Source organism: Ovis canadensis, chromosome 1 (assembly GCF_042477335.2).
Source record: "Ovis canadensis isolate MfBH-ARS-UI-01 breed Bighorn chromosome 1, ARS-UI_OviCan_v2, whole genome shotgun sequence".
NCBI classification, from domain to species: domain Eukaryota; kingdom Metazoa; phylum Chordata; class Mammalia; order Artiodactyla; family Bovidae; genus Ovis; species Ovis canadensis.
Window position 1 is genome coordinate 15024308 of NC_091245.1, and position 124137 is coordinate 15148444.

General features: G+C 47.7%; 3 protein-coding genes and 2 long non-coding RNA genes across 9 annotated transcripts; 2 read left to right on the plus strand and 3 right to left on the minus strand.

Annotated features, from left to right (window-relative positions):
* Positions 1-37143: 37143 nt before the first annotated feature.
* LOC138419050 (peptidyl-prolyl cis-trans isomerase E) lies at positions 37144-51619 on the plus strand. Of its 4 annotated transcripts, none has more exons than XM_069551307.1 (10): positions 37144-37265; positions 38279-38377; positions 40842-40885; positions 41367-41393; positions 43066-43147; positions 43806-43906; positions 45090-45213; positions 49777-49962; positions 50930-51072; positions 51263-51619. In XM_069551307.1, exons 1-10 carry the CDS (start codon positions 37235-37237, stop codon positions 51329-51331), a joined length of 906 nt encoding a protein of 301 aa, XP_069407408.1. In that variant the 5' UTR covers positions 37144-37234; the 3' UTR covers positions 51332-51619. The 4 variants fall into 4 exon arrangements, with proteins under 4 accessions (XP_069407408.1, XP_069407499.1, XP_069407321.1 ...); XM_069551398.1 differs by having other exon boundaries at positions 37211-37265; positions 49752-49962; XM_069551220.1 differs by having other exon boundaries at positions 37216-37718.
* A 1464-nt stretch (positions 51620-53083) lies between these two features.
* On the plus strand, positions 53084-58679 carry LOC138419175 (uncharacterized). 2 transcript variants are annotated; one of them, XR_011248871.1, is made up of 3 exons: positions 53084-53296; positions 54784-55007; positions 58483-58679. It is a non-coding gene; the product is annotated as an uncharacterized lncRNA (long non-coding RNA). The 2 variants fall into 2 exon arrangements; XR_011248865.1 differs by lacking the exon at positions 58483-58679 and adding an exon at positions 55531-56173.
* On the minus strand, positions 56243-87820 carry BMP8B (bone morphogenetic protein 8b). The gene is made up of 7 exons (XM_069551090.1): positions 87170-87820; positions 70997-71186; positions 70409-70557; positions 62307-62507; positions 61499-61578; positions 60891-61001; positions 56243-57020 (listed from the first exon to the last, which is right to left on the minus strand). The coding sequence occupies exons 1-7, from the start codon at positions 87504-87506 to the stop codon at positions 56871-56873; spliced, it is 1218 nt and encodes a 405-aa protein (XP_069407191.1). The 5' UTR covers positions 87507-87820; the 3' UTR covers positions 56243-56870.
* OXCT2 (3-oxoacid CoA-transferase 2) lies at positions 66765-68383 on the minus strand. Its single transcript, XM_069550974.1, has one exon. The coding sequence runs from the start codon at positions 68381-68383 to the stop codon at positions 66830-66832; it is 1554 nt and encodes a 517-aa protein (XP_069407075.1). The 3' UTR covers positions 66765-66829.
* Positions 87821-112150: 24330 nt separating the features above from the next.
* Positions 112151-116208, minus strand: LOC138438936 (uncharacterized). Its single transcript, XR_011256509.1, has 2 exons — positions 115681-116208; positions 112151-114239 (listed from the first exon to the last, which is right to left on the minus strand). It is a non-coding gene; the product is annotated as an uncharacterized lncRNA (long non-coding RNA).
* Positions 116209-124137: the final 7929 nt, after the last annotated feature.

Consider the following 124137-nt stretch of genomic DNA (forward strand, 5'->3'; position numbering starts at 1 on the left):
GCTGGGAGAAATATCGACAACCTCAGATACATGAATGATAACACTCTAATGGCAGAAAGCAAAGAGGAGCTAAAGAGCCTCTTGATGAGGGTGAAGGAGGAGAGTGAATGATTTGAGAGAATAGCATTGAAACTTGTGTATTATGTGAAATAGATCACCAGTCCAAGTTCGATGCATGAAATAGGGCACTCAGATTTGGTGCACTGGGGCAACCCAGGGGGATGGGATGGGGAGGGAGGCGGGAGGGGGGTTCGGGAGGGGGGACACATGTACACTGATTCATGTCAGTGTATGGCAAAAACCACCACAATAGTATAAAGTAAGTAGCCTCCAATTAAAATAAACAAATTAATTTTTTTAAGCCAATTTAAAGATCAGTATTAAAAAAACCAAGATCATGGCATCCAATCCCATCATTTCATGGCAAATAGAAGGGGAAAACGTGGAAGCAGTGACAGGTTTCCTTTTCTTGGGCTCTAAAATCACTGCGGTTGGTGACTGCAGCCATGAAATTAGAAGACAATTGCTTCTTGGCAGGGAAGATATGTGTTAAGCTTTTTATTAAAAAACAAAGACATCACCAGGCTGACAAAGGTCTGTATAGTCAAGGCTCTAGTCCTTCCAGTAGCCATACACAGATGTGAGAGCTGGACAATAACGAAGGTAGAGCACCAAAGAATTGATGCTTTCAAGCTGTGGTGCTGGAGAAGGCTCTTGAGAGTCCCTTGGACAGCAAGGAGATCAAATCAGTCAGTCCTAAAGGAAATCAACCCTGAATACTCTTTGGAAGGACTGATGCTGAAGCTGAAACTCCAATACTTTGGTCACTTGATGTGAACAGCTGACTCACTGAAAAAGACCCTGAATCTGGGTAAAATTGAAGGCAGAAAGAGAAGAGGGCAACAGAGGATGAGATGGTTGGATTGTGGACGTGACCTTGGGCAAGCCCTGGGAGATAGTGAGAGACAGGGAAGCTGGGTGTCCCTGGGGTTGCGAAGAATTGGCCACAACTTGACAACTGAACAACAACTTTGTAATCGGTGATCAGTTCAACCTCCAGCCCCCTCCTCTTCCAGGGAGGGACAGAAAGTTCCAGCCTTACAACCAAAAAGTTGGTTTCCCTGGCAACCAGCTCCATCCTTAGGTAACCCAAGTGCATGCTAAAAGTCACCTCGTTAACATGATGAAAGACGCCATTCTCTATCTATTTAGGAAATTCCAAGGGCTTTGGAAACTGTCAGCGGGGGGGAGGGGGGACACTAAAGAGAAAATATACATATTTATTATAATTCACACAATCAGGAAGGGGAGTCAACTCCTTTCTCAGTTCTGTCTCAGCTGACCCATAAGGTATTAATATAATTAACGTATCATCTGTCACTACTGCCATGGCTGGGGTAGGACAATATAGGAAAAAGCACTGTGGAGAGATGATGTAGTGATAGTGCCAGCTGGAGAGAGAAAACAGTGTGCTCTAGAGTGGTCAATTCCCGAGAATTACAGAAAACAGATCCTACAGTCCAGCACTGATCCACTGAACTTTTCGTGACAATGAGCATGTTATACCTCCATGCTTATCCAATATGGCAGCTTCTAGCCACTCATGACTGTTGAGTACTTGAAATGTGGTTAGTGCTAATGAAGAAATAAATTTAACATTTTTATTTAATTTTAATTTAAATAATGGCATATTGTCATTTGTTGTTTGCTCACTAAGTCATGTCTGACCCTTTTGTGACCCCATGGACTGTTGCCCGCCAGGCTCCTCTGTCCATGGGATTTCCCAGGTAAGAATACTGGAGCAAGTTGCCATTTCCTTCTCCAGGGGATCTTCCTGACCCAGGGATGGAACTCACATCTCTTGCATTGGAGGCAGATTCTTTACCGCTGAACCATGAGGGAAACCTCATAATCACATAAAAATTGTGGTTATTAGATTGGACAGCACCTGCTGCAGACCTTGAAGTTCAAGATAAAAAGGCTGCTTAAGATTGGGAGCTGGGCGTGCTGGGACTATTGGAGAAGAACCTGGTGTGCTGCCAGCTAAAGGTCAACAGAAAAATGTGACTATGTTTCAAGAGTCCATCCATATCCAAGAGGATGGTTTAGGGTCAAATCTCTCACCAGCAGAGTCTGTAGGGATGTCACTACTGACTCTGAGGCTATAGTCAATGAGTTGGGTTAGTGGTGGCAAGGCTGAAATTTACCAGAACAATATATCAATCATTAAAATAGAGACATTTCTACATCAGTTGGTAAATAGCCATTTTCTCAAGTGCCAGCTGCCACCCCTTCCACCCTGCCCCAACCCCAGTAGGACTCCCTGGACTTTTGAACCACCAAGCGGAATCAGCCCTGCCTGTCTGTCTCTGGCCTGACACAGAAGGGGGCTTTCAGAACTGACAACTCGCCAGCAATTGTTCCAGTGGGTTGGTGCCTGTGCCACTGAGGTTGTTAGATGTTTGGAACATCACCCCTGGTGTAGTACACTGAAAGTGCAGCAATTGCTGTGTGGTTACTTGTGCAGGGAAAGGGCGGTTATGACCCACAGGAAGAGGCCTGCCCAAACTCACCATGGGCAGTCACATGAGGAACCTGTTTTTTCCTTTCCCCCTCCTCCCTGAGACTCACAGCAGAGAAGCGATCACAAGGAAGGGGGTGAGTGTGTAAGAGCTCCCTCCCTACCCCCAGAAGCTAAAGCTTTAGGTCTACCCTTCATGGAGTAGAGCTGGGAAACTGTAACTTTAATTGACTTTCAATTCTTGAAAGTGATGGAAACGGTGGGCTGAGGAGTGGTTTGGGCAGGTGCAAGGAATTTGCTCCTTGATCCAGTTGCTGATCTCTTGTCTGCCACTGTGCATCTCTGGCACATCTCCTCTTTCTCCCTGGCCCTGGGATGCTCAGCCAATGAACCCATAACAAGCCCTGTCCTTTGCACCCCCCCCCCACACACACACACATCCTAGCCTGCCTGGCTGCCTCTTAACACTTCCAGGGGCCTTTGGGAATACTGGAACAGATCAAAACATACAGGGGCCAGCCTGGCCATTAGAGGAGAGAGCTGTCATGTGGCCCCATGGCTTGTGGGAATAACTGATCAAATGCTGGGAATTTGGAATTTTGAATGGAGAGGCATAGAAATCTCAGTGTCAATGAACAAGAAGCCCATTGATGGCAGTGCTCTAGGAAAAAAGCCCTGTAATCTCTTGCTGGGAGGTCTTCAGGTCTGCCTTTCTGTGGCAATTTCTTGGCTGTTCAACCCTGTCTTGGAATCCATGAGCTATCCCTTGACCTTTCTAATGTTCATCGCCTGCTCGCCCCACCTTCCTCCTGCCCTCTTCACCTTAAGTTAGCCAGAGCTGGTTTCTAGGGCTCGCAGCCAAACCACTCTCAATTAATGAAGGCCACATAAGGTCAGAGACAGAAGGTGCAATAAGAAGCAGTGACAGCAGAGGGCACTCTGGGCTCACTTTGAAAGGGGGCCTTTTGGTGGCCCCAAAGGTTTGGCTCAGATGGTAAAGAATCTGCCTGCAATGCCGGAGACCAGGGTTTAACCCCTAGGTTGGGAAGATCCACTGGAGAAGGAAATGGCAAACCACTCCAGTATTTTTCTTGGAGAATTCCATGCAAAGATACTCTTTGCAACAGTCCATGGTGTTGAAAAGAGTCGGAGACAACTGAGAGATTAACACTTTCATAAAGGTTCTGGAGGCCTTTGAAGGAGAGATGAGTGGCTCTTCCTTCGAGTATTTATTCTAGCAAGAAGGGCAGGGAGGGTGCGTGAGCAGATGATGAGACGGAAAGTTGAGCCCTCTGTTCCAACCATGGTTGCATCGTTAACTTCATTCACTGTGTGACCTTGAGCAGGTCACCTAACCTTTCTGGTTTCCTCATTTGTGCAAATTAGATAAAGCTAGAACCGATCTTACAAAGTTGTTATGAAGAGTGAATGTAAAAATGCATTTAAAAAAAATTTAAGTATACTTGATTTACAATATAGTGTTAGTTTTAGGTAAATAGCAAAGCAATTCAGTTATACATTATATGTAATTTTTCAGTTTTTTCCATTATAGATTATTATAAGATATTGTATATGATTCCCTGTGCTATACAATATATCTTTCTTGTTTATTTTATATATAGTGATGTATACCTGTTAATCCCATACTCCTAATTTACTCCCCACCATCTTTCCCCTTTGGAAACTGTAAGTTTGTTTTCTCTGTTTGTGAGTCTGCGATAATGGATCTTAAGTGCGTAGGAAAAAGCCAGAGACAGAACCAGAAAATGATAAGTGATGACAAAAGACGGCCCCTGGACAGTGGCCACTGACTTCAGATGCTTCTAGAGGACAGAGACGTTATTGAGATGGGGGAAGGGTCCTTGGTGCAGAGGAGAAGGGATAAAGGGAAGATTTGGCAGCAAAGTTTGGAAGAACCATCTGCGAAAGGGAAATGGGGGCACACTCTCCTTTGAGGTGATCAGAAGGGAAACCAGGACAAATACTGGAAAAACTGAGGATAGGCATGTAAGCTGAGAGACTTCCTCCCCCCACACAGGCCTCTCGTCTTTGTGAAGCAGGCCACCAGCTCACTGACGGTCTGATGAGAAAGGCTCAGCTCTGCCACCTTCACAACCCTGAGCCTCCTTCTTTATGCAAATCCTGCATCATTCTTCCATCATTCTTCTCTTAACTTGCATCATTCATTCAGTCATTTAATACACATTTTTGGATTAAATGTAGTACTAAGTGCTAAACTCTGGGGATACAAATGTGAAGCAGACTGTATTAGTCAGGGTTCTTGAGAGAAACAGAACTAAAAGCATTTACCTGTCTATCTATCGAGAGAAAGAGAGAAGGAGCATCTTCCACATCTGCAACCAGCAAGCCGGGGACCCAAAAGAGCCAGTGGTGTGAGTCCCAGTCCTAGTTTGTGGCAGAAGACCAATGTCCCAGCTCAGAGACAGTCAGGAGAGAGAGCAAATTCTCCCTCAGCTTCTAATTCTATTTGAGCCTTTGTGGATTGGATGAGGCCCACCACGCTGGGGACTGAGGCCCACTGCTTTACTGAGTACGTGCATGCGTGCTAAGTCACTTCAGCCGTGTCCCACTGTTTGCGACCTCATGGACTGCAGCCCACCAGGCTCCTCTGTCCATGGGATTCTGGACACCCCAGGCAAGAATACTGGAGTGGGTCACCATGCCCTCCTCCAGGGGATCTTCCTGACTCAGGGATCAAACCAGCAAACAGATGCCTCCTGCATTGGCAGGCAGGTTCTTTACCACTAGCGCCACCTGGGAAGCCCAGGTGCTTTACTGAGTCCACTGAGTCATATGCTAACCTCATCCAGAAACACTCTCCCAGACATACTCTACAGACTAGTTGAGTTGACACATGACATTAACCATCATAAAGACCAACATGGCAACCCTCTCACAGTTTACAGTCAAACAGGAACAATAGACATAAAGTAAGCCAATAACTGTATAATTACACATTGTTGTTATAATAGGCCTGGAGGGAAACAACAGAGTGCTTGAAGGAGTAAGGGGGTGTGGCATTTGGAGCCAAATGGGAGGTGTGCGGAAGCTCCTCAGAGAAAATGGCGTGTATATAACAGTCTTTTGGACTCTGTGGGAGAGGGAGAGGGTGGGATGATTTGGGAGAATGGCATTGAAACATGTATAATATCATATAAGAAACAAATCGCCAGTCCAGGTTTGATGCAGAATACAGAATGCTTGGGACTGGTGCACTGGGATGACCCAGAGGGATGGTACAGGGAGTGAGGTGGGAGGGGGGTTCAGGATGGGGAACACGTGTACACCCGTGGTGGATTCACGTTGATGTATGGCAAAACCAATATGATATTGTAAAGTAATTAGCCTCCAATTAAAATTAATAAATTTAAATTTAAAAAAAAAAAGGTCTGTGAGTGGCCAGCTTGGTGAGAGACGAGGGACGAGGAGGAGGGTGCCAGGCAGAGGGACTGCGTGGGCAGAGACCCTGAGGTGGGGCAAGAGTGGCTTCTCACATGAGCTCAGAGGAGACCCTCGCAGCTGGAGAGAGGTGAGTTCCCTGAGAGAAGACTTCGGCTGAGGGGTTGAGTTCTATATCCAGCGCCACCAGGCTGTTTCGTGGCTGGGGGTGGGTAACGTGAACAACCTGAATCACGCGTTTCAGGATTTCTCAGGCTTCTAGGTGTAGAGTGAGCTGGGGGCCTGAGAGGTGGAGTGGTTCAGGGGGTGGGGGCCTGGACCAGAAGTGCTGCCACGGGGTGGAGAGGGGTGAGCACATGAGAGCTGCTGGGAGGGGAGTCTGCAGACCTGCCACACATAGAACACAGAAGGTGATCAGGAGCCTGGCTCCCCATTCCTGATACTGGGGACTAGTTGGCTTGTGGGTGCAGGGGGGTGTCCGTGCGTTAGGAGGCTGGGGGTGAGTGGGGAAGCCTGGGGGAAGGAGTCATCGCCACGGAGAGGGAAGTGCTAAGCTCACCCCCCTCTGCCTGGTGGACAACAGGGAGCTAGAGTGAGTTTCAGGGTCACTTCTGGATCCCAGCGCCAGCTCCTGCTCTTGGGTGAGCACATAGGGAAGAAAAGAGCAGGTTTCAGGACAGGTCTGAATGGAGTCCCGACTCTGCCCTACATTGCCTACTCGGGCTTCACTGATGTTTGCTGTCCTTCTTTCAGAAGTAGGATTAATCATGGTCCCAGGACCCACCTACACTACTGGTAGGAATGTGGATCAACGTAGTTCCTATGGAAAACAGTAAGGAGGCTCCTCAGAAAAATAGAGTTGCCATACGATCCTGCAATACCACTCTTGGGCCCATACCCAGGCAAAACTATAATTCAAAAAGATACCTGCACCCCTGTTATGTTCTCAGCAGCACTGTCTACAATGGCCAAGACATGGCAACAACCTGAACGTCCATTGGCAGAGGACTGGATAAAGAAGCTGTGACGATGCAGCATATATACAGGTGTGTGTGTGTGTGTGTGTGTGTGTGTGTCTGTGTGTCTGTGTGTGATGGAATACTATTCAGCCATAAAGAAGAATGAAATAATGCATTTGCCACAACATGGATGAACCTAGACATTATTTTACTAAATGAAATAAGACAGACAGGAAAAGACAAATACCATGTGATATTACTTATATGTTGAATCTAAAATAGGACGCAAATGAACTTATTTATGAAACAGAAACAGATTCATAGACATAGCGAACAGACGTGGTTGCCAAGGGGGTGGGGGAGGGATGGACTGGGAGTTTGGGATAGCAGATGCAAGCCATGATATACAGAATGGGTAACAACAAAGTCCTACTAGCACAGAGCACTGTAGTCAATACACTGTGATAAAGTTTGGAAACTGCTGACTTGTCCATCTTATTTATTTTACATTCAGGAAAACTGGAGACCCAGGGAGGAGAAATAAAAGCAAGGTAGTCAGTTCCCTTGGGTGAAGAGCATTGGATGGGAAAGAAAGGGCCCCAGAATAAACCAGATGTGCATGGGGTAAAGACATGGGAATGGCCTGCATCTGGGAAATGTTTTTGTTTAAAAAGATCAAGCAGAATGTTTCTACAATTTGAATTCAGAAAAGAGGATTTGCAGGTGGAGAGACATCTAACGAAATCACCAGTTCACCCCGCTCCCTGCCCCCCAAAATAGCAGGCACTAACAGGGCTGCTGGGTGGGTGTGCACTGTGAAGCCTGTGACAGTGGGTGAAATGTTGAAATACTAAGATATTAGTTGGGAAATGGTAAGTAGCAACTGCAATAAATAGTACAATCAATTATTTCTAAATATAAGTTCATCTGTTCATTGTATATCATCATGAACATTGATAAACGAGCCTCCTAAAATAGCCACTTCTGAGAAAAATTGATGGCATTCTGCTGCTTCGCCCACGTCCCTGCCCACGGCACACACCACATTGCTCATTCTTTAGGGAGAGCTCTGCTCTGTGCTTCAGAGGAATCATCAGGTTATCTTTATCCTCCAATTACTCACTTGTTAGTGCTCCTAAATAATTTACCCTTTACTTTGGTTTTATCGTGGGTGTGTTCTAACACTTGTATAAGCAGCAAGTCAGTAGGATTTTGCTTTCTTAAAAGATATGGAACCCACGAGTGCAGCACTCTTACCACTCAGAATGGCAATTGTGTTCAGTTCAAGTCCACAGTTGGTATTTGTTAGAATTTGGATCATATAAATAGAAACATGAAAATAATATAGAAAAAGGAATTTATTAAAGGATTAAAATTTATACAGCTGTGGGATTTTGTTCCGGGCACAGTGGGAAGCAGTGGATTTCAGTTCCTTGGTGTCTGGGTCCTCAACTGGGAAAATTCAACAGCTGAGTGCTGAAGTCATCTGGAGACACCCTCACACACACATTGGGTGCTTGATGCTGGTCTTGGTGGGAACCCCACCTGGGGCTGTTGGGGTGTAGGCATGTGACTGAGAACCAACTGAATGTGAGTGGAAGTGATATGCCTCACTTCCTCATACGGACCTCCCAAGCATGACCCTTTGTCTTCCCCATCTATCAGCTGAATGGAGAGGACTTCAAGAACCTAGAAGGTAGACTCCTAAGGTGGGAGGAGTCTGGGTCTCTGAATGACTATAGAGCAAAGCCCTCACCATTCTGCAGTGAACGGTGACATGCATGAGAAATATATCTCTATTAAGTTCAGCCATTTACATTTGGGGATGTTTGTTGCACCAGTGAATGTTACTCATCCTAACTGATAACCATCTCCAGTCATTTATTGAAGTTATGAATGCCCGGAGATGTTCAGATGGTGAGACCTGGCATTGGGAACATCCGTGGTGGTTTTTCTCACCATCACAACTGTTACATAAGCCCTTTTTATAGTCACAGGTTGGTCTCATAGGTCACGTTACCTAAAATGTGTTTGATGGCATTTTTTATGATCTCACATGCCTTTTTTGACTCATGGTCACAACTCATGAGGTCATTTTATTGACATTTTGTTAGGAAAAAAGAGGAACTCTGTTCTCTTTCTGTCACCAAGTTTACAAACTGCTCCTGTCTGGATTTATCTCTTCTGTCCCTATGCAAATGAAAAGTGTTCATTTCCTACCTAAAGGTAGTCCAGGGTACAGAAGTCCACCACTCTACCAAATCCAATACCAATTTTACATTCTTGTCCCTCTTAATCCCTTCAACAGCTTTCAATGCAATTGAACAGATTCCTCCTTGAAATACTTTCCTCACCAATTTCTGCAACACACCTTTCCTGTAACTCACTGGCCTCACCTTGGCCTCTTTTGCAGGCTCTTCAGTTAGGTATTTATTAGTAATCTCCAATCAAACACATCCCCATTAGAACTCTTGATTAACCCTGCCACATGCATGCCTCCCACAGACATCCTCACACCAATACATGGCACCACAATTTATCTGGTGGCTCAGGCCAGCCACCTAGGAAGCATTCTCTTCACTTTGCTCTCACATCTCCAAACTCTAATCAATCATCAAATCCTATCAAGTCAAGCTTCAACTGATAGATATTAGAATCAGTCGATTTCTTTCCATCTCTTCTTTTAAGACTCTAGTTCCAACCAGCACCGTCTTTCATATGGATGACTGCAATAGCCTTGGAATTGGTTTGCCTTCCTCTACTCTTGTTCCTATATGATCTGTTTTCTGCACAGAAAGGAGAGTGATCTTTTAAAAGCCAACATTGTGCTTAAACAGTTCCCCTAACATACTAAGCTCTTTCCTGCCCCAGGGCCTTTGCACTTGTGGGTGTCTTTTCTGGGAACATCCTTTTCCTGCTTGTTGAATGGCTATTTCTAATCTTCAGGTCCAGACCTAAATGTCACATCCTCACAGAGCATTTACCTCCCTGTAGAAATTAGATTCACCCTCTCTAGTATTCTCGATCACAGTGCCCTGTTTATTGTTTTTAATTAATTAATTAATTTGGCTGCATCGAATCTTCATTGCGGCCCATGGGTTCTTTGTCGCAGTGCCCAGGCTTCTCTCTAGCTGTGGTGCACGGGCTTTAGCAGTTGTCCTCACTAGCTCAGTTTTCCCGCAGCTTGTGGGATCTTAGTTTCCAGACCAGGGACCAAACATGCATCCTCTGCCTTCTCAACCACCAAGGAAGTCCCCACTCTGTTTACTTTTTAAAGAGAACTTGTCATTATACCTTTGTTTACTTTCTTATAGTGTTAAATTGTCAGTCTTCATGAGACTATAGTCTCCATGAGGGCAGGTGCTGTGGACTGAATTTTATCCCCACAAAATGAATGTTGAAATCCTAACACCCAATGTGACTATTTGGAGATAAGGTTTTTGAAGGTAATTAAGATTAAAGAGGAGAAGGGAATGGCAACCCACTCCAGTGTTCTTGCCTGGAGAATCCTAGGGATGGGGGAGCCTGGTGGGCTGCCGTCTCTGGGGTGGCACAGAGTCGGACACGACTGAAGGTACTCAGCAGCAGCAGCAGCAAGATTAAATAAGGAAAGGACTTCCCAGGTGGTGCTAGTGATAAAGAACCTGCTTGCCAATGCAGGAGACAAAAGAAATGTGGGTTCGATTCCTGGGTCAGGAAGATCTGCTGGAGGAGGGCATGCAACCCACTCCAGTATTCTTGCCTGGAGAATCCCACAGACAGAGGAGTCTGGCAAGCTATAGTCCTTGGGGTCACAAACGAGTCGGGCACGACTTAGCACGCATGCACACAAGATTAAATAAAGTCACAAGGGCGGGACCCTAATCCCTCGATAGATCTGCTGACCTTAGAGAAGAGAGAGGGATTTCTCTGGCAGTCCAGTGGTGAGGACTCTGTGCTTTCACTACAGGGGGCCTGGGTTCAATCCCTGGTCAGGGAACTAAGATCCCCCAAGCTGTATGACCAAAAAGGAAAGGAAAAAAAGAAAGAAGAGAGAGAGTTCTCTCTCCCCTCTCCCCTAGAAAATGTACGCACAGAAGAAAGGCATGTAAGAACCCAGAAGAAGACCATACAGTGAGAAGATGGCTGTCCAAAAGCCAGGAAGAGAGCTGTCACCAGGAACTGAATTGGCCGTGGCACCTAACCCTGGACCTCTGACCTCCAGAGCTGTGAGAAATACAGCTCTGCTGCTTGGGCCGCCCCTTCTGCGCTCCTTTGTTACGGCAGCTGGAGCTGGCTAACACAGCACAGCAGATTTACAGAGCCGGCTTGTTGCTACTTTTTCATCCCTTACACTGGGCTTAATGACTGCTACATGTAGGCTGTAATTATTTGCTGAATGAATGAATGGGCTCCACACAAACGTCTCCCTACTTGGCCCACTGCTTTAGCTATCTGCCACCCCCACACCAATCCACAGATCCCCTACCTGGGCTGCTTTGAGAGGACAGAGCTAAATGTTACGGACGGCCATGTCTCAGGTATTGGAAGAGGAGCAGCCTTTCCTTTCTCCTGCCCCTGTCCATTTTCCGTGTCTCCATTCCTGAAGGATGACCACGCCACTTCCCTCTGGTTAATATAGCTCTATCCAGAGCCAAGGGGCTTCCCAGGTGGCTCAGTGGTAAAGAATCCACCTGCCAATGCAGGAGACACAGGTTCGATCCCTGGGTCAGGAAGAAATCCTGGAGAAGGAAACGACAACCCACTCCAGGATTCTTGCCTGGAAAGCCCCATGGACAGAGGAGTCTGGCGATCTACAGACCATGGGGTCGCAAAAGAGTTGAACAGGACTTTCAACAACATGCAAGCCTAACTAATCTAGGTTTGCACATGAGATGAAACCTGTTTGCCTTGCCAGGAACCAGTTCTGGTAGGAAAATCAGGACTGTCTGCTTGGCCCTCCCCCAGGGCTGGGTTAATAGACAACTGGGTTTGGGGTTTTCCAAGGGTGTTCCTGTTTTCTGTGAATAACTGTGGCCTGCAGTGGAATGACCCCCTGCCGTGAATAGTGGGGAGGGGGGGGGGCTGAGGCCTGGGTGATAGCCTCGGGCACAGAGGCCAGTGCTTTTGATGGGAGACATGCCTGGGGGAGGTGTGGCGGTTGCAGCAGGCTCCCTAGGACACAGCCCACACTCAAGGTGCTGAGTGGAGAACCTAGGCCCCAGTCCTGGGCAGAGCTCGGTCAGCATCCCTGTGTGGTCATGGGCGGGGCTGGCCCGAAGCCACCAGAGTTACATCTCCAGACCAGGCCCCTGAAGTCCAGATTTGGCAGCCGAGCAGCCAAGTGTCTAAGAGGCATCTCTTCATTTCTGAGCACCTGCACTGCCATTCCCCGACCGCCCCGACCGCATGTCCCTCCCTGCAGTGGCCTCCTCCTGGGCTCCCTGCCTCTGCCCTTGCCCTTTGCCCATTCTCCTCGTGGCAGCCTGGGGAAGCTTTGAACATATGAGTCAGAAGGTATCACCCTTCTGCTCAGAACCCTCCAGTGACTTCCTAGCCCACATGAAGCCCTCCTGCTGGCCCCAAGGCCCTACCCCATAACTCCTCCCTCCCACACCTCATCTCCTGCTCCATCTCACAGTACTTAGCCCATTAGTCACGCTCTTCTGCTACTCTGGCCTGTATTAGTCAGAGGACTTCAGGGAAACAGAACCAATAGAATGCACATTATAACTATGGAGAGAGAGATTTATTTTAAGAAATTGGCTCACACAATTGTAGGGGCAGGCAAGCCTGTAATCCACAGGGCAGGCCAGCAGGCTGGAAATTCAGGCAAGAGCTGATGTTGTGGTCTTGGATCTGAGAGTTGAAAACTCAAGCAGAATTTCTGTATAGTTTGGGAACAGAATTCCTTCTTCTTCAGGGGGACCTCAGTTTTTGCTCTTATGGCCTTTAGCTGGCTGAATGAGCCCCGCCCCCAACACATACACGTTATAGAGGGTCATCTTCTCTACTCAAAGTGATTCACCACAGAGTGTTCACCACAACCAAAAAATGCCTTGATAGCACTAGCTGGACTGGTGTTTGACCAAAGAACTAGGCAGCATGGCCTAGCCAAGCTGACACAGAAAATGACCGTCACATGCTCTCTTTGTCATTTCTTGAAGACAAGTGAAGTGAAGTGAAAGTCGCTCAGTCGTGTCTGACACTCTTTGCGACCACGTGGGCTCTACAGTCCATGGAATTCTCCAGGCCAGAACACTGGAGTGGATAGCCATTCCCTTCTCCAGGGGATCTTCCCAACCCAGGGATTGAACCCAGGTCTCCCGCACTGCAGGCAAATTCTTAACCGGGGAAAAGAGCCACAAGGGAAGCCCAAGAATACTGACAGGGCCATCCTATTTCAGAGCCTTGCCCTTATTAATTTTAAAAAAATTTTCTGTGCTATATACTCTCTCTCTTTTTTTTTTTTTTAATTATCTGCCTGCAGTGGATCTTAACTGCGGCCCACGAACTCTTATTTGCTGCAAGTGTGACCTAGTTCCTCCACCAGGAATGGAACCCCTGCAGGGAGCACAGAGTCTTAACCATTGGACCACCAGGGAAGTAAGTCCCTGCCCTTACTCTTTTCATTCCCCAAATGTTCTGTTCCCAGATACCCACATGGCTCCTAGACAACCGCACAGCTCACTCCCTCCCCCCCTGCAGATTTTGCTCCTTGTCACTTCAGCAAAGTCTTCTCTGACAGCCCCATCTCAAGTTACCAACCCTCCGCCAGCCCCAGCTCTCCCAGGCCCTCCCTGCTGGACTTCCCTGTGTGGTGGTCTCAGGCAAAGCATGTCTAGAAGGTGCAGTTTTCACTGTTACAGCACAGTCATAAACTAATCTTGTCCTAGACTAGAAGCTCCTTCACAAACGGACCTTATTTAACTCACACACCGGCTAGAGCATCCACTGTGATCTCTCCTCTTCAAACCCTCCCTTATGTACCCTGTTTTGTGAGGCTGGAGCTGGGCCTCTGAAGCCCGCATTTCTGCTTTGCTAGCTGGTTTCCTGTTAGGCTCTGTCATTAGGAGGTGCTGCAGAATGTTTTAAGGGTACCTGGAACTTGTTTAATCATGACACACAGATAATGGAACGGATCATCATGAAGGAAGAAGTTTGATCACAGTTCCCTAGAAACAGGAGGCATGGCTGCCACTCAGGGTCACATAGAGAAGCACCAGGGTGGGTCAGGAGGCAGAAGGGGTGAGGGGGAAATGTGGAGTTTTTACTGTGGTTTGCACTGGAAGGAGTGGACAAGGCAGGGTAAGCAGGCTTAGGACTGGCTAGTTTGAATAATTTCAGTGGGCTCTGGTGTATAGGGACTCTCTTTAGTTGTCTAATACCTGGCCTTCCTAGAGAGCATATTAAAAAGCAGAGGCATCACTTTGCCAACAAAGGTCTGTCTAGTCAAGGCTATGGTTTTTCCAGTAGTCATGTATGGATGTGAGAGTTGGACTATAAAGAAAGCTGAGCACTGAAGAACTGATGCTTTTGAACTGTGGTGTTGGAGAAGAATTTTGGAGTCGCTTGGACTGCAAGGAGATCCAACCAGTCCATCCTAAAGGAGATCAGTCCTGAGTGTTCATTGGAAGGACTGCTGTTGAAGCTGAAACTCCAACACTCTGGCCACCTGATGTGAAGAGATGATTCATTGGAAAAGACCCTGATGCTGGGAAAGATCGAGGGCAGGAGGCGAAGGGGATGATAAAGGATGAGATGGTTGGATGGCATCACCCACTCAATGGACATGAGTTTGAGTAAACTCCGGGAGTTGGTGATGGACAGGGAGGCCTGGCGTGCTGCAGTCCATGGGGTTGCAAAGAGTCAGAAACGACTGAGCCTCTGAACTGAACCTGGCCTTCCGGCGATTTGGGTGGGTGGACAGTGGCCCAGAGTGTGGGAGCCCAACAGCGAAGGTGGCTGGGGTCACAGGCTCTGGATCAGTTGGTTTGCATATGAAAAGCACATTGCTGTCTCTAAATGGGATATTACCTAGCCCTGGAAGAAGCAGTCCCAGCTCTGGGGTCAATAAGGCCCCAGGATGCCCAAGCATCAGATAACAGAAAATTAAAAGGCATTATTAATATACAGGGAGAGAGAACATGCAAGGACACAGGGAGAAGAAGAAACTTGCTTCTGGCTTCCTTTGGGCTCTCTGATGGCTTACATTTTCTGAATATCACCCCAGCGATGGTTCTACCCTCTGGTAACAGAAGCCACAGCCAATCACAATCTCCATCACTTGCAGAGACAGCTCCAACTGTGCTCGTCTCTAAGATACCAGCATCAGCCAGACAGTGCCCTGTTTCTAAGGATCTGAGTCTCAGCCCCATGGGACCCTCTTCCAGGTTCAGAGACACTAAGCAGTGACTCATTCTTAGGGGTCTGAGTTTCAGCCACAGGGTCCCTTCTCTACGCTTAAATGTTCTGATTATTCATACACCTCTTCTCTTACGTCCTTCAGCCCTGGGGATAGTAGCTGCTTCCTCCAATTACTACAATCTATGATGAGTTGGTATATTTTTTACTGCTCTTTTAGTTATTACCACATCAACAAGTTTATACCTAGTTTGCAATGATTTATTATCAGCTCTCTCTGTCCAGATAACTGATGGGGTCTGTCTCCTAACGAACCCTAGCTGATTGAGAAATTGGTACCAGAAGAGGAACTTTTTGACATTGCCTTGGTTGTGTTCTTAGAGTTGAACTCAGTGCTGAGCTCCTTAATGATGGAAAGTACTAGCAATCCATGGTATGCAGTGACATCATAACAGATTAAATTGTCACCTGTGGTTGATTGTGATGAAGTGCCTATTGAAACGTCACAGGACAGAGTGGCTGTTTCACTTGGTCTTAGGGCAGTAATGATGACTACAAGGACTGTGGTCTGGGATGGATCCTTCTGAATGCCCTAGAGTGCATATAGAAAGGAAATGACAAGCTCAAGTGAATAATCATTTGGGATTAAGGCTACATTTAAGAAGTAATTAACATATCTTAGAAATGGATGGTATGAGGGACTTCCCTGATGGTCCGGTGGTTAGGAATTTGCCTTCCGATGCAGGAGGATGGGGATTCAATCCCTCTCGAGGAACTAAGATCCCACATGCTGCAACTAAGACCCAACACAAATAAATAAATAGATATTTTAAAAAAGAAATGGATGGTATGAGTGTCTCTCAAAGATGGACATAATGATTATTGTAACTTTGCATCTTCTTATTTGGAGGAGAGAATCAGATGTCTTCCTTTGAATAAAGGACAGTGGTATCTTGTTGGAAAGAAAGATCAAGTTGTTTTTATTGTCTCATGGAAGTTGAAATATGTGAAGAAGGTATGTGGGGATGCTGAGATGCAGGAATGGATTGTGTATTAATTAACCTGTTGTCTGTTAGCTCCAACCCACGCTCCTACACTCTGCACTATGGTGCTGGGGCAGGGACCAGAGCAACCGTATCTCTGCTTTGCCAAAAGCAATTTCCTCTTAGGCTCTGTGCAGAGGCAGTATGAGAGGGGTGTCTACAAGCCTGGAGGAGGAAGGAGCTGGTTTCTTTTGGACTTCCTGAACTTGTGAGCATCCCCCAGCAATGGTTCTTTACCCTGGCCACAGTACTTCCTTCCTGGGGAGGTTGCTGAATTCATTTTGCAGTTTTTCCAGCACTTCCAAACCAGCTTTATTGTGCTTCACCCAGAAAATCCAGCAACAGCTGACCTGTACCCCCACCTCAGAGATCTGAGTTTCTGCTCAGCAGGATCACTCCACCAAACTTGAGTTTTAATAATTTAAATACATACCTCCTTTTGTTCTCCCAGCCTAAGAGGTGGTAGATGCTTTCTTTATTGCTGCTTCCAAGATACCTCACTGTCCTTTTCTAGAATAGTCAGTTATCCAGTTAATAAATTTATACCTAGGTAACAAGTCTTTTTTTTTTTTTAGGCCACATTATGTAGTATATGGGATCTTAGTTCCTCAACCAGGGATCAAACTCGAGCCCCCTGCATTGGAAGCATAGAGTCTTGACCACTGGACCACCAGGGAAGTCCTTGTTAACAATTTTTTAAACTCTGCTCAAATAACCAATGTAGTTTCTATCTCCTGATCAGACTCTTCCTGTTATACACACAGCTTTCAAAGTGTCCTTTGAATGGAGAATAGTGCCTGATGTCATAGATACTCAAAAAAATATTTGTTGAACAAATAACAATAACACTTAGTGAGTTCTTACCATCTCAGGCTTTGTTCTAAGTGCCCTACATGTATCGTTTTGTTTCATTATCAAAATAATCTCATGAGATAGTAACCCTAATCCCTACTAAAAGAAAAATAAACACTGATATGCAGTGAGTGTTAAAGACTGTACTGCCAGGTAAGGCAGGGAGATTTGATCTAGTACAGAGGTTAGGCCATGTAAGATTGGGTCTTCATATTAAAAGTTAGCAAACAACTCAAGACAATTAGCTAAAGCACAGAGGATTTACTCTCAGCAACTAAACAACAACAACAAAGGTAATCTACAAGGAAGAACAGGACTCATGAAGACTGACTCCCAGTCCAAAAGAAAAGATGAGCTTCTAAGAGTAAAAAGCACTGTTTATAAGGAGTGCCTTATGGCAGAAATCAGAGGAATGAAAGAGCCTCCTAATGAAAGCGAAAGAGGAGAGTGAAAAAACTGGCTTGAAACTCAATATTCAAAAAACAAAGATCATGGCATCCGGTCCCATCACTTCATGACAAATAGATGGGGAAGCAATGGAAACTGTGACAGACTTTATTTTCTTGGGCTTCAAAATCTCTATGGATGCTGACCGCAGTCATGAAATTAAAAGACTCTTGCTCCTTGGAAGAAAAGTTATGACAAACCTAGATGGCATATCAAAAAGCAGAGACATTTCTTTGCCAACAAAGTTCTGTCTAGTCAAAGCTATGGTTTTTCCAGTAGTCATGTAGGGATGTGAGTTGAACTATAAAGAAAGCTGAGTGCTAAAGAATTGATGCTTTTGAACTGTGGTTTTGGAGACGATTTTTGAGAGTCCCTTGGACTGCAAGGAGATCAAACCAGTCAATCCTAGAGGAAATCAGTCCTGAATATTCATTGGAAGGACTGGCACTGAAGCTGAAGCTCCAATACTTTGGTCACCTGATTCAAAGAGCTGACTCATTGGAAAGACCCTGATGCTGGGAAAGATTGAAGCAGGAAGAGAAGGGGTAACAGAGGACGACATGTTTGGATGGCATCACCAACTCGATGGACATGAGTTTGAGCAAGCTACACGGGATGGTGAAGGACAGGGAAGACTGGCATACTGCAGTCCACGGGGTTGCAAAGAGACGGACATGACTGAGTGACTGAACAACAACAAATAAAGAGATGTGATCGGCTGGTTTAAGCAAGTCTTTAGCTTGTCCACACAGAACTGTTTGGTTTGTAACGAAGCAGAGCCCCAATTCCATTTGTGGCTTTTTAAGACTTTATTAACCCAATAGGTCCATTAGTTTGAGTCCAAGTAGTACATCTAAGACACATCACAAGCATAGTAAGTTCATCGTCAGGCCGGTTTTTGTTGTTGTTGTTTTGTTTTATGTTGATTCTGATCATTTCTCTAAGAGGGAGTTGCTTCGGTTCCTTCTTCTGGGACCCCACCTGATTGTTTTCTTGCATTTTATTAGCAATACAGGTTCATAGTCATACAGTGTACTTGCATATGCTCAAGGCTCAGCAAAAATTTCCTTTATCTTATCACTTTTACTGATGATGAACCTGAGCCATAAGCAGTTAACTTTCTCTTGGTCACATAGCTGGCAAGCTGTAGAGCCAGAGGTTGGTAGGTTTGGTAGAGGACTTGCTCTTCATGAGACTCAATTCCCTGACATCATTCTGCCCTGCAGCCTTTCTAGTCCAGCAGATTGAGTTTAGAATTGTTAAGAGTTGGTACATTTAACCAGTTTGGTACAGGAGGAGAATGAGACAGGGAGAATGAGAGCGAGCGAGCCTGAGAATATAGTGTGGGTAAGAGCATGGATTTTAATGGTTAATAGATCTAGGTTAAAATCCCAAATCTGCTTTATGAGACTTACACCTTCCATGAAATAAGCAATTTATTTAGTTTTTTAAGACTCAGTTTCCTCGTCTATCAAGTGGAGGAAATAATAATACATACCAATAATACATAATACATACCAAAATCGGGCACTCAGTTTAATCTATTTTTAGGTAACGGTCTTTTGGGGCTTCCCAGTTGGCACTAGTGGTAAAGAACCTGCCTGCCAATGAAGAGACATGAGACTTGGGTTCGATCCTTTAATAGGGAAGTTCCCCTGGAGGAGGGCATGGCAACCCACTCCAATGTTCTTGCTTGAATGGAATCCCATAGACAGAGGAGCCTGGTGGGCTACAGTCCATAGGATCGCCCAGAGTCAAACGCGACTGAAACGATGAAGCTCCCACTATGGTCTTTTAAAACAGTCCTACCAATTTATGATCTATGACTGCCCTCTAGAGGTAAAACTAAAACTGAGCCTCCATAACTATGTTCAATGAAATCCCTGAAAAGTCTTTTTCTTCTCAAACTATCCAGCCCCAAAGCAGTAGTTTCGGTAAATCTAATTGCCCAGCAACAACTGGTTTTAATGTGTTTCCAATATTTTTGAACTGCAGTATCAACCTTTCACAAGGGGAAGCAGGAAGGCTTGGCCCAGTTGGGTAATGCAGGGCAGAATGGCACCAAAGAATTAATTGCCATGAAAAATAAGTTATATACCACCAACAATAACACACACACACACACACACACACACACACACACACACCATGAAGCCCAACTGCCTTCACAAGATTTCCACACTTTAAAGAAAAAAATTATCCCCATCTTATACAAACTACTTCAGATACACCCATCCCCTCCAAAAAAACACACACACATTCACGCACAAAACCAGAGGAAATCTGACCAGTTTATTATGATAAAATATCCTTCATCTTAAACTTTTCAGGGTTTGGAAGTTTAGAAAGATGATGCAGTATGTAACTTGTATTTAACTCCCTTAGCACAGTTGGGACCACTTCCCTACAATCAAATATGTTACTGTTTCTACCATAAAACATATTAAGTGGGACAAATAAAATCTATAAATAGTCTCACATTAGTTCAGATCGGGTTTAGTGGCCAGGTGAGTTTGCCGAAAATGTGTCCTTTCCCCACACTTTTTGCGAGTTTTCAGAACTTTCCGAATTTTGGAATTGCAGATAAGAATTGTGGGCTTCTATAACTGGTGCCAAACCAAACTTGGATGCTAGTACATGAAAAGAATACATTTGCAAAAATCCTAAAATAAAACGCTAGCGAGTAGAATCTGGCATCATATTTAAAAAATCATATATCATGACAACTGGAATGGAAGGTGCAGTACCACTCCTGTGATTATGGGTTCCAGTTGGCAATCAGACCCATGAGACACAATAGATTTTAACCTAGAACACAAAGCAGGAGGTATGGCATCTTCCTGGGAGGCCCAGCAGCTACCCAAGCACACAGGTTCTTCTGTCACTTTCTCACAGGTCGTGCGCAGCAGAGCCAAGGTATGTGAGGGTCGCCTTGACTCATAGAAGTTGCAGCCTCTATTTCCCATCAATAATTTACATCATTCTGGTTGTGTGAGCCCATTGACAACCCCCCTAAATTTAAGCACACAACAAAGGAGGTATTCATTATAACCCTTTTTTATTCGAACTCCGCTGTTTCCAAGGAAACATTATTGTGAAAGATCAAGGTCAGTGTCAGGCAGGCTGGCATCAGCCCAGGACTGATATTAATTTTGTTTACTCACCAAAAGATAATTTAACATTATAAAATTTATCACTGTGATTTGCTAATTGATAAAAGAGATGGGGAAACAGTGGAAATAGTGTCAGACTTTATTTTGGGGGGCTCCAAAATCACCGCAGATGGTGACTGCAGCCATGAAATTAAAAGACGCTTACTCCTTGGAAGGAAAGTTATGACCAACCTAGATAGCATATTAAAAAGCAGAGACATTACTTTGCCAACAAACTTCCATCTAATCAAGGCTATGGTTTTTCCTGTGGTCATGTATGGATGTGAGAGTTGGACTGTGAAGAAAGCTGAGTGACAAAGAACTGATCTTTTGAACTGTGGTGTTGGAGAAGACTCTCAAGAGTTCCTTGCACTGCAAGGAGATTCAAGCAGTCCATCCTAAAGGAGATCAGTCCTGTGTATTCATTGGAAGGACTGATGCTAAAGCTGAAACTCCAATATTTTGGCCACCTCGTGCGAAGGGTTGACTCATTGGAAAAGACCCTGATGCTGGGAGGGATTGAGGGCAGGAGGAGAAGGGGATGACAGAGGATGAGATGGCTGGATGGCATCACCGACTCGATGGACATGAGTTTGGGTAAACTCTGGGAGTTGGTGATGGACAAGGAGGCCTGGCATGCTGCAGTCCATGGGGTCGCAAAGAGTCTGACATGACTGAGCGACTGAACTGAGCTGAAAGGAGAAAATCCATTTATCCTTTCAAAAATTCAGAAACACTGTTCAGCAAAATGAAACATAGATTCCTTATAAAAACGCTTAGCAAATTAAGAATAGAAAGGAGATTTTAAAAGTTATCTGCCCCAAACCTAAAGTTTATACTTAAGATGAAAGTTTGGAAGCATTTCCACTGAGTCAAGAACAAGAAAGGATTGCTCTCTGTTACCTTACTACTCATCACCATCTCAACTTTCTAGCTAATGTAATGAGCAAAACTAATAAGAAGGATAAGAATTAGAAAGAAATAGAGGCTCCAGTACTTTGGCCACCTCATGCGAAGAGTTGACTCATTGGAAAAGACTTTGATGCTAGGAGGGATTAGGGGCAGGAGGAGAAGGGGACGACAGAGGATGAGATGGCTGGATGGCATCACCGACTCGATGGACATGAGTTTGAGTGAACTCCGGGAGTTGGTGATGGACAAGGAGGCCTGTCGTGCTGCGATTCATGGGGTTGCAGAGTCAGACACGACTGAGCGACTGAACTGAACTGAACTGAGGGGCTTCTCTGGTGGTCCACTGCTTGAGAATCTGTCTTGCAATGCAGTGGATATGGATTTGATCCCTGGTCTGGGAATTAAGGTCCCAGAACCTGCGTGTTTCAATGAAGACCCAGCACAGTCAGAAAAAAAAAACATTATGAAGAGACAACAGTTTTTGTTTTCAGGTTACATTATTGTCAATTTAGAAAATCTAGAGAAGAACTATTTGAACTAATAGAGGACTTTGGCAGGGATACCAGATACAAAATTCGTATACAAAAATCAATAGATTATCATATTGATTGTAATAAGAATGAGAAGCTAGAGATGTGATAGGCAAAATAATACCATCCACAATGTCAGTAAAATCTCTCATGTGTCTAGGAATATAGCTTATAAAAAATGCGCTAGACATTTACAGAGGAAAATACAAAATATTTCTAGAATTATAAAAAGAATATTTTTTAAATGGAGTGATATAACATGTTTATGCATAGGAGTACTCACTGTCATAAAGATGTCACTTCTTCCTTAAAATAAACCTACAAATTCAATTTATTTCAATAAAAATGTATGAGGATTTTTCATGTAACTAGATAGGTAGATTCTAAAACTCATGTGAAAGACTAAACATCCAAGAATATCCAAGATAATTCAGGGGAAAAAAAGAACAAGATACAAGATATAAAGATTTATCTTTAAACTATAGAAATTAAATAGGATAGAATTAATTCAGGATCATTCTAAAGAAATAGAAAGCCAAGATACAGACCAAAAACACTGGAGACAATATATGATTGCAAGGACACAATCATCTTACAGGATGATGGAGTGGGGGGATTGGACCATGTTATTAAATAGTGTAGGAACCATAGTATAGGAACAATCAGCTGGAAAATCTCTATAAATCAACAAGAGAAAAGCAAATCAATGGGGGGAAAGTCTAGTGATATGTACAGGCAAATCTCAACAAAGGAAAACACCATGGCCATCCTCAGCATCATTAATATTCAGATAAACACAAGTCAAATTCTTCACACTAGCTATCGTAAAAGGAAGACATACGACAGGTATTGGCAAGGATGTAAGAAACCGGACTCCTCATCATTGCTGGTGGAAATGTAAAACAGTGCAATTACTTTGGAAACGGCAAAATGTCCTTTATTGTTTCATTTTTACCGACAAGGGACCTCAGCCACAGTCCTATATCTGGTCAGTGATACAAGATTTAGAGTTCTTCTAAAAGCTGAACATAGAGTAACCATGTGTACATATATTAGTCACTCAGTCATGTCTGCCTCTTTGCAACCCTGTGGACTGCAGCCCTCCAGGCTCCTCTGTCCGTGGACTTCTCCAGGCAAGAATACTGCAGTGGGTAGCCATTCCCTTCTCAAGGGGATCTTCCTGACCCAGGGATCAAACCTGGGTCTTTTGTGTTGTATGCAGTTTCTTTACCGTCTGAGCCACCAGGGTAGTCCAGATTTACCATATAATCCAGCAGTTCTAGTCTTAGGTATATGCCCAAGAGAATTGAAAACATATGTTCACACAAGAATTAGTATATGAGTGTTCATAAAAGTGTAATCCATAATAGCTCATAGTTCAACTGATGAGTGGGTAAATCAAATGTGGTATACTCAGATAGTGGATTATTATGCATCAGTAAAAGGAAATGAAGTACAGACACATGCTACAACATGGAGGAGCTTTGAAAGAATTATGCATGTGAAAGAAGCCAGTCTCACAAAAGACCACATACTATGCGATTCCACTTGTATGAAATATCCAACAGAGGCAAATCCCACAGAGACAGAAGGTCAATTAGCAGTTGCTAGGGGCTGAAGGCAGGGGAAACAGGGAATGGCTGCTAATGGGTATGGGGTACCTTTGGAGGTGTGATGAAAAAGTCCTAGAATTAGACTGTGGTGATAGTTGCACAACTTTGCAAGTGTACCAGAAAACACTGATTGTACACCTTGAAATGGTGACTTTTATGGTATGTGAATTATGTCTCAACAAAGAACATGTTAAGCACCTTTCAAGCAAGACGAAATGAGAACAAAAAACAGAACTGGCCCAGCTAACTGCAGATACCTATCAGAAAATCCTGCCCAAGCATCTGGTTTGCCACCTGTGCCCCAAGCCTTCCATCTCCCCTGCTGGCCTTCTGCAGGCTCTTGTTCTTGCTCCCCTTCCTCTTGCTCACCCGATAAATGCTGGCATCCCAGCGCTCCATCCTGCACCTTCTCCTCTTCTCACTCCACTCACCCTCACCTGAGTGAGCTCATCCACTTCTGTGATGTCAGCTTTACAGACTCCCAAATTCCTGTCTTCATCTCACACTCAGCACACCCCCTCAAACAGCATCCGTTCCTTCTTCCTGAGCATCTGTTCCTTTACCACAGTGAATGGCACTGCCAACCTCCTGTTCGTGAAAGCGAAAGCCAGAGCTATCCTAGGGCCCTCCCAGCCCCTTCTGTCCTGCCTCCTGGCTCATCCCCTGCCCCCTGCAGCCTCTGGCTTCCTTCAGGCTGCAAGAGCCTGTAAACAGGAGGGAGGCAGAGACCAGAACTGTATATACATCGCTCCCTCACCCCCACCTCACCCATTCCCTCTTCATTCTGCAAAAACCTGGGTGATTTTCTGAAAGACAAATCTAACTGCGTTACCTCCCAGGTCAAGGATAGGCTATGTTCTAAATCCACTGATGGCCTAAATAGAACAAAAAAGGTAGAACAAAAGAAGGCAAATTTGCTCTTTGCTTGAGCTGGGACATTTGTCTTCTATTGGCCCTTGGCCATCAGTTCTTCTGGTTCTCTGGCCCTAGGGCACAACTGGTTTATACCACCTGCTTTCCTAGTTTTCCAGCTCGTAGATGGCAGGCTGTGGCTTCTACAATTACTTGAGCCAATTCCTATTGTTAACTTATATATGATTTACACTTCATAAAAAATAATAAAAATGGGATAAATATATCCCATTAGTTCTGTTTCTCTGGAGAGCCATGTCTTATACACTGTCTATGGATTTATTTGGAATTTACTCTAGTAACTTTCAAATGTCTCCACAGTCAAAAAATTTCCATTAAAATATGTTTACAAGGACATTATTGAGCATTTCTGTTATACTTAGTCTTCTTCTGCAAAAATCAGAGAAATTGGCTGAATAATAAACATAAAATTATGTGATCCATTGGTTTAGAATGAGTGTCTAGTTCTTAGTGAAAACAATTTAGTCCTTCAAGCATTATCTTTTTTATTTCTTCTGGGTGAAGACCAGCATCTTTTGTTGTTCCTTTGAGCACTCAAAGTTAAATTCTATTTTTCCATGCAAACTTCCATTTCCTCGCATTTTGTTGTTCCATACTTAATGGCTTTCTCCACAGCTTTTCTGTACCAGTTGAATGTGATTCGTTTTAAAACAACTTTCTTGAGATATAATTTACATAGCATGAAATATGCCCATTATAAGTGTGTAATTTGATGATTTCTAGTAAATTTACAGTTTGACAACTCTGAAAATCACAATCCGATTTGAGCAGATTTCCATCATCCCAAAAAGTTTGTTTCTGCCCATTTTTACTCAGTTCTGTTGCCACCCTCAGATCCAGGCACCCAGCTGATCTGCTCTCCATGTCTATAAGTTTGCCGTTTATGGACATTTTATAAAAGTATTTTCATAGAGTATGTGGTCTTTTATGGTTGTTACCATTTTGTTTTGAAGTTCACCCATGTTGTAGCATGCAAATTTTATCCGCTTATATTGCTGAAGAGCGTTGCATTATATGGCTATCCTACGGTTTGTTTATCCATTCATCAGTTGATATTCAGTGGGTTCCACTTTTTAGTTATTTGTGAACAATGGCACTATGAACACTTCATGTACAAATCTTTGTGTGGATGTATGTCTTTATTTCTCTCGGACAGATACCTAGGAGGGGAACTGTTAGGTCGTAAATGAAGTTTAAATTATATTAGTTGCCAACTCTTTTCAGCGTGGTTGTACCATTTACATTCCCATCAGAAATGTATGAGGATGCCAATTTCTTCATACCCTCATCAACATTCACAATTGTTTAACAGCCATCCTAGTGATTGTGTATCTTATTTTGGTTTTAGTTTGCATATCCCAAATGATTAATGATGTTAAGCATCTTTTCAGGTGCTTACTAGCTCTTTGTACCTTCCTATATTCTTTGGTAAACTGTCTATTCAAATGATTGCCTATTCTTAATTTGGATAATTTATTTTCTTTTTAGGGCTTCCCTAGTGGCTCAGACAATAAAGTGTCTGCCTGCTATGTGGGAGACCTGGGTTCGATCCCTGGGTCAGACAGATCCTCTGGAGAAGGAAATGACAACCCACTCCAGGACTCTTGCCTGGATAATTCCATGGACGGAGGAGCCTGGTAGGCTACAGTCCATGAGGTAGCAAAGAGTCAGTCGCAACTGAGAGACTTTACTTTCACTTTATTTTACTTTTATTTTTTAGTAGGAATATATTATATATTTTGGATATACATCTTATTAATTATTAAGAGTAAGGTCTTGAAGTGCCAAAGCTATGATTATTTATCTATTTCTGTTTTCATTTCTATCAGTTTTTGCTTCATGTATTCTGAGACATCGTTGTTAGTATGTATAGATTTATAGTTGTTACTTCTCTCTTGCTGTCTTGACTTTTATCATTATGAAATATTCCTCCCATCAACAGAAATATTTCTTATCCTAAAGCTTATTTTATCTGATAATGACACCGTCACTTCAGCGCTCTTACATTTACAGTCTGCATTCTTTTACCTTCAACTTGCCTGTGTCTTCGAATCTGATTTGTGTCTCTGATAGATAGCATATAGCTGAATCCTGTTTTGTTTTTTTTTTTAAATCCAATCTGACAATCTCTGCTTTTTGATTAAATTGTTTAAACTATTCATTTTTAATGGAATTATTCATATAGTTGACTTTATGCCTGCCATTTGCTATTTATTTTCTACAGTTCTCCAATTTTCTTTTATTTCTCTGTCCCTCTTTGATTGCCTTTTTTGTGTTAAAAATCTTTTTAGCCTACCATTGAACTATATCTGTTGACTTTGTAAATTGTGTTTTATTGAGTTATTTTCACTCATCCAAACTCAAGAATTTCACCCATTTTACTCACTCAAACTATATTGGTAGGTAGAGTGGTTGCTCTGGGGACTGCAGTAATCATCCTGACTTACCGTACTATTCTTTAGGTTAATACTAGCTTCAGTTCAGTTCAGTTCAGTCACTCATTCGTGTCTGACTCTGTGACCCCATGAATTGCAGCACGCCAGGCCTTCCTGTCCATCACCAACTCCCGGAGTTCACTCAGACTCACGTCCATCGAGTCAGTGATGCCATCCAGTCATCTCATCCTCGGTCGTCCCCTTCTCCTCCTGCCCCCAATCCCTCCCAGCATCAGAGTCTTTTCCAATGAGTCAACTCTTCACATGAGGTGGCCAAAGTACTGGAGTTTCAGCTTTAGCATCATTCCTTCCAAAGAAATCCCAGGGCGGATCTCCTTCAGAATGGACTGGTTGGATCTCCTTGCAGTCCAAGAGTCTTCTCCAGCACCACAGTTCAAAAGCATCAATTCTTCGGCGCTCTGCCTTCTTCACAGTCCAACTCTCACATCCATACATGACTACTGGAAAAACCATAGCTTTGACTAGACGGACCTTAGTCGGCAAAGTAATGTCTCTGCTTTTGAATATGCTATCTAGGTTGGTCATAACTTTTCTTCCAAGGAGTAAGCATCTTTTAATTTCATGGCTGCATTCACCATCTGCAGTGATTTTGGAGCCCCCCAAAATAAAGTCTGACACTGTTTCCACTGTTTCTCCATCTATTTCCCATGGAGTGATGGGACCGGATGCCATGATCTTCGTTTTCTGAATGTTGAGTTTTAAGCCAACTTTTTCACTCTCCTCTTTTACTTTCATCAAGAGGCTTTTTAGTTCCTCTTCACTTTCTGCCATAAGGGTGGTGTCATCTGCATATCTGAGATTATTGATATTTCTCCCAGCAATCTTGATTCCAGCTTGTGTTTCTTCCAGTCCAGCGTTTCTCATGATGTACTCTGCATAGAAGTTAAATAAGCAGGGTGACAATATACAGCCTTGACGTACTCCTTTTCCTATTTGGAACCAGTCTGTTGTTCCATGTCCAGTTCTAACTGTTGCTTCCTCACCTGCATACAGATTTCTCAAGAGGCAGGTCAGGTGGTCTGGTATTCCCATCTCTCTCAGAATTTTCCACAGTTTATTGTGATCCACATAGTCAAAGGCCTTGGCATAGTCAATAAAGCAGAAATAGATGTTTTTCTGGAACTCTCTTGCTTTTTCCATGATCCAGCAGATGTTGGCAATTTGATCTCTGGTTCCTCTGCCTTTTCTAAAACCAGCTTGAACATCTGGAAGTTCATGGTTCACGTATTGCTGAAGCCTGGCTTGGAGAATTTTGAGCAATACTTTACTAGCATGGGAGATGAGTGCAACTGTGCAGTAGTTTGAACATTCTTTGGCATTGCCTTTCTTTGGGATTGGAATGAAAACTGACCTTTTCCAGTCCTGTGGCCACTGCTGAGTTTTCCAAACTTGCTGGCTTATTGAGTGCAACACTTTCACAGCATCATCTTCCAGGATTTGAAATAGCTCTACTGGAATTCCATCACCTCCACTAGCTTTGTTCGTAGTGATGCTTTCTAAAGCCCACTTGACTTCACATTCCAGGATGTCTGGCTCTAGATGAGTGATCACACCTTCATGATTATCCGGGTCATGAGGATCCTTTTTGTACAGTTCTTCCATGTATTCTTGCCATCTCTTCTTAATATCTTCTGCTTCTGTTAGGTCCATACCATTTCTGTCCTTTATCGAGCCCATCTTTGCATAAAATGTTCCCTTGGTATCTCTAATGGAGAAGGCAATGGCACCCCACTCCAGTACTCTTGCCTGGAAAATCCCATGGATGGAGGAGCCTGGAAGGCTGCAGTCCATGGGGTTGCTGAGGGTCGGACACAACTGAGTGACTTCACTTTCGCTTTTCACTTTCATACATTGGAGAAGGAAATGGCAACCCACTCCAGCGTTCTTGCCTTGAGAATCCCAGGGATGGGGGAGCTTGGTGGACTGCCATCTATGGGGCTGCACAGAGTCGGACACGACTGAAGCGACTTAGTAGTAGTAGTAGTAGTAGTTGGTATCTCTAATTTTCTTGAAGAGATCTCTAGTCTTTCCCATTCTGTTGTTTTCCTCTATTTCTTTGCATTGATTGCTGAAGAAGGCTTTCTTAGCTCTTCTTTGGAACTCTGCATTCAGATGCTTTTATCTTTCCTTTTCTCCTTTGCTTTTCGCCTCTCTTCTTTTCACAGCTATTTGTAAGGCTTCCCCAGACAGCCATTTTGCTTTTTTGCATTTCTTTTCCATGGGGATGGTCCTGAGCCCTGTCTCCTGTACAATGGCACGAACCTCATTCCATAGTTCATCAGGCACTCTATTATCAGATCTAGGCCCTTAAATCTATTTCTCACTTCCACTGTATAATCATAAGGGATTTCATTGAGGTCATACCTGAATGGTCTAGCGGTTTTCCCTGTTTTCTTCAATTTCAGTCTGAATTTGGTAATAAGGAGTTCATGATCTGAGCCACAGTCAGCTCCTGGTCTTGTTTTTGTTGACTGTATAGAGCTTCTCCATCTTTTGCTGCAGAGAATATAATCAGTCTGATTTCGGTGTTGACCATCTGGTGATGTCCATGTGTAGAGTCTTCTCTGGCAGTTAAATACAGCAACTTTGCTCCAATACAGCTTCATTCCCTACCCACTCCTTGTGTTATTATCACTATGTATATTACATATATATATGTTTTAATCCCAACAATGCATGCATGTGTGCTAAGTCACTTCAGTAATGTCCAACTCTTTTGCAACCCCAAGGACTGCAACCCGTCAGGCTCCCCTGTCCATGGAATTCTCCAGGCAAGAATACTGGAGTGGGTTGCCCATGCTCTCCTCCAGGTTCGACTCAGGGATCAAACCTGCATGTCTTAAGTCTCCTGCGTTGGCAGGCACGTTCTTTACCACTAGCCACCCAGGAAGCCTAATGACTTATAAAATCTTATCTCTTTTGATTTATAAAATCTTATCTCTTTTAAAGACGTTAACAGGAGAGAAGAGAATATATATTTGTGCAGTTCTTTATATTTAACCTCATATGTAACTTTTCTGGTGTTCTTCATTTCCTCCTGTGGGTTCAAGTTACCATTGGTGTTATTTCCTTTCACCCTGAAGGGCTTTATATTTCATGTTAAGTCAGGTCTGCTAACAATGAATTCTCTCACTCTTTACCTGGAAAAGTTTTTATTTTACCTTCATTTTTTATTTTTTTTAATTCAATTTACTTAAAGTTAAAAAAAATTATCCATTTCTGAAGGATAATTTTTTTGGACGTAGATACTTGAATGAACAGTTTATTTTTCCTTTCAGCATCTTGATTAATTATTCGAATGCCTTCTAGCCTCTATCATTTCTGTTGAGAAAGAAGGCTCATCAGAACTGTATTTACAAGTTTGGAGGGGTTTTTTTGCCAAAAACTGTGCTTGTGAGTTCTGACATACTGTTTTTCTCTTGGTGTTTTCAAATTTTTCTGTGTTTGGGGATTTAAACTGTTTGACTATTATGTGTCCAAACGTGAATTTCTTTGTTTATCCTACATGGAGTTCTTTGAATCCATAAATGAATATTTTTTCATCAAAATTTTGGCCACATCTTCAAATAATTCTTCTTTCCCTCTCCTTTTTTCCCCTGAATTGCTGGGTCATGTAGTAATTTTATGCTTAACTGTTTGACAAAGCACAAAACTGTTTCCACAATGGCTACACCATTTTACATTCCCACTAGGAATGTGTGAGGTTTCCAATTTCTTAAAAAATTTTGGCCACATCTTTGCCAACACTTGTTATTTTCACTTTTAAAAAAATCATAGCTATCCTAGTGGGAGAGAAGTGGTGACTCATTATGGTTTCAACTTGCATTTCCCTAATTACTGATGACATAATGACATTGATTTTTTTTTCAGCTTTACTGAGATATAACTGACTTATAACATCATGTAAGTTTTAGGTCTACAATGCCTTGATTTAGTACACTTATAAATGTCAAAATTATCACCACCATGAAGTGAAGTGAAGTGAAGTCGCTCAGTCATGTCCAACTCTTTGCGACCCCGTGGACTATAGACTACCAAGCTCCTCTGTCCATGGGATTCTCCAGGCAAGAGTACTGGAGTGGGTTGCCATTTCCTTCTCCAGGGGCTCTTCCTGACCCAGGGATCAAACCTGGGTCTCCTGCATTGCAGGCAGACTGCTTTACCCTCTGAGTCACCAGGGAAGCCCACTACAGTTAACTAACACTTCCATCATGTCACATAATTACCATTTCTTTTCTGTTATGAGAACATTTAAGATCTATTTTCTTAGTAATCTTCAGGTATTATTAACATTGAATCCTCAGAACTTATTCAAATATCTTCCCATTCCTCAACTCCTCATCCCCTGATAATACCAATCTGTGCTCTATTTCTGAGTTATTTGAGATTCTACATATAAGTGATATAAGGACACTGATCTGATCATGCACTTTTGATCATTTGTGTCTCTTCTTTGGAGAAAAGTCCTTTGCCTGTTTGTTAATAGGGGTATTTGCCTTTTTGCTGTTGGGTCATAGAAGTTCTTTTTATATTCTGGATAGAAGACTCATCATATGTATTATTTACAAACATTTTCTCTCATTATGTGGGTTATCATTTCACTCTCCTGATAGTGTCCTTCGATGCATAATAATTTTTAAATTTGATGAAGTCTAATTTACCTATTTTTCTTCTGTTGCTTATGCTTTTGGTGAGAAAAGCATATCCAAGAAATTTTATCTAAGAAACTATTGCCAATAGTTGACATTTTTGACAATATCTCTCAATTGCTTGCTTTTTTATTGAAGGACAGTTGATTTACAATGTTGTATTATTTTCTGGTGTATAGCAAAGTGATTTCATTACACATACATATATTCTTTTTCATACTCTTTCCATGATAGATTATTACAAGATACTGAATATAGTTCCCTGTGCTATACAGTAAGACTTTTGTTGTTAATCTATTTTATATGTAGTAGTTTCTACTGCTAATCCCAAACTCCTAATTTATGCCCTTCCATTCCCCTTTGATAACCATAAGCTTGTTTTTTATGTCTGTGAGTCTGTTTCTGTTTCATAAATAAATTCATTTCTATAATATTTTAGGTTCCACATGCAAGTATCATATGATATCCATCTTTCTCTGTTCGGCTTACTTCACTTAGTATGATCATCTCTAGGCCAATCCATGTTGCTACAAATGCAAATAGCGTTGCTTTATTCTTTTTATGGCTAAATAGTGTTCCCTTGGGTATGTATGTAGCACATCTTTATTTATTTGTCTGTTCATGGGCATTTAGGTTGCTTCCATGTCTTGGCTGTTTAAATAGTGCTACTATGAGTACTGTGGTACATGTATCTTTTTGAATTAGAATTTTCTCCAGATATATGCCCAGGAGTGGGATTGTTGGATCATATGGTAATTCTGCTTTTAGTTTTTTAAGGAATTTCTATACTGTCCTCGATGGTGGCTGCACCGATTTACATTCCCCCAAAAAGTGTAGGAGGGTTCCCTTTTCACCACACCTTTTCCAGCATTTATTTGTAGCCATTTTGACTGGTGTGAGGTGATACCTCACTGTAGTTTTGATTTGTATTTCTCTGAAAATTAGTGATGCTGAGTATCTTTACATGTGCCTATGGGCCATCTTGGAGAAGGCAATGGCACCCCACTCCAGTACTCTTGCCTGGAAAATCCCATGGATGGAGGAGCTTGGTAGGCTGCAGTCCATGGGGTCGCGAAGAGTCGGACACGACCGAGCGACTTCACTTTCACTTTTCACTTTCATGCATTGGAGAAAGAAATGGCAACCCACTCCAGTGTTCTTGCCTGGAGAATACCAGGGACAGCGGAGCCTGGTGGGCTGCCGTCTATGGGGTCACACAGAGTTGGACATGACTGAAGTGACTTAGCAGCAGCAGCAGCAGCATGGGCCATCTGCAAGGGACAATTTTAAAATAATATTTTATTGTACATTTTTCAAAGCTGAACCCTATTGTTTGCACATATTTTTGTCTTATTAACCTCATCTAAATTTTCACTCCAGAATAAAAGGTAACTTGAAAGAGAAAAATCACATGCAACTATCTCTTTGAATACTTTTTAAATGCAGGAATCCATAGTTACACAAGGATTAGAGACACAAACTGTGCCCAAAGTGAACTTGAAGGAACACAAAGCATTCTGAATCACTAAGAATTTACTCTCCAAATAAGTGCATGTAACTGAGTCCAGGTGTCTTGGGGACTGACCATACAGATTCCCATTTTAGTTTTTAAACAGAATACAATATTTATTAAAGATAAGTACTCAAATGTACTAATAGGAAACAGGCTCAAGAGTAGCCATAGTAATTGTTTTATACCAGCAGCCCCAAATATGGCAGGCAAAGCTTTGCTCTCCTGCCTCTTACCTCCTGCTCTGTGGTCTGGTTCCTAACAGGCTCTGGAACAGTCTGGTCTGTGACCTGAGGATTGGGGAACCCTGACTTAGACAATTAAAAAAATTTGATCAGAGTTGCCTGCCCATGATAACCAACAATGACTAACTGTTGGTAATTCACTGGCAGCCCAGTGGTCAGGATTCTACACTCTCACTGGCCAGGTTCAATCCGCAGTCTTGCGGCACAGCCGAAAAAGAAAAGACTTATACAATCTCTCCTTAATGGATACTTTCTTTGTCCTCATTCTCTGTTCAGGATCCAAACGCCCAGCAACTACAGTATTTTCCCTTGTCACATCCCTCCCCAAAAAGAAAAAACGACTGACTTTCTAGTTGTTTTAGTACTGTTTGAAAATTCTTATGTACCATATACTCCTTTTTGTTTTCAGTCAGAAGGGATTGGCTCTATGCCTTGCTCTTGATATGTCACTTCTTTTCTTGGAAGAGATGTTTCTCAAACCGTGCTTCCCAGGCCAGCAGCTTGAAGGTCACCTGGGCACGTGTTATTAATGAACAACCTTGGCACCCTGGACCTACAAAATCAACAACTCTGAGTGGAGCCCAGAAACCTGTGTTCTAATAAGCCTTCCGGATGATTCTGATGCCTGCTCCAGTTTAAAACCACATTTAGTGTTTTTACATGTGGTTTTACTATCCAGACATGATTGATTAAGTCACTGGCCATTGGCGATTGAACTCAATTTCCATCCCTTCTTCCCTGTCTGGAGGTCAGGGGTGGAGCTGAAAGCTCCAACCCTATAAATCATGTAGTTAGTTCCTCTGGTGACCAGCCCCCATCTGGAAGCTATCTAGGGAACTGTGTTGGATAATTTCATGTATCTACTAGACTAGGTCATAGGGTTCCCAGATAGTTGGCTGAAAATTATTTCTAAATGTCTCGGAGGGTGTTTCTAGATGAGACTAGCAGTTGAATAAGTGGACTCAGTAATGCTATTGCCCTTTGTAAGGTGGTGGGCTTCATCCAGTCCACTGAGGGCCTGAATGGAACAAAAGGTAGAGGAGAGGAGAATTCACACCTTCCTACTCTTAAACCAGGATTTATAATTTACTGGTTCTCATAATAAATCTCTCCATATGTATCTATATAATGTGTGTATGCTGCTGCTGCTGCTGCTGCTAAGTCACTTCAGTCGTGTCCGACTCTGTGGGACCCCATAGACGGCAGCCCACCAGGCTCCCTTGTCCCTGGGATTCTCCAGGCAAGAACACTGGAGTGGGTTGCCATTTCCTTCTCCAGTGCATGAAAGTGAAAAGTGAAAGTGAAGTCGCTCAGTCGCGACCCCATGGACTGCAGCCCACCAGGTTCCCCCGTCCATGGGATATATATCTATATATACATATATTTTTTCCTACTATATATAATATATATATACATACATATTTCTCCTATTGGCTCTTTTTCTCTGTAGAACTCCAACTAATACAGAACTCCACTATGAGTCACCTCCTTAGAGTAAACTCAGGTATGGTCAAAGGGTTCATTATGAATTTAAAAAGAACCTCTTTCAGAAAAGTTTAAGGGTTTTAAGGGCTCTGTGCCAGGTAGTGGGGACAAAGACCAAATATATGAATATATATAATACCACATCTTCATAAAGGACACCTTGTCAGATTCCCTTGAGAGTGACCTTGTTAGTAGGGAATAGTGATAGGTTCACAGGGGAATCTTGTAATCAGATCTCACAGCCTCATTTCTATGAGTGGTATCCCTCTGGTTTGTCCTGAGGACAATGAGGTTTGTGTTTGTATCCACTGCTTAGCTCTGGGAACACAGTAGGCACAGGTCTTGTTGTCAAAGAAAAAGATAGACACACACCTGGCTACAGTCACAGGATGAGTTCCACTCAATTGTTGGATTTGGAGGCCATGACCCCCCTCTGTGGGGTAAGCAGGGCCCCTCCAGGTGGAGAGAGAGAGCCAAATGAGCAGAATTTACTTGGCATGGCCATGTCATGTCCCCGTATCAAGGGCTCTAGGAGCCTTGTCATCAGCAGCACTGATTGAAGAAGGGAGCTCTAGGTCCCTGGTCTGGGAAGATCCCACACGCTGCAAGGCAACTAAGCTGGTGTGCCATTGCACCACAACTACGGAGACTGCGCTCTAGAGCCCAGGAGCTACAACTACCGAGCTCTCGTGCTACAACTACCGAGCTCTTGTGCTACAACTACCGAGCTCTCGTGCTACAACTACGGAGCTCTCCTGCTACAATGATGGAGCTCTCATGCTACCACTACCAGCTCTCCTGCTACAACTACCGAGCTCTCATGCTACAACTACAGAGCTCTCGTGCTACCACTACCAAGCTCTCGTGCTACAACTACCGAGCTCTCGTGCTACAACTACTAAAGCATGCATGCCTAGAGCCTGTGCTCTGAAATGAGCGAAGTCACAGCAATGAGAAGACCTCACACAGCAACTAGAGAATAGCTCCTGCTCCCTGAAACTAGAGAAGTCTGTGCAGCAAAGACCCAGCATAACCAAAAATAAATAAGTAAATAAAATAAGAAAAAAAAAGGGAGCTCTAGAGACTTGAGGGTTTTTTGTTTGTTTGTTTTTTCCCTTAAGATCACCCTGGGAACAAGCCAGAGGGTAGACTTGGAGGACAGAATCATCATCAACTCTTCCTTAGTCTTCACTGCATTAACCTCCTGGTCTCCAGGCTTCCACCCAAATCATTCTGGGCACAATGGTCAGACTATCTTGAAGTATAAATGTGATCATGTAACTACCCATCACAACCTTCAGTAGCTTCTCAAAGCCCCAAGTACTCCACATGGTTTGCAGGTCATGCATCCTGCCACCCCTACCCACCTGCTCTGTCTGATGTTCCATGTCCCTCTCCTCCCCAAGGCCCACAAGAAGGTGCAGAAGCTGTCTCCTCTCCCAGAAACCTTTTCCCCTGCTGCCTCCTCTCTCTGGCTCCTCTTTATGGTTTCAGCTTAAATGTGGCCTCAGAGAGATCTTAACCAACTGCTGTGCCTAAAAGAAGTGGCCCCATTATTTTGTACCACTTAGGCTAATTTATGTATTGCTATTAGTTGATGTATTCCAGGAGTCACTCAACGTTTTTCCCAAAGATCCAGATGGTAAATATTTCAAGCTTTGTAGGCTCTGGGTTTGCCCCTGCAGCCTGAAAGCACTCACATATGAATACTAAAAGGAATGAGCAAGACTGCGTTCTGATAAAAAAATTTTTATGAAAATTGAATCTAATATAATTTTCACATGTCAGGAAATATTATTCTTGTTTCTTCTTTCCCCGCCCCCAGCTCTTTAAAAATGTAAAAACCATTCGTAGCTCCAGGTTGTCCAAAAATAGATGTGCGGGGTGGCCCGCGGACCGTACTTTATTGGTTGTTTATTACTTGCTGACGCCTTCTGACTCCGCAAGGGAGTGTGTTCCGCAGCAGGTAGCACCAGCAGAGCCGAAGCCGTGCCGGTTCAGGCACTAAGATGCACCTAAGCTGCACTTGCAGCTCGACGGCACCCAGAGGCGGGCACGGCTTACGCCAGAGTGGGCGGGGTCTGCGATCGCCGTGCGCGGGGGCGGAGCCTTGGGGAAGGGGCGGGCCGAGTGTAGGCTTCCGGCGGAAGAGCGCAAGAGCAAGATGGCCACTACCAAGCGAGTGCTGTATGTGGGTGAGCAGGCTTGGGGGCTAGGTGGAGGCTGGACGAACTGGGCCGCGAGTGGGTCGTGGCATGGAGCTGGACAGGTCTCCGGACGCGGGAGGCGGCGAGCAGCTATCTAGGTGGCATCTGTGGCGGTATTGCTTGGTCTCAGAGAGTGAGCCTGAGACGTAACTAATTGCACCTCTCTTCGAAGCCCGCCAACCTCTAACAACAACCTCTTCATCACCTGGGACCGGAGCGATGGTTGGAGAAATATTAGGGACCTCTCAATCCTCGCGTCCATTCATTTTACGTTCACCGCAGCAATGGCTCAGCCCGCACTCTTTAGGGAAAGAGTTCCCGGGCTAGCCGGCTAAAAATGAGAATAACCTCAATAGCACAGTTTGATGAGAGCTTTGGTGGGGACGGACACTGGTGACATAGGCCTCGGTGTGGGGAGAAATGACCCCTCCATCTGGAGAGGTAAGAGCAAGTTTTCAGGTTGCGGTGACGCCGGAGATGAGCTGGAATTAGCCAGGTAGCGAAGTAGGTGCAAGTGCGTTTATTGAAAGGGAGCCCCGCGAGCAAAACCCCGAAGGTGTGAAATAGTCTAACACTTGCAGGCAAATGTGTCGGTTTGCGGGGACGCAAAGGATAAGAGGCTGAAGAAGTGGGCAGGGCCTTGTAAACAGCCTTGTGTACAGTGCTAAGTTTGTACTTTTTCCCTGGATAAAGTACTTTAAGCAGGGAAGTGATGAGTTAAAGTCTGTACGTTCCCAGGATGGTACTGGTTGGCTTTGTGGAGGAGAAGGGAGGCAGTTATGAAACTGTGGAGGGAATCTCCGGGCTATATGAGGGTCTGAAAGGAGAGTGAAGAGTGTGCTTCGTAAGTAAGTGTGAAGGAGCAAATGAGAGGGATATTTATGAACCCAAAGGACTGAATGGAAAGATCCCTTCCCTGACAATGGCATGCTAATTTTACAGCAGGGACTTCTCAGGAGAACGGAGGACAGTAGGTCAGAAGGCACTTGATGTCTTTGCAGGTGGACTCGCAGAGGAGGTGGATGACAAAGTTCTCCACGCTGCTTTTATCCCTTTTGGAGACATCACGGATATCCAGATTCCTCTGGATTATGAAACAGGTGAGTCGTCTTAGTGTTTCTCATGCCCAGGATCCTCCTGCTAGGAAAGAACTTAAAGTTTTTGTAAGTCATATTACAGTATGTTCTAAATATGCTTTGGGCAGCCTGACAGTCATCTTTATGCAGAAGGACTTTTCTGAGGCTTGGGGTTGTGAGCTGCAGTGTGCTTTTCAGATCCCATATATTGCCTTTGAAGTAAGACAGGCTTTTCAGTCAGCCAGTAGGAAGATTGGTTTCGAGCTACATGGAGAGCTGTTGTTTCAAACTGCCTGCCAGGCAGTCTCCTACACCTGCTCTGTTCTTGGCAGCTGTGCTGTTAAATAGGGTAGCAGGAAAGCCCAGCTTCAACAATGGGGCCTCAACTTCTTTGCACCTGAACTTTTCCTTCAATTAATATCACAGTTGCAGTTCCGTTTTCTGTCTTAACCTTTGTTGTCATTTTTAAAATTGGAGTTTTAGGCCCAGCTCTAGAGTACACAACTAGTTTAGAAATCCCCTCAGGGGATCATAGAGAGGGAATTTTGGGAGACCCATGTGAGTTAATTGATCATTCAAGAAAGCTGGCTTGCTCAGCAACAAAACCAAGCAGCTCTGCTTAACAACACCACCATATAGCAGTGACACCGGCAATCTGCTGGTTGAGGTCAGTAAGTTAATGATCCCTTGGCCATGCTCCTGTGCACACACTAAAAACAAAAATATAGGGGAAAGGTAACATTACACTGAAACCTGAGATGATTTACCATATTTTAATATCTGTTACTGCCTTCTTGCTCATTTCCATAGTGCCGTGACAGTCCTAGTGGGGCCATGCAGGGTCAGAAACTCCCCTACCCAGCATGTAGGAAGAATTAATTATGGGAGACTCAAAGAATGAGGAAGAGGGTGGTCTCCTCCTCCTCACTTTTCCTTTAATTATAAAAGTATAGCTCAGGACTTCACTGGTGATCCAGCAGTTGGGAATCTGCCTGCCAGTGCAGGGAAAATTCCACATGCCTTGTGGCAACTGAGGCAGTGCTCCATAACTACTGAGCCGTGCTCTAGAGCTTGTGCTCCACAACAGGAGAAGCCACTGCAATGAGACGCCCACGCACTAGAGAGTAGCCCATGCAACTAGAGAGTAGCCCCGACTCGCCACAACTAGAGAAAGCCTGCATGCAGCAACAAAGACCCAGCACAGCCAAAAATAAATAAATAAGTGAATTTTTAAAGTTAAAAAAAATTAAATTGCACCCCATTAAGTTCTTGTCACAGCACCCTCTTGCCTGCCTCCTTGTATCTCTCACAAGCGTCATATACTGATAAATGACTCTTTTCCATGTCGCTTTGCCTCTCAGCGACTTCTTTTCACAAGGAGACAAAAGAACCTCAGCTACATTAAGTCCTGAGATTGTTTTGTGGTTTCAGCAACCTATGCTCTGCTGAGTCCTGAGATGAATTGTGTGGCTTCAGCTCTATCATCAACCTTGTATATGGATTTAACCTTCCTGGGACCTTTATATGTATAAAAACGATAAGGTTATGTTGACTCTGTAAGGTTAATTGATTGCTTAAACTAATGCTTTTGTGCACTTGGCCTTCCTAGTTGGCGTTGGTTAGATTAGCGTTTTGCTGAGAATCAAGACTGAGCATCCTTATCCAGGTTTTAGGATTCATGACTTCGGCACAGTTGATGCTCAGAATGTATGCTTGGAATGAATGATTGATAGGTTAAATGACTTCATTTTTCTAGCTGCCTTGAGTGCAGAGGTTAAGATTTGATTGGCTTTGGTAAAGAATGCTGCTTTTCTCACCAGTCTATGTCCAATGCAGGATACAGCATGCTTGGGGCTGGTGCACGGGGATGACCCAGAGGGATGTTGTGGGAGGGGGGTTCATGTTTGGGAACTCATGTACACCCGTGGTGGATCCGTGTCAATGTATGGCAAAACCAATACAGTATTGTAAAGTAAAATAAAGTAAAAAATAAAAATTTTTTTAAAAAAATAAATAAAAAGAATGCTGCTTTTAAAGATTAAAAGTATAGTTCATTATTTAGTTATGTTCACTACAAAACGGGCTTCTATGGTGGCTCAGATAGTAAAGAATCCTCCTGCAGTGCGGGATAATTTCCTGGGTTTGATCCTTGGGTTAGGAAGATCCCCTGGAGAAAGTAAAGGCTACCCACTCCAGTATTCGAGCCTGGAGAATTCAATGGACAGAGGAGCCTGGCAGGCTACAGTCCGTGGGTTCACAAAGAGGCGGACACAACTGAGTGACTTTCACTCACTACAGAACAGTTTAATGTTGCTTGAAATGTTATTTAAACTAGAAAGTATCAGAGTAAGATGCCTTTTTCCTAAATAGTGATGGTGTAGAATTCTAGTAAATGGATAAGGCATGTGACTGACTTCACTTTCTTTGTGACCACCTACTTCCCATTGCCCAACATGATAATTGCTTGATATTGTCTGCCTTTTTTCAGAAAAGCACCGAGGATTTGCTTTTGTGGAATTTGAGTTGGCAGAGGTGAGAAAATTCTGTTATCTATGTTAAGTCTTTGGCTTGTTATTATTGTTACTGATTACAAAGGGAGCTGTTCTTCATTTGGGGTTGGGTTTTGGGGCCTCATGCTGATGCTTCCGGAGAGATGAGAAACACTGTTTGAAGGAAAGCTGCCTTCACTTAATGAAACCATGGGCTGTGATTAACATTACAGACCTGCTAGGTCCTGCCCCTCTTGCTCTGCAGAAACTCCTGCAGCCCTGCTCATTGAGCATCTTTGCCTGGTAGCACTGGTGATACTTTCTTTGTCTTCCACTAAATGGCAAATAGCTGAAGTCAGCCAGGAAGTGCACTTTGTTAGACCCGTGCAACCTAGGTGAGGAAGAAAAAGAGACCTTTTTCTGTTGGATTGTTTTTTTGTTGTCATTTTACCAAGTATGTGTTTAGACACTACAAGAAGCATTTGACTGCAAACCTAAGTTCGTACCTTGTCTTTTTTTGGCAGGATGCTGCAGCAGCTATTGACAACATGGTAAGGCTGGGAATCCTGCTTCTTACAGAAGTTGCTTTTTGGTGGTACAGAGGGCACTTAGTTCTACATTCGGTTTGCCAAACCTCCAAAGTTACAAGGTTGCATGAGGAAGTACATACAAATTGTCATCGTGTGAAAATATTCACTGTGAATTGATCACTTATGAAATTGTCCTTTCTCAGATATCTTTCTCCGTTTGATAATAACGTAAAGGCTAATCATCCTTGTTGACCAGTCACTCACTGGCTGCCTGTGTCTAGGATAAGAAATTGCAAACAATGCAAAATAATTGCACAGTGAAATTGCATATTTTACAAAAGTGACAGGGTTTCATGAAGTGTTAGACCGGTTAACAGTTGAGAAGAGAAATTTGATAAGGATGATAGGATGTGCTGCTGATCCAAGTGATTGGGACAGCCTGGAGGGCTCCTTGGGGTGATGATGCAGCTCTGGAGTGTGTGTTCCCTCTTCAGGATACTTAGGATTTTCACATCAGATAAGAAATGCAAAGATAATCATACTGTTGATAGGATTTTATTGGAAAAAATACTGCAGATGTATAAACATCCATTATATGTCTGTTCTTCAAATTAGGCCATAGTTTAAAAGCTGAATTTTAAGTATAAGAAATTTATTTTCATTAATTAGTTTCATCACAGTACATTCCCAATTTTTTCCCCCTTCACATTTTAAACCATGAAATTTTCTTCACTGTCATTAAGTCATTTCACATTGAGTGACCTTTACTGGTACCAGTTATCTTAGGGTAATGAGGCTTTACTTCATTCCTGTTCTCTGTTTCCCATTCATCAAATGTTTTCCTCAGCTCTCAGAGCGAGATCACTTCTCATTGCTCAAGGCTGACCTTGACTTTTGAAAATGAACTCAGGTACTTGGAAATTGCATTTATCCTTATAATTTCCGAGTACTCTGAACACAGCATCACTTTTGTTAGCAGAGGTCATTATTAGTATTGAAAGAAAGGAGGTCAGATACTACTGCATATAAACTAGATATACAACAAGGTCCTACTGTATAGCACAGGGAACCTGTTATTTAATATCTTCTAATAACCTATAATGGAGAATAACCTATCTTCTAATAACCTATAATATTTTCTAATCTATAATAATATCTTCTAATAACCTATAATGGAGAAGAATCTGACATATATATATATAATGTATAACTGAATCAGTTCACTGTACACCCAAAACATTGTAAATCAACTATGCTTAAATTTTAAAAAAGAAAGGGACTTCCCTAGTGGCCCAGGGGTTCAGAATCCGCCTTGTTGTGCAGAGGATGCAGATTCAGTCCCTGATCAAGGAATTAAGATCCCACATTCCATGGAGCAACTAAGCCTGTACTGCAGCTAGAGAGTCCATGGGCCACAACAGAGACCTCATGTGCTGCACCTAAGACTCAATGCAGCCAAATAAGGAACTAATAAATTTGAAGGAAAGGAGAAAGGAACTGTATGATGGCTCCCAGGAGGAAATTCTCTGCAGCCCACAGGCTGTTTTGTGGCACGTGCGTAACTTGCTGTTAGGGGATCAGGGATTAAGGGAGAACAAATCATGAGTTTGTCTCATGCATCAGAAGTAAATGGAAAGTGTCTGACTTTATTTTAACCTAACAGTTTAAGCAAATGGATTTTCACACTTTTCAGAATGAATCTGAGCTCTTTGGACGGACAATTCGTGTCAATTTGGCAAAACCCATGAGGATTAAGGAAGGCTCTTCTAGACCAGGTGAGTGGGAGTAATACAGATGCCCCATCACACCCTCCAGTTTGGCCTTGCTTGCCTTCCTGTCCCAGTTTTCTTGAAAGGAGGCACTGAATGCTTCTCTGGCAGACAGTAGTAGAGAATGGTTTACATTGGCAAAGGACATGTGCCACTTTTGTGGGGAAATAAAGAGTGTGAGCTTCTCAGCCACACCAGGGTAATTGTTTCCTTTATGAGAGAAGCCATGCCTGATCTCTCATCTGTCCCAGTTTTCTCAACATTCCTGGCAGGTTCCATCAGGGGCTGGGACTGGCAAGGGCTGCACCTTTCTCTGGGGCATAGCCTTTTCATGTTGCCCTGCTAAGAGCTTGGAGAAGGAAATAGCAACCTACTCTAGTATTCTTGCCTAGCGAATCCCATGGACAGAGGAGCCTGGGAGGCTATAGTCCATGGGGTCGCAAAGAGTCAGACACGACTAAGCGACTAACACACACAAGAGCTGGGCTTCAGGGCTGGCAGTCTCTAAAAGATGGGAGCTTGCCTGACACATGTGACTTCCCAAAGTGGAGACCTCTGGCCGAGAGGGTCACAAAGTATGTTCTGCTTCGCTGATCAGAGTACCTACTTAGCAGCTGGCTGATGGCTTGAATGGGTTCTCATCTGCTCACTGCTTTCCTTTCAGTTTGGTCTGATGATGACTGGTTGAAGAAGTTTTCTGGGAAGACGCTTGAGGAGAACAAGGAGGAGGAGGGGTCAGAGCCCCCCAAAGTGGAAACACAGGAGGTGAGATTGCAGCCTGGCACTTCCCACCAGGAGACTTTGGTTTTTTAGGTTTTTATGGAACTCTGCAAATGTATATACAAAAGTAGAGAGAATGAAAAGTGAACTTACAGTGTTTTGGTGGAGGTTGGTAATGAGTGAACTGAAATGAAGCTTTAAGCCTCTTGTCCTTGTGCTCTGAGAGAGGAGCTTCTCAGCTCTGCTGGGTTCTGTCCTGTGATTGTTACTGACGAGGAGGAAGTGTGAGGTGAGGAAGGGTGGTGAGTGGGCCTCTGCACTCTCCTGGTCAGTCCCCCTCCTTCATGCAAGTATGCTCCCGGCTCACCGTCTTTCTGTTCCTGACGCAAGGAGGGCAGCGCGGGGTGAGGGTACCTTCCCTGCAGTCTGGGCACAGGTTTGAGGTCCTCCCTTCCAGGGAACCTGCCTTGGCACTTCCCTCTGATTCTCAGTGCACCTCTCTAACCATTGCCTCTCCGGCTGCCCCTCCCCCTTGTAACTGACGTTCTGGGTTTCTTTCTTGACTTGTGGTCTCTCTCCCCTCTCTGCCAAAACAGCAGCAGTCACTCTGACCTTTCACAGCCTCTCCTAGGCTATTGGACTCTCCTGGCCTCTGTTTCTAGTCCTGAGCTTCAGACATTGCTAATGCAAGTCTTGCCCTCCCTCCTCTAATCTTGTTTATCCTGTGTTCTCTAACTCACTGACTTGCCACTTTCCATCCACACTGATGCAAGCAGGAAATACAGAGGCTAAGCAGAGTGCCTGCAAGTGTATAAAGCAAGGTCCCGGCCACCTCCATTGTGAGCACTTCAGAACTCCTTGCTTCCGTTGCAGCCAGCCTGCGTGTGTGCAGGGCTGTACACAGAGGGAGGGGATGGTGCTGCAGAAATGGGTCCAGTTTACTGGATTAAGGTGGGTGACCTTGAGCCGGGGTGTGAAGGTGTTGAGAGTTGTCTGTCTGGGGCTAGGAAAGTGTTTTGGTAGACAGTGCTGAATCTCCTGTCACTGGGTGCCAAACTGGGGCCGTGGCCGTGGCCTTCACCTTCTTCTGCATTCCCAAGGCCTTCCCTGTCGTCTCCCTGTTCAGCTCGCCCACTAGTTGGGTTCTCAGATGTGTTCGTTCACACTCGCTCTCCTAGTTGGGGAGTCAGGGCGTTCTCTCTAATCTAGCCATTTCTCCTGCATCTAGGGAGAGCCTGCTGTGAAAAAGGCCCGGTCGAACCCTCAGGTGTATATGGACATCAAGATTGGGAACAAGCCAGCTGGCCGCATCCAAATGCTCCTGCGTTCAGACGTCGTGCCCATGACCGCAGGTGAGCAGTTTTTTCTTTAATACAAGTGAATGTGTGTTCATGGTTCACGGTTTGTTTTTAAGTACACACACTCCAACGCACACACACACACACACACACACTCAAACAGTATTGAAGGCAATAAATTGAAAACCTGAGTCTTTGTTCCTTCTCCATATCTAATCATACTCTTCAGAAGTAACTACTGATAACTAACAACTTTTTGAATATTTTTTTCATTTGTTAAATACTGAATTCTATTTATCCTTCTTTTAATCTAAATTTTATTATGTAGACATATAGTCAGGAGTGTTAATTTCGCAGTTTGTTTTGAAACACAACAGTGCCCCCATGCTGCCCCCCTGCCCTGCTGCCATCCCCCAGCACCATTTGCTGCTTCTCAGAGGCAGTCAGTTTCAACTCTTAGCTGATTTCTTTTGATTTTTAACCTCCATATTTGTAGGTAACAGATATATGTTGCTACTTTCTGGTTTTTCTGTTTTTTGTTTTAATGTCTTTTCATTTTAGACATCTATTGACTTCCCACTTGAGAAGATAAGGAATTAGCTTTTTAAATCAGCTTCCCAGCTCCTTCATCCTTTTATGTTGTTACCATAATTTTAGTTAGGTCACAGGTTATTCTATGTAAGCATCATACTGTGATAGCTTCGTTTCATACACAGCACTTTGTTTTCCCTAGAATTCATAATTCTCTTGTTTTCACATTTGCTTAGTATTCTGTACACATGTTCCTGAGCTCCCCCAAATTTTCCTGTTTGTATAAATCTCCATCATGTTCAGACACATCAGGTATTGTGTCAGTTTCACTTATCCCTCCTTGGAGCCCCCTGACCTCCTCCAGCTTGGACCAGTTGCCTTCCAGGCCCATCTCATAGCTTTTGTCTTGGGATCTCCTGCTTTCGCTTCCTGTGTTGGGACCTCTGTTGTCTTTTTTGATCTATTCCCTCATTTTGGTAGGGGATATAATTCTGTAGCTTCTGGAGAAAAGAGCTTGGAGGGTCAGGTTTTTGAGACTGATGTGTGGAAATTTCTACTTTCCCACCTGATAGTTTGGATGTAGAATTCTAGAGAAGTCTAATGTCATTCTGATTTTTGGTCCTTAATATAAAACCTTTTTTTTTTTTTCTGTCTAGAGGTGAGCTGTCCCAATATGGTAGTCACTATCCATGTGTGACTCTTTAAACTTAATTCATGTTATATAAAACTAAATTTCACTTCTTCAGTTATTCAGATGCTTAAAAGCTGTTAGATAACACTGGTCTAGATGCTTGGAGGGTCTCTGTATCCTGTGTTCTGAAATATTGTCCCCTTGGAGTAGATGTCTTTCCATCCATCCTGCTAGATATTTAGTGGGCCCTACTATATTGGTTTCTCTTGCAGCTGTAACAAATTATCACAGACTTAGCAGCTTACAAGAACATGAGTTTGTTGTCTTAGCTGTTCTGACGGCCAGAAGTCCAACACGGGACTCACCAGGCTAAAAGAAGATGGTGGCTGGGTTACCACATTCCTTACTGGAAACTCTATGGGTAGATCTGTTTCCAGAGACGGTCAGCTTGTTGACAGAATTCAGTTTCCTGCATCTGTAGATGAAGGTGCCCATTTCCTTGCTGGCTGCCAGCTGAGGGCTAGTCCCAGCTTCCAGAGGCTTGTGGCCCCCCTCCTTTATCATCACAGCCAGCAGTGAGTGATCCAGTCCCTCTCACGTTTTGAACCACCTGCCTCCTTTTCCATCCATTCTTTTTTTGGATGGGTTGTGGAGGAGATGGAATATAATTTACAGTGTTTTGCTAGTTTTTGCTGTACAACAGTCCATCCACTTCTGACTCTCTCTTTCTGCCTTTAGCTGGGAAAGGCTCTCTGGTTATAGACTTGTGATTATACTAGGCCCACCGGGGTAATCTAGGCCACTCTTCCCATCTCAGTGTCCGTAACCTTAATCACATCTGCACAGGACCTTCTGCTGTGAGCAGCATATTCTCAGGTTCTAGGAACTGGGACATGGACATCTTTCGGGAGCCATTATCCTGCATACCACACCCATCAGTTAGGACAATCCTATCTTTTGAAAAGTTTTCCTTGAATTATTTCTTTACTTTTATCCCTTCTGATTTTTCTCTACTCATATTTTGGAACCTTTTTAAATGTTCTTTTTCATAGCATCCTGTGCTTATTTCATGCATGTACTATCATTTCATCTTGGGAGATTAGTATACTAAAATTTCTTTTTCCTGTACAGCTTATGTTTGAAATTACTTTTTTCAGTTTGTTTTTTCTTCTCTTTGTTTGTTTTGTTGTTGATCTGTTTGCTTGTTTCAGTCTTTGCTTTTCACCTAGATGCCTGTCTCATATATAAGACTAGGGTCCTTAAAATCTGCTTGGAGACTCCCTGGACATTGGTAAGGCTTGCTGACTGAACCTTCCTCTATGAGGTGATTCTGATTGGACCCTGGATATCAGTATCCCTGAGTCATAGTCTCTTGGACAGAACAGAGGCCACAGAGAAGACTCTAGTCTCTTGCTAATGGTCCTGTGTCCAGTTGTTTGTTGTGGAGGGTGGGAGGTTGTGGGAGCAGTACATGAACTTCAGTAAATCTCCATTTGTCATGATGGTCCCTCAGGTACATATAGAGCTTCCCAGACCAGAGACCCTCTGCTTTAACCTGCTGGAGGGTTGACCTCCCACCAGCAGCCAGGGCTAGGGAAGAGAGAGGATCTAGGGGCTAGCTACTTTTTAAAGTGAGCTTTCAACCAGACTTACTGCTTTTAGAACCATCTTCATCCTTGTCACTGAGGTTTTGGAATTGCTGCAGCAGAAATCAGATGGCTTCTGGGCTTTATCAGCTTAAGCTTCAGCTCTGTTAGGTCTGCTCTGTCAGTTACGGCGCATCTGTTTGTCTTCCAGTTTCCAAAGATTTGTGTTGCTGTTGTCTCTTCTCTCGCTCCTTTTAGGGGCTAGTCATTTTATCCATTTTTTAAGTGTATGATTTACTGGCATTAATTGCATCCACAATGTTGTACAACCATCACCACTATCTACTCTCACAACTTTTGCACCACCCCTAATAGCAACTATACAGTCCATGGAATTCTCTAGACCAGAATATTGGAGTAGGTAGCCTATCCCTTCTCCAGTGAATCTTCCTGACCCAGAAATCGAACCGGAGTCTCCTGCATTGCAGGCGGATTCTTTCCCAGCTCAGCTACCAGGGAAGCCCAGTAGAAATTCAGGACTCGTTAAACAGTCACTCCCCTTTCTCCTCTACTCCCAGCCTCTGGTAATGGTTAATCTACTTTCTGTCTCTCTGAATTTACTATTCTAGACATTTCATATACATGGAGTCCTAACAGTAGTTGTCCTTTGATGTCTGACTTACTTCACTTAGCATTGTGTTTTCAGGGCTCATTTAGGTATCAGTATGGCTGGCTAATATTCCATTGTCTGGATAGTCCACAGTTTGTTTCTCAACTCATTTGTTGATGGACACTTGAACACTGGTTCCACTTTCCAGTTATTATGAATAATGATGCTGTGAACAATTGTGTACAAATAAGTATTTAAATCCCTGTTCTCAGTTATTTTGGGTGCCTCTCTAAGACTGGAATTGCTGGGTTATATGGCAGTTCCAGTTTGACTTTCTGAGGAACTACCAAAGTACTCTCTGCAGTGGCTGCACCACTTTCCATTCTCATAAGCAGTGTATAAGCATTCTAGTTCCTTTACATCCTCACTTGTGTTCTGTTTATCATAGCCATCCTGGTAGTTGGGAAGTGGGATCTCATTGTGTTTTTGATTTCTGTTCCCCTAATCACTAATGATGTGAAGCATCTTTTCATGTGCTTAGAGGTAGGGGCCATTTGTGTATCTTCTTTGAGGAAATGTCTGTGAAAGTCTTTTGTGTATTTACTTACTAGGTTGGTTTTTTGTTGTTGATTTGTAGGAGTTCATTGTATATTCTGGATATTAAACACTCAAGAGATGTGATTTGCAAATGTTTTCTTCCATTCCCTAAGTTGCCTTTTCATTTTGTTGAGAGTGTCCTTTGATGTTCAAAAGTTTTTCATTTTGATGAAGTCTCATTTGCCAGTTTTTTGTTACTTATGCTTTCAAAGTTGCAGTTAAGACATTGCCAAGTGCAAAGTCACAAAGACTTGACCTGTCTTTTTCTCTAAGATCCTGTTTGGTCTTTCTTTTTAAAAATTGCTTTACCACCAGCTTAGGGTGGAGCAGATCTAGAATGCATGTTTTCACGCCTTCTTTAGCTAGAATCCTTTCTAATCCTTCAAGATAATCAGTATCTCAAAGGTTTATAATGAACATGTCATATTTTGAAATGAAAATACGAACATTAAACAAATACAGTTTTTCAGAGTCTAGTTGGAGATCTCATTGTTTGGGTTTTTTTGACCATGCCCCCGAGGCATGTGGGATCTCAGTTCCCCAACCAGGGATTGAACCTGTGCTCCCTCCTTGGAAGCATGGAATCTTAACCACTGGATCACCAAGGAATCCCTCTGTTGGTTTGTTTTTTAATCAGGCGCCTTTTCCTTTCTCGGCCCCAGAGAATTTCCGCTGCCTGTGCACCCACGAGAAGGGCTTTGGCTTCAAGGGCAGCAGCTTCCACCGCATCATCCCCCAGTTCATGTGCCAGGGCGGTGACTTCACCAACCACAACGGCACCGGGGGCAAGTCCATCTACGGGAAGAAGTTTGACGATGAAAACTTTATCCTCAAACACACGGGACCAGGTGGGATCGGCTGGTGGGTGATGGTCGGCGGGCTGGGCTGGGGCAGGATGGCTGCGCAGGCGGGTGACAGGCTGTGCTTCTGGTCTCCTCCCAGACCCCCACCCAGGGAACAGAGGGGAGGCGTTTGGCCTGGCTGGAATGGAACGAGCCTGTTTCCATCACAGGGTCCACAACTGTGGGCGTAGCTTAAATTTTGTGGTCAGCCACTGTAAGCCTGCTCTTCTTCCTTCAACCCCGCTGCCTGCCTGTCTGTCAGAATCTAGTAAAAGATTTCAGTGGTTGGTTCCCCAGCAACTAGAAAAAAATACAGAACTGTACTGATATTTAAGACTGCAGTTCTTTAGGAGGCCCTTGGCAGCCACACTAGACAGAGCTCCCTAGTTCATGCTCAGTCCTGGTCAGAGACGGCAGTTGCCGCCTCACTCCCGAAACCTCCACGTCACCCTCTGCCCCAGCTGATGTTTAGCCTCCCGCACCTGTCTGCATCTGTCCACACCTGCCTGCGCCGACTTCCCCCCAAGTGCAGGGGCTGAGCCACCTCCCCTCTACTCGTGACCCGGACCTTCCCCACCCCTCACCCTTCGGAACCTGGTTCTGCATGCGTGCCCTGCTGCTGCCTTGTGTAATGCCCGTCCCCTGCTCTGCTCGATCAGCACAAAAGCACACAGTGTCGATCTTTTCTTTGACTCGTGTCCCCCCCTCAGCTATCACCATGCCTCTGGTCCCCTTTTTAACCGAAACTTCTTGATAAAGTTATCTAAGCTCCCTGCCTTTGGTTCTCTCGGTCCCCCTCTAGACAGACTGCTCCCCTGAAGGCACTCTTCTCCACCCAGCCCATAGTCAGCTCCTGCTCCTCGTCCCATTCGCCCTCCCATCTGCGGGTGCAGAGGCAGCATCTGCACTCCCTCCTCCATGCCCAGAACCAGCAGCAGGGTTGGGAGAGCTGATGGGCGCTTCTCTCCCCCAGGCCTGCTCTCCATGGCCAACTCTGGCCCAAACACCAACGGCTCCCAGTTCTTCCTCACGTGTGACAAGACGGATTGGCTGGACGGCAAGCATGTAGTGTTTGGGGAGATCACGGATGGCCTGGACGTCTTGCGGCAGATTGAGGTGGGTGGCTGCTGGGGCCCCTGGGGCACAGCTGTGAATGTGGGAGAGCTGAATCGGGGCCTGGAGAGAGACAGCAAGCTGCTGTTGGGGGGTGGGGGGGTGGGATGGGCAGAGGGGCGGGTATCCCTGAGCCACTCTTACTCTCCACCCTCCCTCCCCTGATTCCTCCTCTTCTGTTTGGCCCGCAAAGGCCCAGGGCAGCAAGGACGGGAAGCCCAAGCAGAAGGTGATCATCTCTGACTGTGGGGAGTACGTATGAGAGGGGAGCTGTCAACCCGGGGAACCGGCACCCGAGGTGTCCCGTTGGCAGCGAGCAGGGCTTCATGTCCTGGCCCTTCCTCGGGGTCAGCATGGGGCAGCTCCTCTGCAGGCACAGCCTGCGCCGCCTCTGGTCTTCCTCAGGTGTGGCCTTGGGCCCGGGGCTGCCCTCCCCACCGTGGACAGCTGTGCGTGGTCTTTCCAGGCCTTTGCCACCGGGGCTTCTCATGGGCCCACCTGTGTGACTCCTGGACATTTTCTTCGGGTAAAATAAATCCTAGTTTTTATACTGCTGCCTCCAGCTAGTTCCTGGGAGTTGTCAAATGTCGCCTATAAAGCTAAACTGTCTCCTGAGACAGGTTGGTGAGTGAATAGGGCATAATCCCTTCCCCACAGTTTTTCTTTTCTTCCCTTGGATGATTCCCTGAGATGCTAGGTGATATATCTTCAGGTCAGATACCCTTGTCAGACCACTGTCAAGACCGTGGGCATCAAAGACAGTGGAAAAATTCCTGTCTTCAGCGCCTCCACTCCCACATCACACTGCCAGCCCCAGAGCCAGTGAGTGTATCGTTCAGTCTCCATGATGCATTTGCTTATTTGCTCACTTTCATTTTACAGATTTTTTAAAATGATACTTTATTACTCACAGTGCCTTTTCTATACTAGGTACTCTACCTGTTTGTCAGGAGACAAGAGGTTAGCAAACCCCTTGGTTCTAATCCAGCCCACTACCTGGTTTTATGAGTAAAGTTTTGTTGGAACAGTCAGAGCCATTGGTTTACATACTCACTGCCGTAACAGTGGAGTAATTGGTGGCAGATACCATATGGTCCCTGTATTAGAGTTCTTCAGAGAAACAGAAGCTATCGGATGTGCATACGTATACACAGAAAACGATTCATTGTACAGAATTGGCTCTGCAGTTGTGGGGGCTAAGTCTGATAGCTGCAGGACAGGCCAGTAGCCTGGAGCCCCAGGGAGAGTTGATGTTGAAGCTTGAGTCCAAAAACTGTTCTGAAGGCAGAATTCTTTCCCTCACGAGATCCTAGTCTGTCTGTCTTGATTCAACTGATTGCATGAGGCCCACCCATACTGTTTGGGGGAGAGTGGTCTGCTTTACTTCAGACATACTGATTTAAATGTCAGTCACATCTGAAAAATACCTTCACAGCACCATCTGGACTGGTGTTTGGCTAAAGTGTGGGTCCCACAGCCTAGCTATAGACAGAAAATTCACCACCACCATCCCTCACTAGCTCCTCCAGGGCCAGGTCCCGTCTTTGCTGGGTGTGGTGGCTGCACAGAGGAAGAGACCCAGGGTTGTGGCCCCAGGACTCTGTGGCTTGGGAGTTTCTCACAGCATGTCTGCTCCAGATGCTGCTGGCACAAAAAACGACTGTTGGACCTACTTTTTAGTGGTGAAAAAGAGTTCCAGGTGATGGAAAATTAGAGAGCTGTATTTTCAAAATGTATTTATTAGGGGGAATTATACCATATAATGTGGAGAAAGCACATCTAAAGCAGTTTATATAATACAGTATGATTACCATTTTGTACAAATACCTATCTGTAATATGTGAACATCTATATTATATATATATATAAGAAAAAAGCCTAGAAATAAATTCAACAAAATATTAACTAGCATATTTTATCTGACTTGTAGGATTATGGTGATTTGAATTGTATTTTATTTTTTTTTGTTTTTTCCAAACCTTCCTCCAAAACTGCATTATTGCTGTAATAAAAGCACATTAAAAAATATACATATATATATGGGTCAAGTGCTTCTAAAAGGCCTCTCCATGAGGACTAACACTCAGGATGGACAAGCCCTGTTAAAATTGCCTGAAGGCACCTCGGCAGTGCTGCATGCCCTCAGCAGGCTCCTGGGAACAGAGCACGGTGTCACCACCCTGGCCACTGCCGCATAACCGGCCACTTGCCCAGGCCTTCAAAGCAGGTGAGAACACAAGTCCTGTCCTCAAAGGATTGTGGTGTGTAAATGTTTTAGGAAAAAGCACAGCTCTGAACAAACACCATCACCCACAAAATACATTCTCAGAAGAAGAAAGTTTTAGTGACCAAGCACAGAAGGGGCTCAAAACTAGCAAATTCTTTTGTAATAATACCGACAGATACCAGTTGTTAAGTAGAGTCTGCCTGCAATGCTGGAGACCCAGCTTCAGTCCCAAGGTCAGGAAGACGCCCTGGAAAGGGGAATGCAACTCACCCCAGTATTCTTAGGGGCTTCTTTGGTGGCTCAACTGGTAAAGAATCCACGTGCAGTGCAGAAGACCTGGGTTCAATTCCTGGGTCAGGAAGATTTCCTGGAGAAGGGAATGGCAGCCCACTCCAGTATTCTGGCCTGGAGAATTCCATGGACAGAGAAGCCTGGTGGGCTACCGTCCATGGGGTTGCAGAGAGTTGAATACAATTGACTTTCACCAGTTTTTAGGTATTTATATGCCAGAATGGTACTAAATGTTTGTGTACACAGATGATTTTTTTAATAGCTTGGAAGGAGAGAGCCACTATCCTGCTCTACAGAGGAAGAATACCCAGGATTCAAGTCCACGTGGCTTCATAAATCTGTGCTCTTGTTCTGCCTGCTGCCTCTTTTCCTATTTCTTAGGAAATTTTCCAGAACATGTTACTAGCCTGCCTTCATTTGAAACAGTGAGCCTGGCCTGATGACGTGCTCCTGAGGCCAGGATTGCACTGCAGACAGCAAAACTTGTGCGCTTCTCCTTTAGCTTTTTTCCCCCACATCCTCCTCAACTGTCAGCTGTCAGTGACTTCTCATTGCTGTCAGGGCGTCTGAACAGACCACCTTTATTTATCCTTCTAGTCTGGCCAGGTAAACAAGCCAGGCGCTGAGCAAGAGAAAGAGAAATGGTGGCATCTCCTGCCACTGCACTGCTTGGCTGAGCAAAGATAACTCTCGGGATAAAATACATGGGCCTTGTGCTCATTCACTACTGTTCCACCACTCAGGCTTTTTCCTATTTGATTTCACTTAGTGACCGGATGGCAGAAGTTGCTGGAAGTCTGACGACCACGTACATAAACAATAACACTGTTTTTCAGTTTTGGGTGAAAAAGCAAGACTGTAGCTCTATTCCTGCTAAGCACTGCTTGGTTGGGAGGTGAGGTGTACTCAGTATCTACCAACCTTTGGGTAACCAGATAGACATTCCTGGTGTACCCCTACCTAAGCCAATCACTGTCTGGGCCTAAAAACACCAAATTAAAAATCAGTTGTCAATTCTTCCATTTTAAAGGTAGTCATTGATAAGAGTTTCTTTGGTAATTTGTAGCTAGTGAACTAACATGTTTTGACTTTCCTAATGTGCAATAAAAAATGAAAATTATCAAAAATTTTCAAATAAAATTATCAAAATAATTGGCTAACTTAAGGTTTACACTTATTTTTCCCTGGTGGCTCAGATGGTTAAAAAATCCACCTGCAATGCAGGAGACCTAGGTTCTGTCCCCGGGTCAGATTTCCTGGAGAAGGGAATGGCAGCCCACTCCAGTATCCTTGCCTGGGAGAATCCCATGGACAGAGGACCTGACGGGCTGCAGCCATGGGGTCACAAGAGCTGAACACGACTGAATGAGTGAGCATATGCACAAGAGACAATCTTCGCTGCTGGGAAGAGAAAACTTAGGTAAGTCCTAGAATAAAAAATAGGGTCCACATTATGTGCCAGCTCGGATTCATGATGGCCACCTGAGCTCCACGTTCAGGGTTACCAGGCTGCCTCTGGGCTCAGTGTGAGAAAGCTTGGCAGACGCAGTTTCCCAGGCTGAAGGCCCTTGGCAGATCATAAAGCTTCATATTACAGATGGGAAATGAGGCCCAGAGGAGGAAGTCACAAAGTCACATCCCTAACGTGTAGGCCAGAGCCTAGATCCTTACACTGTTGGGGAGCTCACCGCCTTCCTGTGTCCATGGAGAGCGGCTCTTCTGTGCACTGGCTCCCAGAGCCCTTCCCAGGTCCAGGTGGAGGGGCTGCTGTTCCGCAGCCCAGCCCCCTCCTCCACCCCTGCTGTGCTCCTGGAGCCCCTGAGGGCACAGAGTGAACTCCAGGGGTGTCATCCTGGGCTGTGCCCATGGGTTGGGGCGGGCCCAGGGTGTGTTTTTAATGATATTTTGGGGTTTGGACAGCTGGGTTCTGTCTGCTCCACCAGGTAAATTACAGGCTTACCAAATCAGAAATCAAATAAACACTCCAGCTGCCTGCCGGTGGCCGCTCCAAGGAGAACAGTGGTTTCCGGGAACCTCCCCACCCAGCTCGGCCTAATTGCCACCTGTCACTTCCCTGGAACGGGGGCCTTTTCTTTGGCTCACAGGCTCCAAGAAACAGGACGGGACTCCAGAGCACACAGGGTGACGCAGACTTGGGTGACCAGTCTGTTTTTGACAACTTCTGGACACAGGCAGGTGCTGACCAGCCCTACCCTTCGCCCCACGCCTGGCCACAGGCCACCCAGTGTCCCTGGGTGCAGTGAATTGCTCCTTAGCAGAAGACAGTTTTCACTCTACATGCCAACTCTAATCTGTTGGTGGTGGTCACTTCAGTTTGGTGCTGATCACTTTGAAATTCTCTGCAGAGTTGAACAAAAAAATACCAAGGTTGATTATTGATAACTGCTGTGCAGAAAGTTAAGAAAAACTTTGTCACCCTTGCTGGGCATTATCATCTTGGGCCACCCGATGTATCCACCATACTGGGCTCAGTGAAAAGGTAATCTGTTCACAGAGCTGAACTTCTGATGGTTCAACACAGTGACTGATAGATGGGGTCAATAAAGCCCCAAAGATTTTTTTTCACCAAAGTGTCCACGCAAGGCACGTCTTCCCCTGACAGCAGAGACAGACCAAGGCAGGAAGACAGGGAAGGTAATTGACACGGGCCTTGGCCCCAAATCACGCTATTCATTCAGCTCTTTCTGGAGGTGACCCACATGCCTCCTTGTGGCCAACAGTTTGGTCATTCAGACACACAAATACAGAAAACAGGATGACTCCATGCTCTGAGTGCCCAGAAATGCCCAGTTTTGCACCCGGCAGGGTCAGACAACTGGAGGTGGGCCAGGACCTCTCTGCACATCCCCAAACCCAGTCCTGGGTGGTGAAGGGCCTGAGGTGGGCATCCTGGGCTCCAGGTGCCTCAGTTCACTCCACATAGCCCACAGCTGGGCCAGCAATGGACAAGAGCGGGTCCTCAGACAGGACTCTGTGTCAACCCAAAGAACAGTCATCCTGAGCCTCTGGGGAGGGAGCTGGGGTAGAACCCTGCTGGATAACTGAGACCACGATGCAGGGTTCCACCGACATCAGGCACGCGATGGGGCAGAGGGCCTGGGGAGCACCAGCCCCTGGCAGGATGTGGGCAGGGGAGGGGGCCCTCGCTGCCGCCCTGCCTGAGCTGGGACGGCACTGGGAGGGTCTCTGCCTGAGCTGTGACGGCGTTGGGGGGTCTCCGGGCCCCCGCCCCCGCGGAGGGCTGGCCGGTGGAGGCGGGGCCTCAGTGGCAGCCACAGGCGCGGACCACCATGTTGCGGTGCTTGCGCAGGATGACGTTGTTGCTGCTGTCGTAGTAGAGCACGGAGGTGGCGCTCAGCTTGGTGGGCGCGCAGCATGCCTTGGGGACCGCGTCCGGCTTCAGCAGGTGCACCTGGCGGGGAGGGGGCGGCGGGCAGAGGCGTGAGAACCTCGGGCTCCTCCCGGGACCCCCGTTCCAGTGCCCAGCTCCTGCCGCCTGGCGCTCCGCCGCTGGCCCCTTCCGAGCTCCATCTCCTCCCCGCCCCCTCCCCCCGCAGCCCGGGCAGGCGCTGGCCTGAACTCTGCCCCGGCCCCGCCCCCTTGATGCCCCCTGCCCACTGCCCTCAGGCCCAGACTGAGCACCAGGGGCTCCTGCCACAGCCCCTCCCCTTAGATGGGAGGGCCCTGACCCTGCGGGTCCCTCGCACCTGTGCCAGCGCCTGGCGCCGCTGCCACACTGCCTCCCCTTCCCCACCCTCTCTGCCCCTCCTTCGTCCCTGATCGCTTCTGTAACATCCCGCATCGTGTTTTGCCCGCATGAGCTGTTTCTGGTCCATCCACCCGTCCAGGTTGGGAGCCGGTGAAGGTCCCTGTTACACCTCTTAATGCTCAGACATCCAGGCTCACCCTTGGGGTGTCCAACACCATTGTTTCTCAAAGCACCTCCACCCCTGTAACAACTTCAGGCAGGGGTTGTTCTGGGCGGATGACCGCTGGGGGCACAGGGGCCAAGTCACCTGCACAGTTGCTTGGCTGAGGCTGCACACAAGGCTGGGACCCGACTGGGGAGGGGGCCGGGAGTCCGTGCTACCCTCCTGCAAACAGCTCTACCCCTAAAAACAGCCCATCTGAGGAAGCTACTGCAGCCTCCACACAAATATTTATGCAGAGACTCAGGCAGAATGAGCTGCAGTTCCTACTGGACTCTTCATCAGGGCACCACAGGGATGGGCCCTGAAGGCACCCCCAGTCAGTCTGGGCCTGAGAGAAAAGGGAACCTGCTGCCATCCATGGGACCTCCCAGCCCTCACCGAGGCCAATGAGCAGGACCAGGATGAAGCTGTCTGATGAAGGGGGTGGGTCGGCGGGGGGGCGGTGTCTGTCCAGCAGCTTGGCCTGGGATCCCCAGAGCCCAGCCTTGTCCTGGGAGCCCCAGCTTGGAGCCAGCCTGCTGCCAGGACCGTCAGGCAGGCACCAGGCTGCTTTGGGGCCCAGAGCCTCTCTGAGGCCCCAGGGGGAGCCGAGGCTTCTGTGGGGATGTCTGGCCAGACTGGGCTGTGGGAGCACTGCTCCCCAACTTCCCAGCCTCCACCTGGGGTGGCTGGGCTCCACTTTCATAGGCCCACATGAAAGAAACCAGGCGACACTGCCCCCCTGTGCCAGCCGGCCATGGGGCTCTAAGTGGCTGGAAACCTGGGAGGGCCTTTCCTGGGTTGGGACCATCAAGGAGTCAGCACCACAGGGGCGCAGCTGTTCTGAAAGTCCATCCTGGACCAGGCTTCACCACGTGATCGACAGAGAGGACGGTCTTTGCCCTATCTGCACCAAAAAGACTGACTGAAGCCTAATTTGCCTTTCCATTCAATTCACTTTAGAACCATGTGGGAGACCAGATCAGAGGCTCTGTAACTTATTGGCGATTCATCGCTGGGGAATAGTCCTGCATCTGAGGGCCTCCGTTTTCTCCTCTGCCAAATGGGTATAATGGTATTTTCCTCCCTTCTGACACAAATGTAATTTCACATGCCTTATGCCAACCCTACCCAGATTTAGAATACAAAAGTGTCCCAGACATGGTCCCCACTCACATCCTCAGCAGGGGAGGAGGGGAGACGGGGGAACATTCCAGGAAACACCCAGGACCCCCAAGAGCAGCACAACATACAGCAGTGTCCTCGCTCCGGGGGCATGAGCGCTGGAGACCAACGCTGGCTGGGAACGACCCAGAGACAAGGCAGCAGGGCGAGCAGGAGCTGGCCTGGCCCGGGGCGGATGAGGTGGCCCTGGGCAAAGGCAGGGAGGTGAGGGCACTGGGACGTGAGCTGGGGGACGTTGGGGAGGTGGGTAGGCCAGTGAGAGGCCCCGAGTCACAGGCCGAAGGCTCAGACCTCCCCAGGGATAAGGGATGCCACGGGGAGGTTCCTGGCCCAGAAGGAGGTGGTCACCTTTGTGCTTTAGTGCGACCCTCGCTGCTGCATGGGGAATGTGGGGGGTGAGGCTGGAGGGACCCACTTCCTGCTCTTTGGCCCAGGACTCCCCAACCACCATCTCACTCGCTCTCTTCCACGCAGGCTCCTCTTCCTCCGCAGGCCTGTCCCACTTCCACTGTCCCCCCAGAAAATCTCTTCTGCTCCCACAACTCGGAGACTCCAGACTTGCACCCACTGCCCCCAACCTCTCACGTAGGGTCCTGCAGGGCCTCACACACGTGGGGATGGAAGCAGAACTGCTGATTCCCTCCAATCCTTTCTTCAACCCAGCACCTTCGCTGCCCCCTCCTCGTCCTGGGGGAGGGTCTCACCTGGAGGCCTGGGCTCCTGCCCTCTGCCTCCACCATTCACATCTCACCCCACCAGGTGCCTGGTCCTCCTGCTGGGACCACAGCAGCTCCTCACTCCTCCCTGCCTCCTCCACCCTCGACCCCACAGTCTGTCCTCCTCCTGCAGCTGCCAGAGATGCTTCCAGAGAGTGCCCAGACCAGGCCCTGCTTCTCTGAAATCTACTCCAGCCCCTCAGTTTACTTGGGATTAAATCTACCACCTGCCGAGCCTGTGGGAGAGGCCCTGCCCCCCTCAACATCACCTCCATCCTCCTCCCCTCCAAGCCAGGGTCCTTGAGCCCACTCAGCTCACCCCAGTCTTCCCCTCCTCAGGGGACCCACTGTGTTGGCTGTGCTTTCTTCTTGTGTTCACTGACAGCCTACCCAGAGGGCAGCCACTGCCTTGACAGCACCAAGCACAGAGCTGGCACTCCCTTCTGCTCACTGACAGCTCGGGGGCTGAGGGGCGGGGCTGCTGCAGAGCCAGGGGACCAGTCCTGGGAGGGGCAGTGCCGTCATCACCCTGTGCCCCCCTCACAGGGCAGAGAGAAGCCCACACACGGCTCATCACCCCAAGATTCTGCAAGGAAGGTGGCTCCTGGGGGAGGGGGTGTCCAGCAAACCCCAACGTGACCACTGGGAAAGGAGGCATTACCGGGCTTCCAGGCTGCTTTCTTAATTCACTTATTCTCACTCTGGCAACACCTTGAACAGCCTCTAACTAGAGTGCCCAGGTCAACATTCTAGAAATAAGCCTCAGCACACAGACACACACAAACCACTGCACTTAGCAATAAGCAGCCTCAACCTTGTTCCTACTAGAAACTTCCAGCATTTAAAGTTACCCCAGACACTAGGGCATCAGAAGCCCTAAGATCTGTAGAAACACAAAGAGCAAGAGGGACCCGGAAGAAAAAGCAACAGGAGAGGACTGGGAAGGGAAGCCGAAGCCAGAAGGGCACAGGGCACACCGTGACTCTCATGCAGGAAGAGAGGACAGAACTTCCACGTGTAACTCAGCCTGACCCCCAGGGTGTGTGTCCCACAGGAGGCCAAACTCGGCAGTGAACGCAGTGCACGTGTGTGACCTGGGGCACGGGTAGTTGCGTGGGATGCCCACCGGTCATGAACGTGCCGTGCCCCGACCACCAGCAGGCAGGCCCACCCCATGGATGTGAATGACCCCATGTGCACGTGGAGTGCACAGGTGTGTATGTGTGCACACCAGCAAGAGCCTGCTGCACGCTGTTCAAGTGCATGGGACGCAGGGTCTCCATACAGAGTGGCCACACAGGGACCCGTCTCTGTCCGGCTGTGGGATTCCACTGCACGTGCAGGCAGGCAGGTTTCCACGTGAAGAAGGCTCCCTGACACAGCAGTCCACCGTCACCTCCTGGCTGCACGGCCCCCTCCCCAGGGCGAACCTCTCCCCCAGGTGTCCGGGCAGGAGAGCGCGGTACTGACCAGGGACTGCAGGATGGCGTGGTTGGTGGCGTTCATGCAGGAGTCCAGCGGGAAGGAGCACTCCCCTTCACAGTAATAGGCTGAGTAGCCTTGGGGGGCGATGACCCAGTCCTGGGGGGTAGTGGGAGAAGATGAGTCCCATCCACGTGCCCTCCCAGCCCTTCATCCAGCACCTGTCACAGCATGACTCAGGGCTGCCACCTCCCTCCCGCAGCCTCAGGACACCTCCCAGGGTAGAGTGCCCCCGCTCCCAGGTCAGACATGCACCGTAGTCCCTCGGTGGACTGAGCTGGACACGAACTCCGTCCCCTCCATGCGCCATCAGCGCGCAGCTGCGTCCTCCCCCGCCACCCCCAGTCACAGCCCCGCCAGAGGCACTGCCCACCCTGGCCTCAGCTTTCCTGCTGCAACTCGGACATTTTATGGCTGAGGACTCAGTCTCCGTATTCATGGTTTTACACAACAGCACTTCTCCCTTTAGAGAACTTGGAAAACACAGAGGAAAATAAAGACAGTCAAAGTTCTCCGTGGGTCTACCTCCCCTGGGACACACTTGCGGTCTCCAGGTGGGGAAGGTCGTTTAGGAAAGGAGGAGAGTCGGGACTCACCAGCCAGCCCAGGTCCTGGAAGCTCACGTACAGCTCGTGCCGACGGCACACCTGCCGGCCGTGGGAGCCGTGGACGTCGTCTGCAGGGACACGAGGGGCAAGGGCTTTACTGGGCTGCTGTTCCCAGGGTGGGGGACGCCATGACGCGCACATTTGTTGAATAATAAATGGTGGGAAACTAACCCATTTGGTCTCCTAAAGCCCATGTCTGCAGCTCTGCTGGTGCCATGACCCAGTTCAAGAACTTTCGATGGCTCCCTCTGGTTGCAGTCACCCCACACTCAATCCAGCCTCTCCTGACTTTCAACCTGTGGGGTCCTGATAATCCAGGAAAAGCCCCGGGGGCCCTTGGCCATCCAGCAGCCTTTTCCCCAGAGTCACCCCGACCTCCCCCGCCTCTCCTGCCATGCCCATTCCACAGGACAAGTGCTCCCATTGAGGTCAAGCAAAGGCTGGCTCCCATGAAGGAAAGGGCCCCTGGTGGCCTTGATCCTGCAGGGCTCGGCCTGGTGGGGTGACCTTCACACAAACGCCTGGACCCTGCAGGGTGCCAGGGGCAGCACCGAGAGCCGCAGGGGCCCCTGGTTCTGACAGAGACCAGGGCGAGGCCTGCTGAGCCCCCGAGGGCAGAGAAGGGACTTTGGGGCAGCGGGGGCAGCAAGGGTGGATGCTCTGAGCCCTGGAGACTGTGGGGCGGTCGCTCCGCAGGGGGCAGGGCAGAGGGTGTCAGGAAAGGCGGTGGGGTGACCGTGGGCCTGACCGTGCTGAGGCCAGAGGGGCTCCGTCCCCACTCCGTCCCCAGGCTCACCGAAGATCCCGGGCAGTCTGTTCGGGGGTGGCAGCTCGTTGGTCCTTTTCGGCGGCCTCCTCTTCAGGGGCCTCGCTGCCCGCGGGGCTCGGGCGGGGCCCGGGCCGGGGCTCGCCCTGAAAAAGGTGACCACGAAAGGCTGTTTGGAGCGCGGAGCCTGTCGCCCCAGCAGACCGGCCAGGCCAGGATCCACGCTGCGCCCTGAGATGGAGAGAGCAGAGAGGGGTCACTCGAGGGCGAGCGCTGCGCGGAGACACAGCGGGCACCTCTCTGGGCCGGCCAGGAGCTCGAGGCTGAGGCCTCAGGGACCCACTGGGCCTGGGTTTCCTCCTCTGAAGACCTGAGTCCCCAGTCCAGCCCCAGCCCCTCAACCTCCCCACCTCAGCCTGGCTCCTGCCTGGGCAGGCAGTTCTATGGGGTGAGGGAGGGGCCTTGCCAGCACAGGGTGAGGATTAGTGATGTTTGAGGGCACGCAGGTGGACAACTTTCAGTCCATTCACGTGACAATCTCAGCCAGTCTTCACGGTGACCCTGGACCGTGAAGCTCTGTTTCACCGAGAAACAGAGCTGCTCAGTGACGGCCCAGAGCCCCACTGCCAGGGATCTCAGAACCAGGGTCAAACCTCCATCGTGGGGCTCTAGCTCCCACCCCATCCTTTCTAGGGATCAGTGTAGGATTTACAACCCCTGGCTGGGAGGTGACCCGGACTTAGTGCTTGCTCTGCTGACACCACCCAAGAGCAGGCTGTTCACATCCCCTCAAGTCCCCGAAGGAGACCCCAGGCTCAGCAGGCAGAGACATTACCCTCAAGTCCCAGAGTCGGGTTCAAACACAAGCATCTAATCCCAGAGCCCAAGTTCTTGTCCTCTTATGTTCTTAGCCACCAGGTTTGTGGTTTAAAAAGGAAGAAAGAGAAAAGGCTGTGGGCAGAGACACAACTGGGGCTTTAGCCTCAAAGCAGTGATGCTTGTAAAAGTGGAGTTTCACCCACATCCGCTTAAAGCCTGAGGATGCAGGAAACACACTGATTATCCCTGGAAAAGTCAACTCCACCAATAAAACTATCTTCCTGTACCTCTTTGTATTCCCAGTGACCTCTCGTTTTTTAATTGTCAAAGTGATATAAAAACAACTGTAAAGAAACTTCGGAAAAATATAAAACCCCTTCCACACTACAATACACCATTTTCATTCTTTCTAGGCTTTCATTTTTCATGTTAATTTAAATTGTGAGCATAGAGCTGCGACTGCTGAAGCCTGTGTGCCTAGAGCCTGAGCTCTGAGACAAGAGAAGCCGCCGCAGTGAGACATTCAGGCACCACAACAAAGAGCAGCTGCACTAGCCGCAACCAGAGGAAGCCCATGCACAGCAACAAAGATCCACACGACCAAGACAAAATAATTTTTTTAAAAATTCCCGCATAACAAAGAAGTCTATAGTTTTCCCCCCAATTTTTCCACCTAAACATTTTCTCGGTTCTTAAGTCTCAACTACGAACATTTCAAATAGATAAAATTCCTCTGAGTAGATCTGGAAATGTTTAGATGCTAGTTCATCTTTTAAGACATTTAGCTTATGTCCTGGCTGTCATCATAAAGATGAGAATATCTGTTCCTTTTCCATAAAGGGAAAATGTCATTTCCTTTCCTGATGGGACTTTCTCAGACTAAACAACAGGGATGTGACTACAAGCTCACTGTCACATTTCTTAAAACACAAGGTGGAGCATCCCATTTCCAAGTACATTTCACCCCCGTGTTGCAACACTGATGCACAGGCATGTACACACGTGCACATAAATGTATGCGCACACACAAACACACACAGGCATGTGGATATGAAGCAAGTGTACACATTAGCGGGTCAGTCTCATGATCTCCACTGCACACGACATGTCAAGGACATTGCCTGCCCCACACACAGCTCGCCTCAAAGGTCAGCCCTTACACAGCTGTGCTTTAAGCCCAAGTCCAGGGGCCAGAGTTGACAACAACCAACTGACCAGAGACTAACTTTGACCTGTGACATCACCTGCCACTATATGCACTGGGCTCATCATCAGAGCTGCCACTCAGGAATGACCCTGCTGAGACAGGAGCTGACACTGAAGGGGCCCACGGAGGAGCCATTCGGGGAGTTTGGGTCACGACAAGTGAGGGTCACAGGAAGAGCCGGCCCGTGAGGAGGCGAAGCCACAAGACACACAGCAGCTCCTCCCCAGAGGGAAAGGTCCTGAGGGCACCAGGAGGTGGCTATGAAGCGATTTGGGCAGATGGACCGCTCTCAGCCATGTGGCACTGGAGTGGATCTCCCCAGTGGACACCTGAGACAACCTCGGCCCGGTCACCCTCCAGGCCTGTGTGTGCAGTGCCCTGTCCTGAGTCCCTGGAGAGCCCTGTCCATAGACAGGCCAGGGAGACCTTGGGTGACCCAAGGCTGGGCCCACTGTAGGCTTTTCTTTGTGCAACTGTCTGGTATTGGGGTCTCCTGGGCGCAGAGAGGTTGGCTCACAGGGCAGCCCTGGACTGTCCAGGTGGTGGCGCCCAGGCTGCCTGGCTCTGGCAGGACCCTTACTAGAAAGCAGAGCGGGAACTACAGGAGCCTCTGGAGCCCAGAGTCCCCGCTCTAGACCTGAGCTGTGAGGGTGCCGGCAGGCATGCCGTCCCTTTGCAGGGGACAAGGATGTGTGGCCACGCCTGGAGATGAGGGCCACACTGTGGCCTTCCCTCCCCCACTGCAGGCCTGGATGAAGATGCTGCTCTTCTGGGCCAGGGGGCCCCCGACATTTCCAGCCTCCCCCCATGTTTGGATCCTCCCCATCAGGGCCTGGATGTCATGGTAGCTCCCCTGCCCATCCCATCCCTAGGGACTCATCCCTCTCCCCCTGGGCCAGGCCAAGGTCACTCTAATCCCTCCTCAAGGCCTCTTTCTGCCCTGGGTGCCACCTGAGACTCCCTGCAGCCCCTGCCCACTCTCAGCCTGCTGCCATGGATGGCACCCTCGTGCCGCGTGTTGAAGGGCAGTCCGGGTGCCTGGGGGCCTGGGAGGGAAGCCAGCTGTGGCCAGGAGCGCGCCTGGGGGCCTGGGAGGGAAGCCAGCTGTGACCGAGCACCTTTGTCCCGCGGGTTGTTTCCTCACCAGGAGAACTAGGAACTCAGCGCTTCTCCTTCTTCCTACTGTTGAACAGCCTCTCACTGCTCTGCTTCTGGAAACCTCTGCCTGTCCTGGCTGCTGCTGCTGGAAGACTCCTCCCGACACCCAGGGCAGTCAGGTCCTCGGCTCCAGAAGCCCCGGAAGGTGCTGCACCGTCCCCCAGTGACGCCCATCCCCTGCCCGCCTGCTGACGGTCCCGACATCCCGTGGCTGTCCCTTCAGACGCACTGTCTCTACTGCAGGATCTGGGCCTCCCGCCAGGGTGAGGCTCCAGGGAGGCCTCTCCGAAAGGCCTTCCTTGACCAGCTGGAGCTTCGTGTTCTTACCCATGAGCTCCTGTGCAGCCCTAAGGCCACATTGAGAAAGCCTGAGTTCCATGGCAGGCCTGAGTTTGAACCCTACACACACATACATTTTTTTCTGTTTAGCTTGTGAGACTGTGGATTCAGGATGAAGTACCTCTCTGCCTCTCTTGAGTTTCAAGGGAGTATGAACAAAAGGCCAGTTTAGGCTTTGTGACAGAGCGGAAGGGTCTAGTGTCTGATCTGGACGATCTGAGATGAGACAGCCCACTGAAGTCTATCTCTCAGGTTTCTAGATCCCTCCCATCCTAAGCCAAAGCCTTTGGAACCACACGGCTGGACTGTTTACTCAGAGGAGACCTCCCTGCAGAACAGCGGCACTCAAGGTCTCTCCCTCTTCAACTGCCCCTGTGACCAGTTTACTGGCTGCCTAGACATTCTTGCTTCCCTTCTAGAGACATATGCTTAGCTACAAGAAGGAGAAATATAGGGGGCAGAGAAGGTGAGGCTATAATGAAAACAAACCTTAGGGACAAAATGAAAGGTCCAGAAGGAAAGTCAAAGGGGCCAAAGGGAAAAAAAAAAAGTCATTCTTTAAGACAGCATTTCTCCTGAACACAAACTCACATTTACACGTGTATGTTTTCATGGCTCTAGGAAACTCCAGAGGCAGACTCTGGGTGGATTTGTTCCTCCCCCGTCACTTTCCCTATGGTTCATGAGTCATTCATGCTAACAGGCACTTCAATGAAACCCCTTTTATGGGATCATCTCAAACCACATAGAATTTAATGTAAATATCACAGACAGTAAGGAGGGCGATGGGAGCAGAGCTTTCTCAGAATTCACAGGACACACAAGGTCAACGTCTTTCCTCTGGTTTTTAATTAAAGGCACGTCTCTCCTGAGAGAACCTAGGCTACCCAGGGGCAGGCAGCCTGGGATGGCAGGACAAAGCCGGCAGGATGCTGGTGAAATGTACAAATGTGACTGTGGCTTCCTTGGAATGCAGTCCTGGGAGGTGAAGGCAGAAGCACACGCTCTGGGACCGAGGTTCACTCTCGGGCTACATTTTGACCTGCTGCATGGGTCTGAGGTTCGGGGAGACGGCAAAGGGGCACCCTGTGCTCTTTTTGATGTCCTCCACTGTGAGGCCGTCCCAGAGCTCAATCAGGGTCAGTCCTGTCTTCTTGTGCACGTCAAACACGGCCTTCTCGGTGATGATTCGGTCCACGCACCGCTTCCCAGTCAGCGGCATGGTGCACTTCTCCACGATCTTGGGTTCATTGGCCTTGTTGCAGTGCTGCATGGTGACCACCACTCGCGTCTTGGAACTGGACACCAGATCCATCGCACCCCCCATGCCTTTCACCTTCTTGCCGGGTATCATCCAGTTAGCCAGGTCACCGTACTTGGAAACCTGCATGGCTCCCAGCAAGGTCAGGTTGATGTGTCCCCCTCGAATCATGGCAAATGATTCATCGCTGGAGAAAAAAGAGCCCCCGGGAAGAAGGGTGACTGTCTGCTTGCCCGCGTTGATGAGGTCCGCGTCCACCTCCTCTTTTAATGGAAAGGGACCCAAGCCCAAGATCCCGTTCTCACTGTGAAGGTGCACGGTGATGTTGGGGCTGATGTAGTTGGGGGCCAGGAGAGGGATGCCGATGCCCAGATTGGCGTACATGCCATCCTCAAATTCAAGAGCTGCCCGCTTGATGATCCGTGTCCTTATGTTATCTGAAGACGTGCATATTTCATCATCCTCTTTCCGGACAGTTAAGCGCTCAATTCTTTTCTCGTATTTTTCCCCCTGTATTATGCGATCTACATAAATGTTAGGAACATGGATGTCTTCTGGGGCAAAGGCCGCCACATCCACAATTTCTTCAACCTCCACCACGGAGGTTCTGGCGGCTTTGCACATGGGCACGTTGAAGTTCCTGGCGCTGGCCCTGAAGATGACATTTCCTGCCCAGTCGGCCTTCCACCCTTTCACCAAAGCAAAATCAGCGGTGATGGCATGCTCCAGCAGGTAGTGCTGCCCATGGAACTCCCTCACCTCCCTGGGCTGGCTGAGGATGGCGATGTGGCCATCTGGTAAGTACCTGATGGGTGCGCCTCCCTCCTGGACCAAGGTCCCGTAGGCCGTGGGGGTGTAGAAGGCGGGCACACCGGCGCCCCCTGCGCGGATGCGCTCGGCCAGGGTACCCTGGGGCGTGATCTCCAGCTCCAGCTCACCCGCCAGGTACTGCTGCTCACAGAGCGAGTTCTCCCCCAGGTAGGAGCAGACGATGCGGGTGATCTGCTTGGTCCCCAGTAAAAGGCCGAGACCGAAGCTCTCCACCCCCACGTTGCTGCTCACCACAGTCAAGTCCTTCACGCGGGTCTTCAGCAGCGCCCCTATCAGGTTCTCCGGGATCCCGCAGAGCCCGAAGCCCCCGATCATGATCCTCGAGCCATCAGTGATGTCTCCCACGGCCTTCACCGGGTCCGTGTAGAACCTGACGCGCGCGCGGGCGCTGCAGGCGAAGCCGCAAGCGCCACCCTTCGCCAGCGCGCGCCGCGAGCGGCCGGCGGGGACCCGGCGCCCGAGCGCCGACGCCACGAGCCGCAGGGCCGCCATCGGCCGCTCCGCTCCGGCTCGGGCTCCGGGCCCGGCGGGGACAGGAGGCAACCGCGCGTCCCGGCCCGCGCGTCACAGAGCAGGGGGCGCCCAGCCGTGATGCGCCCGCCCGGCTGGTTCCCGCCGCTCCGCTCCGCCTCCGCGCTCCGAGGGCCCGAGGGCCCGCGCTTCCCGGGCCGCGAAGGCGGGAGGCGGGACCGCCTGGGTCGTCTGGAGAACCAGAGAGATCCCGGGCCTGACGCTCGGAGACCCCGGGGCGACGTCCCTCCCGGGAAGCCTGGGCGCCGGCCTGCTGCCCTCTCCATCGTCACCCTTCCTCCCAGGCGCGCTACTCGCGTCGCCCCCCACCCCCCAAAATTCCACCCCCGGGGCACGGGCTCCAACACCTGTGTCCCCAGCGCTCCCGGTCCTGCAACATTTCCACGGACGTCAAGCCGGGCCTCAACGACAGCCCCGCCGAAGGAGACCTCTTGCCTTCCTGCCTCAAACCTGCTCCTCCTCTGTTTGTCCCCACCTCGGGCAAGAACACCACCAAACCTGTTAAAAAGAGCCACTGGGCAAAACCAATACAGTATTGTAAAGTAAAATAAAGTAAAAATAAAAATTAATAAATATAAATAAATAAATAAAAAGAGCCACTGGCTCAGTCCTGTCACCGGCGCCTCCTCCAAGCACCCTCCTCCGTTCCCTGGACAAGCTCTCCCACCCCCAGCTCCCACCTCGACCCTGCAAGGCTCTGGGCCTCTCTGCCTTCACTTCCGACCCCGAGTCTACTCTCCCAGCTGAAGTCAGGGGGCTTTATTTTAAGCGTAAGACAAATGAACTTTTCATTTTACCATAGCTCAGACTCATAGAAAATACACCGAGATAGTACAGAGAGTTCTCACACACCCAGACCAGGTTTCCCCTGGGAAGTGTTAACATGTAAACAACTATAGTACCTTTGTTACCCACTCAATGGACAAGAATTTGAGCAAACTCTGGAGATAGTGGAGGACAGAGGAGATTGGCGGGCTTCAGTCCATGGGGCTGCAAAGAGTCAGACCCGACTTCGTGTCTGAACGATTTTCGTTACAACTAATGAACTAGCACCGGTGTCTTGTTTACTAAACACCATGACTGACCCGAGGTCACTAGTTTCTCTAGTGTCTGTTTCCAGGATCCCACCCAGGGTCCTACAGAGCACTTAGTCATCGCAACTCCTTACGCACCTATGGGCTGTGAATTTCTCGGATTTCCTGTGGCTTTTGATGACCTTGACAGTTTTTGTGTTTGGGTTTGTTTTCTGTGGCATGTTCTTCAGTTTCGAGTTGTCTGGTGTTTTTCTCATGGTCAGACTGGGGTTCTGGGTTTCAGGGATAAAGACCACGGAGGCAACGGGTTCTCATCTCGTCTGAGAGCTACATGAGGTGTTCATGGGAGCCTGAGCGCGTGACTGAGGGGGTGCTGCTGAGGTTCCCCCTAAACTGAATTTACTGCCCCAGCCTGTGCACACACAGGAAGCAGGTCACTAAGTGTAGCCCACACTGAAGGAAGGGGAGAGGCCATACCCCCGTGCGGGGGAGAGGCTCGGAGGGTTGTTTTATAAAAAGGTGAATCAGATCCTGCCAGCCTCCACTGCTCTTTAATAAAATAACACTGATTTCATACATTATATTTTGGCCACTTCTCTCAACCTCCTCACAATCACTTCCTGGCTCTCTGTGCTCCAGCCATGGCGTCCCCTTGCTGCACCTCAGACACACCAACGTGGGCCCACCTGCAGGGTTTCTAGTCCCACTGCTGGGATAAGAATGAAGGCACGAATCCTCATTTTACAGGTGAGGAAACTGAGGCCTGGAAAGGCAAGCAACCTGCCCTACTGTTATCCCACACTGAGGAACCCTCGCCCTCTACCCACTGAGTCCCCTCGACTGAGAAAGGCCAGCCCTCTGGGGCCAAATGAGGGGGCTCCAGCTGTATCTGCTGCCAGCAGCTTCCTTGGAGGAGCCCCAGGGGAAGGTTCGATGCTGACCCCTGTCTTACCATCATCTGTTTCCACATAGAGGCGGAGTCCCAGGTCCTTGTTACGGTTCAAGAGCCAGCGGTCACTGGCTGCTGTCACGTCCAACACCAGCCAGCCCTCGTCCCCAGATCGGAGCGTCTGAAGATCCAAAAAGAACAAGTCAGACTCCCTGTGGACACGAAAGAACAATTAACCGAGGGCCAGCACAGCTGCCTTTGTGTTTCCAGTGCCCGCCGGGGGACCATTAGTGGGGCGTCTACCTGCCTGGCTCTGGCCTGGGTGCCTTTCAGGCCTTATCTCACTGTCTACTCTACAAAGGTGTTATGGAGTCTGTGTACAGATGGGGAAACTGAGGCTCAGGAGTTCAGTGACCCATCCATAGTCCCACAGCCAAGACAGCAAGATGGGGACTTGAATCCAGGACTGATGCTGGCCTGTCCCCACGGTGAGACAAGGCCTTGGGCCAAACATCTTTCTTCTCTGAGGGTGGGCTGCCCAGGAAGCTCCCCTTCTGTCTTCTGGGAAATGAACCCCAGGGCTGGGCCAGACACTCTGACAGAGATTTGAGCAGGTGTATGGGGGGGGGGGGGGCGGTGTGGGGCAGGCACCTGTTGGACTGCTCCAGGACCACCTCAAACATGCTGATGTGGAGCGTCTGGTTGAGCGGGTGGGTGCTGGGCAGCTTGTAAATCCGGAACTCCGCGGCCGTGACAGCCTCCCCGGCCGGGATCTGGGTCAGGTCAAAGTGGAACTCCTTCCAGTGGGGCTCCTGGTGGCCCAGGGCAGGGTCACGCTCCACTGCAAGACAGAGCGGGGCTGGCGGTCACTCGAGGTTTGGGCTCTGGCTCCAGGCTGGGAGCCGGGGGCCTGGGCAGTCTGGGCAGGACTGACTTCCTTGAGAACAGGCTTGTCCCAGCTCTGCCTCCTGGGTGCTCAGAGGGCTCCAAGAGCTGTGTGTTGAGATGCCTGGCTCAGCCCCTGGCACGTGGCAGTGCCGCAGGGCAGCGTCCATGTCTGGCCCCCAAGCCCTAAACCCAGCCTGCCCTATTCACATCCTACTGGACCCACAGATGGGGTACAGGACAGGTCCCTCCTCTGGGGAAACAGACTGAGACCCAAGGCTGAAAAGAGACATAGCTGAATGCATTTGAGTGGGACGAGGGCTCCCAGAGCCTGCTGGTGTCTGGATGGCAGGTGAGGGGAGATTGGGCATGTAGCTGACTTTGGAGCTGGGCCTTGGGGTGAAGAGTGGATGTGCCATGATGTCAAAGAAGAAGAAACCACCGAGGCAGGAACAAGCATGAGCAATGGCCTAGAGCTGAGGGACAACGGCACCAGCAGTGAAAATAGCAGCCGTGACACCCAGCAAAGTGTGAGAGGAACAAGGGGAAGGAGGACGGAGACCTGAGGGAGATGTGGAAAGGACCAGAAAGAGGCGAGGCAGGATGACAGCTCCCAAAGATGCTGTGTCAAGTGCAGGGGAAGTTGAAGGGTCCCATGGTGTGATCTGAGGGGGCTTCCTGGAAGAGGTGACACCTGAACTGCCTTGAAGGACAGGAAGGAGTCTTGGGAGGACAGGTTTTCTAGGCAGAGGGGACCTCTATGCACAGGTGTGTAGAGCTGGGGCTCGTGGTGTGAGTCTGGCTGTGGTCCAGCTGCAAGGGCTGGAATCCTGGCCTCGGAGCGTGGGCTGTGCTCTGACCAGTGGAGGGCCAGGGTTCTGGGCAGCAGGGGGTCGTGGTCTGAGGGTGGAGTGGAAGCTATGTGTGGAGGCGAGGGTAAAGCCCAGACTGCAGGGACCCGAGGCGGGCTGGTGGCGGGGCTGTTCTCACAGTCTGGGCGAGAGACCGCAGGAGTGGAGTAAACCCCACATTTCCCCAGCTGCCGGAAATGCCCAGGACAGTATATTTAGGGCATCTCACTTTAGCCTCCTGTCACTTTCAAACACTAAAAATCTGTGTTTCCACAAAGCAGGGGTGGGAGCCGCCCCAAGCCTTCCCCTAAAACCAACACTGAGATTTTAATTACATGTTTGTGAGTCTTTTTAAAAATTCTCTCTCTGGCTACTGGACTCAGCGACCACAAGTCACCAGGCTGGTGGTGGAGGCGGATGTGGGAGCACTTCCTGTCCTCGCGGTGGGGACCTGGTCCAGGGGTGGGCAAACAGCTGCGCTGGGCGGGACCAGTGGACACACGTGTTTGGGAAGGAGATGGGCTTTTCATCCCCAGACCAGGGAGGAGGGAACAGAACGCCCATCGTCTGACGGGGGCTGGACCCGCAGCAAATGCCCACCCACCAGCCAGGCTGTTTCATGGGCAGCATGACACGGGCAGATCCAGGTCCTCCCACACAGGCAGGGTGTGGAGGGCAGGGTTCTGAACCTTCACCAAGTGATGTTCGCCATGAATATCACCACACGAGTCCCCTCCTGCCTACAGACACACACACACACAGCTTTGGGGACAATTTCCATGGATTAGGTAACTGCAGAGACCACCTCTGTTATGTGGCTATGGAAGCAGCCCTGATCTGCAGGGTGAAATAGGTCCAGGCTGTTGGCTGTTCCAGGGAGTGACCCCAAGAATGAAAAAGGGTCGCCCAGCCATGCCCTGTACCGGACCCCTCTCAAAGCATCGTTAAGTGTATCTGCCCCCAAGACAAAGAGGGGGCTGACAGGTGGGTCCCTGGGAACCTGTCTGCAGGCCTGACACTGACTCACATTGGATCCAGGACTGAGGGAACAACCACGAACCTGCCAGCTCCGAGGGCACCAAGCTCTGTGGCCTCCCTCCCTTGTTGACCTGGGGGCCCACATGTACTGGGTCCAGAGAGCCCTGTTCCCCTGGACTGACCTCAGCTCCCAGTTTCTGTGCTGTGGGTGTGTGAAAGCGATGCCCACCCAACCCCCACCCCATAGTTCCCGCACAGGAAACTGCCTGTCCCAGCTGTTCCAGGCAAGCACTAGCGGTGGGACATTTTTAGGAAAATGATTTTCATTAGCAATTGGTTAGGGTTAGGGTTAGTGGGGAGGGAGGGAGAGGCCACTTTGGATTTGCAGCTTTTTCAGTGCCTGTGGCCTTGAGTTGGGAGAGAGATTTTTCCAAAAGTTAGTGTTCTAGGAAAACATTTTTTTGGCACCTCTCTGTCCCCCTTGTTAACTGTGCAGACCAAGCCTGCTTTGGCCAGGGAGGCAGCCTCAGGCAGCCCAGAGGGCTCTGGCCAGGGGTCAGGGCTTCCTTGCAGGCTTGTCCCTGAACTAACCAGGAATGGACATTCCCCTCTGGACCTGGTCTCCTCTTGTGTGAACTGAGAATGAGGAGACAGCCCAGCTTTCCTCTCGCGGTCATGAAAGAACTTTGTAAACAGTCAGGCAATGGACTGGGAGGAATGGCTGTTCAGTAGGAGTTTGGGATGAGCTTGACTTGCATTCTCCTAACTTTGAGCGAAGATGTGAGAGGCTGTGTCAGCAGTTCCAAGGCCAAGGGGTGGAGGGGACGCGGAGATTTTGAGTGATTGTTATCTAAATAAATGTACTCATCATTCATTTATTAATCCATTCATTTATCAAGTGCAATTTATAGACAAATTTATCAAGTTCTCACTGTATGTGAAAGCATACTGTTCTGAGCACTGGGAACACAGCAGTGAGCAAGACAGAACCAGATAGAGCATTCAGGGGACTTGCTGGTGGTCCAGTGGCTAAGACTCCATGCTCTCAATGCAGGGGGCCCAGGGGCCATCCCTGGCCAGGAAGCTAGATCCCACACACGATTACTAAAGATCCTGGGGCTTCCCCTGTGGCTCGGCAGTAAAGAATCCGCCTACAATGTCGGAGACATGGGTTCAATCCCTGGGTCGGGAAGATTCCCTGGAGAAGGGAATGGCAACCCACACTGCAGCATTCTTGCCTGGGAAATCCCATGGACGGGGAGCCTGCCAGGTCACAAGGGTCAGATATGACTTAGTGAATAAACCACCACCATGCTGCAGCTAAGACCCAGTGAAGCCAAATAAATAAATTTAAATATTTTTTTAAAAGATGGTGCATTCACAATGTTTCCAGTCTAATAGGGGAGACAGAATGGAAGCAAACAAGACAAGTAAACTAGGGGTTGTCATTTCTATTGTAAGTGAACTACAGAGCGACCTGGGCTCAAGGAATTGGAAGGGGTGGGGGGCTTGTCCGTAGGTGCTTAGCATGACCTGCGAGAAGAAAATAAGTAAGTGCAGTTGAGCATATTCCCATATATGGTGCTAATAGGAATACCATGGAGAGGACTTTGGCAACATGCTTTTGCAATATCCTGAATTTATCCTTTGACACAAGAGTTCCAAAGACACACTGGCAAAAATAAGAAAGGACAGCCACAAAGCTCTTCATTTGGCACAGGGCGAAGACAAAGCTACGTCTGGCTCCACAGGCACATGTTTGCTTTCCAAAAATTATAAAAGCTGCCCAACATGTTCAATCACTGATCCAGCTTTTCTGTCTAGGGTGTGTGCTCAGGTTGTCAGTGATGTCTGGCTCTGTGGGACCCCATGGACTGTAGCCCGCCAGGCTCCTCTGTCCATGGAATTCTCCAGACAAGAGTACTGGAGAGGGTTGCCATTTCCTTCTGTCTGAGGAAGCAGCAGCAAATGAATTTACCTTCTGGATCACCTTAATGTTGCCCTCCGAATAATGAGCAGACATGACTCACCAGTGAGTGCTAACTGGAGCCTCAGCCTTCTCCTCCAGCCTCTGATAAACCAGCTCCAGGTTCCCCAGCTGAGGGAAGGGCCTTCTGGGGGCAGGAGGCGGCCACCGCCACCATGTCCGGGATCCTCATTCTGCCTTTCCACTTCTGAGGCCCTGCACCCACCACTCTCAGCCTAGAGCTCCAGATGCCACACCCCATGTCCACCGCCCGAAACCTACATAGGCTTTGGCTATTTTTGTGCCCTCAACAAAATTTATAGTCACCCGGACAATCTGAATCTTCTTTCTGACCAAAAAAGTAAGACTTCAAAAGACATCCACTTCCTCCTGATTGCTGTGACTGCTAAGAGCCTGGAATCTTCTGCCCTGTCTGACAGTCCTTCCTGAAGCCCTTCCCCAGCCCCTCAGGGCCCATGGGGAGGTCTTAAGCTTGGCTCTGCTTCCAGGCCTCCTGAGCTGGCCCGGCTCATCCTCATGGTCTCCTGGGCCATCTGGTATAAACACCCTCCCCGAGAGACCCTCCTTGAAGCCCTCTCCCAGGGTTGCCCCATCCCACCAAATATAAAGGCTACTTTCTTCTCAGTCCAGCTGTAACAGCCCCCTTGCCCTCCCCTGACCCCACACATCAGCCTGCCAGTCTCTCCTTTCCCTGTCCCTGGGTCCCCATCCCTGGCTCATCTGTCCACTGGACGGTGACCAATTTGGAGGCAGAAACTGAACAACTGGGTGGAAATGGGAGGCCTTGGCAGTCTGCTCGTCCAGCCCCTCGTGCCCCCTGGGCCCAGAGAGGGGCTGTCCAGCCCCTCTTCCCAAGGACCTCTCGTCCCCAGGACAGTGACTCAGTGTCCAGCAGTGCAGCCCCTGAACTGGGGGGTCCTGCTGGTCTAGGAGTGGGCTTCCAGGTCACCTCGGGCCTCCATCTGGAGCCACCCATGTTCTCTATTTGCTGCGGGACTCGCCTCTGTTCACAGCCTGACAAGGAGGACAGGCTTCCCCGGGGCCCCGGAGGCAGACGGGCTGGGCCTGTCTGGCTGGTCCCACCGGTAACGAGGCCAAGGAGTCCCTCAGACCTAAGACAAGACCCAGTCTGCGCAGCCCCAGTTCCCGGGGGAGCCTTGGACTCCATCACCTCCCGTTTCTGCCTCCTGAAGGGTTCCTTCCCACCCAGGAATCTCAGCGCTGCTTCATTCTGGGGCATTTTTAGTCAGTTCTCATTACTGACTTTTTCAGGACCTGTTTCCATAAATGGCTCCATGCTCATAATTACCATCCAGACCTCAGCCGGATTCAGAGACCAAATTAAAAGGGGCACCCGCCCGCCGCACCACATCAAGCCCGCCACGGCCAAAAATAGATCCCAGGAGATGTGAGCAAGGAGGATGCGGCTCCTCCAGGTCAACCCAGGAAAGACCCGAACTGTGGGGCTTTCCAGAAGGACGCGGTCATGGTGACACACGCCCTCTGTCCCGCGGGGAGTGCGTGCCTGTGAGGACTGGCCGTGTGCTCCCTCCCCGAGCCTGCCTCACCCCCAGGGTGGGGGGTGGGCGGCCACCAGCGGGTGGGGAGGGCGGGGGCACATTCTTTGGTGGGAGCTGGAAAGGCCTTCGGGCTGCCCTGCATAGATGAGGAAACTGAAGCCCAAGGGGGCAGAGGATCGCCAGGAGTCAGGTGTCAGGTTAGGGGTCTTTCATGTGGAATTGCAGACTTGGAGCCTGTGTGAAATGAGTGGACTTGGACTTGCTCTGGTGGCGATACTGGGATGGGGGGGGTCACCTGTTCACAAGGTTCTTCCATCAACAGGTGCCTGAGAGCGACCTCCTGAGGCCACGGTCCTCCAGGCAGGGCTCTGCGGGGACTCGGGTCCTGGGTGGGGAGCATGATCCGCACAGACAGGGAGGCGGGCCCTGCTCTGTCTCCTTCTCCTGGCTCTTGGTGCTCCCTGCCCTCCGCTGCCTTTCCCTCAGCATCGCCAGTCTGCCCTGAGAGCTGGCCGCACAGGGGTGAGGGGACAGCTTGGGGGAAGGCATGAGAGCCGGTTTGGTCCCTGCTTTCAGATTGTTCCTGGTTTCTTGGCAGGGTGGCAGAGGTGGGGGCATCCTGGGCATTTTTGTTCATCGTTACTTAACTGTGTTAGTTAGCTATTGCTGTGTAACAAATCACCCCAGACGTAGCAGCTGAGAACAACCAGCACTTACTATTTCACATGGTTTCTGAAGGTCAGGAATCCAGGCGCTTAGCTGGGTGGCGCTGGCTCAGGGTCTCTCACAAGGTGACAGGCAAGCTGTCGGGTGGGGCTGAGGTCCCTGGAGACCTGACTGGGACGAACAGATCCTCAGCTCACGCTTGGGGCTGAGGGTAGCAGCCTCCCACTGTGGACCTCACACGACATGATCTTCCCTCAGGATGAGCTCACCTGGGGGTCGGGGGTGCAGGGCACACACAGGGCCCAAGATGGAAGCTGCAGTCTTTTATAACCTAACCTTGAAAGTGACACAGCATCCCTATTGTCACACAGACCAGTTCTGCCCCATGGCGGGGGCGGAGGGGCATGAGGATGTGAAAACCAGGAGGCAGGGTTCTTTGAGAGCCATGCTGGAGGCTGGCAACCATAGCAACCCTGAGAAAGAAGCATTATTCACTGCATTTCAGAGCTGAGAACACTGAAGGTCAGAGAAGGTGGCCAATCTGTCCAAGACCACACCCAGAACTCCCAAGGTGGGATGAGAATAGGTGTGTCTGTCTGCAAAGTCTGCTTCCCTTCCCCTCATCTAAGGCCTCAGCAGGTCAAGGATGTGTCAAGGGAACGCCATCAGGTGGCACCGGACTAGAGCTGAGTGTTGAGTACCAAGCTGGCAAAGAAACACACAGAAGGACCTCAAGCAAGAGGAGCCATGAGTGGGTTTTCACGTGAGGAACTGCAGTTCCAAGAACAGACCAAGAGCTTCTTCATCTCCATGTCTCCCCTCTGCTTCTTCACCTTCCCCTCTCACCCTCTTCGAACTAAAGTCTACCCTTCTTTCAAGGTTCAGCATAACTCCACCTCCTCCCAAGACTTCCCTGTCTGTCCCTCAGCCAAGAGGCCATTCGTCCCCGTCTTCTGGGCTTGCTCATCTCCCATTGATGAGAGAGGGATCTGGTCTCTCTTCTGCAGTACTAAGCCTTCATGCTCACATCTGAGCGGGGAAATGGCCATTTCTTCCACTTGATGATCATTTATATTGGATTGTCTGTGGGCCTATCTTTTCCACTGTAATGAGCAGACCTTGGACTCAACTCTGCTTTGCAGTGGGCACCAAGATAACCAGGGAGGGCTAGAGCACACACTGGGTTCCCAGGAGTGTTTGTGAGGGAATGACCACAGGCTGAAGGATGCAGCTTTCTCCATACCTGGGTCTTGCAGCCTTTGGCTTCCCCAGAACCCTTCCTGCACTTGGAGCCCTAGACTGTTCTGAAGGAATGGCTGCTGCTCAGGGAACAGAGCCAGCAAAGAAAATAGCTGTGCTTTACTTTAGGTCTTGTCACTACCAGCTGGACTTACTGGGGCTAAAAGCAAACAAACAAACAAACTGAGCTAACATTTACTGAGCATCTACCAGGCACTGTTTCAGCCCTTTATGTAGAGTAAGTCATTTAACGTTCACAGCCATCCTAGGATGGCTATATTACAGATGAGGAATCTGAGGCACAGAGCAGTAAATAACTTACACAAAAATCAAATAAATAGGGGACTTCCCTGGTGGTCCAGTGGTTAAGAATCCACCTGCCCAAGCAGGGGACACGGTTTTGAACCCTGGTCTGGGAAGATCGCACAAGCCAAGGGGCAACTAAGCCCACGTGCCACAACTATTGAGCCCTTGTACCTGGAGTCCGTGTTCTACAACAAGAGAAGCCACCGCAATAAGCAGCCTGCACACCGCAACTAGAGACTAACTTCCGCTCACCGCATCTCAAGAGAGCCAGCGCAGCAATGAAGACCCAGTGCAGCCATAAATAAGTATATGCATTAAAAATCTTATAAATATATCCTAGGTCAGACTTCCTGGGCAACAGGCTGAGTGGGAAGGTTTAGTGGAGAGGGTTCTTGTAGGGAATGCAGGGAGCAGGAGCGGGCACAGGTGATGCAATCACAAAAGGGCCAAGCGACTCCGGCTGCGCGGGGAGCTCTGGGGCTGATGGCCCTTCAGAACTGTCCCTCTGTGAGGCAATGAGGCTGGGCATTTATATTCTGATAAGCCTGTTACTGGATGTGGGGTGACCCCAGGGAGGGTACCCAACCTTGAGCAAGAAGCTAGTGGATTGATGCCTAGGGACAGACCCACTCTCTAGGCAGCTGGGGCAATGAGTGACTCAACCCCAGAGAGAAGATCTGGGCAGCACCATAGCATCCCCTATAAAGCACGCAGTGGAATGGGGATCTGATCCTGGCACTGTGCTCTTACCACTCAGCTCCAGGTCCTCAAGTGAATGATGGGGGCGGAAAGGTAGATAAACACAGCAGGCCCTTCCTCACCATTCAGGCTGCCATTTATTGAGCGGTGTCAAGCTCTTGCTTGCAGAAGGAGGTGGCAACCCATTCCAGTGTTCTTGCCTGGAAAATCCCATGGATGGAGAAGCCCGGCAGGCTACACAGTCCATGGGATCACAAAGAGTTGGACACGACTGACTTCACTTTTCAAGCACTTGCTAAGTTTTTCAGTGTCTTAACCTACTTATTTACCCATTGTACTATGATACAGATATTATTTATTCTGATTTTTAGAATGAAGAGGGACTGCCCTCGAGGTCCAGTGGCTAAGACTCCTCGCTCCCGATGCAGAGGGCCAGAGTTCAATTCCTGGTCAGGGAACTAGATCCCACATGCCACAGCTGAGAGTCCACATGGTACAACTAAAGAGGCCACGTGCCACAACGGAGGTCGACCGTCCCATGTGCCGCAACAAGACCCGGTCCAGCCAAAGAAATAAAAATAAATAGAGATGATGAAATTGAGGTGCCAAGACTTTAAGTAAGCTATTCAAAATTTCACAGATCTCAAGTAGCAGACCTTGAATTAAAACCTGGTCTTCCAAGCTCTGCTCTCCCATTACCAAGGCCAACCCTGCTCGCTGCTGTGACCCAGCTCTCATAGCTGCTCCTTTGAATCTGGGTACCCAGGACCTTGGGTCAGTCACTTAGACTCTGACACTCTACTTCTCATCTGTCACCTAGGGGAAGTAGTAGTCATTTACCCCAGAAGAGTGAGGAAAGACCGAGAAGATGGGGGCTGGAGAGGAGTACTCAGTCATCAGGGATTCACAGGGCACACCACCCTGGTGGCAGGTAGGGCTTTGGAGAAAAGAATCCATCTCCAACTCCTGGAAACCATCAACAAAATGAAAAGGCAATCTACTATATGGGAGCAAATATGTACAAACCACATATCTGATAAGGGGTTAATATCCAAAACATATAAAGAACACCTACAATGCAACTGCAAAAAACCTCAAACGATCCAGTTTTTCAAATGAGCAGAGGAACTGAATAGACCTTTTCCCAAAGATATACAAATGGCCAACAGGACCAAAACCACAATGAGATATCACCTCACACCTCTTTGAATGGCTATTGTAAAAAAGATAAGAGATAGTGAATGTAAGAAAAGGGAACCCTTGTGCACTCTTTGCGGGAATGTAAATTGGTGAAGCCATTATGGAAAATAGTCTGCTGCTGCTGCTGCTCCTAAGTCGCTTCAGTCGTGTCCGATTCTGTGCGATCCCATAGACAGCAGCCCGCCAGGCTCCCCCGTCCCTGGGATTCTCCAGGCAAGAACACTGGAGTAGGTTGCCACTTCCTTCTCCAATGCATGAAAGTGAAAAGTGAAAGTGAAGTCGCTCAGTCGTGTCCGACTCTTAGCAACCCCATGGACTGCAGCCCACCAGGTTCCTCTGTTCATGGGATTTTCCAGGCAAGAGTACTGGGGTGGGGTGCCATTGCCTTCTCCAGGAAAATAGTATAGATGTTCCTAAAAAAAATTAAAAATAGAACTACCATATGATCCAGCAATCCCACTTCTGGATATATATCCAAAGGAAATAAAATATTAAGGAGTGAAAAAAAAGTATAACTATGTATTCAACACAAATATTGAGTCATTATGTTGAACACCTGAAACTGATAGATGATGTCACTTACAGCTCAGTGTTTTAAAAAAGAGAGCTATCTGTACTCTCATGTTCATTGCAGCACTATTCACAATAGCCAAGCCATGGAAACAACCTCAGTGTCCATCTACAGACGAACAAAGAAGATACGGCAGGGACTTACTTGTCAGCTCAGTGGTAAAGAATCCGCTTTCCAATGCAGGGAACTAAGTTCCCACATGCTGTGGGGCAACTAAGTGCACGTGCCGTTAAGGGGAAGCACACACTACACAGCAAAAGACCCCAGACGCTGCAGCTAAGACCCAAGGCAGCCAAATAAATAGAGAAGTATTTTTTAAAGATACAGCATATATATAAATATAATATCTATGGGTGCATATATATACACATATATATGAATGTTATTCAGCTATGAGAGAAAAGGAAATCCTGTCATCTTCAACAACATGGATTGAAACTTGAGAGTATTATGCTAAGTGAAATAAGCCAGAGAAAGACATATATGACATGGTATCACTTATATGCGGATTTAAAAAAAAAGTCAAAAGAGTAGAAAAAGTGTGTGCCAGGAGCTGGGGATGGGAGAAATAGGGAGAGGTTGGTAAGACAGTACAAACTTTTAGTCATCAGCTGAATAAGGTCTGAGGATCTAGTGTAAAATATGGTGACTACAATTGATAATCCTGTGTTGTATAACTGAAATTTGCTAAAAGAGTAGAAATTAAATATTTTCACATATGCAAAAAAAGGACACATATGTGAAGTGATGAAATGTGTTAACTGGATTGGGGGGGGATGTTTTACCATCCTGATGTACACTTTAAATAACTTAGAATTTTATATGTCAATTATACTTCAATAAAGTTGAAATATCCTAAAGGAAATAAACCCTGAGTATTCGTTGGAAGGACTGATGCTGAAGCTGAAGCTCCAATACTTTGGCCACCAGATGTGATGAGCCGACTCATTAGAAAAGGTCCTGATGTTGGGAAAGAGTGAGGGCAAGAGGAGAAGGAGGCAACAGAGGATGAGGAGGTTGGATGGCATCACTGACTCCAAGGACACGAGTTTGAGCAAACTCCAGGAGATGGTGAAGGAAAAGGAAGCCTGGAATGCCACAGTCCATGGGATTGCAAAGAGTCTGACATGACTTAGCAACCGAACAACAACAAAGTTGAAATGAAAATAAATAAATGAAACGTAGATAGATAAAAAGAGAAATAATGTGGTCATTCTGATATTCGACTTTCAAGATAGATAAAGGATTTATTAAGTGAAAGACAAAATGGCCAACCAGCAGGCACTTAGATCCCACTTAAGATCTTAGAAAATATCTTAGAAAAGATTAACACAAATTGATTTTTTTTTTTTTTAATCAGAGCTAAGGACTTCCCTGGTGGTCATGGCCAAGAATACGCCTTGCAGGAGACACAGGCTCGATCGCTGGTCTGGAAAGATCCCACGTGCTGTGGAACAACTAAGTCTGTGTGCCATAAATGCTGAGCCCTCATGGCACAGCTAGAGAATCCGAGCACTGCAACAAAAGATGCTGCATGAGGCAATTAAGCCCCAACGCAGCCAAATTAATTAGTTTTTAAAAATCAGGGCTGGTTGTGGGGAGGGTTACACTAAAGGATTAAGACACTGGTTCTCTTTGAGGTACACAGAAGATTACTAGAGGCTTCCATATGATCTATTTCTAGACACATGGTCTGAATTTTCTGTAATGAAATTCTATAATGAATCTATATGGCATAAACTTTTTAGTGAACATGCATTAGTTCTGTAAATCCCAAAACAAAGATATTTTAAAAATCATGTCCTAGTTTACAACAAAGCCTCACATTTAATACAGTCCAACGCAGCAGCATGCACTGCACCTAATCATGGGCCCTGGGCTGGGGGGAGAGGCCACTTCTGTGTGGGACAAGAGCAGAAGATACACAGGCAGGAAGATGACCAGCTGCGTGGCCTTGGGAAGACCACCTAACTTCTCTGAGCCTCTTAAAACAAAGATGCGACTGTAATTGTGAGATGAGATGGAAGGACAGACATGGAGGGTCTCGGCATGTGGTCGTCACTGGGTGTCTGCTCACACGGTCCCTGAACAGCCTCCAGGGTGGGCTCCATGAGCATCTCCATTTACAGAGGAGGAGACGGAGGCTCCGAGAGGTGGACTGGAGAGTGCAGCTCACACTGGCAGCAGGAGGTGGAGTCGAGAGGCAAATTCTGAGTCCGGCTCAGAACGCCAGCCCGTCCTGCCCGTCCTCACACTGGCCATCCCCTCCTGATGCCCAGGGAGGGCGTCACTGTGTGGGCCAGGTGACAGTCACCTTGCGGCTGAGGGGCAGGCATGAGTCTCTCCCACCGGAAGGTCAGCTCCACAAGGAGGGTCTTTGTCTCACCCCCTCTTACGTTCCAGGAGCTGGAATGGAGCCCGGGACAGAGCAAGCGCCCCAGGACCGTTTGTGGAGTGAAGTCAGGAAAACATGAAAGAACTCTGCAGTAAGGAAGCAAAGTAAGTGACCCCGGGCTTATGGAGGTGAGGGGTCACTCCTTCAAGGTCAGGGACTGAACAGGATCCGGGCAGGCTCCTCACTCCCATGGAGCCCTGCCTCTCCCGAACCCAAGAGCTCAGCTCCTTCACACCCCTCTCCTCAGCTGCCCGGGACCACGGGAATGAGGGAGCCCAGCTCAGGGAAGGGTCAGGACAAAGGAGAAGACGGTCCCATTCAGTTCTGATGACACGTCAGCCTGCAGTGCTGTTTGTGCCTCAGTTTCTCAGTCTGGAGCATGGGCACCCCCACTCTGAGGACAGGACGTGGGGAAGGATTCAGGAGGAATACCAGAGGTGTCTCTCCTGCCTCTCTCTGGAGGGGCCAGGCCAGCGGGGTCCAGCCAGTCACACCTGAGCTGCGCGGAGGGGTGGGCAGTGTGCTGAGAAGGGACCAGATAAGGGAGGGACGTGCAGGAATCCACGGAGGACCCAGGAGGGCCAAGACCCTGGGTGCTGCCTCCCAGTTCAGGGTCTCCTCCCTGGAGCTCAGGCGACACCAGGGACCAGCTCTGTCCACTCCTCGAGGTCCCAGACCTACCTATCTCTGTGTCCTGGCCAAAGGGAGCCAAGAGTCCACGGGCAGAGACTGACAGGCAGGCCAGGTGGGGCCCAGCTCTGACCGCAGCCCTGGCCTCCAGCACAGACTCCAGCAGTCACGCCTCCAGAAGGCCCCTGGAGTGTCTGCTTGGACAGAGGCCCGACCCCTGGACGGAAGCCTTTGAGAGGCCCAGGCCTCTGGGTCCTACAGGTGCTGCTGATGGTCAGGGCCCAGCAAGCCCCAGGCCTGGCCTCTCAGGAGCCAGTGAGGCCAGCAGCAGAGGGGAGCTGGAGGCCACAGGTGTGGGAGCCTCAGCGTGGGTGCTGACGCCGCAGCGACTCTGCTGTTAGACTCCAGGGTGGTTCAGGGCCCGAGGACCTTCAGGGGCCCGGGGCCGGGGCCTCCAAAGGAGGAAACAACGCTGGTAGCTGCCTAATCCCCACATCAGCCCACATAATTACCAGTTAAACTGATTCAACTGAAGAAGTTTTACTAGTGCAATTAGTACATCAGAATAAAGAAGGCCCTCTGACAGCTGGCTGGACCTGCCCACACACCAGGCTTCCCCTGAACAAAGATCGGCTTGTTAATTCACAGCGTCACAGGCCTTAGATCTCCATGAAACATGCAGAGGTGGCGTGGGAAGAAACTGGAATTTGGAGTCCACAGTCTGGATGATACTGCGGATGTGCTATGTAGCCCTGGGTTGCTTATTTAACCTCTCTGAGCCCATGGCTGGTAAAAGAGCTTCACAAGTTGCTATATGGATGAAATGAGTATTGAAAGGACTATGGAACTTCAAATGTTCATTTTTATTCAAAAACAGGTAGACAGACACCTTTGGTTGGCTTCAAAAATCTGTTTCTGGGTCTCGTGTGTCTATAAGACAGATGAGAACATTTCCACACATCCACACCAAAGCTGAGCAGCAGCTCGGAGAGACTGGGGTCAGCACTGACCAGGGCTGGGTTCCCCCTAAAAGGGGGCTGACTTTCTGCTCTATCAACCTATCTCACAACTCTGAGGACAGACCATGAGGAGCTCCATTTTACAAGGAGAGCTCTGAGGCTCAGAGAGGGCAAGGACTTCCCCAGGACCACACAGCAGAGGCAGGAGGGGAACCAGGTCCTCCTGAGCTTGGGGTGCTGCTCACTCACAGTAGAAGCTCCCACCAGGGCTGTGTACCCCTTGCCCCAAGGGGTGCTGGGGAAAGAGGGACCTGGGCTAGGTGGTGACTCACTCACGGAGGTCTCCCATGGGGGCATTCTCAGGGGGGCTGTATCCACAGCTCTTCTTGGTCCTGTGCCCGGAGTCAGCTTGTCCCCAGCACAGAGCTCCAGCCTCAGTTCCACATATGGTCGCCTCTGTCCCCAGTCCCCCACCCAACTTCTAACCAGGGAGGCAGCATCTAGAACCCACCAGCTCAAGTCCCGAGCTGGCACTGGGATCTCAGCAGAGGTTAACAGCTGCCTCTTGCTGCTCACTCTCCCACCTGAGCCCATCACCAGCTGTTTGGGGGGAATAGGCTTCCCTGAGAGTCCCCTCTTCTTGCCCTACCGTAAGAAGCAAATGGCCGAAGATGCATAAAACCTGCTGTCGCTCTGGCCCCTGAGCCCCTCTGCCGAAACCCCTCTGACAGCTCTTTCCACCATGAAAGCCTCCCCCCTTGACACAGAACTGTCACCTCCTTGAGCCCAGGATGGAAGGCCAAAGAACCTGGGCCTGTCCTGGCTCAGCCACACAGAGGTCACGTTGTCCCGAGCAAGACACCACCCCTCTGAGCCTCACTGTCCTCATCTGGGAGATGGGAGTGAATATCATCATGTCTGCCAACAGGGTTGCTGGGGGGTTACAAGGTGGAGGGAGGCTGGTGGCCCTGGCAAGGGGCCTCTCCCTGCTCTGGGTCCCATGGCTCTCCCCACCTGAGCCTGAGCTATGGTCCTTGGTCCCCAGGTCTAGCCTGGTGTCTGCTGCAGCCTAGATCCATGCCCCTCACTGGCCACAGGCAGGAAACAAGGAGGATGGGAGACCTATGTTCATGAATGTAGATTAAGGAGAGTTTAGTTATGGTAAAGGTGATCTTTGAGAAAAGGGTAAATGGCTCCATGATTTGGAGTATAATTTTTGCAGAGAAGAAAAGCTGGGCTTTGCCTGGGAGAACAAAGGGGGTTCAAACTGCCCATCGGGTCATTCACTGGGGCTGGATACTCATTCCACGACAAGCCAAGTCCCAGATGCGAGCCCAGGGTGACAAGACCACAGTCCCTGCCCCACTGAGCTCAGAGTCCACGCCTTCCCCTCCCCTGCCCCCACCCCTAGGTGACCCAGGCAAGAGGCTGCTCAATATGGGCTCAGGACATCTGGGTCCTCACCTAAACTCTGGTGCTTTGATGACGTGACAGGGTTTTCCACGCTGAACTTTGTCCCACGCTTCATACCGCCCTTATCACAGGGACAGCATCACAGCCTCTGTTTATTCATCTGTCTCGCCAGGACCAGACTGTCTTCCTGGCACTACCACGTCCACCTAACACCACAAGATCTTAACGTCGGGGGTGTTCGGGGGCAGATGAAGACACACGCCTCTGGGACTCACATTCCTCGTCCGTCCCTGTCGGTCCAGCAGCTCACCGACCCCCACATCCCTAAGACTTCGCTGCCCTGAGCCGGGCAGGTTATCCTCCCGCAGGTCCTTGTCCACGACAAGGATTCCCCGCCCCCAGCAGGCGCTCCCCCTGCGCGAGGTGGCGCGCACGCCCCCGCCGCTCGCGCTCAGCCCCCGTAGGGCCGTTCAGCCCGCCGCCGTCCCCCGGGGTCGCCGCCGCCCGCCCGGGGCCCGCGCTCACCCATGTTGACGAAGCTCATGACCAGGTCTGCGCGGCCCAGGCGCCGCTCGGGGGCCCCGCCGTCCTCGTCGTCGTCGCCGGCCACGGCGCGGTACAGGTCGAGCATGAAGAGCGGCGCGGACGCCGGCAGCAGGGCGGCGGCGGGGGGCGCGCGGGGCCGGGGCCGCCCGGGCAGCCCGAGCACCGCCAGGATCTCGCGCTGCAGGTCGCGGCGCTCGCGCGGGCCCAGGCGGCGCTGCGGGCAGCCGAGCGGGGGGCGCGGGCCGGGGACGCCGCCGCCGCTCAGCGCGCACAGCGCCAGGCCCAGCAGCCAGAGCGGCCCGGGGCGCGCGGCCATGGCGGGACCCGGCGGCCTCACCGCGCGCGCATCCGCTCCCAGCGGGGCCCGGATGGGGCCGCCCCGACGGCGCGCGGCGGGCCTGGCTTGGGGCGGGCGGGACGGGGCGTGGGTCGCCCGCGAACGCTGCGCGGTCCCTAGAGCTCCCGGACCGTCGGCTGCGGCCGCACCGCCTCGGGCAGGAGCTCCTCTGGGAACCAGGGACGATCGGCTAGTCTGTCCGTTCCGCTGCGCCCGACAGTCCGGCTGCTGCCGAGGCCGCTCAGCTTAGAGGCGCAGGGAGAGCTGCCGTCGGGTTCGGGGAGGTGCGGACCAAGCCTGTACCGCTCCGAGGGGCCGCGGCCGCCTCTCTCTGCGGAGCTGGGAGCCGTCGGGTCCCGCCCCTCGGACCCGACCAATGGGGGCGCAGGGGCGGGGACAAGGCTCGGAACCTGTGCCCCAGGAAGGGGCGCTGGGTGGCGGGTCGTGACGCCCCCTAGGTGAGACCCGCCTGTAGGTGGCTGGCGGGAGGAGTGAGGAGTCCGCGGCCCCGCCGTCAGGGGCCTAGCTGTCGTCCTGGGTTCCGCTGCCCACTCTGGGCGCGCTGTCCGGAGGGAGCGGGGACTGGGCCTGGGGACCCAGGGTACAGGCGAGATCTGAGATCAGACCCTGCGCTCCCACTGGGCATGTTCTTGTTCGCCCTGCCGGGACGGGATCCCAACTCTCCGTCCCGCCGTGGAGTGACCCGAAAGCCCTGCCTGGAGCTTGGGATGTCGCCCCAGGGCCCGAAACGCCTCAGGCCAGCCTAGAGATGGAGGGGTTCGCGGATACCAGCAGAGTCTAGAGAGTGGAGCGCATCCTTTCACCAGTAGCATCCGGGCAGGAGTTCCTCGCCACCGCAGCTTCTGGCCGGGCTCTGCGCTTTTGGGGGGCTCCTTCCGGGACCTCTGACACCTGTCGGGTCACTGCTCCCGGCGCGCACACCCACCTGGCTCCAGCGCGCTCTCGGTCGGCGCCTCTGGCCGGCCGCCCCAGCAGCTCCAGCAGCCGCGCTATCACTCCCAGGTTTGCTGTGTGCCCTTCGGACCCCGGTGCGGGTCCAGCCGCGCGCGAGATATGCCTCGGGTCAAGGAGCTCTGGCGCCCTTCCTGATTTTTTGCGCGTCTTAATTATCACGGCCCTCAGCGGTTTTTGAGAGAAGGATCGTCGCGGAAACTCCTTGATTGACTATCCCCTTCTGCATAGCCTGCTCTTCCCTAGGCGCTTTCTCACCGCATTTATTCAGTCCTGCTCTCCTTCTTCGGAGAAGGCGATGGCACCCCGCTCCAGTACTCTTGCCTGGAAAATCCCATGGACGGAGGAGCCTGGTAGGCTGCAGTCCATGGGGTCGCTGAGGGTCGGACACGACTGAGCGACTTCACTTTCACTTTTCACTTTCATGTATTGGAGAAGAAAATGGCAACCCACTCCAGCGTTCTTGCCTGAGAATCCCAGGGACGGGGGAGCCTCGTGGGCTGCCGTCTGTGGGGTCGCACAGAGTCCGACAGGACTGAAGCGATTTAGCAGCAGCAGCAGCTCTCCTCCTTAGACTTTCGACCTGGTGATGAGCTCGTCCATCTGAGACTTTAGTGCCATCATTCCGTCCTGCAGGACTCTCGAATACATCCCAACACAGACCTTCTCCTGATGCCTGACAAGAGGTGACTGAAGCCGGAAACCCTGTTGTTGACCTAGGCCCTCCCTCCTGATGGCAGTTCAGTCTACTACTGACTCTACCTTCTAATGCCTCTTGAATCCCATACCACACTTACCTGGTTTATGGAGCTTCTCCCCCTCCCTGAGCCACTGTAACAGGCTTCCGAATTCCTTGTTTCTCATCTCAACCCCATCCCTCTCTCACTCCTCATTCCCCAGACTGAATTTCTAAATAAAAACCCAATCTCTCTAAACAGCTCCAAATCTTTCACTGTCTTTCATTGCTTATAGCAGAATTTCTCAAACAGGTTTTTGAGGGGCTTCCTACAAAAAGGAGTTTAGAAAACACTACACGTTCTCTCCTTGGGCAAGCCCTAATGTCATTGGTATGAGGCTCTGGGAAGTCCTGCAATAAAGAAATTTACTTAGCTTTAGTTCAGCGTCTTCCAAATGCATTTGACGATGATTCTGGGGTGTTTTAAGGACCACATCTAAGGGACTAGGAGGGCACCATGTGATCAAGTGCCGAGCACTCAGTGGTCTGGCCTCCATCACCTGGTCCCTATGTCTGGACCCCTCTCCACAGTCATGCCGAGCCACTAAGAGTGTACCTTTTGCTCTAGTCACAGGGGACTACCTGTGGTCCCCTCACCAGTCCTGCCCTTGACATTTCTGTTCATCTGAACTTTGTTTTCATTTACCAAGAATGTCCTGATCCCCTTTGCCTGGCTGGTCAATATGAGCTCTCTCTAAGATACAGCTGAAGCAACACCTCTGCCTGATGTCCTCTCCACCTTCATGGGTAGATAGATCTTCCCGCCACCAACTCATTCATTTTATCAAATTGAAGGGCATTTATTTGTACACATTTCCTCCCCTGAATTCATTCCTCCACTGTGGACTTTTTTGTTTGCATTTGTTCATTTTTGGCTGTACTGGGTCCTCATTGCTGCGAGAAGGCTTTCTCTTGCTGCAGCAAGCAGGGGCTCCTCTCGTTGTGGGACGTGGGCTTCTCTTCTTGGAGAGCACAGGCTCTAGAGCATGCAGGCTTTAGTAGTTGCAGCACGTGGGCTCAGTAGTTGTGGCACACAGCCTTAGTTGCCCCTTGGCATGTGGAATCTTCCTAGACCAGGGATTGAACCCATCTTACTTGCATTGGAAAGCAGACCCCTCACCATTCGACTACCAGGGAATTCCTCCACTATAAATTTCTCAAGACGGAAGTTGTCATGTCAGTTTACCTTCAGATCCCAGTGCCAGGCTCATGCTTAGGGTTTTAATAAACATCTGTGAATTTACTAGTCTCTGAGAAAAGAGTAACCTCCAGCTTCATGCATCTTTCCATTAAGAATTGTTCTCTATTGCACGGGAGCAACAAAGGACAGACCAAAGCTGTATTGGAGTATGGGGGTCGGTAGCCAGCAAGCTTCCCTCTCCAGCTGTGTGCCTGGCTCTCTTGCACAACAAACACAAATGCAAACCCATGAATTTCCATGACCGAAACCACAAAGTTAAATTTATGATTGCCAAGACCTACTCCGTACAGAATATGAAAAAGAGACAGCAATTTTAAAGAGACGAAGGAGTTCCCCGGTGGCCTAGTAATTAGGATTCCTGGCTTTCACTGCTGTGGCTTGGTTTCAACCCCTGGTTGAGGAACTAAGAACCTGTAAAGTGTGCCACATGGCCCAAATAAATAAATTTAAAAAAGAGAAAACGGTTTCCTATAAGAGGTACCACAGAAGTGGAGATTATTCAGTGTTATCACCCATACATGTAATTGTTGCATTTTATGATCTGAGGACCCATCACAGATATGAATACTGTCACAAGATCCTGTCCTGAGGTCCTATGTCATGACCATGTCAGATCTAGATACTGCCTTGGGGTAGGTGTACCATAATACCTCATTAAATGACCACTCAGGGGCCTCTAAGTGCCTCACTTACCTTCCTGGATGCATCCAGGATTCTGCGAAAATTCAGTTCATCACGGTCTCAAGGTGTGATTACATGGCAAGAAAAAACTAGCCCAATGAGACAGTCCTGTCTTCACAGGGAATGTCCAGCCAGTGGATCAGGTTACCTCCTGTTAATATGCCAATTAAAAATCAGAGATTGTCAGATGATTTAGGGGTGGGGGGGAAAGCAAGAACAAATGATAAGCTAGACCCTGGTTTGATTCCTGGATCGGGAAAATCCCCTGCAGAACGGATAGGCCACCTGCTCCAGTATTTTTGGTCTTCCCTAGTGGCTCAGCTGGTAAAGAATCTGCCTACAATGCAGGAGACCTGGGTTCAATCCCTGGGTTGGGAAGATCCCTGGAGAAGGGAAAGGCTATCCACTCCAGGATTCTGGTGTGGAGAATTCCATGGACTGTATAGTCCACGAGGTGGCAGAGCTGGATAGGACTGAGCAACTTTCACTTTCATAATTTTTTCAAAATCATATCATTTAAAAGATTCACTGTAAATACAAAACACAAGTTGGAAGTAAATGGATGGAAAAAATATATCATGCAAATAAAAGAGTAAGAAAGCTGGAGGGGCTGTATTAATATCATGTAGACATTAGATTTCAAGATGCAAAATGTTAATCAGAGATAATGATAAAAGTGTCATTGCGTGTGAATCCATCCTACTGAAACACAAGGGCTTTGTGCAGCTGAATATGACAAACTCATGCTGTTCTAAATATTGATGGTTATGGTTCCAAAGTGGTTAAAAGGTCCTCACATCTATTTTGGGAGTCAATGGAAAAGGGCATCTGTCCACTTGAAATTAAATCCGTTTTGTAACTCATGATACCAGTGGATGGTTGGACCAGGGATGGGGGTGGAGGTGGGAGGAACCTCTCAAAATGAAGTTCACACGTTGCCAAATCTGAATCAAACCAACTTTGGTCAGTTCTTTGTGACTGATACAGAATCCTGGCAGGAGTTTGCTTAAATACACAGAGCAAGAAGACCCCTCTCCAAAAAGCAGAGACTCTTAGAAACTTTCTTTCTCCACTAGAAGGGCAGCACAAGCAGCAGGCACACATGGGTGGAGGACCCAACGGCTTTGCCCTCCACGCAGCTCAGATCTCATCCCTTACCTTCTGGGCATCCACGAGGTTCGTGATGAGATTGAGATCCCCATGCACCGGCTGGTCCTCAGCCAGCTTTGGCTTCAACTTGGACTACCAGTGGAACAAGGTCTGCAGAGTGTCCATGAACTGGCCTGAAATCAGCAGGACCTCCTCCAACTTGTGCTGCCTGAGACAAGCACACAAATCTCACCACTTGGCAAGGGGATATCTCTTTTATGGGGCTTCCCTGGTGACACAGTGGTAAAGAATTTACCTGTCAGTGCAGGACACAGGGGTTCAATCTCCAGGTCGGGAAGATCCCCTGGAGTAGGAAATGCCAGCCTGCTTCAGTATTCATGCTGGGAAAATCCCATGGACAGAGGAGCCTGACAGGCTACAGTCCATAGGGTGACGAAGAGCTGGACACGACTTTGCAACTGAGCTCATGCGCACAATCTCTTTTATGAATGGCCCAACTGAAGAGGAGTATCGCTTGAAATCTATATAGAGAAGGACCTCCATATTGGAATGGTTAGAAATATAGTTAAAAGTTATCAAGATGATGGGAATTCCCTGGTAGTCCAGTGGTTAGGACTTGTAGGTACATTCACTGCCGTGGCCCAGGTTCGATCCCTGCTCAGGGGAACTGAGATCCCACAAGCCATGTGGGATGGCTTGATAACAAAAAAAGTTATCAAGCTGACAATAAAATTACAGACAACGAAAGAAAACAACAGATCAAACGGACTTTTAGATATCATCAACATTTGAAACTGTTTATCAAAGGACATTGTCAATAGAGTAAAAGGCAGTCCACAAAATGCAAGAAAATACTTGCAAATCATGTATATGATAAATTAATATCTGGAATAAATTAAAAAACTCATAAAACTAAATAACAATAAAGCAAACAACCAATTTAGAAATGGGCAAGGGACTTAAATAGACATTTCTCCAAAGAAGATGTATAGATGGCCAATAGCATGTGAGATGTTTAGATTTATTAGTCGTTAGGAAAATGTACCCTGCTTATTTAACTTATATGCAGAATACATCATGCAAAATGCTGGGCTGGATGAAGCCCAAGCTGGAATCAAGATTTCCAGGAGAAATATCAGTAACCTCAGATATACACCACTCTTATGGCGGAAAGCAAAGAGGTACTAAAGAGCCTCTTGATGAAGGTGAAAGAGGAGAGTGAAAAAACTGGCTTAAAACTCAACATTCAAAAAATGTAAGATCCATGGCATCTGGTCCCATCACTTCATGGCAAATAGATGGGAATAAAGGAAACAGTGACAGATTTTATTTTCCTGGGCTCCAAAATCACTGCAGATGGTGATTGCAGCCATGAAATTAAAAGACTCTTGCTCCTTGGAAGAAAAGCTATGACAAACCTAGACGGCATATTAAAAAGCAGAGACATTACTTTGCCAACAAAGGTCAGTCTAGTCAAGGCTATGGTTTTTCCAGTAGTCATGTATGGATGTGAGAGTTGGACCATAAAGAAGGCTGAGCGCCGAAGAATTGATGCTTTTGAACTGTGGTGTTGGAGAAGACTCTTGAGAGTCTCTTGGACTGCAAGGAGGTCCAACCAGTCCATTCTGAAGGAGATCAGCCCTGGGATTTCTTTGGAAGGACTGATGCTAAAGCTGAAACTCCAGTACTTTGGCCACCTCATGCGAAGAGTTGACCCATTGGAAAAGACTTTGATGTTGGGAGGGATTGGGGGCAGAAGGAGAAGGGGACGGCAGAGGATGAGATGGCTGGATGGCATCACCGACTCTATGGACGTGAGTCTGAGTGAACTCCGGGAGTTGGTGATGGACAAGGAGGCCTGGCGTGCTGCGATTCATGGGGTCACAAAGAATCAGACACGACTGAGTGACTGAACTGAACCGAAGAACATGGACAAACCTTGAAGACCTTATGCTTAACTAAAGGTAGATGTAAAAGGACAGATGTTATGATTCCACTTACATGAGATGTCTAGAGTCATCAAAATTGTAGAGACAGAAAGTAAATGGTAGTTTTCAGGGATAACGGGAGAGAGGAGTTATTTTTAATTTAATGGGTATGAAAATCAGTGTGGGATACTGAAAAAGTTCTGAAGATGGTTGGCAGTGATGGTTGGAAAACAATGTCAATACATTTAATGTCACTGAACTGTATACTTAAAGCAGTTGAAATGGTATCTTTCATGCTATGTATATTTTACCACCATAAGAAAAAACTTACCAGGAGTAACACCTAGACATTTTTACTCAAACCACACTCTAGATGGTTTAAGCAGAGTGCAGGGGTCAGGTATAGAGTACCTCAGACATCTTATCATGCAACAAGTATGCACATGAACACACCCTAATGACTAAAAGCCTGCACGATTACTTCACACGGCTGCAACAGAGGGCAATGGTTGAGGGTAAGGTAATGGCCAAGAGCACAGGCTCTGGAGTCAGGCAGGAATTCCTATCAAAGGTCCATGCCAGCTGTGACACATATCCCCAACCTCTGTCAGCCTCTTACTCCTCGTGCGTGAGATGGGATCATAATTGTATGCGCCTAGATTGCTATAACAGCTGTTCCTCATTCACGCCAGCCCAAGGCTGGGGTCCCCGGATCTCAGCCCCATCCCTCACTGCCACAGGACTTCTGAGAATCACCTCCTCTTCTACAAATGGCATAAGTGGCACCTGCCTCCCTTGGTTGGTGTTGTTAATAATAAAATTTAGTAATAATAAAAATAGCAACAACCGCAATGATATAGCCACCACTTCTCGAGCGCTTCCTCTGTTAGAGCTTTGCATGAATCTGCACAATAGTGCTATGAGGCAGTCGCTCTCCCTATTTTACAAAGAACTTAGAAATGACTGGGATGAGGAGACTTGCTCAGGAAATGCAGCTGAATCCCTTGTGTGCAGGGCAATGTGGGTTGCATGGGGCCCCTGGTGTCTGTGGAGTTCACAGCTGGGGACGGGGCCCCCACTATGGTCCAGAATCCATGCCCATCCTGTCTCCCCCAGTTGCTGAGGGTCACCTAAGTCTACCGCCAAGGTCATAGCTGCCAGGAGGCTGGAGTCCTGAGTTCTGGTCCCACTTGTGCTTCGAACTGGCTCTGCCTCCTGGGTCGGTCACTATCCCTCCCTCCCCAGGTTTATCCTGTTGTAATGTGAGAAACGGAGGTCAGATCCCTGATACCAAGATCTCTCACCACAAAGGAAGGCTGGAAGTTCAGACAAACGTGGAGCCTATGCCTGGATGTCTGACTTCTCTCTGCCCCCTGGTGGACACCAGCAGCCTAGCACCTGGGGGAAATAGACTAGAGACTCCAGAGCTATGTGACCTCTACCAAGGCTCCCCTCTTCTGAGACCCAATCCCCATCTATCAAATGTGGATAATAATAATATCTACCTCTTGGGGCTATTATTGAGAATGCAAAGAGATAATACATGAGAAATGCAAGAGAAGTGCTTGGACTTTAGAAGTGAGCACAGACTAGCCAATCAACAGAAGCCAGATCCTACAACTGAAATGTCAAATCCTATCATCAGTGAAGAATGTAATGACTACAAGCTTTAGGACATACTTGTTACTGGCAGTTGTTTACTTAAGTTGTAAATGGATTCAGTCTCTCTGATAATTACCCCATCTCTGGACAATTACCAACTATATGCTTTTTTTTTTTTTCAAGAAAATAAGTTTAAAATATTTTTCCTTCTTTTTTTGCTCTTTTTCCTTGATATGTGACTTTATCATTTCCTTTGTTCCTGTTTTAGGGGTTTGTTTTATTGCTCTTCTTCACCATCTTAAATCAAATGCTTGCCTCATTTATCTATTTCTAACACTTCATTGAGGTATAATTTACACACCATAATTTACACACCACCTTAAAACAGGTATGTTTTAAGTATAAAATTGAACAATTCTTAGTATAGTTACAGAGTTGTTCAACCATCACCACAGTATAATTTTAAACTATTTCCCATCACCCTCAAAGAAAGAAACATACCCACTTGTTGTTTATTCCCATTCCCATCCCCTTCCCTAAGCAACCACCAGTCTGCTTTCTTTCTTTAAAGATTTGCCTTTTCTGGACATTTCACGAAAATGGAATCATGAAATATATGTGTCTTCTTTTAGTTAATACGTTTTTGAGGTTCATCTTTGTGGTCTCATTAGCAGTACTTCATTCCGTTTTGTGGTGGAAAACATTCCTTGTATGAAGATGCTGCATTCTGTTGATCCATTCACCAGTTAAGGACACCTGTATTGTTTGCACTATATAATATATAAAACATTTGCATTATTATGAGGCTATTTTAAACAGCTGCTGCGTACACTTGTACATTTGCTCACACTTGTCTGTGTGAATGTATGTTTTCCATTCTCTGGAGGACTTGTTTATTTTTACACATTCACTGTTTCCACTAAATGTGTTTTAATATGTGAATTTGCCCCTAGTACTGCTTTAGCTGTGTCCCACAAACTTTGACCTGTACTTTTGTCATTATCATTCAGAACTAAATATTTTTCCAATTTCTTTTTTTATTTCCGTTTTCAACAGAATGTATTTATCAATAGGATGGTTCCCAAACATGTAAGCCCATTATAACATGCAATTTTACTGAATCATGATTGGGGAACTTAGACTGTATGACATTAATGCTTTAGAATTTGTTGAGGCTTTCTTTATAATTCTTAACATACATGCTTTATTTTTGTGATCGCTCCACTTGCATTCATTGGAAACTGCTTAAAAGAAATGATTTCTCGAAAATATTCTAACCCTATGGGTAGCCTAGTGGTTAGGATTCCAGGCTTTCACAGCTGTGGCCTGATTTCAATCTCTGGTCAGGGAACTGAGATCCCACAAGCTGTGTGGTATGGCAAAAATAAATAAATAAATGAATAAAAATTCTAACCTAAACACAATGGAAACTCTTGTGCTTCCACACAGTCTCCACACAAGTGCGGCCAAGATCCTCTGAAAAGCTTCTACCTGCAAAGGAAGGCACAGGACCGTGGCCCATGACTCTGCCCTCCCTGACTCCTTGTTCCATGCCTCCTCACTATCTTCTGAACTTCCCCGGGGCCCCTAAGGTCTGTGACAACCCCCTGTACCTTGTCAAAGAGAAGAATCACTGTAAGCTCACAGTTTTGTGTCTTTCCAACTCGTTTTCTCAACCTGTCACACTCTTCTCTTCTTGAACCTCCTCAAGGCATCCAGTCCACTGAACCATCTAATTTCTCCCTATCCATCAACTCTTTTCTGACTTCATTTTGCTCTTTCAGTTCAGTTCAGTTCAGTTCAGTTCAGCTGCTCAGTTATATCTGACTCTTTGCGACCCCATGGACTGCAGCACGCTAGACCTCCCTGTCCATCACCAACTCCCAGAGCTTACTCAAACTCTTGTTCACTGAGTCGGTGATGCCATCCAGCCATCTCATCCTCTGTCGTCCCCTTCTCCTCCTGCCCACAATCCCTCCCAGCATCAGGGTCTTTTCAAATGAATCAGCTCTTCGCATCAGATGGCCAAAGTATTGGAGTTTCAGCTTCAGCACTGCTCTTGAACCGGCTTAAATTTCATGTCCTATGGTTCTATTTCATTTATTTATTGCATTGCTGCACTGGGGCTACGCTTTGTAGCAGTGTGTGGTCTTCTCTTGGCGGTGGCTTCTCTTGCTGGTGAGCGCTGGCTCTAGGGCTCTCAGGCTTCAGTATTTGTGGATACTGAAGCGCAAGTTGCCCCGTGGCATGTGGGATCTTCCCGGACCAGGGACCAAACCCATGTTCCCTGCATTGGCAGGCGGATTTTCAACCACTGGACTAGCAGGGAAGTCCCTGTTCCATTGTGTTCATCACTTCCTGCAAACATCCTGAACTCCATTGCCTTCACCACTTACATATCAAAACTCCAAACTCTAGGTGAACCCAACTATCCATCTCCTTTGTGCCTACCCTGATGCTGCTCAATTGCTGAAGAGCATGAACTACAGGGTGTGTAAGTGACACTATAAATTCTTTTTCACCAACTTCAGGGCTGCTATTCACTTTTATTATGTTTTGTTTAGATACGCTGTTCTCAGACTTCTATCTTCCCTTCTAGCCTGTTCACACTCAGCAAATGACAGAATGTTCTACTTGAAAGAGAAAACAGAAGCTGTCACACAATTGCCTTCTCCTCCCTTTATTCCCTCCTATCCAAGGACTCCACTAGCTTTGTTCGTAGTGATGCTTTCTAAGGCCCACTTGACTTCACATTCTAGGATGTCTGGCTCTAGGTGAGTGATCACACCATCGTGATTATCTTGGTTGTGAAGATCTTTTTTGTACAGTTCTTCTGCGTATTCTTGCCACCTCTTCTTAATATCTTCTGCTTCTGTTAGGTCCAGACCATTTCTGTCCTTTATCGAGCCCATCTTTGCATGAGTTGGTATCTCTAATTTTCTTGAAGGGATCTCTAATCTTTCCCACTCTGTTGTTTTCCTCTATTTCTTTGCATTGATCACTGAGAAAGGCTTTCTTTTCTCTCCTTGCTATTCTTTGGAACTCTGCATTCAGATGCTTATATCTTTCCTTTTCTCTTTTGTTTTTTTCACAGCTATTTGTAAGGCCTCCCCAGACAGCCATTTTGCTTTTTTGCATATCTTTACCATGGGGATGGTCTTGATCCCTGTCTCCTGTACAATGTCACGAACCTCCATCAATAGTTCATCAGGCACTGTATCTATCAGATCTAGGCCCTTAAATCTATTTCTCACTTCCACTGTATAATCATAAGGGGTTTGATTTAGGTCATACCTGAATGGTCTAGTGGTTTCCCCTACTTTCTTCAATTTAAGTCTCAATTTGGCAATAAGGAGTTCATGATCTGAGCCACAGTCAGCTCCTGGTCTTGTTTTTGCATCACTACGAACAAAGCTAGTGGAGGTGATGGAATTCCAGTTGAGCTGTTTCAAATCCTGGAAGATGATGCTGTGAAAGTGCTGCACTCAATATGCCAGCAAATTTGGAAAAACTCAGCAGTGGCCTCAGGACTGGAAAAGGGCAGTTTTCATTCCAATCCCAAAGAAAGGCAACGCCAAAGAATGCTCCACTACCGCACAGTTGTACTCATCTCACATGCTAGTAAAGTAATGCTTAAAATTCTCCAAGCCAGGCTTCAGCAATATGTGAACCATGAACTTCCAGATGTTCAAGCTGGTTTTAGAGAAGGCAGAGGAACCAGAGATCAAATTGCCAACATCCGCTGGATCATGGAAAAAGCAAAAGAGTTCCAGAAAAACATCTATTTCTGCTTTATTGACTATGCCAAAGCCTTTGACTGTGTGGATCACAAGAAACTGTGGAAAATTCTAAAAGAGATGGGAATACCAGACCACCTGACCTGCCTCTTGAGAAATCTGTATGCAGGTCAAGAAGCAACAGTTAGAACTGGACATGGAACAACAGACTGGTTCCAAATAGGAAAAGGAGTACATCAAGGCTGTATATTGTCACCCTGCTTATTTAACTTCTATGCAGAGTACATCATGAGAAACGCTGGACTGGAAGAAACACAAGCTGGAATCAAGATTGCTGGGAGAAATATCAATAACCTCAGATATGCAGATGACACCACCCTTATGGCAGAAAGTGAAGAGGAACTGAAAAGCCTCTTGATGAAAGTGAAAGAGGAGAGTGAAAAAGTTGGCTTAAAGCTCAACATTCAGAAAACTAAGATCATGGCATCTGGTCCCATCACTTCATGGGAAATGGGGAAACAGTGGAAACAGTGTCAGACTTTATTTTTCTGGGCTCCAAAATCACTGCAGATGGTGATTGCAGCCATAAAATTAAAAGACACTTACTCCTTGAAAGGAAAGTTATGACCAACCTAGATAGTATATCTAGGTTGGTCAAGCAGAGACATTACTTTACCAACAAAGGTCCGTCTAGTCAAGGCTATGGTTTTTCCAGTGGTCATGTATGGATGTGAAAGTTGGACTGTGAAGAAAGCTGAGTACCAAAGAACTGATGTTTTTGAACTGTGGTGTTGGAGAAGACTCTTGAGAGTCCCTTGGACTGCAAGGAGATCCAACCAGTCCATTCTAAAGGAGATCAGTCCTGGGTGTTCTTTGGAAGGACTGATGCTGAAACTCCAGTATTTTGGCCACCTCATTCCAAGAGTTGACTCATTGGAAAAGACTTTGATGCTGGGAGGGATTGGGGCAGGAGGAGAAGGGGACGACAGAGGATGAGATGGCTGGATGGCATCACCGACTCGATGGACAAGAGTTTGGGTGAACACTGGGAGTTGGTAATGGACAGGGAGGCCTGGCGTGCTGCAAATCATGGGGTCACAAAGAGTCAGACATGACTGAGCAACTGAACTGAACTGTTCCAAGGACACTTCTTCTGTGCTCAGAATTCCGTCTCTCCAGGCTTCTGGGAATTTTGCACTGTTCTTTGCAGGGAAACAGGATACTGTGAAGGGAGAAGATTTAGGATATAGCTGCACAGGTGCTTGCTCTATTTTATTTATTCATTTATTTTATTTGGCCACATCATACAACATGCAGGATCTTAGTTCCCTGTCCAGGGATGAAACCCATACCCCGTGCATTGGAAGCATGGAGTCTTAACCACTGGATAGCCAGAGAAGTCGAAGAGGTGCTATTTTAAAGTGCAAATCTGGGTATATTTATTCCCAACAAGTAACCCTATCACACCTTCCTATTGCTGTTAGAATTTTAAAAAATAAAAATTAAAAAAATAATAAAATTTAATATGCTTGACATGACCTTCATCAATATACAGTTCACAAGAAAAGAGATGCAAGCAATCTTTCAATTCAAGGGACTCTCAAGAGTCTTCTCCAACACCACAGTTCAAAAGCATCAATTCTTTGGCACTCAGCTTTCTTTATAGTCCAACTCTCACATCCATACATGACCACAGGAAAAACCATAGCCTTGACCAGATGGACCTTAGTCGGCAAAGTAATGTCTCTGCTTTCGAATATGCTGTCTAGGTTGATCATAGCTTTCCTTCCATGGAGTAAGCGTCTTTTAATTTCATGGCTGCAGTCATGCAGTGACTTTCATCTGCAGTGATTTTGGAGCCCCCCAAAATAAAGTCTGACACTGTTTCCACTGTTTCTCCATCTATTTCCCATGAAGTGATGGGACCGGATGCCATGATCTTAGTTTTCTGAATGTTGAGATTTAAGCCAACTTTTTCTCTCTCCTCTTTCACTTTCATCAAGAGGCTTTTTAGTTCCTCTTCACTTTCTGCCATAAGGGTGGTGTCATCTGCATATCTGAGGTTATTGATATTTCTCCTGGCAATCTTGATTCTAGCTTGTGTTTCTTCCAGTCCAGCGTTTCTCATGATGTACTCTGCATAGAAGTTAAATAAGCAGGGTGACAATACACAGCCTTGATGTACTCCTTTTCCTATTTGGAACCAGTCTGTTTTTCCATGTCCAGTTCTAACTGTTGCTTCCTGACCTGCATCCAGATTTCTCAAGAGGCAGGTCAGGTGGTCTGGTATTCCCATTTCTCTCAGAATTTTCCACAGTTTCTTGTGATCCACACTGTCAAAGGCTTTGGCATAGTCAATAAAGCAGAAATAGATGTTTTTCTGGAACTCTTTTGCTTTTTCCATGATCCAGCGGATGTTGGCAATTTGATCTCTGGTTCCTCTGCCTTCTCTAAAACCAGCTTGACCATCAGGAAGCAATCTTTAAATATATCAAAATGTGCCAACTTGATTCATAATAAGAAAAGTACAAATTTTAATTACATTGAGCTAAAATTTCACACCTTTCAAAAGAACAAAAAAAATCAAAAATTTTATCAATACAGCTGTGATGAGACTGTGAGGAAACAGGTACTCGTAAATTCCGGATGGGAGTACAAAAATAGTACAATCTCTACCAAGGGCAATTTGACAGTATCTATCAAAATTTTAAATGCCTTTGCACTTAGACTCAGCAATCCTTCTTGTGAGAATTTACTGTATAGACACGTCTCTGCACTGAGAAATGACAAATATAAAAGGGTAATATTGAAAATCTATGACAAGTGGATATGATCATTAACATGTCTGTGTCTATATGCTTGCACAGCAATAATTCTAAACTATTCCCTTTTATCTACACTATGTCTCCTATGACTAACAAGTGATGCAAATTGTAGGTGATAACCTACCCGTTACGGGCTTCCCAGGGGGCTCAGTGGTGAAGAATCCACCTGCCAATGCAGGAGGTGTGAGTTCTACCCCTGGCTCTGGAAGACCCCCTGGAGGAAGAAATGGCCACCCACTCCAGTATTCTTGCCTGGAAAATTTCCCAGGACAGAGGAGCCCGGTGGTCAACAGCCCAGTGGGGTCACAAAGAGCCAGACATGATTGAGCGACTGAGCATGTACGCAACCTATTCATCAAATCATTCTAATAATTTCCCAATCGCATTTTGGTGTTTAGAAAATGTGAGCATGTTGCTCGTATAATGCCGTTGTCACTAGCTAAATGATACTGTCGTCTGAGCCATGATTTGACATTAAACTCTTCTTATACTTTCTCCATTAAATTGATCATCATTTTAAAAAATTGATCATTATGAGGTGCTGTGTCCTCTCAATAGAGAATTTTTGCTCAAAAGCAGTGATATTGTTCATGGTGTTAAAACTTTTCTTAGTTTGTTCTAAACTAACTGTTTATATTCAAAGTTCTTCTAACAGTTATAATACTGTGTAAGATTTTTTTTTAATTATTTCAGTTGTTTATTGGACTAGGTAACAAGAAAGGTCCCACATTTTTATATAAAATCATTTAAACTGAATAGAAAAAATATACAGTGAATGAAATTGAGTATTTCTTTAGAAAATTTACTACTGATATTCTCCTGTTTAGTAGATGTGTGAGATTTTTATATATTATAGAATATTTCTATTATCAACCAAGTCATGAAGATCATTAATTTAAATGTCATATTTGATTAATTGACTTAATGTTATTGATTTTTTTTTTTTTACTTCAACTCACATAGCTTTGTAAGCATCCTTTGACCAAGTTTCAGGATTCAATAAGCCAAAAAAATTTTTTTAATAGCATATTTTACAAGACTTTATTCTGTCATCTGAACACATTGAAGGCTGAGTCTGGGGGTTTGTTTCCTTTATTATTATTTTATTTTATTTTTGGCCATGCTGAATGCGGGATCTTAGTTCCCCAACCAGGGATTGAACCCTTGCCCTTGGCAGTGAAAGCTCAGAGCCTTAACCACTGGACCACTAGGGAAGTCCCAAAGTTGAAGTTCATTATATGTCCTGCTTTTGTTCAAATAACCTCTTTGACTTGCTCCAACAAAATGTGCTGGGTCCTTGGCCCTAAGTCCCTTGAAGTGAAGTGAAGTGAAGTCGCTCAGTCGTGTCCGACTCTTTGCGACCAAGTGGACTGTAGCCTACCAGGCTCCTCCATCCAGGGGATTCTCCAGGCAAGAATACTGGAGTGGGTTGCCATTTCCTTCTCCAGGGGATCTTCCCGACCCAGGGAGCGAACCCATGTCTCCTGCATTGCAGGCAGACACTTTAACCTCTGAGCCACCAGGGAAGCTTGAAACCCTCTGCGTGTATAGCTTCCAACTTGGCGCCACTCTGTTAGCCCAAAGTCTTGGAGGCATATGTTTGCTTGTGGGGGAGAGTGAGGCATGAATGCTTCCCCACTAGGGATGGAGATGCTTTCTGACTTACCCATCACCCTCTGTAATTAATGACAATTGCCCTGCCCCTGGGGTCACATTTTCTTTGTTGGGTTCCCAGATAAAGGGTAGTTCTAGGGACCCCCGGTTCTATATAGCAGTGTGAGTCATACCTTGTCAACAGAGACCAGGATCCCAAGACCATAATCAGTGACCCACCTAGAATTCCCTGAGGGTCCAGTGGTTAGGACTCTGCACTTCCTCTGCAGGGGCACGATCCCTGATCAGGGAACTAGGGTACCACAAGCTGCATGGCGTGGCCAAAAAAAAAAAAACAACAGAGACCTACCTTTTACTTTAGCCACCAAGCCACAGAGATGGCACAAGTCCGAGGTCAGCAGGTCAGTCTGAGCTTTCCTGTGTGGTTGCAATGGCTAGGAGTCTAGCTTTACACTCTCTCGTGGATGTATGGTTGTATGCATGTAAATTTGAATTAATGCCATAGTCTGAGTGAAATGGCAACCCACTCCAGTACTCTTGTCTGGAAAATTCCATGGATGGAGGAGCCTGGTGGGCTATTATAGTCCATGGGGTCGCAAAGAGTCGGACACAACTGGGCGACTTCACTTTCTTTTAAGCAGAACAGTCCACCTACAGCACAAAGAAGGAAGCTCAGGTTATCTGAAACAACCCCTATCTATCCCTCTGGGACTTACATGTTTGGCTGAATCCAGGAGCCTGGAGTTCGTGAATGAGGTCACTAGTGCAGCCTGGCCTCATATGGCTGATTGGGCTTCTGCTGATGGGGTCTAATCTGAGTTTCTGATAGGATGGTCTACTCATGTGAAAATTTGAATTCATTTACAAATGTGGAGGACTGAGGGGTTGTATTGTTGGGAAAGGTAGCCACCTTGGTCCCTGAGAGCCCCTGTCTATCCTTGCTGGACTCAATCAAACTACCTGGAACCGAGTAGTCTCTGCAGCTTATCACAAAGATGACAGGGCAGGTCAAGGAGACCACAGGAGGCTGATGCGCCCATTCATTCTCCAGGGGATGAGACTGGCTTGCTGCTTGTTTCAGAAAGTGCTGGGCCCTTGCAGCCACGGTGGGAAACAGTATGGAGGTATCTCAAAAAACTAAAAACAGCAATTCTATCCTGGGTACATATTTGAAAAAAAAACAAAAAAAATAATTTGAAAACACACACGCACCCCAATTTTCATAGTAGCTTTATTTATAATTGCTTAGGTATGGAAGCAATTGAAAAGATCATCAACAGATGAATGGATAAAGAGGATATGGTACATATATACAATGGAATACTACGGGGGCATGAGAAAGAACAAAATTTTGCCATGTGCAACAACGTGGATGGATTTGGAGGGCATTATGCTGAGTGAAATAAGTCACACAGAGAAAGACAAATACAGGGCAACTTCCCTGGCAGTCCAGTGGTTAGGGCTCTGTGCTTCCCTTGCAGGGGGCAGGGATTCAATCCCTGGTTGCGTGCTGTGTGCTGAGTCGCTTCAGTCATGTCTGACTCTGTGTGACTCAATGGACTGGAGCCCACCAGACTCCTCTGTCTGTGGGATTCTCCAGGCAAGAATACTGGAGTGGATTGCCATTTCCTACTCCAGGGGATCCTGACCCAGGGATCAAACCCACATCTCTTAAGTCTCCTGCCTGGTAAAGTGGGACCTTTACCATGGTGCCACCTGGGAAGCCCCAGTCCCAGGTTAGGAAACTAAAATCCTTTATGCCTCACAGTGCAGCCAAAAAAATAAAAATAAATAACCCAAAAGAAAAACACTTGAAAAATACAATGAAGACATGTCTGTAGATCCAATATCTGAAACCTCTGAGGTCTGGTTTTTTTTTAATCTATTGTTCACTGATTTTGTTCATGTTAACTCCTCATGTGCTTGTTGTTTGTGTTTACATATGTGCATGTACTGGGTCGTCACTGTATTTGGAACATTCCTTATAGAAACAATTTCAGGCTGAGAGTAGTTTTATCTTCCTCCAGAGACTAAGTCCAGAAGGGACTTACAGTTTTGCTTTTGCCAAACACCTGGAGAAATTTGAAATCTAGGATGCCCTTAGTACAATTTCAGGGATTGTGATGGTATGGAGTTGAGGTGCATTCTTTCTTTCTTTCTTTTTTTGTGGTCAAGCTGCTTGTGGGATCTTAGTTCCAAAACCAGGGATCAAACCCATGCCCTTTGTAGTGGCAGCATGGATCCCTAATCATCAGCCCACCATGGAATTCCCAATGGACTCATTTAAACCCATTCAGGTGTTAGGTAAAATGATTTTTAAGTGATTATGTCCAACTTTTCCTCAAAAATAAGATAGATCTGAATTACCCAGGCTTCCCAGGTGGGGCTAGTGATAAAGAACCTGTCTGCCAATACAGGAAATGTAAGAGATGCTGGTTGGATCCCTGGGTCGGGAAGATCCCCTGGAGAAGGAAATGACAACCCACTCCAGTATTCATGCCTGGAGAATCCCGTGGACAGAGGAGCCTGGTAGGCTACAGTCCATGGGGTTGCAAAGAGTCGGACACAACTGAAGCGACTTAGCACATGCACCCAGCCCATAATAATCTGGAGCACAAAACTATCAATATTTTTATTCTAGAAATGCAAATTATTTGTCTGATTTTGTACTGATTCTTGCATATTAATAAATTCTCCAGTCTCGGTAGATTTGGACACAGTAATAGAAAGCTACCCCAAGCTGTGATGGATTATGGTTGTTTCTTCTTCCTCCCGGGAAAGGAAGATTCACATTTAAACTATTTAAAAGAAATGTTCAGAACCATCCAACATTTCTTGTTTCTTCATTTTGGTGTTTGTTTTTAACATTTTACTCTAAGTCTTAAATTTACAGATATCAAAGCAGAGCGTGGATCTTACTGAACAAGAATGAAAATGAACCAATAAAAGCTCAGTGGAAACTAAAATATATACAAGCAGTAGAAGCTAGATAATTAGATGAGAATGATAAACTGGCAAATGTTCTAAAATACAAAATGTTCTGTAAAGAAGGCTCAGTGCAGCCACAGAGTCCCCCTGCAGCATGGGCCATCCTCCCAGCTGGTCCTGACATTGCTAATCAACCAGGAGGTCCTGTCAGCCTACAACCACAGCTTGAACTGAAGAATTCAAGCAGAGTTTTGTAAGTATATTGATTGTTACAGATGTGGTGGTAACTATTTACCAGGCACCACACAAGCATTTCAGGAGAAAGCAATGGCACCCCACTCCAGTACTCTTGCCTGGAAAATCCCATGGATGGAGGAGCCTGGTAGGCTGCAGTCCATGGGGTAGCGAAGAGTCGAACACGACTGAGCGACTTCACTTTCACTTTTCCCTTTCATGCATTGGAGAAGGAAATGGCAACCCACTCCAGTGTTCTTGCCTGGAGAATCCCAGGGATGGGGGAGCCTGGTGGGCTGCTGTCTATGGGGTCGCACAGAGTCAGACACAACTGAAGTGACTTAGCAGCAACAGCACACAAGCATTTAAATATTTTAACAACTGGTTCAGCCCTGCCCTTGCTGTGCCCTTGACACTCTTGCCTAATCATCAGCCCTGGGTTGGTAGGATCATTCATTACAGTCTTGTTTGTGATAGCCAGAGTCTGGAAAAAGCCCAAATGTAATAAGGAAATAACCTGCTGATAAACTCTGCCACACCCCATCATGTACTAGAAAGCTCACAGAAGAAAGCTCTCTATGGACTGATTACACTACAGAACACCTTTTAAAATATAATTTATATTTTTAAATTATTTATTAATTTATTTGCCCATACCAGATCTTCGTTGCAGCATGCAGGATCTAGTTCCCTGACCAGGGATCAAACCCAGGGCCCCTGCAGTGGGAGCACAGTCTTAGCCACTGGGCCACCAGAGGAGTCCCCGAAACACTTTTTTAAGTGAAAAAGGTAAGATGCAGAGTATAGTATGTCCTCCCTTGAGTAAAAGAGGGGTGTGAATGAATAAGAATGCATATCTGTATTTGATTGTATTTACTCACCTGAAAAGGATACATAGAAAGCTAATAAAGTGGACTACTTGTAGGGCGTGTGCTAAGACACTTCAGCCGTGTCCGACTCTTTGCGACCCCATGGACTGTAGCCCATCAGGCTCCCCCGTCCATGGGATTTTCCAGGCATGAATACTGGAGTGGGGTGCCATTTCCTCCTCCAGGGGATCTTCCCAGCCAGGGATCGAGCTGGCATCTCTTACTTCTGCTACATTCAGTTCATTTCAGCCACTCAGTCGTGTCCGACTCTTTGCGACACCATGGACTTCAGCACGCCAGGCCTCTCTGTCCATCACCAGCTCCCAGAGCCTACCCAAACTCATGTCCATCGAGTCGGTGATGCCATCCAACCATCTCATCCTCTGTCATCCCCTTCTCCCACCTTCAATCTTTCCCAGCATCAGGATCTTTTCCAATGAGTCAGTTCTTCACATCAGGTGGTCAAAGTATTGGAGTTTCAGCTTTAGCATCAGTCCTTCCAATGAATATTTAAGACTGATTTCCTTTAGGATTGACATGTTGGATCTCCTTGCAGTCCAAGGGACTCTCAAGAGTCTTCTCCAACACCACAGTTCAAAAGAATCAGTTCTTCGGCACTCAGCTTTCTTTACAATCCAGCTCTCACATCCATACCTGACTACTGGAAAAATCAGAGCTTTGACTAGACGGACCTTTGTTGACAAAGTAATGTCTCTGCTTTTTAATATGCTGTCTAGGTTAGTCATAACTTTCCTTCCAAAGAGCAAGTGTCTTTTAATTTCATGGCTGCAATCACCATCTGCAGTGATTTTGGAGCCCCCCAAAATAAAGTCTGTCACTATTTCCACTATTCCCCCATCTATTTGCCATGATGTGATGGGGCCAGACGCCATGATCTTAGTTTTCTGAATGTTGAGTTTTAAGCCAACTTTTTCACTCTCCGTTTTCACTTTCATCAAGAGGCTCTAGTTCTTCGCTTTCTGCCATAAGGGTGGTGTCATCTGCATATCTGAGGTTATTGATATTTCTCCCAGCAATCTTGATTCCAGCTTGTGCTTCATCCAGCCCACTGTTTCTCATGATGTACAATAAGCAGGGTGACAATATACAGCCTTGACGTACTCCTTTTCCTGTTTGGAACCAGTCTGTTGCTCCATGTCCAGTTCTAATTGTTGCTTCCTGACCTGCATACAGGTTTCTCAAGAGGCAAGTCAGGTGGTCTGGTATTCCCATCTCTTTCAGAATTTTCCACAGTTTATTGTGATCCACACAAAGGCTTTGGCATAGTCAGTAAAGCAGAAACAGATGTTTTTCTGGAACTCTTTTGCTTTTTCAATGATCCAGCGGATGTTGGCAATTTTATCTCTGGTTCCTCTGCCTTTTCTAACACCAGCTTGAACATCTGGAATTTCACAGTTCACATACTGTTAAAGCCTGGCTTGGAGAATTTTGAGCTTTACTAGCGTGTAAGATGAGTGTAATTGTGCAGTAGTTTGAGCATTCTTTGGCGTTGCCTTTCTTTGGGATTGGAATGAAAACCGACCTTTTCCAGTCCTGTGGCCAATGATGAGTTTTCCAAATTTGCTGGCATATTGAGTGCAGCACTTCCACAGCATCATCTTTTAGGATTTGAAAGAGCTCAACTGGAATTCCATCACCTCCACTAGCTTTGTTTGTAATGATGCTTCCTAAGGCCCACTTGACTTCCCATTCCAGGATGTCTGGCTCTAGGTGAGTGATCACACCATCATGATTAGCTGGGTCATGAAAATCTTTTTTGTATAGTTTTTCTGTGTATTCTTGCCACCTCTTCTTAATATCTTCTGCTTCTGTTAGGTCCATACCATTTCTGTCCTTTATTGTGCCCATCTTTGCAGGAAATATTCCTTTGATATCTCTGATTTTCTTGAAGAGATCTCTAGTCTTTCCCATTCTATTGTTTTCCTCTATTTCTTTGTGCATTGATTGCTGAGGAAGGCTTTCTTATCTCCTTGCTATTCTTTGGAACTCTGCATTCAAATGGGTATATCTTTCCTTTTCTCCTTTGCTTTTCACTTCTCTTCTTTTCTCAGCTACGTGTAAGGCCTCCTCAGACATCCATTTTGCTTTTTTGCATTTCTTTTTCTTGGGGATGGTCTTGATCCCTGTCTCCTGTACAATGTCATGAACCTCCGTCCATAGCTCTTCAGGCGCTCTGTCTATCAGATCTAATCCCTTGAATCTATTTTTCACTTCCACTATATAATCATAAGGCATTTGAGTTAGGTCATACCTGTTCATGGGGTCGCAAAGAGTGGAACAGGACTGAAGTGATTTGGCACATAGCACGTTTCCCCCTGGGTGCTAGGCTGCTTGTGTCCACCAGGGGGCAGAGAGAAGCCAGACATCCGGACACAGGCTCCATGTTTGCCTGAACTTCAGCCTTTCTTTCTGGTGAGAGATCCTGGTGTCAGGGATCTGACCCCCTGTTTCTCATGTTATGATAGGATAAACTGGGTGAGGGAGGGATAGTGACCGACCCAGGTGGCAGAGCCAGTTAGGAGCACAAGAGGGACCAGAACCAGGCGCTGCCTGGGAGAAGGCTTCTCTCAGTGGTGTTGGGAGCTTTTTCTAGGGAACCTCTCCTGAGTCCTTGCCCTGCTGTCTAGAGCTGGTTCAGGCCCATGAAGAGTGACCACCTCTGGAATGGCCTTCCTTCATCCAGCCCAGGGAATATCCAGGTCAGGGGAACAGGGTTTGGCCTGGGAATCAGGGGCCGAGGGTCATGGTCGGGGACTTTCCTCCCAGGCCTCGTTGCTCTGCATAAGACACTGCAGCTTGGATCTGCACACAGAGAAACAAGAAGCAAGTGGGGGTTGAAGTCCAGCTCCACGCCCTGCTCCACTTGGCACAGCTGGGGGCCCTGGAGGAAGGCTGGGTCCACCTGGAGAAAGCAGCTTCCTTTTCTGAACCATCAGAAGCACCACTCGGGCTTCAGCGGCCCGGATGACAGCAGTCACTAGGGCACGGGGTGGGGAAAGGTGCTCTGCTGGCTAGGGCTGGGAGCTGGACCTGGGGCTCCGGGGTTTTCTGAACGAAAGAGCTGTGGTGAGGTGGTCTCTTGCCCAGATTCATGCTCCTGAAATCTTGCTCACAGGAAGGAGGGGAGAAAGGAGAAGGAATGGGCCATCGGCCGGCTACCCCTCAGGAGGCTGGACCTCCCCTCTGAGGAGCTTCCAGCTTTGCCCAAGATATGTCCCCCAAGAACCATGCCACTACCCTGAGGGGGGTGTCCAGAGTCCTCTACCTTTCACTCTCCTGGGACCCTCTGAAGACACCCTGGGGCAGAGTGGCAGTAACTGGAAGTCCAGGCAGCCCCGAAGGGCCCCTGGGTGGAAATGGGGTGAGAGGAAGAGCTCCCCATGGGATGCCCACTGCAGAGAGCCAGGCAGGTATTCCCGGCTGGGCCTCCTGAGGCCATGTAAGGACCTGGCCTGGGCTGGCCCGGAGGTCAGATTCCTCAGCCTGGGCGCTGCAGGCACAGGAGAGGCGGCCAGTCGTGGCGGGAGGATTCCTTTGTTCCAGGTATTTTCTCAACGGTGGGGTCGGGCTGCCTGCCAGGTGCCAGGGCGTGGCTCTGGCCTCCCGCGCACAAGCAGTTTTGCCGCCAAGCCCTGGCCTGGCAGCTCCTTCCCGCGCTTTCTCTGCCAGGCCCGGCAAAGGAGAGGCAGGGCCTGGGGGGCAGACAGAGCGGTCTGGACTCTCGGCCCCACCCAGCATCATTTAGGACTCAGGGTTCCTGGTGGTGGTTAGCATTTAGAACGAAATTCTTCCAAGAGAATGCATTAAAGATGTCTAAAAATACAAACTTCAGCTCAACAAAATATGGTAAAAGTGCAATGTTGGGCGTGGGCTCTGCCTGGATGTGAGTGAATCCCAGCTCCACCACCTCCTAGCTGTGTGAGCAGGGCAGTTACTCCCCCTTTGTGCCTCAGTCTCCACATCTGAGAATGAGAGAGGACAGTGCTACCTACCTCAGAGAAATGTTATGAGGATTTAGCAAGTTATTACATGTAAAGCTCTCAGACCAAAGTGTGGGGCAGGGTACGAGGTGTGGAAGTGTTTACTGAGAGCGTGATGGGGCATCAGTGAGGTAAATGTTAGCCCAGACTCTTGGCTGCACAGAACAGAAACCGCTCAGCCAAGCTGAATAAAAGAGAAGAATTTAATACAAGTCTTCAGAGATGTCTCAAGGAACCCAAGGGTAGCAGGCAGCCAGGCCTCAAGGGAACAAGGTCAGGATCCTTAAAGCCATGGGGCAGGGGACGTCCCTGGTGGTCCAGTGGTTAAGAACCACCTTGCAATGCAGGTGATGTGGGTTCGATCCCTGGTTGAGGAACTAAGATCCCATACGCAGTGGGGCAACTAATCCCGCGCGCCACAGCTACCGAGTCTGTGCACTTCCGTGAAAGATCCTGCATGACTGAACAAAGAGCCCGCATGCCACAATTAAGACCCAAAGGAGCTAAATAAATAAATAAATATTGGGGGGGAGGGGTGTGGTGGGGGAAACATGGAGAGGAGAGCAAGCTTCTCTTCCTCGCTGGGCCTCACTGTCTACTTCCTAAAACACATGGCCAAACGTGACCAGCTCTTGGTTCTCGGGGCAGATGAGCTCAGAAATAGACTGGCGTATCTGAAGCCCAACAGCAAAAGCAGGGCAGGGAGAACCCATTTCCTAGTCTGGGTCGTGCACCCAGAGCCCAGCAGCTGCAGCCAGGCCCAGAGACGGCAGCACAGGTGGGCTGACGCCCCCCAGAGCACCCACCTGCCCCTGTTGTGCTCCGGAGCAGGGAGCATGAGAAACCTGGGCCGCGGTCCTGGTACAGCCTCGGGAAATCACTATGTCTCTGGACCCCTTTCCTCTTCCACCCTCTTTTATCTCAGCGCTTGGGTTGTACTATAATGATGTGCTTGTGGATCCGTCTTCCTCGCTAGGCTGTGATTTTCATTCATTCTTTCAACATAATAAACGTCTACCAAGCACCACCCATGTGTTACGGGTACAGTGATGACTCCAACTCAGCTCTTGCTCCTTCCCAGGGGCTCTCTCTGGCTTGGCATGTAGCCATGGGAAATAGGTCACAGCCTTAGTGTCTGTTCTGAAGACTGTCCTACACCTCTGATACTCAGTGACAGGATCCCACCCTTTTCATTTTATGAGGCTTATAAGGTTCCTGAGCTGCTATGGAAAATGAGTGTCCACAGGAAATGGGTCGGTTGGGGCATGGCATGGGTGGGCCCCAACCTCCTGCTGGGTGATTGATTCCAGGGCAACAGCAGGCAGCCGTTAAGAGAAGGACTTCACCGGCAAGTGAGGAGCAGAACGGGGATTGTGTTCCTCAGCACGGGTGATGGCAGGGCGGATGCAGAGCGCCATGGATGGTGACCGACGTGGGCTTGACTGTCCCAGCACAGCCTGACCCAGCTGCTGGGCAGCCTCTTGACACTGACTGTGCTCCTCTCCAAGGGGCTGCCAAAGAGTTCAGTGGCTAAACAACAACTGCCGATGAACAATGTTGTGATGGTTTCAGGTGGACAGCCAAGGGACGCAGCCATGCATATATATGTATCCATTTCCCCCCAAACTCCTCATATCCCTCTTTGGACTGGGTGGCAGACTTAGGCCAGATGGCAGAGGCAAACCTGACTCCTCCCAAGAGGTGCCCAGTGTGTCATCTCTGGTGGCACAGGGAGCCTCACAGCCGCCAGGGCCTTGCAGGGCAGTGCACAGGACAGAAGTCCAAGTAGGTGAGCTCTGGCGCCACACCTGCTTGAGCTCTGACGGATGCACTGGCCCACTGGAGACACAGTGTAATGCCTGAGCCGGTGCACCTCGGGGCAGCTGGGGACAGAACCACAGTGTTTCTGACAGGGACAAAAATAACTCAGTGGAGTTTCCCATGAGTTAAACCAAACATTCAAACTCTGAATACAAAGTGCATAAGGGTGAAAGTCACATATCATAAAAACACAGCAAACACCAAAGCCGGCTCTTCCTGCAAAACAAGTGGGAGCCGAGGCCTGGGAGCAGATGAGATCACTGAGATCATTCGGGGAGGGCTTGTGGCCCTGGAGGAGAGGAGGTCCAGCGAAACCAGCTTCCACAGGGGATGCAAAAGGGGGCGGGGGGCAGGGAGCCCTGACGGCCTCCGCTTGTATCTCCAGGGCTGACATCAGTGGGAAGTCCACAGATGCTTGATGACTGGCTTGATTTGTGTTTTATCTTCTGTAGACTATAGAAAGGGAAGAAAGAGTATATGGGGAAATACGTGTACCAATAAAAACAACACGAAACCAAATACATACTTATTTTTCAGATAACTAAATTAAGTATGTGTGAAACTGGATTTCACTCAGAGAGGGCTTAAACTGTAAACAAGATGAATACAAATTATCTCAGAATAATACCAGACTGTAAAGAATTTGCCTGCGCTGCAGGAGACCCAGGTTTGATCCCTGGGTCGGGAAGATCCCCCGGAGAAGGGCATGCATGGTAACCCGCTCCAGTATTCTTGCCTGGGCTACAGTCCATGGGATCACAAAGATTCGGACATGACTGAGCGAGTGACACTTTCACTTACTTTCACTAGTGAATCAAGTGAGTGCAAATTCAATTGCCTTAAGACAACGTTATAGGACTATACAACTAGGGGGGAAAAAAAGGGTAAGGAAGCCCGAAATTGGTGAGGCCGTGGGGAACAAGGGCCCCACCAGCTGCAGGTGAGAAGAGCATCATAGCCACCTGGACAGCAGCAATAACAGGGTGCACACCCTGGAGCAGGGCTCCTTGAACTGCACTTTAAAGAAATTCACATAAGCAAAACTGGGAGTTTTCAAAAGGAAATGGAGGTGTCCAGGAACCCCAGGAAGCCCCTGAGGCCTGGGAGGGTCAGAAACCAGGAAGTGGGTGAGAAGCCTGCAGTAAGCTCTCTCTCCTAGTCTGGGCCTCCCTGGCACATCTGCTTTTTTTCCTCTTTCTCTGCAGATCTTTTTTGCCATGCACCCATTCATACAACCAATATTTATTTTGTGTATGTGCTCAAACATTACATTTCCTTGTTTGATATACTCAGCAAAGCCTGAGTTGTAATTTGAAATCCTCGGGAGGAGGAGTCTCATTGGCTCAGCCTACACTTGTCTAATCAGCTAGGCAGGGTTTCTTATCTCACAGTGGGCTGGACTCTCTGATTCCTTTTTCCACAGAAAGATGTCTATGTAAAAGTGATCTCTAATTTACAAGATCACATCTAATCATGAATGGGATTAGATAAACTGGAGAGGGGATGTCCCAAGGCAGGGAGGCAGGTAACATTAACCATTAACCCACTCAAACTTCTGAACTGCAGGCTTCCAGCCAGAACATCTTTTTCCTGCTTCCACATTCCCTGTCCTTAGAGTCCATGTTCCACCCAGCAGCCAAACTGATCTTTTAACTTGCAAATCAGATTATATTCTTCCACTGCTAAAATCAAACAGAAGAAACAAGACAAACCAAAAAGACCTCTTCAGTGCTTTCCAGTGGCAATTAGAATTAGGCATGGCCCACAGCATTCCGCACTCAGGTGGTGTCATCCCTCAGAGGGTCTTCCCTGACTGTCCCACCTGAACTAGTCACACCTCCCTCAACACAAATTCTCTCCAGGCTCAACCTGAATGTCCAGTTCCATACAGTACCTCCCATTAGAATTCTCTGCAGACAGGTCAATCTCAAGTTCCAAAGGGAACTTGTCCGATGCCTCCACCCAATCCTCGGGCATTCTCTTCCTCCAGTGCTGTCCGTATTGGCCAAAGGACCCTTTTTACTGCCTCATCACCAGCATTTAACCAGTCATCAAGTCCTGTCAATTCTACCTGGTAAATACTGACACTAGAACCATCCCCCTGCCTCTATTGCCTCTAGCTGCCTCCAACCAGTTCAGAGTGATTTCTCCAGTAAACCCACTGAGGTTGTTATCTTGGAGTTAATGGTTCACATGGCCCTCTATGACCTAAAGCCTACAGACCTCGCCAGCCTTTCTCCTAACATTCCCCTATCTGACTCACTCCTGTCAATTTTTCTGGTGTTTGCTTAGATGTCATTTCTTCAGAAAGTCTCCCCAGGCTCCTCTGAACTGGGTCAGGTACAATCATCTCTCTTACAGACAGCATTTACCACATTCACTGAAACAGCCTGAAAGACTTGAACTTCTTTGAAGACAAGAATTGTCCTGTTCACTGATACATCTATAGTACCTAAATGGGGAATAGTTATGACCAACCTAGATAGTATATTCAAAAGCAGAGACATTACTTTGCCGACTAAGGTCTGTCTAGTCAAGGCTGTGGTTTTTCCTGTGGTCATGTATGGATGTGAGAGTTGGACTGTGAAGAAGGCTGAGCGCCGAAGAATTGATGCTTTTGAACTGTGGTGTTGGAGAAGACTCTTGAGAGTCCCTTGGACTGCAAGGAGATCCAACCAGTCCATTCTGAAGGAGATCAACCCTGGGAGTTCTTTGGAAGGAATGATGCTAAAGCTGAAACTCCAGTACTTTGGCCACCTCATGCGAAGAGTTGACTCATTGGAAAAGACTGTGATGCTGGGAGGGATTGGGGGCAGGAGGAGAAGGGGACGACCGAGGATGAGATGGCTGGATGGCATCACCGACTCGATGGATGAGAGTCTGAGTGAACTCTGGGAGTTGGTGATGGACAGGGAGGCCTGGCGTGCTGCGATTCATGGGGTCGCAGAGTCAGACATGACTAAGCGACTAAACTGAACTGAACTGAAGCACCCATTAAGTCTGTCAGACAATTTAAACATATGTTGCTAACCATAAAGCTTTTATCTGTTTATTGGATTAGGCTCCCAAAGTTCTCTACTTGCCTTCATGTTAGTCCAATTTAAGTTATCGTGTGCTGAAAGTGAAAGTGAAGTCGCTCAGCCGTGTCTGACTCTTAGTGACCCCATGGACTGCAGCCTACCAGGCTCTTCCGTCCATGGGATTTTCCAGGCAAGAGTACTGGAGGGGGTTGCCATTAAGGAAAATACAACTACTTTGCTGGAGTGCTCATTCCAAATAGCTAGAAGCAGCATCGAACAGTAGAAAGAACACAGCTCTGAAGCCAGGACACCAGGCTTCCAGTAACAGCTTTGCTGCTCTTTGTGCTGTTTTCAGGGACCCACTTAGCTTCTCTGAGCCTCAATTTTTTCATCTGTGAAATAAAATGGCTGCTCTAGATCAGTGATTCTCAAAGTACGTTCCACAGGAGAAGAGAGTGAATCTGACAGTCTAGAGTCCTCTGTGACCCACCCAGACCCCAAGCCAATCTGCTCCTATCTGTATTATATAGACTGGACTTCAGGTGACCTTTTCTTTAGAGAATGAAAAAAGCAAACAGAAGGATCCACAGTCAAATTAAGTTTGAACCAGATGCTCACTGAACTCCCTGCTCTCTATGCGCTCACATTTAGAACACCTGAAAGGCACGAGTGTCATTATCAAGAAGGCAGTGTCTAAGAAGCACGTGAGGGTTCTGATTGTGAGCGTCTGAGGAGGTGGACTGGCACTTCCATCTGCCGTCAACCACTCAGCGGTTTTCACGCAACTCTACCTCATCATGCGGATCTAGCAGGACACAGATACATTTCTGAATCCACAGATGACACTTATACAATGGTCTGTATCCCTCTATCCCCTTCATAATTAACAAGGACCTCAGACCAAAAATATGGGCCTAAATGGTTCTCTTACTAGTCTTTCAGATGGCTCATCACTCCAAATCTGGTGACTCAAAAGGGTGACCCCAGTCTCACGCGTGAGATGCACTGTCCTGGGGGCCTTGCACACAGAGGGCTTTCATCTGCATGAAAAGCATTCAACAGTGTGTGTGTGTGGGTGTGTGGGTGCGCGCATGTGCTTACCTTGCACAGAGGGCTGTGTGCATGTGTGGGCGTCGCACACACAGGGCCTTCGTCTGCATGAAAAGCATTCAACAGTGTGTGTGTGTGTGTGTGGGTGGGTGGGTGCGCGCGTGTGCGCATGTGCTTACCTTGCACAGAGGGCTGTGTGCATGTGTGGGCGTCGCACACACAGGGCCTTCGTCTGCATGAAAAGCATTCAGCAGTGTGTGTGTGTGTGCATGCGTGCGTGTCCATGCACGTGCGCCACTGAGGACTGCTCTCACCTGCCACTTGATTGCTCGGTGTCACTGCTGCAGACACCGACTGCTCTCTCCAGGCAGCACCAATGTTTCTGAAAACTGTTTTCCCCTCAAGCCCCATGCTGGTCACGGGGCTCTACAATGAGCTGCCTCGTTCTCAGGTGACCAGTCCTCTTGGTTAATCCGGAGTGGGAGGTGGACAACAGAATTCAGCTCCACTCAGAGTCCTTCCTTAGGGCTCAGGGCCACTTCTGATGTGAGAGGTATAGAAGCTTCCAGCAATCATTTGAAGAAAACTGGTGGGTGTGGAGGAGAGTGAAGTCAGCACACAGAGCAGGGAAAGGCGGGGCAGACCGTGCTGGTGGTGCCCGAGTCCCTGGCACTTGCTCCTGATACCACAGGCACCTGACCAGCCTTTCAGGAGGGGCTTGGCTGTTAACTTGTCCATAGGTTCCATGAGCCAGTAAACCTTTCTTTACACCTAAATGATTTCGAATTGGCTTTTAGTCCCTCACAGCTGACACCCGACATTAAGTCACTTGAACAGTGAGTTTGTTTCCTCATTTGTAAAAACTACTTCAAAGATTTTTGGCAAAGACTAATGAGATACGTAACTCTGTTAAACCACAGTGAGCTAAGTATGTCTGTAAGGAGTGACTGTGACAGGTGACTGACGGTGAAGATAAATGCAAATGATACCCAAGTGGTTTGGACAGAGCATAATCACCGCTGCTGCTTAGAAAAACAAGCTGACTGGGAGGCAGTTTCTCCACAGTGTACTCACTGCTCGCGCGTCCAGTTACCTTCCCTCACAGCAACTCCCCTGCTCCTACCTCTGGAAATCGCTCCACTTCCATCTACTTAGTTTCCATGGGAAATAACCTGTTCTTTCAAGACTCCGTCCTACCCTGGCCGATGGGCTGCAGGGTAGGACCAGATCCAAGCTGAGTTAATGAACCCCTTTCCTGGGAACTTTTTTTTAAAATTGTGGTAAAATATACATAACATAAAATTTACAATCTTTACCATTTTTAAATGTACAGTTCAGTAGTGTTAAGCATTTCATAGTGTTGTGCAGCCAATCTCCAAAGCTTTTTTCCATCTTGCAGAATTGAAATTATACCCATTAAGCAACTCCCGATTTCCTCCTTGCCCCAGGCCCCGGCAACTTCCTTTTGTCTCTGTGAATTTGACTACTTCAGATACCTCATGTAAGTGGAGTTGTACAATTTTTTTTTTGGACTGGTTTATTTCATTTACCATAATATCCTTAAGGTTCATCTAGGCTGCAGCATGTGTCAGAATTCCCTTCCTTAAGGCTGAATAACATTCCATTGTATGTATATACCACATTTTGGTTATCTGTTCATCTATCGGTGAACAGTGGGGATTCTTTTAACCTTTTGGCTACTGTGAATAATGCTATGAGCGTGAGCATACAAAAACCTCAAGACCCTCCTTTTAGTTCTTTTGGGTATATACCCAGAAATGAAATTACTGGATCAGATGGCAATTCTCTTTTTAAATTTTTAGGAACACGGAATTGTTATCTATAGCAGCTGTACCATTTGACATTCCCACAAACAGTGCACAAGGGGTTTAATCTCTCTACATCCTCCTCAACACTTAAAACGATTTCCTTTTTTTAACAAAATCCATCCTGATGAGTGTAGATGTTTCAGCACTTTTGAACTTAGAACCAGAGAAAGCATCAGCAGAGTCTCTCAGATGTAAAAGCTGCAAGATGGAAAGTTTAGCTGTGACGGCAGTCCTGTCTCCCACCACAGAGAAAGCCTATTTGCAGTGACTGAAGCAAGGGGAACTCCACAGCACCAGAGTAGTGGCACTGGTGGTACCTGGCGCCTTGATGCTTCTCTGTGCTTGAATTTGATGAAACACCTCAGTAAAACTCACTTTCTTGCTAAGGGTAATTTGAGTCTGGCCTGTTTCATTTGTAACTATTAAGTCTTACCTAACACAAACATCTTAGTAGAAGGGTTACTTCTTCAGCAATCTTTTTTTTTTTTTTTTTGCTTTTTCTTGTCTTGATTCCTTCTTATATATCAGTTCAGTTGAATTCAGTCATGTCTGACTCTGCGATCCCATGGACTGCAGCACGCCAGGCTTCCCTGTCCATCACCAACTCCTGGAGCTTGCTCAAACTTATGTCCATGGAGTCAGTGATGCCATCCAACCATCTCATTCTCTGTCGTTCCCTTCTCCAGCCTTCAATCTTTCTCAATCTTCAATCTCTCAGGGTTTTTTCCAAGGAGTCAGTTCTTCACATCACTTGGACAAAGTATTGAAACTTCAGCTTCAGCATTAGTACTTCAGTGAATACTCAGGACTGATTTCCTTTAGGATGGACTGGTTGGATCTCCTTGCTGTCCAAGGGACTCTCAAGAGTCTCCTCCAATACCACAGTTCAAAAGCATCAATTCTTTGGCGCTTAGCTTTCTTTACAGTCCAACTCTCACATCCATACATGACTACTAGAAAAACCATAGCTTTAGACGGATCTTTGTTGGCAAAGTAATATCTCTGCTTTTGAATATGCTATCTAGGTTGGTCATAGCTTTTCTTCCAAGGAGCAAGCATCTTTTAATTTCATGGCTGCAGTCACCATCTGCAGTGATTTTGGAGCCCAAGAAAATAAAGTCTCTCACTGTTTCCATTGTTTCTCCATCTATTTGCCATGAAATGATGACACTGGATGCCATGATCTTCATATTTTGTATCTTGAGCTTTAAGCCAACTTTTTCACTCTCCTCTTTCACTTCCATCAAGAGGCTCTTTAGTTCCTCTTCACTTTCTGCCATAAGGGTTGTGTCATCTGCCTATCTGAAGTTGTTGATATTTCTCCAGGCAATCTTGATTCCAGCTTGTGCTTCATCCAGCCCAGCATTTTGCATGATATACTCTGCACATAAGCTTAAAAAGCAGGGTGACAATATACAGGCTTGACGTACTCCTTTCCCAATTTAGAACTAGTCCATTGTTCCATGTCCAGTACTAACTGTTGCTTCTTGTCATGCAGAGATTCCTCAGGAGGCAGGTCAGGTGGTCTGGTATTCCCATCTCCTTAAAGAATCTTCCACAGTTTGTTGTGATCCACACAAAGGATTTAGTGTAGTCAATGAAGCAGATGTTTTTCTGGAACTCTCTCACTTTTTTATGATTCAACGAATGTTGGCAATTTGATCTCCGGTTCTTCTGCCTTTTCTAAATCCAGCTTGAACATCTGGAAGTTCTGGGTTCATGTACTGTTGAAGCCTCACAAGGAGAATTTTGAGCATTACTTTGCTAGCGTGTAAGATGAATGCAATTGTGTGGTAGTTTGAACATTCTTTGGCATTGCCTTTCTTTGGGATTGGAATAAAAACTGACCTCTTCCAGTCCTGTGACCACTGCTGTTTTTTCCAAATTTACTGGCCTATTAAGTGCAGCACTTTCACAGCATCATCTTTTAGGATTTGAAATAGCTCAACTGGAATTCCATCACCTAAATCACCTTCCTTCTTTATACAGATGGGATATAAATAATTTGTACATTTATAAAGCCCCAAAGGAATGTCTTTGAAGAAGTACAACAAAATGGCTAGAGCATAAGTTTTAAGTCAGCCCAAACTGATTTCATATCCTAGCTCAAGAAATATTTACTGAGTGCCTTTCAAGCAGCAGGCCCCTTGTAGGTGCCAGGGATGAAGCAGTTAACAGTGGACAAAAATCCCCGTCCTCACAGAACTTTCTCTCTAGTCCTCAGCAAGTATCTGCATGTCTACTCTGCTGGCCATCATGAAGCTCTCTGTACACGTATGCCTGGATATAAAACGGGGATAATTCATTACCCTGTTCATTTGTGTAAAGAAATCAGTACGAGGTATGCACTTACGTGGGTGCTTCGTCGCTTCAGTGGCGTCCAACTCTGAGACCCTGTGGACCATAGCCTGTGGGTCTCCTCCATCTGTGGGATCCTCCAGGCAAGAATACTGGAGTAGGCTGTCATGCCTTCCTCCAGGGTATCTTCCTGACCCAAGGATCAAACCTGCGTCTCCTGTGTCTTCTGTATTGCAAGCAGATTCTTTACCTGCTGAGCCACCTGGGAAGCCCCAAAGTATACATGTACTCAACACAAACAACCTGGCACGTGGCGAAGCACTTAATGAAGAGTAGCCCTGGTGGTCCAGTGATTAAGAATCTGCCTTGCAATGGAGGGTACTCAGGTTTGATCCCTGGTCTAGGAACTAAGCTACCAAGGGGCAACTAAGCCCATGAGCTGTCAGTTATTGAGTCTGTGCACCCCAGAGCCCACGCTCAGCAACAAGACAAGTCACCGCAATGAGCCGCTCTTGCACCGAAACTAAAGAGCAGCCCCTTTGCGCAGCAACGAAGACCCAGTGCAATTAAATAAAAAAACAGAGCAGCCATGTTCACATCCAGGTATGCCACTGTGTCTTGTCTAGCCCAACCTTGTATCTACTGGGGACCAACTGACCCACTGTGTGTCTCACATTCTCCTCAAGACAGGACTCACGCCGTCGCAGGACTCGCTCTCCAACGAGAGCAACAGACAGTTACAGGCGACATGTGCGGCGGCAGAATAACGCGGGGGGTAAGAGTGCACGGTGGATAAGAACTCAAGGCTTTGGAGCCACCCACCTGGTTCCACACCCCAGTTTGGCCTCCAGAAAATTACTCTTCTGCTTGGTTTCCTCAACTGAAAAACAGAGCTAATAACAACGATGATACCACCTCATAGGGCTGTTGAAGGACTTAATGAGTTATTATGTGCAAATTACTTAGAACATGCCTGGTGTGTAGTACCATCTAAAAGTACATGCTAATGTTATGTATAAACTGCTACGGGAACATGAAGAAAGGAAAAACTAAGCCTCCCTTGAGGAGCCAAGGAAGCTTTGTCTAAGGAGAGGGCATCACATCTGGGCCTGGAAGTATGTGCAGACGTTTACAAAGTGAAGAGCACGGGAAACGGCATTTCAGGTAAATGAGACTGCTCATGCAAACAAGCTGACCCATGAAGAAATCATATGCATTAAAAACAACAACAACAATAACGACTAACAGCTGAAGCCTAGCTGGGTGACAGATAAAGCCTGAGGCACCATTCCTGGCCATTAGTACAACGGAACATCAAGCCAGTCAGTTTTAAATATAATCTGGCATTGATAACTTCTGGAAACTGACAACATACCATAAATCACCACTTAAGTAGCACTATTTTTTCCCCAACGAAGCAAATAAATCCAATTTATGCCTACCACTTACTGGGCATTGCAGCACCAAACACTATGCTTCCTTCAAAAGGGCCTCATTTCATCCTTACAATGTCCCATGCAATGGAGGTAATTTTATAAACAAGGCAACTCGGGCTACTTGAACAAAACTTTCCCTGGGTCACACCAACACCATATTAGACAGGCGGGCCTTCAGCTGCAGGTACAAATAGCAGTTTCTTTTTTTTCACATCAGAAAGTCTGGAGGGAGACGGTTACAGCCCTTAATTCAGGTATCCTGCAGTGGCTATCAAAATGCCTTCTGACTTCCTTCTCCACCACCTTTAGGGCATTAGCCATTGGCCCTAAGGCTCACTCAGTCTCGTGTTAACTGTAACACTTTAATACTCATTTTAAAATCTCAGCAGCCAAGAATTTCTCAAGCTTTACTTTTTGAAATGTTTCAGAGGTCAGCTCCTATCACTCGCTGATTTCACAGATGGGGAAATAAGAGATGTGCCCCTAGCAAGCTATCAGAGCTAATTAGATAAACCAGCGCTCTTTCCACAAGACTAATTTAGTGCAGACTGCAAGTTGCCCACCAAAATCTGTTCTCCCATTCTTTTTTGGCACATGGCTTGACTCATTTCTCAGCCTTCTTTGCAGGTAGATATGGCCACATGACTAAGTTCTTGCCAAGGCAAAGTGGGCAAAATTATGTGTGCCGTTGCAGGGTCCCAGCCTTCCTCTACGCTTT

Excerpts from the sequence above, each read along its gene's own strand:
- LOC138419050 (XM_069551220.1), top strand. The coding sequence starts at position 37,643 with ATGAGAGCTTTGGTGGGGACGGACACTGGTGACATAGGCCTCGGTGTG. Across the intron at positions 49,963-50,929 it reads CCTCAAACACACGGGACCAG|GCCTGCTCTCCATGGCCAAC; the intron begins GTGGGATCGGCT and ends TCTCTCCCCCAG. Across the intron at positions 51,073-51,262 it reads ACGTCTTGCGGCAGATTGAG|GCCCAGGGCAGCAAGGACGG; the intron begins GTGGGTGGCTGC and ends TGGCCCGCAAAG.
- OXCT2 (XM_069550974.1), bottom strand. The coding sequence starts at position 68,383 with ATGGCGGCCCTGCGGCTCGTGGCGTCGGCGCTCGGGCGCCGGGTCCCC.
- BMP8B (XM_069551090.1), bottom strand. The coding sequence starts at position 87,506 with ATGGCCGCGCGCCCCGGGCCGCTCTGGCTGCTGGGCCTGGCGCTGTGC. Across the intron at positions 62,508-70,408 it reads CTATGTGGAAACAGATGATG|GGCGCAGCGTGGATCCTGGC; the intron begins GTAAGACAGGGG and ends TCTCCATCTCAG. Across the intron at positions 61,002-61,498 it reads TCCAGGACCTGGGCTGGCTG|GACTGGGTCATCGCCCCCCA; the intron begins GTGAGTCCCGAC and ends ACTACCCCCCAG.